Source organism: Staurois parvus, unplaced genomic scaffold (genome assembly GCF_062004578.1).
Source record: "Staurois parvus isolate SC_StPar_1 unplaced genomic scaffold, SC_StPar_1.0 ptg000922l, whole genome shotgun sequence".
Lineage (NCBI taxonomy): Eukaryota > Metazoa > Chordata > Amphibia > Anura > Ranidae > Staurois > Staurois parvus.
In genome coordinates, this window is record NW_028318718.1 from 74611 (window position 1) to 218789 (window position 144179).

Sequence of the window (144179 nt, forward strand, 5' to 3'; positions counted from 1 at the left end):
TGTCATGGGTCCCTGTACGGCCTCCCATTGCTGCTGTCTCCATCGCCACACTCTGCTGCCATGTGCCACTTTCAGGTCTCTTCACACTGCTGGTGTGTTAAATTTTTTGACATAGGGTGCAGGCAGATTACGGGCCTCACATAGCTGCTGCCAGGCCCCTAATCTGCCATGGGCCCCTATATACCGCCTCCTCATGCTGCTGCCAAGTCCAGAGTCTGTCATGGTCCCTGTACGGCCTCCCATTGCTGCTGTCTCCATCGCCACACTCTGCTGCCATGTGCCACTTTCAGGTCTCTTCACACTGCTGGTGTGTTAAATTTTTTGACATAGGGTGCAGGCAGATTACGGGCCTCACATAGCTGCTGCCAGGCCCCTAATCTGCCATGGGCCCCTATATACCGCCTCCTCATGCTGCTGCCAAGTCCAGAGTCTCTCATGGGTCCCTGTACGGCCTCCCATTGCTGCTGTCTCCATCGCCACACTCTGCTGCCATGTGCCACTTTCAGGTCTCTTCACACTGCTGGTGTGTTAAATTTTTTGACATAAGGTGCAGGCAGATTACGGGCCTCACATAGCTGCTGCCAGGCCCCTAATCTGCCATGGGCCCCTATATACCGCCTCCTCATGCTGCTGCCAAGTCTAGAGTCTCTCATGGGTCCCTGTACGGCCTCCCATTGCTGCTGTCTCCATCGCCACACTCTGCTGCCATGTGCCACTTTCAGGTCTCTTCACACTGCTGGTGTGTTAAATTTTTTGACATAGGGTGCAGGCAGATTACGGGCCTCACATAGCTGCTGCCAGGCCCCTAATCTGCCATGGGCCCCTATATACCGCCTCCTCATGCTGCTGCCAAGTCCAGAGTCTCTCATGGGTCCCTGTACGGCCTCCCATTGCTGCTGTCTCCATCGCCACACTCTGCTGCCATGTGCCACTTTCAGGTCTCTTCACACTGCTGGTGTGTTAAATTTTTTGACATAGGGTGCAGGCAGATTACGGGCCTCACATAGCTGCTGCCAGGCCCCTAATCTGCCATGGGCCCCTATATACCGCCTCCTCATGCTGCTGCCAAGTCCAGAGTCTGTCATGGTCCCTGTACGGCCTCCCATTGCTGCTGTCTCCATCGCCACACTCTGCCATGTGCCACTTTCAGGTCTCCTCACACTGCTGGTGTGTTCCATTTTTTGTCATAGGGTGCTGGCAGATTATGGGCCTCCCATAACTGCTGCCAGGCCCCTAATCTGCCATGGGCCCCTATACCGACTCCTCATGCTGTGACGTTGCAACAAGGTGGAATTCAACCCTACATATGTTAGACCGCCTTTACGAACAGCAAAAGGCCATCACAGATTTCCTGATGTTAAAAGCAGATAAAGGTACTCCCTGTGTAACTTAGATGTCAGCCATTGGCAGCTCATGCGTGACACCTGCGCTTGCTCAGGCCCTTTGAGGAGGCCACGCTATTCGTGAGTCGGCAGGACTATGGGATGAACGACGTCATTCCTCTGTTGCACGTCCTGGAACAAATGCTGTTAACAATGGCTGGTCAGGGTGCGGTAGACGTGGCGCACAGATCTCAACGCCACATGGCCCCTGTGGGGGCAGGACTGGAAGAAGAGGAGGAGGTAGAGGAGGACATTGGTGCTCAGGAATTATTGAGTGAAATGGGTGGTTTTTCCACTCAGCGGACAGGAGTGGAGGAGCAGGAGCATCTGGTAGAGGAGGAGGAAGAGGAGACAGAGGACCTAGACGCACCGTGGCAGTATGCTGTGGAGATGGAGGCAGGGAGTCCCTCGCATTCCTTGGCACAAATGGCCCATAGCATGCTCGGTTGCTTGCGTAGCGACAGCCGAATAATAACCATCAGACAGAGGGATGACTTTTGGCTGTCCACCTTGTTGGACCCTCGCTACCGTTCAAAAATGGTGGCCTTTTTCACACCTGCTGAGAGGGAGGCCAAAATAACGTACTATAAAAACCACCTATGTAGTCAGCTGGTCTCTGCCTGTCTGCGCCAACGTCCATCCTCAGACACTGTGGGCCCTGTGCGCTCGTGTTCCGCTGCCATGGCAGCAGGGGAGGGGTGGGGTGGTAGGAGCAGTGGCAGCTCCACCAGCAGCGGCTGCCTCAGTCTGCAGTCGATGATGAGTAGCTTTCTTCACCAGCGCAGTGAGGAAACTACTAACCAGCCGCAGCAGCAGCATCAGGTGGACCTGGAGCAGGACCTCAAACAACAGGCTTAGGCCTACTTGGACAGCACCCTGCCAACCGAGGTAGACAATCCCCTTGACTACTGGGCAACGAAACTTGACCTTTGGCCCCAACTAGCTGAATTTGCCCTTGAAAGGCTGTCATGCCCGGCCAGTAGCGTGGCATCGGAGCGCGTGTTTAGTGCGGCAGGAGGTATTGCAACTCCGCGGAGGACACGACTGTCCACCCAAAGTGTGGAGAGACTCACGTTTGTGAAAATGAATCAGGCGTGGATTAGTCTGGATTTCAAACCACCAGTTCCTGACACAACTGACTAAATCCGCCATGAATCATGCCCCAAACATGTGCCACTTTCAGGTCTCCTCACACTGCTGGTGTGTTCCATTTTTTGTCATAGGGTGCTGGCAGATTACGGGCCTCCCATAGCTGCTGCCAGGCCCCTAATCTGCCATGGGCCCCTATACCGCCTCCTCATGCTGCTGCCAAGTCCAGAGTCTCTCATGGGTCCCTGTACGGCCTCCCATTGCTGCTGCCTCCATCGCCACACTCTGCCATGTGCCACTTTCAGGTCTCCTCACACTGCTGGTGTGTTCCATTTTTTGTCATAGGGTGCTGGCAGATTACGGGCCTCCCATAGCTGCTGCCAGGCCCCTAATCTGCCATGGGCCCCTATACCGCCTCCTCATGCTGCTGCCAGGTCCAGAGTCTCTCATGGGTCCCTGTACGGCCTCCCATTGCTGCTGTCTCCATCGCCACACTCTGCCATGTGCCACTTTCAGGTCTCCTCACACTGCTGGTGGGTTCCATTTTTTGTCATAGGGTGCTGGCAGATTACGGGCCTCCCATAGCTGCTGCCAGGCCCGTAATCTGCCATGGGCCCCCGTACCGACTCCTCATGCTGCTGCCAGGCCCGTAATCTGTCATGGGCCACTGTTGTCGCTTGTTGGCATATTCCGCTCGTTCAGATGCTCCTTCTCCTGCTACTCCTCTTCACGGATTCCGTCAGCAGTCTTTCTTGGAATCCGTTTCCAAGAGACAACAGTTTGCGAGCACGCACCCGACGGTGCAGAAGCTGAACGTCCTCCTGTCCAAGTTGCTGCTGCCAGGCTCGTAATCTGTCATGCGCCCCTGTACCGCCTCCTCATGCTGCTGCCAGGTCCAGAGTGTGTCATGGGCCCCCGTACCGACTCCTCATGCTGCTGCCAGGCCCGTAATCTGTCATGGGCCCCTGTACCGCCTCCCCATGCTGCTGCCAGGTCCAGAGTGTGTCATGGGTCCCTGTACGGCCTCCCATTGCTGCTGCCAGGCCCGTAATCTGCCATGGGCCCCTGTACCGACTCCTCATGCTGCTGCCAGGCCCGTAATCTGTCATGGGCCCCTGTACCGCCTCCTCATGCTGCTGCCAGGTCCAGAGTGTGTCATGGGTCCCTGTACGGCCTCCCATTGCTGCTGTCTCTATCGCCACACTCTGCCATGTGCCACTTTCAGGTCTCCTCACACTGCTGGTGGTTTCCATTTTTGTCATAGGGTGCTGTATGGCCTCCCATTGCTGCTGCCTCCACCGCCACACTGTGGCTCCACACTCTGGTTTTGGCCCCGTGACTGCCCAAATGAGTGAAGTGTGCGGTGATTCTAAGATCGACGGCACTCATCTGCATGTCATACTGACTGACAGTATTATTTCTCTTCCCCAGCAGACTCCAAGGGCATTTAAATTAAAGGTACAGTGTTCTGCACTAATATTAAGTCTCTCTGAAGCCTAGAAACACCCTTTTTTAAGTTAAATTCACAGCGAATTTATTCGACTCGAATCGAATATTGTCCACGAATTCGCCGAATCAGTCGAATCGAATTTTTCATTTCTTCGCTCATCTCTAATCACAATCTGAGCTATTTGTACCAGGTTGTCCATTGGTCAAGTCCACCATTTCAAAATTCTGGCCTTGTTTCTTGTATTCATTGTATTGTATTTATTGTATTGTAATTTGTCTCAGGGCTGGTTCACACTATAGAAACACAGTCCATATGCATTCCAGATGCGTTTCTGCATGTACGTTTTTGATGGGTTTTGGTGCATTTTTGATGCTTTCCGGTGTGTTTTTGATGCTTTCCGGTTAATTTTTCCCCTCTCTTTTTCTTCAGTTTAAATAGGGACATGTCCATTCCAGTGCATTTTTGGTGCATTTTACTGCATTCCAGTACAGTTCTGTGCAAAAAAATGCAGCCTGTTTTTTTCGCAAGCACTGATGTGAACTATGACATTGTTAACCATATAACCTACTTTCTGTGCATTTTGGATGCAGAAAAAAAGCAACCGAAATGCATGTAGTGTGAACTGGCCATCAATTTATAAAGTTGTGGAACTGAAATGTAAAAAAAAAAAAAAATCACACTGTTAGAAAGTAACTATATTATTTATGCATAACCCATTGGACAACATGATTGGCAATGGATTTACATTGTAGGACATTTTGGGACTTTTTTTTTTTTTTTTTTTTTAACAAAGGACTTGTCCAAAAGTGTGTGTCTTCATTTACTAATCAAATTTAATTTATGCTCCTTTCCTGGCTTGCATGCTCATATAAGGGTCTGGAAGGGACACCACACTTTCTTTTTTTATTTTTTTTTTGCTTTTTGAATGGAGTTCCCTTTGATATTCATACCAGGCCCTCATCAAGGATAAAGGTCTGGTATGTATGATTAAGGGGAACTCCACTTTTTTCTGTGTGGGATCTACACTAGAGGATAATAATATTATAGTAATAATATGATAGTAAAATTACACATGGATTACTTGAGATGTTTCTACTTTAAAAAGCAAAACTAAACATATGTAAAGAAGTTTATACAAAAGAAGTCCCAGATCCAAGTGAATGAAAAAAATACCAGCTGCAATATTCTTCTCAAATGTCAGCAATAAGTGATGCTGTCGCTTATTCATGCCAGTGCTTCACCACACACAGTGTTCAAAGGGAGGTTACCAGATTAGCTTGACCCACAAATTATAGAGCGGTCAAGAACAGCGTGATGTTGGATATCCCTCTTGCTGCTGCAACTATCCAGGTTTGCCAGGGTAAGTCTCTCTCTTCAACTCTAACCATCCAGGTTTATCACACTCGCTCTCCAGTATCAATCTCAGACTCATAATAGGTTCCAACCAGACATGCAAAGAGTAAACACACTCTCCATAGTGTAAATAATGAAGATTAAAAATCTAATTTATTAAAATTGTACTTACAAAATCCAGAAGTTAAAGGTATACAGATACCTCTGCACATGCCCACATTCAAAATGGCCGCAATCCACCATGCGTGCGTGGTGACGTACGCTCTAACTATTCCCAAAAAAACCTCACATATACCCAGTGAAGTGACTGGCCCACTAGTGACTGGTGATACACAGACATGAAAAATATCCCTCTATATAAGTTTTAGCTGTTTATCTACAGCTGTCTTTGCTCGATGTCCATTTAAAGTGCAGAATTTACACAGGATCTCTCAGCTCTGAAAAGCAAGGGGCTGAGAAATGAAGTTACATCAGTGAGGAGAGCTCTTAGAGCTTATTGGATGGAATTTACACCTCCCCCTTCACACAGCTCACAGGAACAGAGCTGTCAAACAGCTGAAGGTCCCTTCCCTATCACCTTTTTTCTCTTGGTGTCAGGAAAACCTGTCAGAAGTGATTCATGTTTATAGCATAGGAACAAGGCAGCAGACAGAAATTACACTTAGTGCACTGGATAGAGACAAGAACACACTATAGAGGGATATGCTTTGGTCATATTTCATGTCTGAGGTTTACAAGCACTTTAAGTATTGGATAATTTATATATGCATAGTTATTTTCCTTTGATGGCAAATATTTTCCCTCACTGGCCAATTTATACATGAAATGGTGGGAGAGTACCCACATTTTAGGTCTCCCATTTTTGCGCTATATCGATGACCTTTTTTGTATATGCATATTTGAATATTGCTTTTTTTAGATGTGAATTTGATATATGTATAAATCTTTTTTTGAAAGATTTTTCTTTCACATCAGTTTGTGTGTCACCATGAGATGTCAAAGGGGATTATGCCAGTTTCTTGGTAGATAGCACACCCTTCTTATTTAGCTCTCTAAAGTATATGATATTATGAGGTATGATATCACTTTGTTTAAATGTTTACCAGTGTCCTGAAACAGGCTTAAATGAATGAAAGCAATAATCCTGCTCACACCTTTCTAACAGAAATATTTATATCTTATTGTATCTTGCATTGTACAAAAATAGCCATTGTCCTTTTTCAAATATGTTACCATTCCAGACCCTGACCACAAACACAAATTTACTTCAGTGATATAACTAGTATGCAACCAATAAAAGCAATTGTTTACCTAGTAAACCTCAGTTCGCTTAGTTATATTTCAAGTTATCTAAGGTGTGGACAATTACATTTATTGCAGTAAATCTTGGTTGTGTAGGAATATAACAGACCATCTCCTATGCTTATGTATATAAAATAATCCTCTCTGGGCTCATGTTACATATGATTTGTCATTTGTTTTACAAACCAGTCCACCCAACAGTAGTACTTTTGTTATACATGGAGAAGGAAGGTCTTCTATTAAATGTTTTGGGTTCTTGGACAGACCATTAGGCCACCCTGTATAATTCCCAACTTTGTTCCTGTCCACTTGGGAGTTTTATGAGCTAAAAATAGCCTATATAATATTTTGTGGTACAGTTTGTATATTAACCTGAAGTAGGAGGTGTTAGCTCAAAAGCTTGCTTGGTATTGTTTTACATTTTAATTTGTAATTTTTTTTGTAATTTGAAGAAAACTTGTGCATATTTCTTAAAAGCTTAAATGTCAACAGCAGCCTTTTAGCATACTGGAAGCTCCCCTGTTTAAAAATACACCAGCAGAAAAAGAAAACAATCTCAGACTCACTATTTTCTGTACCAAATAATACACTGCTAGTTTCCAACCTCCATTGGATTCATATTATAAAAAATAGTTATCCATACTTACCATAATTTTCCTGTCCTGGCCTATCCTCATGTCAGCACACAATAGGGTAACCCTCCATTGGTAAACCCATTGTGTGCTGACTTGAGGTGGGCCAGGAATACGGAAACTTGTTATCCATACTTATTGTAATTTTCCTTTTCTGGCCTATCCTCACCTCAGCACACAATGGGTTTGCCGATGGAGGGTTATTCCATTGTGTGCTGATGTGAGGTGGGCCAGGAAAGTCTGTTTCAACAGCGTAGTACATAAAATAAACATAATGATTTTTTGTCTTCTCATATTAAAAAGGGTCAATCCACCACTGAGTAGAGTAAATTCTCGCCATGAACTTAAATTGGTAAAATCCAAAAATCATACAAATATAAATTGGCAACACCTCCTTAGTACCACATATGATATATGTATATATCATGGGTCAACAAGCATGCAGCCAATGGTTTAAGACAAAGCACTGGCAAGTACTGAACTGGCCAACAATGAGTCCAGATCTCAATCCCATAGAGCACCTGTGGAGAGATCTCAAAACAGCAGTTGGGAAAAGGAACCCTTCCAATCTGAGAGACTTGGAGCAGTTGGCGAAAGAAGAGTCGTCCAAAATTCCAGCAGAGAGGTATAAACAAAGATAAACAAATTGGAGGTTCACTTATGTTTTGGGTTTACTTTGCTGCTTCAGGCACTGGATGTCTTGACCGTGTGCATGGCAATATGAAATCTGAAGACTACCAAAGAATTTTGGGGTGCAATGTAGGGCCCAGTGTTAGAAAGTTTGGTCTCCGTTAGCGGTCATGGATCTTACAGCAGGACAATGACCCAAACCACACATCAAAATGCACCCAGAAATGGTTTCAGACAAAGTGCTGGAGTGTACTGAACTGGCCAACAATGAGTCCAGATCTCAATCCCACAGAGTACCTGTGGAGAGATCTCAAAACTGCAGCTGGGAAAAGAAACCCTTCCAATCTGAGAGACCTGGAGCAGTTGACGAAAGAAGAGTGGTCCAAAATGGTCCAATATGGTATGGCTGCATCAATAGCTCACATGAAAATATGGATATGCACATGCATAACTAACCCTGTCCCTTAATCTACCTAGCAAGTTGTACTTTGATCTGTGATGTATACAGATTGCAGTGTGCATTGCTGCTTTTGTGCTGAGTATTGATGCCCACCATGAGGACTGCCGCAATTGTCTCAATTGTCAATTATGGGAGATCCCAGTTTCTGGACTGTACTGGCTGAATGCTTATTCCAGGACAGTGGCCCACTAGTTAATGAAGCCAGTATCAATATAACAGGCACTTAATCTGTACCTTAAAACTGAACTCCAGACAAACAGCTAAATGCACAGATGAAATATGCATACATACATTTTGGTATCAGCTTTGTCTTGTCTCCCCTAGCCTGTGACTGTACAGTGAACAGTGAAGCAGCAAGCAGGAGAGTTCATATCTTTATTAGTCTGCTCAACAGGGGCGGACTGACAACTCATGGGGCCCCCGGGCAATAGGGGATCATGGAGCCCTTGTGTCCTTGCCCAAACTCAAAAAAGCCTATGAAAAAGGTACCAGGGGCATCTCATGGGGCCCCCTACTGACCCCGGGCCCTCGGACAGTGCCCGAGTTTCCAAAAGGCCAGTCCACACCTGTGCTCAACTAAATGGCTTCACAGGCTGCTCTCCCTCTCCCAGTCTGAGCTTTGTTGAACAGTGGTTTCCAAGGGGCTGATACCAAGTCTAGACAAATACTACACTGCTTGCTTCATTTGTATCTTCTATATGTTTCTGCAGTTAAGCATTAAACAAGTCAGCAGTGACAGCTTCCATACTTCTATCCTTGTAGGTTCACCATAACAGAAAAAACAACCAGGTTGCTTTCAGCTCTGAGACTGCAAGAATGAAGACAACACAGTCACACTATTCAACACAATAGAGTTTATTTTTGAACAAAATTGTAATGTAGTAAACCGACAGGGGGCAGTGTCAGGCTTCCATAGCTATTTTATGGTTGGGCTTTTTCTTGTCTACATAAGTCATCCATTTTCTTGTCTCCTTAAGAATGCGATCTGAAATACGTAACATGCCAAAACCTTCTCTTTTTAGTAATTTTAAATCACTATGACAGGGGTGAGGCACTAGTTCTAAAAGTAAATATGGGGCTCATATTTCATTTGAAAATATTTGTCTACATATTAAAGGTCAGCTTTGAAAATACAACAGTAGGGGCCTGCGGCCTTTTGGCACTGCCACTTACATGCAGAGGTCACATTTGTAAAACTGTGCTCAATTAAAAGGACAGGTTATGGAATTCCTTGTCTGTATCTAGGGAGTGATGCATGTTCATTTACCAGGGCTTAAGCTGGGTATACACTAGTAGAGTTTCGTTCAACATATTTCACTGTAAGAACTTTGCAAGAAGGTTTATTCATTTTTCTAAGTATTAGTGTGGTGAGGCCAACTTTTGTTTTTGACCACAATGACAAGAAAATTAGAGGGAGCATGATGGAATATACAGCATTTCTTAAATGTGCAAATTTCTAACTGTGTATGTAGTTTTCATTTCAAAGTCCATTTATTACAAAAGTTGATGTTAAAAGCAAACAAAATCTTGAACTACTTGAAGACATTTGAATATACTGACAATTTTTGTACAAATTTTCCTAAGAATTTTCATTTGAATTCTACGAGTGTATAACCAGCTTTAGTGAATAAGATGAATCTGTGTTCACATCAATCATCCAATCACATGCTGGGGAAAATCCTTTTTTTTTCATTTTTTCATGCACATAATTATATTTTCAAGGTGAAAATAGTTTATCTTTATTAACTAACCTAAATGAGCATTCACACACTACATATACAGTATCTTATCGTTTAGTAAACCAAGCCACTGGCTTTGCAGCTTGTATAAAAAGAGAGTTTTTAAAAAGTATTTAGGGTATTGAGAAATACAGTAAATAGTTATGTGAAATGCAATTTTCTAGCTTGATTTCAGTTGATTACATGTTGGTTTCTTCTTTTAAAGCAAACAACAAAGTACACAGTTTTATTTGCACCAAACTGTAACTTGTTTAGAATGCTATCAGGAATTTAAATTAAAGTTACAGAAAGATTAGTGTGTTATAATTGTACATCTCCGTACAGCCATTTCCTTTGGTGTCTGTATTTAAAATGCTGCAGAAATTAGATTCTTTATGTTGTCATATATATATATATATATATATATATATATTGAACACAATATACTACACTTTTCAGCTTCTAATTTTTATATTTAATTCTAAATAACCTAGAAAATTGGCAATTTGATTGTAAAAAAATGGTGCAAGTGCAAAAAAAGGCAGCTGTTCAGATTGAATGATTATTTGTGACAAAATTCAAATTTCTTTTTGCTGCATGCATTTCACCAAAGCAAGTGCCAAGAGCAAATCTGGATCTGAAGAAGCCAGGGAATGCAAAGTTTTTAAATATTGTTTCTTTGGAACCTGGAACCAAATACTTTCAGAGTGGTGCTTTCTTTTTAATATAATGTAACTCTCTTGCAAGGCTGTTCCGTTCACATATGTAACAACAGTACTTGGTATATCCAAGCTGCATTCAAAGCAGCAGAGCCACTATTTTTAGATTTCCAAAGATATTCTGGTTGTACTTGGTTTAAAGGATGTGCTTCAACAACAGTTCTATGTTTTCGTATGTTTCTTTCATGTGTGCAGCATAGCTAACAGATATTAAAGGGTGTACATTGCCATTGTGTAACAAGGAGACCTTCGGGCTTAACACTAATGAATCAATAAAGAGAAGCCATTCTAGTGGGTCATGCTCACAACCCAAAACTGTGAACAAACCGTCAATGTCAGTACAAAAAATAAGGTTGTCAGCCTGTTCAAAGAATTTTATTAAATGATCTTGGTGGGTGGGTTCTATGTATCACATCTGGTGGCAATGTTCGATAGCAACCAGATTTTGGATTCACATGTTTAATTTCATCAATTCAGTGACAGGGTGAATATTTGCAGATCCCTGGAGATGGCCCTCTTTCATAAATTCCCAGATAATGGTCCCAGAAAATCCCATAAATTGATCACCTATATGCTGTTGGCAGCAGGCTTCACTATAGCTAGACATTGGAAGCAATCGATTGTCCCGCTTGACTATGTTAAGAATAAACTGAACTGGATTATGATTAATGACAAACTCACTTGTATTCTACACCACAATACTAGAAAATTTGGACAAAACATGGGACCCGGGATTCAATATATTTCTGTGCCTTAATGTTCCCCAACTTGTCCCTCTCCTTCTCTATTTCTATTCTCTTTTTTCTATTCTTCATCATTCTCTCTTTCTGTCTGTTATGGTGGGTTATGCCCAATCCCTATATGTTCTACAAAATTTGTCCTACCTCAAATGACAATTACTCTGTGTGCAATTTCAGGTTCACGAACAGTGGTTCCTCCCTTTTCCCTCCCACTACATTCCCTACCTTCCCCCCTCCTCGTTCCCTTCTTGGTTCCCTCTTCCCTTCATCTACCACTGTGTCCGTCACCCATACTGTATATGGTCAGATAAGGGTTGTGGACCTTGGTTTAGATTATCCAACAGCTACTCTACAGAGTCCTTAGTCTCCTGTTGAGTTTCTTATGTCTGATAAACCTTGATTTTTTGTGTTAAAATTTACTTATTTTGACAGGACTATTGTTCATTTGTATTACCTGTTATTTGAAAATTGTTCAATAAAAACTATTGGATTATAAATGATCTTGGCCCCTTCAAAAGGCATACATTTTCATACCTGGTGATAACAAACATCATCCTTGCAGTCTTGAACCAAATAGTTCTGCTTTTCATTTTGACAAACCTAAGTCCCTGACCAGGTCATTTAGTTATTTAGTTCTGACTGTGTTATGAAATGAGGCTCAGACATACACAGTTGAAATTCTGATCATTGTCATTGGCTAGGCCGTGCCTAGCTGGTGCATTGTATCATCTTCATCTCTTTGGCTAAGCTCCATTTCTCTGGTGGCTTTGGTACTGACAGATCACTGTCATGTGGCTCTGGTCTCATGGCTGAAGGCATATTGGGGTATTTAATTGATTTCTTATTTTTAGCAGAGAAACCAGCAACATTAGTCAAACAGAAGTAAAAGGCTGTCAAACAGCATTGACCTCTGAGTTCCTCTAAGCCAAGCTCTAAGATGAACAGGACATCTTGTCCTACAAATGTGAGGAGCCCAGGTCTTGTGCAGTCATGGTACATCTTTGAGGCATAGCCTCCCTAGTGGTCTGATTATGTCAGTATTTCTGTGCTCAAAGCGGTAAATTTTTTTGCATGGAAATATGTCGTTTTTTTTTATCGTAGGCCTGTAATTCTTAGGAATAACTAACTTAAATCTGTCCAAACAAGAGTCTAGTAAACATCCCAGGTATGTTAAAATTTGATACACGAAATCATAAATTATAATTTAAAAAATAATCATAAAAATAATATTATAATAATAATTAAGTTATTTCCATAATATAATCAAACCAAAAACACTGAAATTTGAAATAGAGCCCCAAGTTCGCACATCGCTGAGCAAAGTCACAAAATCGTTTTCAGTGTCTGATGACGAATTTCCCCACAAATCATTATCACTCAATTCTGCAAGTGGTTCTAATGTACTATCGCTGTTCTCTAGCTGGTCTAAAACCGCTTTTGACCAAAAGGGACACTTTTTGGACGCCATGGACTTTTCTCAGTTTCCAGGCAGAAAGAACAGTAAAAATGTAGGCAGGGCACAGGACAAAGCACTCGGGACAAAATGTATGTGAAATGGTTTGATACAGTAATGTTATACTATGTGATTTTAGTGTATTTAGTGAATGTCACTTTTTCACATTTTTGAATTTCCCGCCGTTCCGTCCCTGTACGTCCCGACACTCGAAGGGAACGGAACCCAGAAGACAGATGCCGGCATCGGCCGGAGGACATTGCCGGGGACACTGCAGGGGGGACATTGCGGGAGCGCAGGACAAGGTAAGTGAAGAAGAGATCCCGGAGCAACGCTGCAAGGTATTCCCGAGTGTAGCTTGGTGTTATTGCTTGTGGTGCTGAAACTTTACCCCAAGCTACACTCGGGAATACAGCCAGGGAGGTTAAAGGATAAATGAAACACAAATGATGCAGCGCCACTACCATAAAAATTCTTCACACATAAATGAATAAGTGAAACAGTGCAAAATTAGTGACACAAATAACATAAACACACAATATTAAATAGTGCCAAAAAACTCATAAATAATCACATGTGACAAGTGTCAATACGAGGTCCTAAAAGGACCAAATAACATAAATGGTGCCCCAAGTAATCCAATGGGATCCAATAGTGCTCCAAATCAAACAAGTAAGTCACAACAGGACTCAATGTGCTAAAAAAAACTCCCACCAGAACTAGAAAAAAGTTCCCACCATATAACACAAAACACGTGCATCCCAATAAACGCATAAACTAAGAACTGATCATGCAAACAAACATGAATAAATAAATAAATAAATATATAAAGTCCCGTGAGGTGTAAAACACTTGACAATATACAAAAAATCATACCTCCCACCAGAACTAAAAATCAGTTCCCACCATATAACACAAAACACACGTGCATCCCAATAAACGCATAAACTAAGAACTGATCATGCAAGCAAACATGAATAAATGAATAAATATATAAAGTCTCATGAGGTGTAAAACACCTGACAATATACAAAAAACCATATATAAAGTCCACAGCAATTCTTGAAGAAGAAAAAAAACAATTGCTGATAAATGTGCAGAGATATCCAAAAATGGCTGAATTGCCCGCTCACCTCCCTCTCGCGACCCGCACAGGGTCAAAAGGCCTTCAGGATCACTAACACATGGACCCTTAATAGTAGGCAATCCTCCACAGCTCTCCACACTGACCTCCCCTCATGTACAGATTCTAGCACAGGCTCACAGGGCAGCAGATCTCCTCTTCAGGCACATAAGGTGGCTGCAGCCACTTGATCCCTCAGAAAATATAAGTGAATGCTTGTATAGTGTAAAACTATTTATTCACCAAACAAAGTATCACATATCGAATATGCTCACATTTAAAATCATCTTGTACATCACATGTAAATCAAACCTCAGATCAGATGTACTTGCATGGGTGTCCAAAGTAAATAAAGAAGGCGTCCGACCGGAAGTGCATCACCGCCTGATCCTGAAGGCCTTTTGACCCTGTGCGGGTCGCAAGAGGGAGGTGAGCGGGCAATTCAGCCATTTTTGGATATCTCTGCACATTTATCAGCACTTTTTTTTTTCTTCTTCAAGAATTGCTGTGGACTTTATATATGGTTTATATATATTGTCCAAAGGAGCCTGGAAAGCATAGCACCAGCAATCAGTAGATCGCTGATGCCATGCAAGTCTCCTGCAGACCTGTCAGGATGTATCAGCAATATATTCTGACAGGATGCTTCAATGAACTACCACGGCACTTCTCTTTATGCTGTCACACACCTTGAAGGGGAAAATTAGTAGCTACAGTGGAGAGTAAAAGCTGCCATGATTTGTAAAATCCAAAGAAATACAAATCTTTATGCAATTTACTGTCCCTTGAAAAAAGTAGTCCTAAATTTTCTAAAAAAAACACAAACATTTTTTTAAAAATTATATAGATACTGTACATATGTACATATATATTTGTTATAATTAAAAACACATTAGATGAAGACTAGGAATTTTATCTGCTTCTGTAAAGTTTAAAGCATGAAATTTAGTAGAGTCTACAGTCTGAAAAAAATGCACAATTTTAGTAAGAGAGCTTTAGTAGGAAATCATTGTCTCAAAAATACACAATGTGTTTGACACAGTTTTAGGGTACATTGGAAACGTATTTTTTAACTTTAATACATTCTCAGAATTTTTTTATTTCTTTAGTTAACTAAGTATAACGAAAAATAAACTCATAACCTACCACATACTGGCATATTATGAAGAACTGTAACATTCACCAGACATTCACAGCAGGTGCTTCAGTTGCTGTGCATTCATCAGGAAAATTCAAGTACAGTGAATGATTAGTGAATGCCAGATTCATTGCTTATAAATATACCACAGATAATTTTTTCACAATATAAATGTTTACATTTTATTTAATAAAAAATAGCTCACAGTTTTTATTTCCTCTAAAGAGCTGTCAAACAGGACAAAATTGGCCGTGGACACTTAAACACCATTTTATTTTCTTGAAAAACCTGTAAATTATTTTGAAAATGTGCATGTCAGTATGTTGTTTGTAGATATGTTTTATTCTTTCGTTTAAAAGAGAATGTATGTATGTATTTATTTACTTACAGTATATTATATTGTAATAAATAACAAATAAGTTTTTTTAAAATTGTTTGATCCAAGTACAGTAAATACAAGTAAGTACAGTAATGTTGCAAAAAAACATTATGTAGTCTTCTCTCCAGCCAACAAGTGGAGCTCTAGCCTTTACTGTACGTGCATTAGAGACTGCTTATCACATGAGTATGTTCACATAACTTATTGAGTAAGTCAAAGGTGTTTACTTTAACCACTTCTGCACCACCCTATGGCAGAAATACTGCTACAGGGTGGCATGAGTGCACAAAATCACGTATATATACGTGATTTTGCAGTTCCGGGTAGCGGGTGCCCTACCTGTGCCACCATTCACGGCCTCGGCTGTCAATCACCGGGGTCCCAGCCGGTGATTACTCGCTGGCACCCGGTGACCAGCGAGTATCTCCGATGGGGGGAGAGACCTGTATGTAAACAATACATATCTCTTCCTTGTCAGCTCCTGCACACTGCTTTGTATGGCTCTACATAGCAGAGCCATACAAAGCCCCCCCCCCACACACAGCACCCAGAGTGAAACAGCACACAGCACACAGTTACCCTTTGATCACCCCACATGTTAACCCCTTCCCAGTGCCATTAGTACAGTGTCAGTGCTTTTTATTAGCACTAATCAGTTCCCCCCAGTGTCAGAATACCCGCCGCAGTCCCACAGTCCCACTATAAGTCATTGATCCACGCCATTACTAGTAAAAAAAATGCAGTATATGTACAGCAATTTGTAAATGCTATAACTTTCAGTTAAACCAAATAATTTACACGTATTGGGATTTTTTTTAGCAAAGACATGTAGCACAATACATTTTGGCATAAATTTATGATGAAATTTGATTTTTAAAATTCTTTTACTGGACATCTTTAATAGCAAAAAGTCAAAAATATTGTTTTTTTTTCAAAATTGTCGGTCTTTCTTTATTTATACCGCACAAAATATAAAACGCAAAAGCAATCAAATACCACCAAAAGAAAACTCTGTATGTGGGAAAAAAAGGACGTAAATTTAATTTGAGTGCAGCATTGCATGATCGCGTAATTGTCAGTTTAAGTAACACACTGCTGTATCACAAAAAATGGCCTGGTCAGGAAGAGGTGGTAAATCCTCTGGAGGGCAAGTGGTTAATTATCAAATTCTGTTTTTAATTTCCCCTGTGTTTGATTAGGTTTTTAAAGAGAATTAAGCTTTACATTTTCTAAGCTAGGCTGTTTTTTTTTCTTGAATAGTACAGTGGACAGTCTTTATTCCTTTAGTAATTTGATACCAATAACTAAGCATCAACAGAGACCAAATTTAAGGATCAGTCTGAAGTTTTATTAGGACCAAGCTGAAAAAAAGCCTGTTACTCTTTGGATAGCCCATTGTGCTCTGGGAATCCTGTGGCATGATTAGAAAAGTTTTTGGAAAATAAACAATGTATGCATAAAGGAAATAAAGAAAATAAATATGAGGCTCCATGCACACTGGGTGTTTTGCTGGTAACATTAGCTGTATAAAGTCACGTTAAAAAACATGAGTTTTTCTGCTTTTTTAATCGCTTTTGCATTAGCGTTCAGCGGTGTTTTTCCTCGTTTGCGGTTTTTGGGTCAAAAAAGTCCAAAAACACTGGTTTGTGGTGGTTTACTGTGATTTACTGCATTTTTCAGCATTAGAGCATTTTTAGAGCTAAAAAACTCCTCTAGAAACCCACTAGTCCTGTGTTTTTTTCCAGACAAAAAACGTCCCTGACAAAAAACGTTGATTGCAGTCTGTGTGCATGGACACATAGGATAACACGCTGGGGGGTTTACTAGCTGTATAAAAAAAACTCAAAAAACGTCAAAAGACAAAAACAGCAGCTGTAAAAATGTCCAGTGTGCATGAGGACTCAAACATCAGTTTAAAAACATAATCTTTTCTTGCATCAATATAGAAATTACTGAGAAACCTTACAACAGAAGGTAGGACAAGATAAAGGTGAAACTGTCAGCTAACTCAGGTACAGTGTTTTCTTCTGCGAGTCTAGTTCTGAACAGGGGCGGACTGACAACTCATGGGGCCCCTGGGCAATAGGGGATCATGGGGCCCCTGTGTCCTTGCCCAAACTCAAAAAAGCCTATGAAAAAGGTACCGGGGCATCTCATGGGACCCCCTACTGACCCTGGGCCCTCGGGCAGTGCCCGAGTTTCCAAATGGTCAGTCCGCCCCTGGTTCTGAATATTTGAACCCTGTGCACATCATTTAAACTAAACATATCTTTAAAAATTAAGTACACATGATTGTATTCATTTTACTTTAACATTTAATCAAATATATCAGCTACTGACTAACCGTCAGAAATAATAATGATATATATTTTTATATTAAAAAAATGGAAGCTTTCAAATCTGAGAAAATTCTTAAATAAAACATTGTTGCAGATCTGTTTGTGCAGAAGATGTGTATACTGTGAAAGGCCAGGCAACATGTTAATATCCCTGTTTTATTTTGTCCATTCTTTTTTTTTCACAATAATACAGTCTTCAGGCAGGTAAAAGACATTGCTACAACCCTAGCCTTAAAAGAAAATTTTAAAGAAATTTAGAAAATTGCATGTAATTCACAACAGGATAAATATTGTAATAAATGAAAAACCTGTATTATTATTATTATTATTATTAATAATAATAATAATAATGACCATAATAATAATAATAGCAATAATAATATATTTGAAAAGTGTGTGGTAATTTAAATACAGTTGTCTTGATCTACTAAAGGAAATGATCAAAATCAGGGATAAATCAGTATGGTATATTTGCAATGTACAGTGAACACAATCCCTAAACTTGCCTATAAAATCATACGCTAATGCTCATTGTGTACAGTGGGGCTTTAGTTTCTATAGGCAGCAAACATCCAATTATAGTTGCATTTTTGCCCTCTGTTCTAGAGGGAGAAGTCAAAAATTGCCTAAAGACAAAAACACAAAAAAGAATGTCACGAGATATGTGCAGTTGCCAAGAAAAGCAACATACAAAAAAGGTGTGTTCTCAGAGCTAAATAGACAGCATATGTAAGGGTATTTATAACTGGAACCTTTACTTCAAACAGAAAAATCATGTACACACACTCACCATGGCCAAAGTGGGCATAGAAGTTCAGGTGTACACTAAAATCTCAAGCACAGCATGCACTATGGATTTTTTACAATTTCTTTACAAACATTTTTAATGTATCAGTAGTCACCTCATGTGGTTCTGCTCAATTAGATGCCCATCTAAACAGGGATAAAGTAAACCTAACAACATTAGAGAAAATCATATTTTTCTTAAGGTATGCCACCAACACATTCAGGATTTTGAGAAATACACTCAAGAGCATAGTTAGTCCGGCTGAAAAAACACAAAAATCCATCCAGTTCAACCGTAAAAAAAAACACACCATAACCAAACCACACTTAGTAGTAAACTGACTGTACATGTGCTACATCATTGTATTTCGGCACATTGTGGCTGCATAGATGGTCATACGATTTGATTGTCAGAACACAATTGAATGCGAGATAATAATTGTATTGAAAATGTAACTTGTCTTACTACAGGAGATTCCACTATTCCACCTCCTCCCTGCCATTAATGTATGTTTTTGTCATCTGGGAGTGGGTATCTAGGTTTGATAGGTATCTGTTCCCACTTCTGCTCCGATTGATCTCGCAAAAATTTGTATCCCCCCTTACTGCCTGCAACCTCCTGGGACATGTCACAGGTCCCAGGAGGATGCAGGACAAGGAGCGGACTGACCATTTGGAAACTCGGGCACTGCCTGAGGGCCCGGGGTCAGTAGGGGGCCCCATGAGATGCCCCTGGTACCTTTTTCATAGGCTTTGTGGAGTTTGGGCAAGGACACAGGGGCCCCATGATCCCCTATTGCCCGGGGGCCCCATGAGTTGTCAGTCCGCCCCTGTGTAGGACCATTCAGAGAATGTAGCACTGATTGTACATACACAGTGGGCAGCCGTCTCTTAAGCCGCAGGGAGTCGCAGCTGACTTCCTCCAGTGACCATGTCAACCCTGGGGACCCGAAGACTGCTGAGGAACAAGCCCAGGTGAGGACAGCGCTGGATCCATGGACTGGTAAGTATCTTTTTTTTATTAAAAATCAGCAGCTACAGTATTTGTAGCTGCTGACATTTTTTTTTGTTTAACTGAAGCTGCTCTTTAAAGTGGATCTTCAGACAGAAGGGAAATTCCAGGCAAACCTTTTCATTTGGATAGAAAGAGGAGAGGTTAAAACCTACATTAGGTTATTTTTGCTGTTTGTGTTTCCTGTCCCAAAGAAGCAACAGAATGTTAGGGGCAATTTGCACAAAGTGAGGGAAACTCCACATTTAAAAATGTTGATTAGAACAAACAAGTATCTTCTAGTTTTACGTCACATTCTGTTGCAATGACAACTGTAAAATTTTGTTTTTTCCCCTCATCATCTACAGCAATGGCCAAAAATATTGGCACCCCTGCATTTATGTCAGATAATACACCACTTTGCCCCAAAAATTGTTGCAATTACAAATGTTTAGGCATTTTCATGTTTATTTCTTTTGTTTGTATTGATGTAACATGAAAAAGTGGAGAAACAAAAAGCCAAATCTGACATATTTCCTGCAAAACCCCAAAAGTGGACTGGACAAAATTATTGGCACCTTCTCAAAATTGTAATAAATAATTGCGTTCCAAATGTGTGATGCTTCTGTAATTTGTAATTAAACTCACCTGTATCAATTAACAGGACAGGGGTGTAGATAAGGGGGAAGTCAGGGGGGTCTGCAGGCTGCAGCCCTCGAAATGTACACTAGCCTGCAAGTGGATATAAGATGGGGGCAGCAAGCAGTGCTGGGAGTAGGGTTGTGTGGGAGGGGTGGCGGTGGGGGTAGTGACAAGAAGTGATCTCCTGTTTGGCTTTCAATAGGGCTGATGGAAGCCGCGGGAGGGAGAGGAGAAGCGGCTCCTAGTTGCTTTATTGAAAGCCGTAGAAGAGATTGCTTCTTGTCACTACCCCAACCTCTGCACAGAACATACCTGACGGCTCAGTTTCTTTTTACCCCCCTATCTCCCTCCCACTGCTGCTGTGTTCATCTCACTGCCCAGCCCCTCCCTCCATCCTCCGCACCAATAGGAGAAGAGGGGAGAAAGGCTTGGTTTTCTGTGCTTCCCCCTGTGCCCACCCACACTCTAGTCCGTGCAGCTTCAGAGGAGGTATGGGCGGGAAACTGAACACAGCAGCCTACAGCTCTAATCGATCTGAATGAGTCATGGTGAGTCTGACCTAACCTTCCTTCCTTCCACCCATCCCTCCCTTCCTTCCTTCATTCCATCCCTCCCTTCCTTCCACCCATCCATCCCTCCCTTCCTTCCTTCCTTCCTTCCTTCCAACGACCCTTCCTTCCCCCCATCCATCCCTCCCTTCCTTCCTTCCAGCCATCCTCCCTTCCTTGCACCCACCCAGCCACCCCTCTCTCCTCTCCTTCCACCCACTCCTCCCTTCTTTCCTTCAACCCACCCCTCCCTTTTTTCCTCCCATCCCTCCTTCCTTCCTTCCACCCACCCCTCCCTTCCTTCCTTCCACTCACCCTTCCTTCCTTCCACCCCTCTCTCCCTTCCTTCCACCCACCCTTCCTTCCTTCCACCCACCCCTCCCTTCCTTCCACCCACCCCTCCTTTCCACCTAACCCTCCCTTCCTTCCACCCTTCCTTCCTTCTACCCACCCCATTTTCCTTACACCCACCCGCTCCTCCCTCCCTTCCTTCCACCCCTCCCTTCCTTCCACCCACCCTTCCTTCCACCCACCCCTCCCTTCCTTAAACCTACCCCTCCCTTCCTTCCACCCTTACTTCATTCCACCTTTCCTTCCTTCCATCCACCCCTCCCTTCCTTCCTTCCTTCCTTCCTTCCTTCCACCCTTCCCTTCCCTTCCTTCCATCCATCCATCCATCCCTCCCTTCCTTCCACCCACCCCTCCCTTTCTTCCACCCTTCCTTCATTCCACCTTTCCTTCTGTCCAACCACCCCTCCCTTCCTTCCACCTTTCCCTCCCTTCCTTCCACCCACCCCTTCCTTCCACCCAACCCTCCCTATCTTCCTTCCACCCCTCCCTCCCTTCCTTCCACCCACCCCTTCCTTCCACCCATCCCTTCCTTCCATCCACCCCTTCCTTCCTTCCACCCACCCCTCCCTTCCTTCCACATACCCTTTCCTTCCTTCCTTCCACCCACCTACCCTCCCTTCCTTCCTCACACCCCTCCCTTCCACCCACCTACCCTCCCTTCCTTCCTCACACCCCTCCCTTCCTTCTTTTCCACCCACCCCCCCTCCCTTCCTTCCTCACACCCCTCCCTTCCTTCTTTTCCACCCACCCCTCCCTTCCTTTCTTCCACCTACCCCTCTCTTCCTTCCACCCATCCACCCTTCCTTCAACCCATCCCTCCTTCTTTTCACCCATCCCTCCCTTCCACCCATCCACCCTTCCTTTCACCCACCCCTTCCTTCCACCCACCCTTGTTTCCTTCCTTCCACCCACACCTTTCTTCCTTCCACCCACACTTGCTTCTTTCCTTCAACCCACCCCTTTCTTCCTTCCACCCACACTTGCTTCTTTCCTTCAACCCACCCCTCCCTTACTTCCTCCCGCCCCTCCCTTCCACCCACTCTTCCTTCCTTCCATCCACCCCTCCCTTCCTTCCTTCCACCCACCTCTTGCTTACTTCCATCCACCTACCCTTCCTTCCTTCCATCCACCCCTCCCTTCCTTCCACCCACTCCTCCCTTCCTTCCACCCTTCCTTCCTTCCAGCCCCTTCCCTTCAATCTTTCCACCAACCCCTTCCTTCCTTCCACCCCCCTCCCTTCCTTCCTTACGCCCACACCTCCCTTCCTTCCTTGCACCCACCCACCCCTTCCTTCCTTCCACCCTGCTCTTCCTCCCTTCCTTTCACCCACCCCTCCCTTCCTTCCATCCACCGCTTCCTTCCTTCCACCCACCCACCCACACCTCCCTCCCTTCCATCCACCCACCCCTCCCTTCCATCCACCCCTTCCTTCCATCCTCCCCTTCCTTCCTTCCTTCCTTCCACCTACCCTTCCTTCCTTCCTTCCACCCATCCCTTCCTTCCTTCTTTCCACCCCTCCATTCCTTCCTTCCTTCAAGGGGGAGAAGTTGGTGGGGGGATGAAGACGTAAAAATGCTGCTCAGCTGCAAGCTGAACCCCCCCAGAAAAAAAAAAAAATCTATAGCACTGTAATGCTGTAAGTGCTGACAATATAGAAATCACATCAGCAACCAAAATGGTGAAAAATGTACTATTTCTGTTACGTGTCTCTGTGTGCCACATGGAGCATGGAGAAGAGAAAGAGCAGCAAAGAATTGTCTGAGGATTTGAGAACAAAAATTGTAGAAAAGCATGGACAATCTCAAGGTTACAAATTCATCTCCAGAGATCTTAATGCTCCTGATGCACTGTGCACAACAATTTCAAGAAGTTTACAGCACATGGCACTGTAGCTAATCTCCCTGGACGTGGGGAAAAATTGATCAAAGATTGCAACGGATTGTTCGAATGGTGGATAAAGAACTTCGATCAACTTCAAGACAAATTCAAGCTGACCTTCAGGCACAGGGTACAACTGTGTCAGCTCACACTGTACATCGCCATCTGAATGAAAAGGGACATTATGGTAGGAGACCCAGGAGGACCCCACTGCTGACACAGAAACGTAAAAAAGCCAGACTAAAGTTTGCCAAAACTTACCTGAGGAAGTCAAAATCCTTTTGGGAGAATGTGCTGTGGATAGACGAAACAAAATTACAGCTTTTTGGTAAAGCTCATCATTCTACTGTTTTCAGAAAAAGAAATGAGACCTTTAAAGAAAAGAATACAGTCCCTATAGTCAAACATGGTGGAAGTTCACTGATGTTCTGGGGTTGCTTTGCTGCTTCGGGCACTGGATGTCTTGACCGTGTGCATGTCATTATGAAATCTGAAGACAACCAAAGAATTCTAGGGTGCAATGTAGGGCCCAGTGTCAGAAAGTTCGGTCTTCATCAGAAGTTATGAGTCTTACAGCAGGACAATGACCCAAATCACACATCAAAAAGCACCCAGAAATGGTTTAAGACAAAGTGATGGAGAGTACTGAACTGGCCAGCAATGAGTCCAGATCTCAATCCCATACATAGAGCATCTGTGGAGAGATCTCAAAACAGCAGTTTGGAAAAGGAACCCTTCCAATCCAAGAGACCTGGAGTAGTTGGCAAAAGAGTGGTCCAAAATTCCAGTAGAGAGGTGTAAGAAGCTCATTGATATTACAGAAAGTGATTTCAGTTATTTTTTCCACTTGGAATGTGTCAGATCTGGCTTTTTGTTTCTCCACGTTTTTGTGTCATACCAATTCAAACAAAAGAAATAAACACAAGAATGCTTAAACATTTGTAATTGCAACAATTTTGGGTGAAGTGGTGCATTATCTGACAGAAATGCAGATGTGCCAATATTTTTGGCCATGACTGCATCTCATTGACACTTGTTACTAGGATAGGACACGAGGGTTAACATCCTAAATGGAGACACATGGAGCAATAGAAACTTTGAAGTAGTTCCAACCCTTCCTCACTCTTTCCAAGCCTATTTACTTGGCTTTAAGTATGAATAATTGTATTCATTGTATGAATATTTAATTTTTCAAATGCTATAAAGTCAAAAGTTTAAAATTACATTTATAACATTTTTCTAAAATAATATTTTTTAATAATATTTTCTAACTAAAGGACTTATATATCATATGTTTGTAATATACAGTGATGTGTATATTATAAGTATATATAATATGATGCATTATCATAAATAATGTTATAAATCTATTTAAAAAAATTACTGACAATTATCAGTATAGAATATAAATCATTTCACACTTTGTATTATTGTGTCATGGTAGTAGCTGCAAGCAGGTGAGGAAAGGTTCCAGCAGCACCAGTGATTGGTGATGCAAAAATTAATGTAACTTGCACTTAGAAGCAGAGAAAACTGACAGCAGGAAAAGGTTAAGTGGTCCATCAAGTCTGCCTTTTTTTAAAGCAATTCTAAAGGTTCCGTTTTTTTTTTTTTAAATAACAAACATGTTATACTTACTTGCTTTGTGCAGTGGTTTTGCACAGAGCAGCCCCAATATTTTCAAGTCCCCCGCCTGAGCTCCTGGCTCCTCCTTCCTGTTGAATGTCCCCATAGCAAGCAGCTTACTATGGGGCACCTGAGCAGGCATGATCCCAAGCTGATGCTCTGTGTGTCCATTCACACACAGAGCCGTGGCTCGAGCCCACCCCCTCCATCTTCTCATTGGCTCACTGGCTGTGATTGACAGCAGCAGGAGCCAATGAGGAGGCAGAGACCAGGGACAGCCAAGATTCTCATGCACATCGCTGGATCGGAATGGGGCTCAGCAAAGTACTTGGCAGGGGGGGGGGGTATGCTGCAGGTAGTGCTGCACACAGGTTTCTAACCTTCATGCATAGAATGCAAAAAACCTTGAGCCTTTACAACCACTTTTTATTAAAAAAATTAGATGTATGCTTATTGCAAGCATGTTTAATTCACATTTTAAAGTTTGGGAAACTTTCTTTGCATTTCCCACACCACATGGGAATGAGCTGCTCTCTTTATATGCACAGTGCCATTATTGTTCATAGCACCCCAATGCATATAGCAAACATCCGCGTACTGGCAGCCTCCAAAGCCACAAATACCATGCAGTTTAGTATGGTGCGATCTGGCAGCCCCACACACATTATGGTGTGAACCAGCACTTACTGATAATTGATTCACCACTTCTGCTGGGGGTCAGTTCCAAACATCCACTACTCTTTCAGTAAAATATTATTTTCATTACTCTTGAACTTTCCTCCTGCTAGTTTAACAGAGAGTTAGGAGTTTCCATTTTTTTTTAAAATTATACTTACCTAGGTGGATGCAGCAATCTTTTTAAGACGTAGAGATTGTTTACTTAGTAAAGTGCACTTTTAGCTTTGTGAATAAAATAAAGCTGTGTTCACTTTGAATACTAAGTTATGTGCAATGGAAATGAATAAAAAAGTAGAAATTTTCCTAGCACATGATTGGTAGACAAAAGTGAACACAGTTTCACCATAATCATTAATTGTTATCCTGGGTAGACATTATATAGCATCCTCACAGGATTGCACCTTGCTCACAGCCTATGGGCCACGCTGCGGCACGATCTGTCATCTGCTGTGTCTACCAGACACTTTGGATGACAGATCAGTGTACTGGCTTGCTTCTGGTACCATGTGATTGCTGTGACCAATCACAGCATTTCTGTGCAAGGAATGGCTTCCATTCATTGTGTACTATTGTGTTGATCTCTGTAATTACTCACAGTGATCACATGATATAGACAGGACCAGGGGCGGACTGACAACTCATGGGGTCCCCCTGCTATAGGGGATCATGGGGCCCCTATGTCCTTGCCCACACTCAAAAAAAGCCTATAAAAAAGGTACCAGGGGCATTTCATGGGGCGCCCTACTGACCCCAGGCCTTCGGGCAGTGCCCAAATGCTCGAATGGTCAGTCTGCCTCTGGACAGGACCAATCCCAGCCCATCTGTAGCATGTGATAAACAGCAAGTATCACTGTTATAAGCAATCATAGAGCATTACAATATTGCTATGGTGACACATACTCTGATGACAGGATGTAAAAATAAATAAATAAATACATAAATAAAACATTGAAAAAATAAAATAAAACTTTTTTTTATTTTATAAACAATTGTGACAAGAAAAGTACAACTTCAAAAAACTTGTCATGCCTCTTATTAAATAGCTTGAACTGTCTGCTTTCCAAAAAAGGGGTGAAAAAATGAGGACTGATCGATTTTCAAATATATATATTATACACACACCATAGTTTGTGGACTCAATAACTTTCCCACAGACTAAATAATATACACTGATCTTGGTTATTTTTACCAAAGAAATGTAGCAGAATACATTTTTGCCTAAATTTATGAAGATAATTTTATAAAAGACAAATGTGTTTTTTTTTTTCAAATTGTTCAGTCTTTTTAATTTATTTAGCAAAATATAAAAAAACTTACTGAATATATACCACCAAAAGAAAGCTCTATTTGTGTTAACAAAATGATAAATGTTTCATTTTGGTACAGTGTTGCATGACTGAGTAATTGTCATTCAAAGTGTAACAACACTGAAAGCTGAAAATTGACCTGGGCAGGAAGGAGGTGAACGTGTCTGGTATTGAAGTGATTAAACTCAGTTGGTACACAGGGATGAAACAAATCCTCCTACATAAGTTGTACCTGTTTATCTGAAGTCTTCTCTTCTCTACATCCATTCAAATTGCTGAATTTATAAAGCTTGTCTGAAAATTCAGTAAAAAATGTGGCGGAGAGCTGAAATGACACTCTGTAGTGAGGAGAGCTGTGAGAGCTGATTGGAGGGAAAAGAAACGACCCCATCCACACAGATCACAGGAACAGAGCTGAGGCTGTCAATCTGCTGGATTGCCCTCCCCTGTCACCATTTTTCTCTTGGTGTCAGGAAAACTTGTCAGAAGTGACTCATGCTGATCACTGGCGTATTTAGGTTTTGTGCTGCCCTAGGCAATACAAAAATTGGACACCACCCCTCTCCAGCGCAGAGAGCCTGATGGTGACCAACAACATCCCTGCCCCATTCCCCCCCCCCCACCTGAGAGAGCCTTCCACTAAAACCCACCACCCCCCCTCCACGACAGAGAGAAAGACACTCACCATCACAGCTCTGGACATCCCTGGGAAGGACAATCGAGCTCTGCATACACCATCAAGCAGCCTGCAGCCTCTCTGGGATCTCACCTGGTCCCCATGCCATATATGTCCCTTCTTCCAGTGGGCAGTGTTGCCCCCCTAATAAATGCCGCCCTAGGCAAATGCCTTGTTTGCCTTGTGGTAAATACGTCCCTGATGCTGATAGCAGAGGAATGAAGCAGCAGACAAAAAAGATATGTAATGCTCTTAATTGAGACAAGTGCACACTATGAAGGCATATGCTTTGTTCATATTTCATATCTGAGGTTTACAACCACTTTAATTAACTAAGTGATCAGCATCTAATTCTTCAGTAAAGAAACACTACTGAATAACTAGTCATTGACCTGTTTAGAATTTTGCACAGAATCACATGTCATCTGTGCTTCTTTCTTTCCATAAAACCACTGTGTTTACTGAGATGTTGTTAATGGTGACAAAATACATTTAACAGAGATCTTCGCCCATTTTTTTAAAGTTAGGCCCATACCTACCCATAGTGTATTATTAATTGGATATATATATATATATTTTTTAAGTACCTTTTTCTTTTAAATTTAACAGCACTTCTGGTTGAGCCCGCCTAGGCAAGTGATGTAATTATGATATCCTGTTGACTCCTGGGATATCGGCTTCATTGATCCCAGGAGTCTTCGGGCATCCTAAGTGTCAAACATCGGAAATGACAGCAACTTGTAAACAGCAAGTGCAATGCAATTGCATTACTGTGCAGGTGCAAGACCAGGAGGTGCATGCTGGATAGCCAGCTGTATGAAATCCAGGTAGGGAATGGGCAACGCCTTAAGATGCCTACAGCCCTGATGGCCACTGCCAGAATTGCTGAAGGAGAAAACAAAGTACACATTTGGCAAGTACAGATTACTGTATATGGGAATGTATGCCATTGTCATTATCCAAAGTAGATGCAGCAATTCATAAGCATAACAAGGATGTTTTTATTAAAATGTAGGTTAGGAGACTGTAGCTCCTCTTTAACTGCTATTAGTTACATAGTTACATGCTAGTTAGTCTTGCTGAAAAAAGAAAAGAAAGAAGTGGTAGTAAAGTCGTTTTTTTTCACTTATACCTGTAGATACTGTTAAAATCTCCTAAACATGCACTGCTTAGGAGATATGTACTTGTAAAGGAGCACCAATGCATGCGTTCTGAAGGAACGGGATGCCCGGGCCATTCCATCAGAGCAGTGTGCCATAAAAAGTGACGTCATCGCGGGTTGGCCATTCAAGCCACCGAAGCCGGCGTACCCGGATGAAAAACAGGGTGAAGGTGACAGAGTGTCCACTAGAGGGCTTTGTTTTAAGATACATTTCACATAATAAGCTATGCAATGCATACTAGCACATTTTGCCATTGTCTTGCAGGTTTGTTTTTTTTAAAGGTAGTAGTAGTAGTAGTTTACTACTGTTTTAATAATCCCCATTTGCCTATAAATTTAGTTTGCATGAATTTTTCACAGAGATGTTTTTTTTTTTTTTTAGCAGTATCTTATTAAACTACATACAATATTTTTGTAGTGAGATAGCATTTTAGAAGACAGATAAAAGCAGCATTTCCCACTAGGTAAGTAAATGTCTTTTTCTAGTATATAATAAAGATGTTATTTAAAATTACATGCAGAAATAAAATAAATATGTAAATATTGTATTGTAAAAGAAATAACAAATATTTAACTGAAAACTGTATATTGCCTTGGATATTTGAGGCATGTTATAAAGACATTAAGGCTTTGATGTACACAAACAGTATATAGTACTGATGAAGGGGCCAGCAACACGTATTACAGAATGCAGCTGGGGACATTTTTAGAAGTGTGAGATTCTGAAGACTATACTAAGGGATTTATTTGTAAAACATTCTTTGGACAAATGTCACACACATTCAAGCAGGCTGCACAGATTTTGTCCAGAATTTCTGTAATAGATTAATTCCTGTGATCGTTAGTTCCAACTAGTGGCCAAAATGCGGTGTAGTTTTCTGAAAAATGTCAATGAGAAAACATACCACATTTTGGCCACTAGATTGCGCTGACAATCATAGGAATTAATCTATTACAGAAATTAAGATCAAAATCTGTGCAGCCTGCCTGATTGACACAAACAATGCCCCCTTTTCTTGAAAAAGTGGTGGTTTAATATCACAAAATGCATCATAATCTGAAAGCATTTCTTTCATACTTTATTGACTTCAAAAGCACTGTATAGGATATTATTTGAACAATGCAATTTTTTTTTTACAATACTTATGTATAATGGGGAATGTACAATTGTAAGGTGATTGTGCAACACTATTTGTATGTTTCTGATCTGTTTTGTGTAGGAATACATGACAACACGTCAACACATAATAATATATATTGTAAGGAGTGAATGTTTGGTGGGTTAATTGCACATTACATTACATTAATTGCTTTACTTTTTTGGATGTTATGATATGTTATGATACTATATATGTAATGCGGAGAGTTCAAAATAGTGAAGAACTGAAGAATTTCAAAAAAACTCAAAAAAGTTTTGTTTGAGACTTTATAATGTTTTATTCAACTGTTTTTATATGAATTTTTAATAGTAATTTATCCAAATTAACCACTTGCTGACAGGCTAAATTAGATTTACAGTGGCAGTACCTAGTACAAGATCCGTGCACCAGGGCAAAGGGAGAGCGAGCACGTCCGCTGGCCTGGGTATGCTGTGAGTTGTTACAGCACAAGCCAATCAGCAGGTTTAAGCCAATGATTGACCACCGGGACCCACTGATCGGCTTGGTGTTTCACAGAACAGAGCTCTGTGATTGTAAACAATACAGAGCTCTGTTCACTGACAGGGGAACTTGCTGTTTTTTAATTCCCCGCTTAGCAGAGAAAAAAACAACATCTTTAGTATAAACAGCACATATAACACACATTGTTAGGCACATGGTTAACCCCTTGATCGCCCCTATATGTTAACCCCTTGCCAGCCAGTGTCATTAGTACAGTGACAGTTTATAGTATTAGCACCAATCACTGTATTAGTGTCACTATTGGTGACAGTTAGTCAGTTAATGTACCCCCCAGCCAGCGTCAGCTAATGTCAGATTACACGCCACACTATCAAGTCGCTGATCGCCACCATCACTAGTAAAAATAAATAAATAAATACAAATTCCAGCATATATATATATATACACACCATAGTTTGTAGATGCTATACTTTTCACGCAAACCGAAAAATATAAACTTTTTGGGATTTTTTTTTTTTACCAAAGACATATAGCAGCATACATTTTGACCTAAATTTATGAAGAAATATGTTTTTTTTAAATTTTTCATTGGATATCTATTTATAGTAGATAGTAAAAAAGTATTTTTTTTCAAAATGATCAGTTTTTTTTCATTTATGTAATAAAAAATACAAAAACCCAGTGGTGATCAATACCACCAAAAGAAAGCTCTATTTCTGTGAAAACAATGATATAAATTTAATTTGGGTATAGTGTTGCATAACCTCAAAACTGCCAGTTAGAGTAGAGCAGTGCCATGTAGCAAAAAAATGGCCTGGTCATGAAGGGGGTAAAACCTTCTGGAGGGCAAGTGATTAATTGATTGTTGATATTTAGGTACTACTTAAAAAGAAAATCCAAACAAAACCCAAAAAGAAGGATGTTACATAGGGACAAATCGAAAATAAGGTGTTTTTTCTCTATAAACTAAAGTCCCTACCATAATATGTAATAATTATAGTACTATAAGTTGTCTTTATAAAACAACTAGAAAACAGCTAGAAGACTAAACCCAGGGTAAGGGTGACCATAAACAGCTGATTTTCTCCTAGATTGTAAGCTCGAAAGAGCAGGGCCCTCAATCCCCTCATGTTTTGCATTGTATTGGTATTGTTCTGTCACATGTTCTGTCCCCCTCTGTAATGTACAGCGCTGAGCGAACTCTTGGCGCTTTATAAATACTGTATAATAATAATAATAATAATAATAATTTTTGCAGACAACGCTCCTGAATTGAAAACCACTTTTAAAGATAGAGCCCTTTAGGCTCATCCTAAAAGGAGAAATGTAAAGCAGGCATCAAGTGGAGACCGCAGTCTGGACAGGGTTATTACAGACTATGGGGCCATGCCTACAGCAGGGCCGGTTCCGACAAACTACGGGGTGCAGAAGAGGACCTGCAGCAGGGGGCACACCTCCCAGGCTGGCCGCTGGAAATACACTGCACGAGACCATGGCGGGATGTCACCTAATCATGACGGCTGCACAGGGAAAGAAGGTGAGTGCAGTGTAGCCACTCTGTAGCAGTGGTGTGTGTGTGTGTGGCGGGGGGGGGGGGTGGATTGGGCTGTCTCTTTGCTGGTTTGGGCCATCTCCTTGTTATATGTAGCTGTCTTTTTGATGGGTGGGACTGTCTCTGTGCTGGATTGGGCTGTCTCTTTGCTATATAGAGCTTTCTCTTTGCTGGATTGGGATGACTCTTTGCTGGATTAGGATGTCTCTTTGCAGCATTAGGCTGTCTCCTTGCTGCATTGGGCCATCTCTTTGCTATATGGAGCTGTCTCTTTGCTGGACTGGGCTGTCTCTTTTCTGCATTAGGCTGTCTCTTTTCTGGATTGGGCCATCTCTTTCCTATATGGAGCTGTCTCTTTGCTGGATTGGGCTGTCTCGTTAATGGATTGTTCCATCTCCTTGCTATATGGAGCTGTCTCTTTGATGGATGAGGCTGTTTCTGTGCTGGATTTGGCTGTATCTTTGCTATTTGAAGCTGTCTCTTTGCTGGATTGTGTTGTCTTTTTGCTGGATTGGGACATCTCTTTGCTATATGGAGCTGTCTCTTTGCTGGGCTGGGCTGTCTCTTTGCTGGATTGAGTCATCTCCTTGCTATATGGAGCTGTCTCTTTGATGGATGGGGCCGTCTCTTTGCTGGACTGGACCATCTCTTTGCTGTATGGAGGTGTCTGTTTGCTGGAATGGGGTGTCTCTTTGCTGGATTGGGATGTCGCTTAGCTGAATGGGACTGTCTCTTTGCTGGATTGGGCCATCTCTTTGCTATATGGGACTGTCTCTTTGCTGAATTGGGCTGTCTCATTGCTGAATTGGACCGCCTCTTTGCTATATGGGGAAGTATCTTTGCTGGATTGGGTTGTCTCTTTGCTATGTGGGTAGGTCTCTCTACTGGATTGGGATGTCTCTTTGCTATATGGGATGTCTCTTTGCTGGATTGGGATGTCTCTTTGATGATTGGTATGTCTCCTTGCTGGATGGGGATGTCTCTATTCTAGATGGGGATTTCTCTTTGTTGGATTAGGATGTCTCTTTGCTGAATATATGGGAATGTCTTTTTGCCAAAAGTAGAACTGTGGAGGGGAGGCAGAGAGTAAAAGGGGGCACTCTGATTAGAGAGAAAAGGGGGGGGCATAACTGCAAAAGGCACTGTGATTAGGGGAGGGCTGTGATTCTGTGATTGCTAGGGGCACTGTAATGTAAAGAGGACTGCACTGTAAAGGGGCACTGTAATCAAAACAGTTGAGCCTATTTTATGTCCCAGTCCGGGCCTATATAGAAGTATATCTTTTGACGGGGTTGGCTATGAGTACACCTGCTTTAAGCAATACACTCTATTTTTGCATATTCAGAGTAGGATAAAATAAATACACCAAAAATGTAATTTGTAAGCAGACCATTTTGTTGAGAATTTATAGTGCCTATAACCTGACTTAATGTCACTGTTTTGGATTGTGGGAATTTACAAGGAAACCTTCCTTGAAATATTATCTTATTACTGCATTTTGCCTTTTTTTGGTTTGTTTTGTTAGCACCTTTTAGCTGTAACACGACAGCTAGTTATGATTGATATACATACAAAATTGTCCAGAAAAAAATGTAAAACAGTTCAAGCATCATAAATATCTGGATTGCTAAAATGGAATTCTTTGTAGATCAGACATATATTTGCAAATATTCTGGTTTATTAATGGGCTTGATTTACTAAAAGAATACAGACTCTTTACTGATCTTAGTGAATAAAGTAAAGCTATGTAATTTCCAGTGAGCATGACTGCTTGTTTTATTTACTAAGCTAAAATAATTTGAAGTTAAATTTAGAATAACATTAAAATAATAAAATTAAATTAATAAATACAAGTAAATGAATGTTGATTTCTCCTTACTCAATCATCCTTAATTACAGTATTAACATGTTTAATTTATTGTTAGAAAAAAATTGTCACTAAACAAAGTGAAGTGTTTCAAAATGCAAAGTAAGATGTTATCTATAGATATGCCTCGATCATGCTGAAGGCTAATGTTTTAAAAGGTTGTTGAACATGTACTGCTTGAGGAGATGTTTTTTTCTACTTCTCTCTACGAATTGTTCTGTGGATTATCCTTTGCCAAGGGCATATTCTCTACTCAAGAACCCTGGCCTCAGCTCAAAATATAAGTACTATGAAACAAACAAATCCAATTCATATCGTATTACATTTTTGTGCTTTCTTTTTTATTGTGACTGTGAATTGTTCTAAACTATCAGTCTCTGATATTATTTTCTGTTTACAGCCACAATTCCACTTATAATCTGTCTGTTTTTCACTAAACTGTATGGACCGTACTAAATAAAATATGCAGACCATCATCACTGACCTATCCTGAAAATACTAGTTGTCTGGCCATTGCAGTGTATGTTAAGCCCTATCATTATTTTTAGTTTTGGTTAAATATAGGAATAGTTGAAACCCTGTTTTTTCTTTTCTTTGTGTCCCATTTGTCAATTTTACCTTTACTTTATGTCCCATTGACATAACAGTAAGTCAGAGGAAATCTAGCAGTAGGGTAGCAGTAGTTAGTCACATTTTACTGGACTTTTTCTAATTGTTAAAGGCAATTTGAAGCTTATCCAAGCCAGTAAAATAATACCTACAATGTATGCTGCAGATCCCCACCTAATATATGGTAAATATGTATTGTAATATAAGACACAGTTATATGCTATTCTGCATCTCATTTATTAACAACTTGCCTACCGGGCACTTTTACCCCCTTCCTGCCCAGGCCAATTCTCAGCTTTCAGCTTGCGCAGTCATGCAACACTGTACCCATATGAAATTTTTATCATTGTTTACACACAAATAGAGCTTTCTTTTGGTGGTATTTAATTGCCATTGGGTGTTGTATTTTTTGGCACTATAAACAAAAAAGAGCAAAAAAATTGAAAAAAAAGTTTCTTTGTTTCTATTATAAAATTTTTCAAGCAGGTAATTTTTCTCCTTCACTAATGTGCGTTTATGAGGCTGCACTGATAGGCAGCACTGATGGACACTGATTGGCACTGATGAGGTGGTACAGATAGGCAGCAATGATGGGGGCGACACTGGTGGGCATTGATGAGGAGGCACTGATGATGCTGCACTGATATGCAGCAATGATGGTCACTGATAGGTGGCACTGATGGGCGCCACTGATGGGCGGCACTGACTGTCAGCACTGACTGGTGGCACAGCTGGACACTGATGGCCGGGACTGATGAACACTGATGGGCGCAATTTCTGAGCACTGATGGGCACAACTGCTGGGCAGCACTGATGGGTGGCACTGATGAGCACTGGTGAGAAGCACTGCTGGGCACTGGTGGGTGGCACTGCTGGGCACTGGTGGGTGGCACTGCTGAGCTTCCCTGATGATCAGTGCTGATCTGCTCTGTGACAGCTGTGGGTTATCAGCAGCACTTTCCTCACGCTGTGACAGCATGAGGAAAGTGCTGCCGATAACCGGTAACTTTGTTTACGCCGTGATCTGCTGTGTTATTGGACACAGCTGATCACATGGTAAAAGGCTCTGTGATTGGCCTTTTACCTTATCATGTAATCAGCTGTGTCCTTGGGACACAGTGATCACAGAGATCGCCGTGTGCACGGCACTGGGGTGCACAGGAGGGCGCGTTATGGGAGGACAATGCCCTCTCTGAACTGGAGAACCATGCTGTAGCCATCACTTGGTTATAGCACGGTTAGCAAGTGGTTAAACTACACTCAATTCAGGGCTTTTTTTCTCAGAGAAGAGGTGCAGGAGCTCTCCCCTTCCAAGTCACCCCTTGTCTCCTACCCACCTAACAGTGCCACCCATTTTAGTGAATACAGAACCATGTATCATTTTGTGGTGTTAAGTAATATGTATGGAATTTACTAAAGAAAACATAAAAATAAGTAAAAAAAGATCCCCTGCTGCCAGCAACAGAAGCACCCCCAGCAACAATAGACCCACTCAATCAACAATAGATCTCTCAGCAACAATAGACCCTTCCCTCATTAAGAGATTCCCCCCCTGGCAACAACAGATCCCACAGCAGCCAGCATCAACAGACTCTCTAGCACACCCCAGCACTCCTTTCCATTACATACTTTCAGTGCTGGAAGTGCCAGAACTGCATTCCCTTGCATTCCTGCTGAAAAAAAGCCCTGAATGTATTCATAAGCATTTACTAAAATGCATATAAAATGCGTGTAACAGAATTCGTGACACCTCACTGATGACAAAAATATAAGTGAGGCCCAGGTGTCATGACAAATCTTGCTTTGGTTAAAAAAATATACTTTTGAAATTTGCTAGGTTTGAAAATAAAGGTTCCCGCTAACACAATTATTTCCACACTTTTTTTTTTTTTAAGCCAATCTTATTTTGATTTGAATAAAAGTTGGTAGAGCTGAATAAATTGCATTGTTGCATAAATTGGGATTTTACAAAATTTGCACACTTGTTCTAAATAGACATTAATTTGGGTGATTTTTATTTTTCAACAAAATGTCTAGCCGAAGGAATATCAATGTTTGAATTTATCCAGGCAAAAATATGGTCAATTTCTTAGTAATAATTTTATTGTCGGATGACACATAAAGCCACATTAAAATTATATTTTTCAACTTCTTTACTTTTGAGTGACATATCTGCGTATCCATTTGTTAAATGACGGATACACCTACTTAACATTTCTGACCCCTACGTTACCTCATTGCTCCGTACACTTCCTTTCAATGAATTTTGACGTACATGTTATTGTACGCTAACAAAACACACCACTCCTATTTTTAAAGTGTCTTTTTCTCCTTAGAAATCCACTCTATTTAGATGTCAATCAGTAGATGTACTAAATAGAAATTGCCTCCCACATGACTCTATATAATGTCACAATATTAAGGCTTGTTCTACTTGACTAGAACTGTTGTCCTAAACGTATCCCACCAGAAGAGACAACAGCCAACATGCTTGCCCTACACGTCTTATTGCTTGTAGCCGCACTTGTGCAAAGAGGTATGTTTTTTCAAACACTTTATTATCTCATATAGGTCTGCACAGTAGCTGGAGGATTGCAGTCCTCCAGCTGTTGATGAACTGCATTTTCCAGCATGCTATATCAGCCACTGACTTGTTGTTCCTCAACAATGAAAGGATACCAAACTTCATATGAAGGGTTTGAACATCACTCTAGATAACTAATTAAGGATTGGATTTGGACTACTTGTGGAGGGCTCTATATTTAAAGTTTGATCAGTCAATAATGTATACTGAACAATTTATTTAAAATACATTCTGTAGAATTACTGTATACTGTATGATTCTTGGTAGAATTGATTGACCTAAAAATGTGAATGAAGCATTGACAGGCAATCTCAAAGGCTGGGTGCACACATGCGCATTGGTTGTAAAGCAAAATGTTGATGTTGACTTGCTTCAGGCTCCAACTTCATGCTTTTGTGTGTGGCCAGAGTGCACCATCAAGTTAATAAAAGCTACAGTTATTACATGTCTTCATTGCTTTACATGCTTAAAGTGATTAAAATAACTGTATCTCATAGGCATATTTCTATTGGAACTATAGAGTTGTATACCATACTACAAATATTATTAATTTATTTTTTATTATTATTACTATGAGTAATGTTAATTTTATACACAGAATTAAGGTATATGCAGATATTTATAAAGTTGTTAAAATAATAATGGCACATGTTTCCTATGCGTGCTTATTAAGCTTAGTTTTAGTAACTCTGGTAAAATCATCCCTGGTGCATCGTCAGGGATTGATGGCATGATATATGAGCTTATCACCCTAATACATGGGGCCTATGGTGCCTTAGCAAAGTCAGTGGCAGTAATAAACCCCCCAGCATCGGTGCAATTCTTCTTTAGTGGTCAGTGGTAGCAATGTTAAAAGATAAGTTCACCTTTAAACAAAAAATAATAAATGCACATTTTTTTGCAGGTAAAAAAAAGTGCATTTACTATTTTATTTGTTTCTGAAGCTTCTAAATTCATTGCACCAGTGGTTAGCAGATCACTAGTGCCATACAGGTCTCCTGCAGGCCTGTTAGTGTATCTGTGTGCTCATACATTGTATGGGCAAGCAGATACATTGACAGAAAGACTCAATGAACTACCACAGCACTCCACAGCACAGTTCCTGCCGGAACTTGTAGTTTTCTCATTCACAGTATACTGTGAATAGGTCACGAGGTCGGGCAGGCAGAGCCCGGCAAAGCCATGTCTTTTTAAAATTGTGACAGGGTGGGGAGAAGATCCCTCGCTAGCTGTCAGAATAGAGAATGGAGGGGGGGGGGGGTTCATTCGTAACATGTTGCACCCTGAATATGGATGTAACATGTTACGAAAGGTGAATTTATTCTTTAACCCCTCCCCCCAATGGTGGAGAGTTGGATTTTCAGACTGTAATTGAAATGTTCAGACTGCAAAAAGACCCCTCCCCCCCCCCCCCCCCCCCCCCCAGTATTGGTGGTCAGTGGCAGGCTCAGGCTTTTTTGTGTATGAACACTTTTTGCTAGAAGCTAATCACTATCATTGAGCGCTGACTTTTTTCTAATTTTTCAGGCTGTCATAATATACCCCAAAAAAGCAAATATAGCAGCCCCTCTGATCTGTTTAAAACTAGCAGAAGGAAAAGAGCACATGGGCAGGTCAATATACAAAACAGCATAAATCGGGTACCCAGCACATTTTTAAACTAGCCAGCAAAAGCGCAAACACATCTGTTTAGTCAGGATAACAAATAGGTTTTAGATGCATACATTTGCAAACAGATGTGGAAGAAACACTGCTACATCAAGGTACTTCTAATAAGTGTAGTCCCTAACTTTAAAGCTATCTGAGTCTCCCAAATATGATATATATATATATATATATATTATACATTCACACGTTAAAGGCAGCGATATGTTTGCTGGATAGCTTGAAGATGTGCTGGGAACCCCTTTTGTATTTTTTTATAAGTACCCCCAACATTGGTAGTCAGTAAAAGGCTCAGGCTGTAGTAAGAAATTCCTCCCCCTAAAGAATTGGTGGTCAGCATCAGGCTTAGGCTGCAATAGTAAAATTCCTAGCATTGGTGTTCAGTGGTTTACCTTCCTGAGCACACATGTGCTCATGTGCTGCAGCCTCTACCACTCAGATGGAACTCTACTTCTAGTGTTGGGCAGAGATCACTCCTGACAGTTCTAATTTCTTTCACACCTGACAGTTCTAATTTTTTTCAGTGCAGGGCACTGGAAAACAGAGTGCGTTTCAGCCCTCTGCACATTAGTGCCGTTCTTCTTGACCCCAGGGCACATGCCAAATGGCCTGGTGCTGACCACTGCCCCAGCCACCCTGGCTCTGTGGGCAAAACAGAAAAAGCACTCATCATTCATACAACATGCCATGGAGAATTTACAATAGTAACTGTCAGACAAATCATCTTCACATCAAAAAAACATCAACACACAAGTTCACAAATCTGCTCCTCTATGAAAAAGGTCATGTTTCCATCATTTCAAGATAGAACTATCCAACACTTTTTTTTTCATTTTGGATATAGTGAGTAAAGAAGGAAACTTCTGTCAGTTTTTGTTAATTAGGGACTTCTTAAAAGCAATTATTATTTCAGAACAGAAAATATAACCATAAGAACTTTAATTTCCCCACTGATTAAAACCATAGATAAATCATTCTAACTACTGTTTTTAACAATTTTATATAGAAAATATTTGAATAATTATTAACATATTTAGCACCTTTCACTTGTTTCAGTGGATTGTATGAACTGTAAAATTAGTTAATCAGCAAGAAATTTTATTTAGAAAAATGTTTTGGTTGTTTTATTACTAGACTCACTGAAAAGAAAATATTGTCAGAAACACAAATGGTCCTTACCCATAGTTTGCTTGAAATTTATATGACATTAGAATTGTTTTTAGGTTTTCAGGTCCTGCATCTCTTAAGGTTTTTTTAGAAATAACAGCAATTAGAAGTATGGCATCTATTCAGATTGCTGACACAGTGAGGTTTATTTACAAAAGCTAGAGAGTGCAAAATCAGGCTCACTTCTGCATATAAACCAATCAGTGTCCAGGTTCTATTGCCAAAGCTTAATTGAAAAAGCCAAGGTTATAAACTGGTTTCTATGCAGAAGCGAATCTGATATTGCACTCTCCAGCTTAAGTAAATAAACTCCACTTTGTGTTAAATCTAGTGAATTATTTCTATAACTCAAATAAGTAAATCTTTCACTTTCTCTAAATTGCATACAAGTTGAATTAACAACTCAAATTTAAATTATAATTATTTTGTGTTTTAAAATAGAAGAAAACTTTAGGCAATGTGTGAAATGGAACAAGAAAAAAAAACAAGAAAAGCAACAAAACACAAAGCAATAGATTTGAAAGAGATTGGAAAGTGTAGCTCTGCATTTTGGCCAAATAATTATGAGATATAAACAACAATCCACTGTGTCACTGAGTACAGACTGATATGATGATGTCAGCAATCACAATGCCTTCTTTTGATGAGCAGTGATCTATACAAAACTACTGTATTGGTCTTAGTCTTACACTACCACACCCTGCACAGGTGCAATACTTGGTAGATCAGCTTTAATCCTAAGCAAATCACTGCTAAAGGTATAGAAAATGTCCAATTATCAAAAGGTACTTAACATTTTTCTATAGTTTTCAGTGTATTATTATAGAATAATCTTTAGAAAAAAACAGACTACTTACATACTTAAATGAGGCAGGGCTTATTTGCTTACCTTTGTTATGTCAGGTTTAGACAATAGCTTCAAATTATATTATCTAAACTTTTCTGAAGATATATATATATATATATATATATATATATATATATATATATATATATATATATATATATATTTATTCACACATACATATATGTATTACAAATAAGTAATATTGTAGACTTCATTTATCTAAAGATATTATCTAAAGAGTAAGTATATAAGTATATTATTTGGGGTTACACAAAATCAGAGTATCATCTTTACTGTATCAGTAATGGAATTAGTCATTTTGAGAGAAGAATAGAATGTCAAATGCATAATCATTCATTTGATACCTATATTTATATAGAAGATGCATATTACACCAAGCAAAGCACATTTTACCTGTCTATACTTGGGCATACGTGGATAGAGACTGCCTTTCCTATCCAATGCCTTTCTCTCACTTAGCAGGAGATTTACTAAAGCAAGAGCACTCAGAATCCGGTGCAGATGTGCATGGCAGCCAATCAGCTTCTACTTTCAGCTTGTTCGATTAAGGTTTGACAATAAAATTGGAAGCTGATTGGTTTCTATGCAGAGCTGCAAAAGATTTTGCACGCTTCAGGTTTAGTAAATCAACCCCTTAGTTTCTTTCTCTTTTTTGATCTGGTACCACTAGAGCATGCTTGAAAATTTCTGAAAGCAATTGTATGAAATTCTCTAGACTTATTCTCTAATCACATCACAAGGTATAAGCTGGATATATACATATAGGTGTCCGTTTATGAACCAGCGATAAATGATCGCTGCGCAGTTCTCCGGCATTCTCGGAGAACACAGTTCTCCTGTGAATACAGTTTATGAAGCAGTTTTCCGAACAAAGGGAGAACGGTCTCCAAACGCTGGAGAACAGTCTCCAAATGCTGGAAAACGGCTGATTTACTATAATCTCACGAGATTACAGTAAAAGATCAGTTTACTAAGCAGAGGTAAATTATCGCTGCTTAGTTTGCGGTCCCTCCGATTCTCCAGCTCTGGGCTGGAGAATCTGGAGGGAGAACACAGATCTCCAGTGAATGGCTGAACATGTTCTCCTGAGTGTCACAAACTGTGAATGACCTGAGAATAGCTGTGATCCTCTGAATCGAAGCTATTCTCTGTGTCATAAACGGACACCATAGTGATACATAGGTTTTCTCAAAAAAATATCCCTCTGGTTGTCAGAGCATAGGCGTGCTAAATGGGACATTCAACAATTCCTAAATTAGGTAAACCTATAAATGATTTTTAAAGAGCACTAAACCCCATTATCTTATTATCTTTGGAGTTAAAGTTGCAATGATTTATGATGATAGCTGTGGTCATTACAAACATGGTCCATCTAATAGTTTAATAAAAAAAACAGATGTAGATAAACTTTTAACCATCTACAATAATGCTTATAAAAACATATTGTATAAATGTTGTACTGATCTCTTATTTTTTTCTTCCCTATAGGAGATGCTTACGCATGCTACAGTAAGTATTAATTTCCATATATCCAATACCTTTATACCCAGAATAGATATATAGGTAACCAGTCAGAAAATTATTTAAACTACATGTTAACATATAGATGAAACATAACATTCCCTCCATACTGGCCTCACCAAGAAATGGCTCTGGTTATTTTTATTTCATTGGTACTTGAGGGGGAGCTAAATCCCTGATCTTGAATCGCATGTTATACTGAATACAGACATAAGTTATTAAGAAATGCTTAGTTGGAAAACGTAAAAGTAGATAGTAAGCGTAATAGTGTAGTGTGGTAGTAATACAGACTGTAGCCCCCCTGGGCACATCAAATAAAGAAAAGCTATGGTCCATAATGCACTAAGCAGTGTGCTAACGAGGCATGGTTAAATAAAAGATGAGCCTATTCACTATATACACTCATCCTTTTACCCACAAAATACACTTTCTGTACCCCTATAGAGACTCTCACATACAGACATAAACTTAGGCTGGGTTTATATTTTTGAAATGCATTAACTTGCCTTGTGTAAAGCCAGCCATTTATTTCAATGGGCTGCCTAACATACTAAAACATGCCAAAAAGCTTCAGTCTTTTTTTTTTTTTTTTTTTAACTCAGAGCATCACAACACATATATCACCATGCATTGTGGTACACTGAAAAATGAAAGTGCATTGAGGTGCATGAACAAATTCACACTGACACCAGTATGAACCTACCCTAAAGCTAATTTTTTACTTTAGGATAGCTTTAAAGACCAAATGAAGCAAAATAATGTTTTTTAGTAGACTGAGGAAAGTTTAGAACATATGTCAAGGGTTTTAATGGTTTTTGGGTCTCCATTGTGGATCTCCCCTTTACTTCCTGCACCAATAACAGTTATAGGTGATACAAAGGAGATCACAAAACTATTATCTGTAGAATATTGATTCTAAAGTAGTTCACCCCTGCTGCTTTTATTATTCTTTACAGATTATACATCACCTTCAGATACAATCCTGTGTTCTTCCTGTGGTGGTGGATTTTGTACAATAGACAATGGATGTTTATGTAATAGTGATACCACTACGACCTGTGCTCCGAGAAATGAATGCGCCAGCGTGGCCAATAATATTTGCTGCCCTACAGGCTATTACTGGTCACCATCAGACAACTGCTGTACAGGTAACTTGAGTTATTAAATTTATTTTGTCTTTTTTGGGTGTCGTCTCAGTAGAATCAACTATAGGAATCTGAATAAGTCCTACTTGTAGTCATTTTGACAACTTCTTTTTTTTTTTACCTTATACAGACACTCTGCTCTGCAACCCTGCTTGTACCAATGATCAGATTTGCACAAATGTCAACTCGAAAGCCACTTGCGGCTGTAATAGTGCACTCTACAGTAACATGAGTAAGTACCAGATATGTAAAATATGATATAATAACTGTTATTGTTAATTGGATAATTGTGTTCAGCTTTTTACAGGCTGTGATCACTTGTGAAGTACATTGCTGCTTTAAAAGCTGAAATATGTTATACTGACCTCCAGCTAAAATTAGTCTATTTATTTGATTACTTTGTGTTCAACAATGGACCTACAATGTTTAATAAAAGCTGAAGTGTAACCTGTTTATATTTTGCCTTTCCTGGTAGCATCTGTGTGTTTTGTTTCAATGCACGTAAAATCTGCAAACTGCTGTATATAAAACTGTATAAATGGACTTCCTTAATAAGAAAGCTTATTTTATAGCTATTTATATTGCACAGTGTCTGTTTCATTACATACTGAATTCAAAAACTTGATTTTGAGAATAATAATCTGTTTTAGTGAGACTTCGCTTCCTAATGGGTTTGATAGTCCCAAGAGTTCAAGTATTTTGTTTTTCAAATTTCTTATTCTAGGCCAGGGACCTCCAACCTTTATATGGGTCACTTTGTATTATTTACAAATATCCGTGGGCTGAAAAAAAAATCAGTTTTAGAAATGAAGTCATTTTAAAGGAATGACTAGGTACCCCCTTACATTTAATGACTGGCCATCAGAATGCCTCCCCTTTACTTTAAGGAGTGCGCATCAGAGTCCCCCCTTACATCCAGGAGTGCCCATCAAAACCCTCCCAATGCATCCAAGAGTGCTCATCAGAGTCCCCTCTTGCTGAACTTTAGGTAGATGTAGTAGACACAAATTAATGCAGCTAAATGATCATTAATATTAAAAAACTGAATACCTGAATTTGACTTGGCTTCATCCTTTTACAATCTCATGTACAGCAGCACTTAAACTGAGGGAGGGTGCATTGGGAGCCAGTCAGGTGTGTTGCATGGAATTGTGCTAAGGAAAATGCTAATAGAAGGAAAGATGGCTTCATCAATGTTCTGATGGCAAATGGGCAGGATGCTATCTCAAATGTATTGCTTAAAGAGGAACTGTCGTCAGAAAATTAAGTCCTGCTAGATCACTTCATGCTGGCCCCCTTTACAAGTATAGCTATGTAAAAGACTAAAAATAGGTGCCTATACTGTTTAAAATCCAGTAATACACCGTCTCACTCCACTCTGCTCCTGCTTAGTTGCTCTCTATTTTTTGGCACAGTGCCTATAATGTAGAGGCAGATCTGCTGACAGTCTTAATATTTACTGATGCTCAGGGGCTCTGGGCTTCAACAAAATGGCAGCCTTCAGCAATCAGAAACAGGAACAATGCTGGAGGCAATTTACAGAACACACTAATTTTGGTAGTATAATTATAAATATTGCTAAAGAACATTTTTTTTAAACACGTTGTTATGGGTAAATTTCTGATTTAAGTATGGGAAGACTAAAACCACTATAATTTTTTTAATAGGTAAAATACTGTAAGATTTTTATTGTTGTCTGGGTCCCCACTGGGGAGAATCGCGTTTTCTAAATGTGAGTTAAAAATCCAAAATTTTGAATTGTCACCAAAACAAAAAAAAAAAGGGAAATCTACCAAAGTCAAAGATCAAAGTCTTCTTTTTGTGACAACTTATTTTTGAGAGATTTTCTTTTACTTCTTGTTGTGTCTAAGGAATGGAAGTTTAATCTCGCCAACAAAATAAAGATGTCAAATAGGAATTACAGTTGTTTTACTCATTCCTCTACATTATTCAAAAGTAAATAAAAAGATAAACTTTAAGTGTAACAGAGGAAGTGGTGCCATCCGCTTGGCTGAGCTGTCTGGTAGGGCTGTGTAAATCTCAACACTGGATGCATATCTTTTGCAAGTAAAGCCCCCCCCCCCCCTTATATGTAGTTCATCTGCGTATTTAGATGTTTGCCAAGATTTCAGCTTTGATGATTACAACAACTTGCAGTTTACACTAGGGGGTGATTTACTAAAACTGGAGCACTCAAAATCTGATGTAGCTCTGCATGGTAGCCAATCAGCTTCTAACTTCAGCTTGTTCAATTAAGCTTTGACAATAAAACCTGGAAGCCGATTGGTTTCTGTGCAGAGCTGCACCAGATTTTGCACACTCCAGTTTTAGTAAATAACCCCTTATGGCTTACTATACAAAAGCTACAATGCATTTCCCTAAAAGGTTTGCTAAAGTTGGGTAATTAATTGCAGGAATAATATGATATCATTGACGTAAACACACTAAATTTGCATCTGTAACAGTGAGCCTTCTTTTATTTTCTGCCTTTTTTTAGACTCATCATCTGTGTCTTCAACAGTATATTGTGGATCAAATATCATAACAGTTTCCTTTAATAAATGCTTATTGGATTCAGTTGGATATGATTCCACTAGTCTCCGTTTAAGCAACAGCTCAGACACCTGCACTAACACCTACCCACAGACCATCAACAACCAGACTATGATAACAATCCAGACTTTACCCCAGACAGGATGGTGTGGGAATGTCATGACTGTAAGTATGTCTGTAGAGATCTGTTTATAACTATGTGCTAGCATACTGAAAATACATTTTCAGCACAGATCAATAATCACACAAGGTTAGTTCATTTTAAACCTAGTATGCCAACATTCAGATACAATGACTGGTTGAATGAAGGAAAGCTACAATCGGAATTGACAACATAGGTAGCCATTGCCTATATTCACATTCAAAACATGGTGTTTTATGACTTGGCCAAGTGAGCGTTTATTATACATACACCCAATATTTGGATTAGCAGGGACTGTACTTAACCAGTGTAAGTTCTGCTTTACAGGGGCTCTGTGTGTCCAAGCTCAGAGCAGGTTACTGTAGGTCACCTGGGCATTGGTTGACCTACACTTGTGTTATTGTGCATTTACTAGAAAGTATGTTACACATTGGACACTTCACCAAAGAGAAACACAATGCAAATGGTGCCCATGCATCCACAGAATATTTAGATGTGCCTTGAATTTCATGGTCCTACATTTCATGCACCTACAGTAGTCTACTATAACTGAATATCTGATGTTAGAACGTTTGTTGATCTTTCCATCTGCCAAAAAAAGGATCCAAACATATTTTCAACAATTTTTGTTTTTCAGACTAACAACTCTTTCATTTACTATTCAAATTCCCTTTATCTTGGAATTCCAAACACAACTACAATTAGAGCAAATCCTCTAAACATCACCTTTACCTGTTCCTACAACTCGACAATGCAGACAAGCATGGGAGGTTTTAATGTTTCCTCGAAGTAAGAATACCTTTATAACTAACAAATGCTAACATTTCACAGAAAAGGTCTAAAATATTTTGGCCTCTCCCTTATATACACTGTATATACATTTTAATTTTTCTTCCTTCCTTTTTTTGTCTGGTAGCACTGTCAACCTCACGGCAAGCGGGGTTGGCTCCGTGACCACTACGATGGCGGCTTACTGGGATGCACAATATACTCAACCAATACAAAGCACTGACACTGTAACTGTTGGATCAAATGTCTATATAGGAATACTTGCAAATGCTGGAGATGCCAAAACATTTGTTCTAAGAACAGAGAGCTGCATTGCCACTCCTGATAATAATGTTAACAATGTCAACAAGATATCCATTTTAAGTGGAGGGTACGTTTTTACTATTTTTATAAATCATTTCTGTTTGTGTGAAAGTAAAACTCCAGGCAAACAGCCAGCTACACAATGGAAATACATATAAATTAGCTGGTTTATCTGCCAGAATATTTGTATCTGTGTCCATCCAGTTCTGTTTTATCTGCCAAAAGATTTGTATCTGTGTCCATGCAGTTCTGTAATTTATACATCTCAGAACACAACTGTTGGGAAGAGCAAAAGACCTGATTTTTCTATGCTGCATTTAAGGCAGTATTAAGTCTAAAAGCAAAATGTTATTATAATGCAGTATAAGTCTTAGATGTGGTGACTGCATTTGTTTTCTTTTTAAGGTTTTCTTTCTTTTATTTTCACCTGGTGATCCAGCTAGTAAGTCTGTCCTTCAGGCATAGCAGTTAGAGGGCTGAGACAAATCATTTACTACTGACAGGGGTGCTTTCAATGTCATCTTCTGCTTATTTATGTGAAACCTTTATCCCACAAGGAACAACACTGTTGATGTAACTGCTGTGTACTGGAGTTTTGCTTCAATTTGTTAGTGTATCTAAATCTGCCAGTACATCTAACACTCTCCTCCCCCCTGAAACCAGTGCTGAATTCCAAAGGTGTCTCTGTGAGCCTTTGTCCAGAGTGGGGGCACTCTAAAACAGTATGTGTGTTATTGGCCAGATCATTAGGTGAAAACAAAATAATAAAGAGGCCTAAAAAATGCAGCCACCACATCTAAAGATTGGTAAGCTGCAATATATTAACAATTCTGGTTTTGGTTTTAATACCACTTCAAGTAGCATTTACTGGTCTTGTGCCTATCCTAACCTGGCACTGTACAGTGAAAGAAGAAGCAGCAAGGTGACACATTCATCTCTCTGCGACTCTGCCCTGTCCTCATATCAGCATGCTCCTTACACTGCAGCACACTAATTGTCTCCTTGTGCTGCTTCTCCCTCCCCTAGTTTGAGCTTTGATGTATAGTGACAGCGGAGACTGATTTCAAGTCAAATTCAGATATCTATAATGCTTGCCTTTGCAAGTATACAATTAAAGATTTATTAATGAATTCAGGACTGCATGAATGTGTCTCTCTTTATGTAAAGCTTTAACTTCCAAAGAGTGAACATATTATTTTTGGTATGTTCAAATCTGAAGCAATTTTTTCACATATCTAGTGTTATGATTATTGATTACAATTTTTTGAGAATTAAAACTAATAGGCCATACACACCCAAGTCTACTGGAGATGCATTGTGAGGGCATAATATAGCTTCTCCGAAATACAATTTCCACAGGTAATGCAGACCACATAGTATGTGGAACAAAGAGAGTTCATAGCAACCCTGGCATGTTGTTTCATTATGTTAAATTGGGATATTCAATAATCCTTTTATGCTGGCCATGCAACATAGGATTTTAATTTAGAGCTCATTTTTCTAATTAAAAAAAATTACCAAGAACTGTATAGTGTGAGAGTCTAAATGTGTATTATTTGAATGGATTGCTTAGGTAGGCCATCACACTACGTGGCTGTATAACCAAAATTCAACTGTGTGTAGACAATATTAGAGATCATTGACTGCGGATGAACGAATTTGAACAAGAAATCCCTATCCAATTATTAACAATGTTATGTCAACTCACAGGTGTTCTGCCAACCAGGGAATCGCTGCACAGGTTAAGGACAATGGAGCTTCTCTTGAATCCAGATTCTACTTTAGCTCATTTGCATTTCAAGGACAGCCATTAGTCTATCTCACCTGCACTGTTCGACTGTGTAACAAAAACTCAACCTGCACAGGGGTAAGGAGACCTTTCTATACCCATGTCAAATCCACTAAACATTCTATTTAACACACTTATAACCTTACCATCTGGTCTTATTGTTTTCTATGGTGTGAGTATATGGATCATAACATATTGCACATCTCTATTACAGTGTAATGCTGCTCGTGCTGCTGATACTGAACTAGGCACAATACAACTTCCACTCAACTTCGAAGGTATGTTCCTCCTCATTTTACGTGTCTCACATTCTGATTCAGTGATCTCTAACTAATCCTTTCTAATTCTCCCTCACTATCTATTTACTGTTCACTTACTGTTTGTTTCATAACTATTGTTACCTATATGGTTGTTAGATTTTTTTAAATTAGCTGACCTGCACTAATTGAATATATTATTTTACTTTCAGATGGTTTAGGAAGTTCTGCATCCAGCACAGGTAAGAGAAGCAACATGATGCTCAGCATTCCATACTATATTTTTCGAATCTTGTGTACATTATAAAATGCAGGGTTAATGCTAAGGTTACATGAGAGCTCTTGTTGGAGGTTTATTTAAAGTGTTACTAAACCCACAACAGTAAAATCAGTCTGTATATGCAGTAAAGCATGCTTGATATACTCACCATGGAACCTAAGGGGTTAATCCTCTGCATTGTGTAAAAAGGCTGTTTGATCCCGACTTCTCTAATTCTCCCCTTCTTCCTGTGTCCCCCTATTATCTCCTGATAAGACATATTGTGTGGAGACACTCTGCACATGCTCAGTTTGGTGTGTATTGCTAGAGAGGTTTTTTTTTTTTTTCCCTTGGGAGAGTGCATGTGATCAGGGCCAATCAGCACTGTCCAGACAGAGGTCAGGGGTTCTGCATTCTCCTAGAGAAGAAGAAAACTCATCCTAAAAGCTTTAACCAGTGCTCTGCTGAACACTAATAGAAGTCACAAGACTGCTCTCACTGCTGATGTGAAAAGGTATTTTGTGAAAAGGTATATAACAGTTTATATTTACTAAATAATTGCATTTCCATGTTCTGTGTACTGTGGGAGACCAGATATAGTGAATGCAGGGTCCTGGGTTTAGTAACACTTTAAATGAAAATCACAGCAAGCAAATTGCTGATTGATGTGCAGACTGCTGCATGATTTCAATGGGGTTCATGTCAGGATCACAGGAGTGACACTGGAGAAGTGAAATGTCAGAGAGATGTCAGACAGATGACTGTACATGCAAGTAGAGGGAAGCCACTGATGCATTAGTTTAAGATACAAATAAATGGGTATAGCCCTACCCCATCACACATGCAGCTTTTCTTGCCAGCAGATTGTTTCCCCAACACTTGTGTGGCAGAAAGGGGGATTTATCATATTTTAGCCCTAAGAACCCAATGGGGTTGATTTACTAAAGGCAAATATACTGTGCACTCCCACATGGAAGAAAAATGTATTTGAAATATATTTTAAAAAATATTCTTCCCAAATACATTGACATATATTTGAAATACTACAATTTTGGCCGTATTCAATATATTTAAAAAAATAAATATATTTTCAAATATACTATGTGTCTTTAAAAATAAATTGAATCTACATTTTTGGAATGCATTTACAAAATATGTAAAAATATATGTTAAAATGACTTTTTTATATGTTAAAAAAAGTCTAATGAATATATTCAAAATATATATATATATATTTAAAAATATTTTTCATATATTTTGTAATATATAAAAAACGCATTTCAACATGCAGAATATATATATATATAGATATAGATATATATATCTATATATATCGAATACGGCCAAAATTGTAGTATTTCAAATATATGTTAATATATTTGGGAAGAATATATTTCAAATATATTTTTCTTCCATGTGGGCTGCAAGTCCAGTTGTTCCAGAGCATAGTAAATGAAGTAAAGCTTCACTTTGAAAGGAATATTCAATCACACGCAAGGAAAATAAAAAACAGCATTTTGGATAATAGAAATCAGCAAAGTGTCACCTAATTTCAGAGCTTCCCCTAAGATTTAGAGCAACTGCACTTTCATTGCACTTGCCGTCAGGGGGGGATTGACAACTCACAGGGCTCCCGGACAATAGGGGATCATAGGGCCCCTGTGTCCTTGCCCAAACCCAAAAAAGCCTATGAAAAAGGTACCAGGGGCATCTCATGGGGCCCCCTACTGACCCCGGCCCTCAGGCAGTGCCTGAGTTTCCAAATGGTCAGTCCGCCCCTGCTTGCCGTGCATTTGCAGTGAACGCATTATTTACCTTTAGTAAATTAACCTCAATGTCTGTAATGTACACTGCCAATAAAATGAGAAAAATCCAGTACCAGCATATCCTTACTTTCACATAACCCTTAAGGCTATATCACCTAAGAAATTTCACTGATCACGACACATCGCCGGACACAGAATTATCCAAGAGAGACTTCCATTTACCTCTATGGAATTGATCCCTCACAGGCCTGAAACACTGACAAATTTTTGTCACTAGCAAGGAGGCAGTGGTTAGCGTAGAGGCAAAAACAGGTAAGCGGTCTCTTGCGATCCTTTCACAAGCAAGGTTTTACCAGCCAGCCGATGTGACAAGACCCTTAGGCCCACCATAATGCTCAAAGTCTTTATCACCCAATACCTAAAACTTAAGCTACAAGCAATCTTTAACACTTAACCTCTCCTAACACTTAAACCAGATAACAGTATGTACTCTGCAGTGCTCCAGGGATCAAATTCCAAAGGAAGGCCAGGGGAACCAGGACAAAGGTAGCCTATGGATAGCCTTTCAGAGATGCTGCCCTCCTCAGATAGGGGAATCAACAACTGGAAAAGAGCAAACAGGAGGGGCAAACCCCTAGTGCATTATCCAAGGTTTATTAATAAGTATAAAGGATTAAAATATACTCACAAACATAGCATATATGTAAAGTTAAGTGGAGAGGTAGAGATGGCCATAACAATGGCGGTGTGTCCGACTATCAGTGTGGTCGGCTAGCTGACGCGTTTCAGGGACAAGTCCCTTTCCTCAGAGCTAGTGACAGCCTCGTCATAGCTAGAGATGTACTTTAAACATTGACCGTTGGACTGTTATTGGCACTTGATGGCTGCCCAAAAACCTAAATTATATTAAAAAAGCACATTTCTAAGGTTATTTCTATTTTATCTAACCTCTCTTACTTTCTTTTTAGCTGTGTCCTGGGCTCTGCTGACCAGCTCTCTTCTTGTCTTTCTCTCCATGAAGTTCTTCTGAGGAGAATCCTGCTGCTGAGTGGGCTATAAATAAAAATGGTCTTGGGATTTACTTGTAATTAAAGCTGTTTTCTGAGGGACTAAAAGTTATTTATTTCTCTCTGCCATACTGATGACAATACATAGTTAACAGGGTTTTGATATGGTTTTTTTGACTTTACGGCTACCCACATGAGGTCATTTGAATATATTCTTAGTATCCATCAGAGACCACACAATCCCTATTTTTTTTAGAAGCTACCCATGCCAAGTGCTCAGGATCTATTCTCTGAAAATCAACTTTAATTTAAGTATTGAAAATCTGCATATACTGTATATTCTGATTTTTAATTCCTGCATCAAATAAATATATTTATATTGTATCATCTTGGTGGCTTGCTCATTGACAGCAATGTGTATATGGATATATTTATATTGGTTATATTGGTAAAATGAAGATTTGCTTAGGGGATTAGGTCATGCATGAAACTGACTACTGGATGATATAGCAGGTATTCCCAGATGCCTACACATGTGCTTTGTTCAATTCCAGAACAACACTGACAACACTGTACCCTGAATACTAGGACTCTGCTGGTTGCATGGTGGTCTGTTAGTTAGGATACAGGCTCCGAAAAATCATTCCCAGTTGCAAAGACGTGAAGTCATTTACAATGCAATTGATTCGGCCCTTAAAATGATTCAGAAGGAATCTGTTGTATTGCTTATAAATAATAGTTGCAGTGCACTGAACTCATGAAGACTTCCTTCGCAACTGTTGAATACATTTAGGGAGATTCTGTCATGGAGGAAAAAAACAAAAACAAAACTGCTACAGGTAAAAAAAAATTCTGATATTTAGAGGTGAGTAACCTACCAAACCCACTATTCACCAGACTGTTATTTCAGGAAAAGCATTAACACTCTCTGCTAATGCTCATGTTTGCCAACACATTCCTATTGACAGGCAGCCCATCATAATAGTAGGCCAATAATAATGTATGGTAGTGCTTAGAAGTACACTCCAACATTACCCAAAGGTTTGGGACTTTAAGCTGTAAGAGTAGCCTTGAATTTAACTGATTAGGAGTGTAGTCATCCTGACTTAAGCAGGAGTGTGTCACCAAATTTAGTACTGCCTGGCAGTATCTGCTTGGTGCTTAATTGATAGATAATGCCTTTTTCCTTGATTTGCCTAATTCCAGCCTAATTGCTTACTTCTGTCTGCTATCAGGGAGTGTCTCTGCAAATATTCATAAATTTCAGATTGTACAAAATCAACATCAGCACTCATTATGTTAAGCTGGAAGTCGAGGCTGGCATCTGTGCAGAACTTTTCTTTGGGTATCTGATGCCCTAACCCCTTTCTCATTTTGATCAATTGCTGCCAAATAAACGCAATTTATCAAAGTGAATGGCACCCAATGTCTTACATCCACCATTATTCAATGTGAAATATAAAAAAAAGAAAAACACATGTGCTGCTATGTGTCTAAAACCACACACAAAACGTAATATGACTACTGAAAATTGTGATATCCAAACAAAAAATAACTTTATATATACACAATAGTCTGCTGTTATATACATTTGAACTGCAGCTTCCATCAAATCAGTGTACTCATTCACCTAAAAATAAACATGTAATGTATAGAAAAAAATGGTATGCTGTTCCTTTAAAAATCAATAAATCAAATATGCATTGAAAATGCTAATTTCAAAAATAGCATACCATTAGTGCACAAATGCTTGCAACCGATTGTAATAATCATACAACATATGATAATCATACATGTGAAAAATATAAGTTCATTCTATACAGTATACTGTGATCTGTGATGCCAAACACTAATTCACTTCCAAGTGTCCATGCAATGGGGGGGATTTACTAAAGCTGATGCACTGAAAATCTGCTGCACCTGTGCATGGTAGCCAATCAACTTCTAACCTCAGCTTGTTCAATTAAACTTTGGCAATAAAACCTGAAAGCTGATTGGTTTCTGTGCAGAGTTGCACCTGATTTTGCAATCTCCAGCTTTAATAAATAAACCCCAATGTGATCAGTCCTCCAAACTCAACATACTCCTGCTTGTATAGGTCCTCCAAACCCCAATACTGCAAATATCCACCTCTAAGTGGATATTAATATTAGCCCTAAAAGAAAAAGGTCATAGGGTACTTAGGTGAATATTCTTCTGAGGATCAGCCTCCGGCTCTTTGCAGCCATTTCCACATATGGTCCCAATAAGAGACCTCACCTTGCTGGTTCCAATGTGAATCAAGCTAAAATAAAAGAGAATAGCAATCATAGTGCACCCTTGGATTGAATATGTGTATTGAATAAAAAAAAATATTTATTCCGCAACATATGTACTCATAACAGTATAAATACTGCATTGAATCCAACTGAAACATAGAGAAAACTCAATTGCACAGGGATATGCTGTAGTACGCTTGTGTGAACATGGCCTTAGGGTTAAAACTCAGTTGTAACTGGTGTAGCGCTACCTCTGTAAGGGCCGCTGGATATTACTTGTCCTCTTGTGCTGCCCTGACCCTGGGAACTTCCCAGCCCTTCTGACACTCTAGGTTCTGACATGTTGTATACCCCTTTAAATGAACCATAGACACCACATAACTGAACACAGCAGACTTCCCTATTGATTAAAGCAAGCAATGGATTTGTAGGTGTCAGTCAGCCAAACCCTGGGATCACATCCAAGATGGGCTGAGTGGAACACCAGATAATTAGACACTTTATAGCCCCGTATACATGATCAGAATATCGTACGAAAAATGCAGCTTTTAAACTGATCGTATGATAATCTGATTGTTAGTACACAGCAATCACCTGAAAAAAATAGAAGGGATAAGCACGAAAACTTTTATTATATGTTACCAGATCGGACGATTATCTTTTAACCAGTACAGTAGTCCGAAAATACAACACATTCAATTTTTCTGAATGTTTATTCCGTCGTTAAAGAATTTTTGTACCTTTAGTAACCTCTTCACTTTTAATATAAGAATAACATGCAGGAAAAAAACGGACGATCATACATCCGATATTCTAAATGTGTATACAGGGCTGAAGGCAAAGCAAACAGAAATGAACAAAAGCATTTAACACCTTTCCGCCTGGTCTATAGCACATTGACATCCGGTTGGGACACTCCTTCTTGTGACTGGGCGTCATATGATGTCCTGTCAAAAGGAGCTACTCACGTGGCCGCGGCACTGTGCAGCAGCTCGATCTGTCACCGGCTGTGTCCATGGGACACAGCCAATGACATATCACTACACCGGCCCATTGCCAGTGTCATGTGACCACTGTGACCAATCACAGCAGATCACATGTCAATTGCATACAAAGGATGGCTTCCTGTCATGCCATTCATTGTATACAATTGTGTTGTTAGCTGTGATTGGTCAAAGCAGTCACATGGTACAAACAAGGCAAATCACAGCCCATCTGTATCATTTGATGAGTTTTGCCCAATCACATCTAACCACAGCAAAAGACTGAATGAATCCATTTCATTCAGTAACAATGATGGCAAATATCAATGAAATTTATTGGTATTAGCAATCATAATGTGTAAAAAAAAAAAAAAATCCTGATCACTTGCCCAGAGTAGTTCAATGTTACTATGGTAACATTGTATTGCTTTGGTCACAGTGTATTGAAAAAAAATTGTAAAAAAAAAAAGAAAAAAATGTAATGGAAATTAAAAAATAATAGAAAAATGTGAAAATAAATTAAAATTATTATTATTATGATCGTATGCCGATCAGATTTAGGGTCATTCACATTTGGCAAAACAGCCCTATGGAATGTGTATGCTGAACAGCAGGACTTGAATGGTGAACAGGGAGCTCAGGGACTGCATTTCCCAGGGGAGGTATTGTGTAGATGGGGACATATAAATATCAAAGCCCAGGAGACTGGATGGGGAGGGGAGGGGAATAGAGCACAGGAGAGAGGAGGAAGTGTGCTGATGGCTGAAATGCTGAACTAGGATGGGGAGCAAGAGTTGGAGAGGGAGAAAGGAGCGGAAAGAGCCTACTGATCACCCATCCTGCCAAGTTGCCCAGCAAACCAGTCTGTTAGCAAGAGACCAGATGGAATGCTGGATTGGAATCAAGAGTCTGTGTGGGACCCCCATCTGCCGGAAAAGCCAGATCACTGTCATCTGACCACAGTGATCAGGTGAGAGAGTCCCAAGTACCCACTAAGAGAACACTGACAGTTTCATCCTCTCAGCTATCTACCCGCATATAGCTGTGAACATTACATATAGTTGCCCCAGGTTGCTGCCTAGTTCTCCCAGCTGCCACTGTTGGGATACATCTCCATTATAGTCGCATCATCTAAGCCAGTGATGGTGAACCCATGGCACGCGTGCCTGAGCTGGTACGGAGAACCATCTCAGTGGGCACGCCAGGAAGAAGAGGAAGATGAGCACGCACGGACAGCACACACTGACCGGCCATCCAGATATTGTTCACACTCCCCTTTGAACTACATTTCCCACATGTCTCTGGGGCCAGGGTGGGTGTGGACGAGAGGAAGCGGCTCCCACGCGTCTATGGCGTCAGGGGTGACATATCCGGGGATGGGCGTGGATGAGAGGAAGTGGCTCCCACATGGCTCTGGTGTCACGTGTGACATACCCGGGGATGGACGTGGATGACAGGAAGCAGCTCCCACGCTGCTCTAGGGCCAGTGGTGACATGTCTAGCGTGGATGAAAGTAAATGGCTCCCACACTACTCTGGGGCCAGGGGTAACATGCTCAGTATGGATGGGAATGAGCTGGCAGGTTGGAAGCCATACCAACCCTGAAGAGGTGAGATTAACTGCTTCCCAACCGTGCTATAGCCGAAAGTAGGCTACAGTGCAGTTGTCTAGTTCTGGGAAGGCTTCCATGGACGTCCTCATAGAACACACCCCCTGTGCGCCCCCAGTGCTGTCAGTGATAAGGTTGTGTTGCAGTTTGGGAACTCAGGCTCAAAATGGTTCACCATCACTGCTCTAGAAGAAGATTGTCCTCTAATCTCTAAGTGCTGAGCGTTTTGGAGTATTCCATGCTTTAACCCCGTCTCTTGTTAAAGTTCCTAAAGCAATAAACTACAAAAAAGACAACCCCTAGACCAGTGGTGGCGAACCTATGGCACGCATGCCGCAGCAAGCACACAGAGCCCTGTCTGTCAACACGCAAGCTAAGTTGCCCCAGCAGCCGAGCATCGGATAACAGCGCAATAGGGGCCATGCACATGCTTGGAAAGGAGTAGCAGTGCCAGGCAATGACATCATGACCCCCGACTCATTAGCCTTGAATTGTCTGAGCTTTTGCATGGCCGGTCGTGCTACCAAGGATATACAGTTGTGGCCAAAATTATTCAACCCCCAATGCTGTAAAGGGGTTTAGGGACTATAGTGTACATTTGGAATTGTATTCAGAATCAAATCCTACAAGGACGTTGTAACTACCCAAATGCAACTAAAATGACATCAATTGTTTATGTAATACAGTAGTAAATGGTTCTTATGTGGTTTCTTCATTGCCACAATTATTCAACCCCTTAAAGACTACCACTCTGAAGAACAGAGGTTCATACAGGTGCTTTCCATCAGGTATTGAAAACACCTGTGGATGTCACCGAGCAGCAATCAAGCATAATAAGCACCAATTAGGCAGCTTTAAAATGACTGTGATACTCAGCTCCTTCTAGACATTTACTGGTGTGGTTACAAACATGGTGAAGGCAAGAGAATGGTCCAGGAAGACAAGAGAAGAGGTGATTTCTCTTCACAGGAAGGGCAATGGCTATAAGAAGATTGCAAAGATGTTAAACATACCAAGAGACACCTTAGGAAGCATCATTCGCAAATTCAAGGCAAAGGGCACTGTTGAAACGCTACCTGGTCGTGGCAGAAAGAAGATGCTGACTTCGACTGCTGTGCGCTACCTGAAGCGTAGAGTGGAGAGAAGTCCCCGTGTGACTGCTGAGGAACTGAGAAAAGATTTGTCAGATGTGGGTACAGAAGTTTCAGCCCAGACAATAAGACGCACACTGCGTAATGAAGGCCTCCGTGCCAGAACTCCCAGGCGTACCCCCTTGCTGTCTCCAAAGAATAAGAAGAGTCGACTGCAGTATGCCAAAAGCCATGTGGACAAACCACAAAAGTTGTGGGATAGTGTTCTGTGGACTGATGAAACAAAATTAGAACTGTTTGGGCCCATGGATCAACGCTATGTTTGGAGGAGGAAGAACAAGGCCTATGATGAAAAGAACACCTTGCCTACTGTGAAGCATGGTGGAGGGTCAATCATGCTTTGGGGCTGTTTTGCTTCTGCAGGTACAGGGAAGCTTCAGCGTGTGCAAGGTACCATGAATTCTCTTCAGTACCAGGAGATATTGGATGGAAACGTGATGCAGTCCGTCACACACCTGAGGCTTGGGAGACGTTGGACCTTTCAACAGGACAATGATCCCAAGCATACCTCCAAGTCCACTAGAGCATGGTTGCAGAGGAAAGGCTGGAACATTTTGGAGTGGCCATCGCAGTCACCAGACTTAAATCCGATTGAGAACCTCTGGTGGGACTTAAAGAAAGCAGTTGCAGTGCGCAAGCCTAAGAATGTGACTGAACTGGAGGCCTTTGCCCATGAAGAATGGGCGAAGATACCCGTAGATCGCTGCAAGACACTTGTGTCAAGCTATGCTTCACGTTTAAAAGCTGTTATAACTGTAAAAGGATGCTGTACTAAGTACTAAGATTGAATGTCACTTGGGGGTTGAATAAAACTGATAATGCTGTGAGCACAGAAAAGACATTTGTGGTTATTTCATTATAACTGTTATGTTATATTTGTCTGACCTACAAGTGCCTCTTTAATGTAAATGTAAGCAAGATGACTGAATGATCAAAAGCAATGTCAAACTGGCCAAAACACTCAATTTCAGTGGGGGTTGAATAATTTTGGCCACAACTGTATATATTGGACTGGCTGTGACTTTTAATACATTTGTTTTTATTAACATAAGATTTTAGCTTGTGCTGGTGGTCAGTGGAACTTTGCCCCCTTGTGCTGGTGGTAAGTGGAACTTTGCCCCCTTGTTCTGATGGTCAGTGAAACTTTACCTCCTTTTCTGGTGGTAAGTGGAACTTTGCCCCCTTGTGCTGATGGTCAATGGAACTTTGTCCCCTTGTGCTGATGGTCAATGGAACTTTGTCCCCTTGTGCTGATGGTCAGTGGAACTTTGTCCCCTTGTGCTGGTGGTCAGTGGAACTTTGCCCCCTTGTTCTGGAGGTCAGTGGAACTTTACCCCCTCGTGCTGGTGGTCAGTGGAACTTTGCCTCCTTGTGCTGGTGGGAAGTGGAACTTTGCCCCCTTGTTCTGGTGGTCAGTGAAACTTTGCCCCCTTGTGCTGGTGGTAAGTGGAACTTTGCCCCCTTGTGCTGATAGTCAATGGAACTTTGCCCCCTTGTGCTGATGGTCAGGGGAACTTTGTCCCCTTGTGCTGGTGGTCAGTGGAACTTTGCCCCCTTGTTCTGAAGGTCAGTGGAACTTTACCCACTTGTGCTGGTGGTCAGTGGAACTTTGCCTCCTTGCGCTGGTGGTAAGTGGAACTTTTCCCCTTGTTCTGGTGGTCAGTGAAACTTTGCCTTCTTGTTCTGGTGGTAAGTGGAACTTCCCCCCTTGTGCTGATGGTCAATGGAACTTTGCCCCCTTGTGCTGGTGGTCAGTGGAACTTTGCCCCCTTGTTCTGGAGGTCAGTGGAACTTTACCCACTTGTGCTGGTGGTTAGTTGAACTTTGCCCCCTTGTGCTGATGGTCAGTAGAAGTTTGTCCCCTTGTGCTGATGGTCAATGGAACTTTGCCCCCTTGTGCTGATGGTCAATGGAACTTTGTCCCCTTGTGCTGATGGTCAATGGAACTTTGCCCGCTTGTGCTGATGGTCAGTGGAACTTTGCCCCCTTGTGCTGATGGTCAGTGGAACTTTGCCCCCTTGTTCTGGAGGTCAGTGGAACTTTACCCCCTTGTGCTGGTGGCCAGTGGAACTTTGCCCCCTTGTGCTGGTGGCCAGTGGAACTTTGCCCCCTTGTGATAGTGGCCAGTGGAAGCTCTGTTATTGTGTTTTTCTTTTCAGACAAAAGATGTATGTTGTGTATGTATGGGTTGTTTTTTTCTAAACTAAAACCTCAGAATTCAAGTTTAATTGCAGTGTTGGCACTTTGCGATAAATAAGTGGGTTTTGGGTTGCAGTTTGGGCACTCGGTCTCTAAAAGGTTCACTGATCTAAGCTGACAGCAGGACATACAGTAGTGCCAACTGAAACAACAAGTTCTCTTTTTCAGCAGAGTGGGATCCCTACTACTGTTACCTTTGGCCTTTGACATCCAGAGTGAGTTGTCCTTGTCCATAGACACCTATGCCAATTGTTACCCTCCACTATTTCAAGTCTGCCTTTTATCTAGTGCTGTGAAGCAGACCCTGCACTAATTCACCACCAGCAAAAGGAAAAGTGTTAAATCCTTCCTTTCCCCCTCAATATTTTTGCATTACCGTTTTGAAAAACTATTATCTACACCTTAATACAGTTTTATATCAACTGGGCCCCAACAAGCACGCAGAATACTCTATAGTATTCTTAAAGGGACATTGGTCAATTATAAATGAGAGATATCTTCACTTCAAATTTAATCCCTGCTGTCTAGTTCTGAGGACCCACAATGAGCTTACCTGTTTGACAGTTGTTCTTGCTCACTGGGGATTCAATAGTCTCCTCAGATTTGAGGTGTTGGATTATTTCTGAAAGCAGATCTGAGACCAGTTATGGGTATTTCACTATGAATGCTGTTACTTTTACTCAGAACTGACAAGAGTGATTATCTTTGCTGCATATACATGGTATTCTGCTCTTTTTGACGAAGTTACATTCAATGTCAATATAAACTTCATATTAGTTTATACTACCTTGTGTGTGAGTTCATTTTACAGTTGTGGTTTATTGTAGCCATAAGAGTACGATGGTGTCAGCAGAGGTTGAGTTTTCAAAAGGAGGTCCAGATTGACAGGAAACCCAAAAATTACTAAGCAACCCTTAAAGGGGTAGTGCTACTACTTTTCTAGCTTGCCCGTTCATCAGAAGCCGGTCGTTCAGTCAGCTTCTGTCAGACAGGCTGGTGTACACAGGACAAATGTTGACCAATTTCTATTGAACCAGCTAATACTGGCCGATATTCGGCCCGTGTGTACAGGACTTAAAATAATTTCATTGGTAATTGCATAACTTCATTTCTTGAACAAGTGCATATTAGTTAAATAGACTTACTCCTGATACCACTGTCTGAAAAGGTTGCGCCTAGAGTGCTAGCTATGACATTTAATTAGTAAATATGACAGCTACCCTGTTGGTATTTCAGATATGTATTCCTAAAGGTAAGCAAAACATTGCTTTGTGCTTCAATGGCACGTGCTAACTTCAAGACACTGAGTACATAACACACTGTTTCACGTAAACAGTTTTAGAGTAATAATTGGAACAAAACCTTGTGACGCCCATGTTGCCTTTTACTCCATGGTTCTCATATTTTAGAGACATTTTTTAATGTCCTGTGATTTTGAAGTAACAAACTAAAATTAAACAATAGCATAGTGTATAGTGTTTGCATGTTAGGCTTCTATAAAAAAATATTTGGGTATAAATAAAATAAAATAAAAAGAATCATGCATTGGCAACCTCAGACCTTGAACTTCAATATTAGCATAAAAGCTGTGGCATTCATTAATTAGTCACACTCTGTAGTGGTTGCTACACTCATCATCCCACCCCCCTGGCCATAACTGGAAATCAGCAAATTATTTTATGAGGCCACCTCACCAAACTGTACAATCCACCATTGCACAACACCCTAATTACTACCTATAAAATATATCACCTGTTAGATGTTGCCTTATATTTGCTGAGTACAGTTTCTAATAAATCCATATGAAAATACCTGTTTAAAACTGGCGTCTATAGGTGTAAAACTGACATCTGTCCAGGGTGATTGAGGGTAATGGATTGGAGTCTATCCATTATGCTCAATCTGCAGATCCAATCCATTCTGCGGGGATCGTCGGAGGGGGTGTCACCAAGTGTTACCGCACTGGGTGACATCAACCCTAGGGACGCCTCTGCTCATAGCCAAACAGGAAGTGAGGGCAAATCCCTGAAAATTAAGGAAAATTCTTGGGTACCCCCAAGTCACCAGAACTAGTGTTCCCATTGGAAGCTTTCCTCTTTATCACTTTTCTGGGGACAACCTCAAATTCTTTTACTTTCATTTTCAATGATATTGGTAAAGAAAACAAATAGAGAGGGTTAATCCCCCTAACGGGGACACAGACGGCTTTAAAACTTAACAGGCATTCTAATCCCTCTGCATTATATCCAAAACTAACAAAAAGGTTTACCTTTAGTTATACTTTAAGGCCCACCAAGCCCACAGACAAACCACCACCCCACCATTCGTCCTGTGCTGAGGCTTACAGTTTCAGCTTTAGTACACAGATCATAGCTAGTCATTCACTCCTAGATTGTAAGCTCGAAAGAGCAGGGCCCTCGATCCCCTCATGTTTTGCATTGTATTGGTATTGTTCTGTCACATGTTCTGTCCCCCTTTGTAATGTACAGCGCTGAGCGAACTATTGGCGCTTTATAAATACTGTATAATAATAATAATTCACTCAGCACCTCCTCCATTCAGAAAAGACTTTGCATTCTTTTCACAAAGTGCAATCTGTCATTGAAGGAGATTTGGATGAACATCACAATCTCCCTGACGCCAATCACAGAATGCTGTGTTTTCTGTAAAAAGAATGCAAGGCAGTATCTAAATTGAGGGGTTGCTGAATGAGCAACCTAATATAATCTGTGTACTACAGCCAGATCTATATGCTTCAAAACCAGTGCTTACTCTACTGCTGCATGTAAAGGTTTCCCAAAAACACAGCAGCAGCCACACATGGAACACACTTCATTAGTGGTAATTGTTTTTACAATACACAATTACAATGAAGAAAGATTAGAGGAACTGAATTTATTCTCTCTTGATGAGATTAAGGGGGGATATGATCTACATGTATAAATACATCAGTGGTTCATATAGTGAACTTGGTGTAGAGTTATTCACCTTGAGGTCATCACAGAGGACAAGGGGGCACTCTTTATGTCTGGTGGAAAAGAAATTTAATCTCCAAATACGAAAAAAGGTTTCTTCACAGTGAGAGCTGTGAAAATGTGGAATAGACTTCCTCAAGAGTTGGTTCTGGACAGCTCAGTGGATTGCTTTAAAAAAGGTCTGGATTCTTTCTTAGATACACAAAATATAACTGGATACTAACTGTCATTTTTCACATGACTGTCTTATGCCTTTAAGTGTTTTCTATATTTTGTTTCTGCTCCTCCCTTTCCTTTGGTTTAGTTAATTCTGTATAGATAGCCCTCCCCCTTTCCCAGAAATGCATTGCAGCTCTAGCCTCAGCGCATGAAGCAGAAACATTACAATCTTTTGACCTATCGAATGATCATTGTTGTAAGATTCTCAGTTTATGGAATAAACTTCACAAGATCTGCAAGATGTCTTATCGATTGAGTCACTGACTGCGGTATCCAACTGAGGTTGAAGTTATCGCTATCTCATCACAACTGTAAGTTACAGAGATCATACTATCAATGCTTAGATTGGAGAGACAGAACAGTCAAAAGATTAGTGGAATGCTTCATAGGATCCTGGCTAGTCAAAGGATCAGTGAAATGTCTTCATAAGAATCCTTGCTAGCTAGAATACACAGTGAGATGTTACATGGATACTGGATATAACAGCTATAGTGAGTGTAGCCACCTCTACACAAGTCTGTACATGTCTCCAAGTAAATCCCAGCATAACACTCATCAGTGTCAGGACAAATTATTGACGCAAATGTTTTACAACTGCACATTTATTCACTGTATCTGTATGCATTATCAAATAGCTTGCCTGTGAACTTATAAGAAAGAAAAAGAAAACCTTCCTGCAATCATTGCCTAGGAAACCTGAACTCAGCCACAGAAAAAGCGATACATTTCTCTGTAAACTTTCTATCAACCCCTCTCCTTGCTAACATGATGTTTTAAAAAAGTGATATACAGTCTGGGTAAACTAATACACAACCACAATCAGAGCCTTATCCAGAGCAGGACTTAGACAAAAGAGAAAAACGCTTAAGAAATCCAACTTGGAAATTGCAAGAAAATCTTAATGCTGACAAGTTAGAATTGCTGCCTAATATTAATGACTTATGGTCTAATACTGTTAAATGCATGTCTGCTCTCTCCCAACAATCTCATGAGCCAATACAACTAGACGGCACTATCCAGCAATTGAATGTTGCTTATGAGAATTTTCAAAGACTGTGTGTTAAATATATTGTTCATTTAAAGCAGTACAACACTCAAAGGTCATTGGAAGAATTCATAAGTTTTGAGGAGCTCTATCTTGAAAGAGACAATTTAGTGGTGCGAACAAAGACAAAGGCAGAAGTGAGAATAACACAGCTCCATGAATCCAGATCTTATCGCTGTGCATCTATTAGATGCTCCTCAAGATCTTCCAAATCCCTACAATCAAGGTCTTCTACACTCACTAGTCAACAACTAATAAAAGCCCGTGCTGATGCTTCTAAAATGCAGGCATCTTTCGCCAAAAAAAAGCAGAAATAGAAGCTGAAGCCACATGCCATAAGGCAGAAATTGAAGTTTTGGAAAAACAATGTGAGCATGCCACAGCCATGGCAAGGTTAAGGGTCTTAGAACAAGCCGCTAGTGAAAATGAAAGAGACAACAGTTCCAGACACTCAGTTGTATCTTATGTCTCAGATTCTTTACACACCTCTCCAGAATGTCAACTCCCTGTCATAACAGCCAAAGTACTCAATCAAAGTCTCTTCTCTGCACATACTGTACCTCAAGATGATTTGCTCTTATATCCTCCAGTAGATCAGACTGCAACATCTCAGCTAGCCGCAGACACTGGTATGTATTTAACAGACCGTCCACCTTACTTTGGCACCAACAGAGTACCTCCTAGCAAACGCACTACTCTACAAACCAACATGCCAATGGACTTTAAGCCAGCTGCGGCATTGAATGCCTTAGCAGCAACATATGTTCCCAAGTCACTCCATGAATATCCACCAACCGTCACAACCAACTCTGTTCCACCTGCAGTCATGCACCCAAAATCTGAAAACACGGACATGTCACAGTTTGCTAAATACATGCTTCGGAGAGAACTTGTTAAGACAGGTCTTTGATGACAAGCCTGAAAATTACAGAGGCTGGAAATCCACTTTTAAGGCCACAATGAGTGACCTAGACATCAATGCCACAGAGGAATTGGATCTGCTTATCAGATGGCTAGGTCCCCAGTCTACTGAACGCATCAAGAGGCTCAAAGCAGTTCATATTGACAACCCTGTTGCAGGCCTTAATGCTGCTTGGAGCAGACTTGAACATACCTTTGGCAGCCCAGAGGCCATTGAAAATGCTTTATTCAAAAGGTTGCAAAGCTTCCCAAGGATTTCTGCTAGCGACAATCTAAAGTTTCAAGAACTCAGCGATGTTCTATTAGAGCTTCAGCTTACTAAGGCTGACACCTCTCATGGAATCAAATCAATTGTTCTCAAGCTACCATATGGAATTAAAGAAAGATGGGCAGCGCTTGGATCAAAGTATAAGGAAGAACATAGAGTTGCCTTTCCTCCTTTTTCCTACTTCTCGAGCTCATCAAAAGAATTGCAGACACTAAGAATGACCCAAGTTTCTCATATGGGGACTGTAACCCTCTCAGTACACTGTCTCCAAGACCTACGAACACACGTATGTCGCACACAGACCGTAGAGGTCCAGCGTTAATGAAAAGGACTAATGTTCTACCTGCACCTGCAACAGTTCTTGAAAAGACTGATCAAAATAAGAGAATTGAGGACCCAAATCGCCAGTGTCTAATACATAACAAACCACATCCACTTAAGAAATGTATCGACTTCAGAAAGAAAACTCTCCAAGAACGTAAGGAACTTTTGAAGAAATTTGGGGTTTGCAACAAATGCTGTGCCACCACAGAACACTTTGCAAAGGACTGTAAAGCGATCATCAAATGTATAGAGTGTGACAATGATGACCATGTGCAAGCTCTTCAACAATATTCACACAACTCTACTACCTTCACAAACAATCTTCCTGAGGCAAAGCAAGGCGGGGAGCGCCCAAATCAAGCAGCACCTACCACCCCAGTGTTCTCTACATGTACAGAAGTCTGTAGAGAAGGATTCTGCGACAAATCTTGTGTAAAGATATGCTTGGTCCATGTATACCCCAAAGGTCAACCTGAAAAGGCCATAAGACTGTATACTATTCTGGATGGTCAGAGTAACAGATCTCCTGCAAGAACGTAGTTTTTTGAACTGTTGAACATAACTAACTGGAGATGCTCTGCCTTATCTGAGCACTTGTTCCGGCACTACAGAAGTCTTAGGTAGGATAGCCAGTGGTCTTGTAGGTGGTCCTCTGAATGACAATGTGGAAATATCTTTGCCCACTATCACTGAGTGCAACCAGATTCCAAGCATCAAAGAGGAGATCCCTAATCCTGAAGCTGCTTTTCACCATTCTCACTTAAAGCACATAGCGAACCAAATACCAGCCCTCGATGAAAGTGCCGATATCCTGCTGTTACTTGGTCGAGACATCCTAAGGGTGCACAAAGTTTGTCTTCAAATCAACGGTCCACACAATGCACCTTATGCTCAGCATCTGGATCTAGGATGGGTCATCATAGGCAATGTTTGCCTAGACAAGGACAGGAGGTCCTACTCAGTCTCTTCCTTTCAAACACATATCCTGTCAAATGGACGAGCAACTTGTTCTGCACAACAACCACATAAATATATTGTGGAAGAAAGAATGTTTGAAAAAGGTGCACAACAGCACTTCATACAAGACAATAAGAAAACACTTAATCTCTGGGATGTCAACATCGGCATCACAGTGTTTGAGGTAACCACTAAAGACAATGAGTTGGCAGCTACCATAGAAGACAAAGAATTCTTGAGTAAAGAGTTCTACCAAGATGATTCCAACAGTTGGGTAGCACCTCTACCATTTCATACCCAAAGAAAGAGACTACCAAACAACAGGGTACATGCAGAATCTTGGTTTGTTTCTTTAAATCGCAGTTTGAACCAGATGCCTGAGATGAAAAAGCACTTTGTGGACTTTATGCAGAAGGTGTTTGAGAGCGATCATGCTGAGCCTGCACCTCCTCTTATGGAAGGAGAAGAATGTTGGTATCTGCCATGCTTTGGTGGCTACCATCCTCGCAAGCCTGAGCAGATTAGGGTGGTCTTTGACTCAAGTGCTTGTCATGAAGGTGTCTCCCTCAATGACAATCTTCTCACTGGGCCTTATCTGAACAACAATCTCATAGGAGTTTTACTTCGCTTCAGACAAGAGCCAATTGCTCTTATGGCTGACATTCAGCAGATGTTCCACTGTTTCATCGTCCGTGAAGATTACAGAAACTTCCTCAGGTTCAGATGGTACCACAATAATGATGTCAACGATGAAGTTATAGACTACCAAATGAAGGTACATGTTTTTGGTAACAGTCCTTCTCCTGCAGTAGCAATATATGGACTGAGGAAAACAGGTCAAGAGGGTGAGAAAGACTTTTGATCTGATGCAACAGTTCGTCGAACTGTTCGTCGAAAGGAATTTCTATGTAGATGATGGACTCAAATCTCTGCCCAATGAAGAAGAAACTATTAACCTTCTTACTAGAACCCAGAACATGCTTGCCACTGCAAACCTCAGACTTCACAACGTCATCTCTAACAGCAACAAGGTCATGAAAGCCTTTCCTTCTGATAACCATGCTGTCAGTGTGAAGAAATTCCAACTAGGACCTGACCTTTCTGTTACACAACGCAGTCTTTGATTGCTTTGGAATGTTAAATAAGACACTTTCACACTACAAGCATCAGCCTGTGACAAGCTCTTCACAAAGCGAGGAGTATTGTCTACAGTAAACAGCATTTATGATCCCTTAGGTTTCATTACACATCTCACCATTCAGGGTAAGATACTGCTGAGACAACTTACTTCTGAAAACTCAGAATGGGATACCCCCTTACCCAAGGAGAAACAACAAAGGTGGGAATCCTGGAAACAGTCTCTAAAAGCATTAGAACTCCAGATACCACGCTCTTACACCCAAGCATCCTTAAAGAATGCCACCAGAAGAGAAATTCATGTCTTCTCTACGCCTGAACAATGACACTATGTTCCCACAAGCCTCAACCCTGCTGACCGTGGCAGTCGTGAAGTACCTACTTCTGCATTTCAGGACATATCTTGGCTATATCCACCATGAAAGAAGATTCTGCACACCTTTACTTCAGGCCTATAAAAGAACTAGTATTTCTTTTGCCCAAAGAGGAAGACAAGTCATCAACTTGATTTAAAGGGAGGTAAGAAGGAATAGTGCATGTTGCTGCCTTCCCCTCTGAATATGGATTTCCATGTCTCAGCCTGAACTTTCGAGACCAACATCTGCAAGTATTATGCTAAATGTTTGCATTGTTTTCCTTTGTTCTTCCCTTCCCTCTTGTTTTGCAGATGTTCCTGGAAAGAATCTTCATTATTTATATTGGACTTGAACTAAAGTGTCAGGGCTCCCGGGTATGACCAGAGGTGTGTGACTGACGCAGGGAAACGCAGACTTCAGATATGTTATAAACAATATAATTTATTAACACTAACAATACAAACATAAACGCAGTGCAATACTAAAACATAACACAGTGCAAACAAACCAAACCAACCACCCACAGATGACAGTACATACAATGCAAGCGTCGTCAGGCAGGCCGGGTCAATATCAATCGGGCAGGTAGGTACAGGGGGAGCAAGCGGAGAATGGTCGGGGTCACAAGCCAGGTTCAGCAGGTAGCGGGCAGCGTGGTACAGAGGGTCAGGCAGACGAGAATGGTCAGACAAGCCAGGGATCAGGAGCAGGAGAATGGTCAGACAAAGCCAGGGATCAGAGCAGGATCAGCAATGAATCAGACAGGAACAGGGAGCAGGAACAGGATACAGGGCCCAGAAGAAACACACACCAAGGCCGGGTCTGCAGGTCTGGCCATCCCTTAAATACACCAGTATAATCAGTTCCAGGTGTTTGACTGGCTGCAAGGTTGAGTCTCTGATTGCTGGGAGCACCCGCTGGCCAGCCCTGGTACTGCAGCTCATAAGGCAGGTAAGTCCCACCATTGCTGGCCAGTCCATTCCTGACAGTACCCCCCCCTCAAGGAGCGGCCTCAGGACGCTCCAAACAGTCCTAGCTGGGCAAAATGTTCCACCGCCCGGGTCTGGTAACTGGCGGGATATCAAAGACTGGCACACTGGGCAGGACTCCGGGCAGCGGCACACCGGGCAGGACTCCGGGCAGCGGCACACCGGGCAGAGGCACATCGGGCAGAGGCATACCGGGCAGAGGCACATCTGGCTGGACTCCGGGCAGCGGCACACCGGGCAGGGGCCCACCGGGCAGAGGCACAACGGGCAGAGGGACTCCGGGCAGAGGCACATCGGGCTGGACTCCGGGCAGAGGCACATCGGGCTGGACTCCGGGCAGAGGCACATCGGGCTGGACTCCGGGCAGAGGCACATCGGATTACCAGGCGAAGCAGCAGGCAGCGGGCCACCAGGCGGAGCAGCAGGCACCGGGCCACCAGGCGGAGCAGCAGGCACCGGGCCACCAGGCGGAGCAGCAGGCACCGGGCCACCAGGCGGAGCGACAGGCACCGGGCCCCCGGGCGGGGCGACAGGTCTCAGGCCCCCAGGCGGAGCGACAGGTCTCAGGCCCCCAGGTGGAGCGGCGGGCGCCGGACCCCCAGGCAGAGCGGCGGGCGCCGGACCCCCAGGCGGAGCGACAGGTCTCGGGCCCCCAGGCGGAGCGACGGACACCGAGTCACCAGGCACGACAGTGGGCTCCGAGTCAACTGGCATGACCGCTGGCACTGGGTCAGACATTGGATCGTCTGGCTAGACAGCGGGCATCGGGTCACCAGGCATCAGGTCATTTGGCTCGACAGCGGGCACCGCGTCATCTGGCAAGGCAGTGGGCTCCGAGTCAACTAATATGACAGCGGGCACTGGGTCACCAGGCATCAGGTCATTTGGCTCGCCAGCGGGTACCGCGTCATCTGGCAAGGCAATGGGCACCGAGTCACCAGGTACGACAGCGGGCTCTGAGTCAATTGGCACGACAGCGGGCACCGGATCAGGTACCGGATCATCTGGATCAACAGCGGGCATCGAGTCAACTGGCCTAATAGGATCATCAGGCTGGATCAGTTCATCATGCTGGGTAGAGGCATCAGGCTGAGTGGAGGCATCAGGCTGAGTGGAGGCATCAGGCTGAGTAAAGGCATCAGGCTGAGTAGAGGCATCAGGCTGAGTAGAGGCATCAGGCTGAGTAGAGGCATCAGGCTGAGTAGAGGCATCAGGCTGAAGAGAGGCATCAGGCTGAAGAGAGGCATCAGGCTGAAGAGAGGCATCAGGCTGAAGACAGGCATCAGGCTGGGTACAGACCTCAGGCTGAAGTGCGGGTGCAGAGGCACCAGGCTGAACCACGGAAGGCAGGTTCTCAGACGGCAGGCTCACCGGTTTGGATACTGGCAGGATGGTACTGGTTGGAAAGAATTTTCGCTTTTTTCTGGTTTTAACTACTGGAGCACTGCAAGTAAACGCAGGTCTGCAAACGAATGGAGCAGCTGGAGACAGAGAAGAGCTGGAGGATGGAACAGAGGAGGGAGCAGTTGCTACAGAGGGCTTTTTTACAGGGTTAAAGGCAGGATAGGTGCAGCGAGTGGGAACAGGGTACTGACATGCGGTAGATAGCAGGGCAGGAGGAGCTGTTGGGAATGCAGGAATAGAGCTTTGAGGAAATAGATTAGAAGCAGGACTGGGTTTTTGTAGGCTGACTGAGGCTGGGTGCAACAAATCTGTCCATGTCTGCAGTATGGGTTGAACAAAGCTCAGCTTACACAAAGCCTGTCTGGTCAATGACTGCACTGCGTTTATACAATCTCTTAGTGTCTGTGGTGAACATGCAGCATAATGCTCCAAGAAGCAATCCACATCATCCTCTAATAACCATACCAGGGACTCTACCTCGTCGGCACTAAATGGCGGCAAAAATTCATCCCTGCATTCGGGGGTACCAGATTAAACCAACTCCGCACAAATCTGAATCAATGGCTGCACCTCAGAGAATTCTGTGCCCTGATCTACTAGAACATGAGCGAGCCGTATACATTCTAGCAGTTCATCCCGGGGATACTCCTTCAGAGTTTGATAAGCATACTCTCTGTCATCAAACACTAGCAGATATAAATACACAACCTCATCAAGATCCATCCTTCCCATCAACAAACCAAGATGGCTTCCCTGTGCAGCCACTTATGGTCAGGATTGGCCTTGGTGTAATGTCAGGGCTCCCGGGTGTGACCAGAGGTGTGTGACTGACGCAGGGAAACGCAGACTTCAGATATGTTATAAACAATATAATTTATTAACACTAACAATACAAACATAAACGCAGTGCAATACTAAAACATAACACAGTGCAAACAAACCAAACCAACCACCCACAGATGACAGTACATACAATGCAAGCGTCGTCAGGCAGGCCGGGTCAATATCAATCGGGCAGGTAGGTACAGGGGGAGCAAGCGGAGAATGGTCGGGGTCACAAGCCAGGTTCAGCAGGTAGCGGGCAGCGTGGTACAGAGGATCAGGCAGAGGAGAATGGTCAGACAAGCCAGGGATCAGGAGCAGGAGAATGGTCAGACAAAGCCAGGGATCAGAGCAGGGTCAGCAATGAATCAGACAGGAACAGGAACAGGGAGCAGGAACAGGATACAGGGCCCAGGAGAAACACACACCAAGGCCGAGTCTGCAGGTCTGGCCATCCCTTAAATACACCAATATAATCAGTTCCAGGTGTTTGACTGGCTGCAAGGTTGAGTCTCTGATTGCTGGGAGCACCCGCTGGCCAGCCCTGGTACTGCAGCTCATAAGGCAGGTGAGTCCCACCATTGCTGGCCAGTCCATTCCTGACATAAAGTTTATTATAATAGAAATCATAGATTTCGACGGGGAGTGTCATGTTCCACATGACTGTCATATTGACTGTCATATGCCTTTAAGTGTTTTCTATATTTTGTTTCTGCTCCTCCCTTTCCTTTGGTTTAGTTAATGCTGTATAGATAGCCCTCCCCCTTTCCCAGAAATGCATTGCAGCTCTAGCCTCATGGCATGAAGCAGAAACATTACGATCTTTTGACCTATCGAATGTTCATTGTTGTAAGGTTCTCTCAGTTTATGGAATAAACTTCACAAGATCTACAAGATGTCTTATTCATTGAGTCACTGACTGTGTTGATCCGGGGAATATCTGATTGCCTCTTGGGGGATCAGAAAGGATTTTTTTCCCCTGAAGGAACAAATTGGATCATGTTTTGCTGGGTTTTTGCCTTCCTCTGGATCAACTGTGGGTATAGCATTATAACTTTTTTTTTTTTAACGGTTGAACTAGATGGACTATTGTCTTTTTTCAGCCAGACTAACTATGTAACTATGTAACAATACAAATGTCCAAAATTTGTTTTTGGCTGGAGTTTGGCAGGAGAATAATTTTTAACACTACCACCAATGAAGCTGGGGAAAGAGTCATTATAATTACAAAGTGTAAATATAACTGCCATTTTCTCAGCTTCATTGGTGGCAGTGAGAATGATTTTAAACCTACCTCAGAATCAGTAAAAGGCATTGTGTATGCATCACTCCTTCCCAGGCTCCCCACTATTTCCTACTGTTACAAGCATTAAGTAATTAGTAGAAACTGGCAGTATTTCAAATCCAGGCTCCATGCACTCTCTCTTCCTGCAGCGTCTTCTGACCCTGGCCCCAAAAGTGGCCAGGCCCCAAAGTGGCTATGATGGTATGGTGGTATTGGGGAAAAAAACCTGTAATTTTTACTTTCTGTTATAGAACATATCCAATAAAATCAAATTTCTTCATAAACTGATGTTAAAATGTATTCTGCTACATGTTTTTGGTGAAAAAAAGCAAATAAGTGTGAAAGTTATAGTGTCTACAGACTACAACAATCATCGCTAGTGACGCTAATACAGTGATCGGTGATAATGCTGTACACTGACACTGTAGTAATGACACTGGCTGGGAAGGGGTTAACATCTAGGGCGATCAAAGGGTTAACTGTGTGCCTAACAGTGTGTAATGTGTGCTGCTTTTACTTTACTATCTGGCTGTCCTTCTTGCTGCTTTGCAGAGAGAAGAAACAGCCAGGTCGCTGTTCCCTGTACACAGCAATCATTGACACTGGCTGGGAAGGGGTTAACATGGTAGCTGAAATCAGCTACCAAACTCGTGCTGTACCCAATCACAGCACAGCCCAGAAAGGGGCACATTCATGCACTGTGCTGAACTCAAGAGAAGCAGTCAATATACAGGTATGTGATTGTGCTTGCCACTCGTTCGCAGTATGTACTGTGTGTAGTTGTCAGCTGGTTAAAGTTCTTTTGTTTTTTGAGCTAGTATTACAAATTCTAATGAATTCTAATCTTTCTATTGTATTATCTAAACCCACACAAGATGGCAAATGAACAGTAAAAGAACCACAGCGAAATACAGCCATTGAAAATGGTTTCCTTAGTGGGGAGGGAGGGGGGAGAGATCAGTCATGGGCACCTAGAGGAGAATGTAGGGATGCAATATAGAGGCTCCCTGAGAGGTCTGCCTGTCCTATCTCCTCATTTCCTCCGTGTGTCCCTCTAGTCTCTGGATTCTGGGTGTTGAGACTTAGTTCCACTGGGCAGGGCTCACCCATATGCCAATAGAGGTGTTCATTCTCCTCGCTCCCAAATACCTGTCAATCCCTTGGTTAAAGAAGGGGAAGTAACTGCAGCATAGACACGAAGAGATGCTTAAGCTGAGCCTCTCCAGCTGCTGCACCTGCGCAGTGGATGGACACTCTGGAAGGTATCTGGAACCACAAACTCTCTCATCTATGCCCCTGGGTCAAAGTACAAAGTGGACAGACCAGTTCTGGAATGAAGAAAGGCTGAAGGTCAAGGTGGCCAGTGAACAACCCCCCCACCAAGAAAATATTATCAGTGGCACTATTTCGCTGTGGTCTTTTATACTGTTCATCTGCCATCTGGCAGCTTTGAGGGCCACTACCTGGTTGCTGTTAAAAGTCCATCTCTCCCTGCAGGATGCGTTGATTCCACGTGGCTTCTTAGACTCTGCACCTGAAATCATTTTAGTGCTCACACCTTCTCTTGAATCCCAGTGGCAGGGAGTGGAGTGTGCAGGGAACACTGGAGAACACATGGGTCACAGTCACTGAAAGCAGGGGATAGAGAATGTACAGGCAGACATTATAGGCACAGAGGGGTTCTCAGACTACAGCCCCTGGGGAACCCTGACAACACAGGGGGCTCCACTTGGCATAGTGACACTAGTATCACAGAAGTGCCCAGGGCCTCATGGAGTCACAAAAAGACACTAAATGACTGGGGACACTGAATCTTTGGAAGTTAGGATATTAGGTATAAAGCTAGGACTAAACTCATTGCTCAGGTGACAGGTGTTGGTCTGAGCACAACTATGGAGTAAAGGTGGCCATTCCTGAATTTTGAAACGTGGGTGCCAGCTGTTAGAATATAGTAAATAGCTGGCAGTGGAGATTTGTCCGTTCATGCTGTTTACCATGGAAGGGGGAAATAGAGTTGCTTTTTCTCATTCAACCCATTATTAAATAAAAGGTATTAATTTAAAGAGATAGATATTCAAACCATCTGGAACAGCTTTTTTCAGCCTTATAACCCTGAGGAATCCTTGAAATAATTTTAGGTTTTGGAGAACCCCTGCTAAAAATGATTGTATCTACTGCTCAATAATGGTACCTATGGGTGGAGATGCTCTGTATAACTAGTCCGTCTCTCTATTTAATGTGTCTTTACTTTATGTCCTGAGCACATGTAATTGCTAGAACTAAACATACTATGAAACAGGTGAAAAAGATTATATTGCATAAAGAATTAACATGAACAGCCTGGTAAAAGACAAGGAAATATTGTTTAAAACAATACTCTAGAGGAATAAAACCACACAGAAAGATTTACAGTGGCATCCGATACTAGCAAATAATGAAACCTCTGCACCGTAGAAGGCAAACAACTATAAACCCAAGACAATAAGTTAAAATACTCACAAACTGAATAATTACTCAAAAGTACTGTTTATCAAATATTACTGATCCCAGGGAATGGGACAATGGCTGAAGTCTCTTGCAGGCTCCCTCTTTGAGGCTCCTCTACACCTCTAGTCAAGTCCTCTCTAAGCTATCACGTATTATACTAGTTCCTTCAATTTGCTATTATTGAGGAATCTCTGGTCCAAACTGCACAATATTATCTTTCCCATGAAAGCAAAGCAATTGGATGGAATTCAAGACCAGTTATAATGTGATGACTGTCCAATATTAAGATCTCTCTCTTTACTGTACAATTTGGTGATGTGACATCTGCTACAAGAAAAAGTTTGTTAAGTCTTGTCTATCTACCATCACACCTGGAAATTGGGTAAACAGTGCTCAACTTAGCATAATAAAGCCATGTCTACTAGCTGGCCTCCACCTGGCCAACTCAATTACAATGCATAACATCTAACTTTAGCCTAACAAAAGCACAACAGCAACAAGCTTTGTTTTCTGAGAGACAGTATTGATGGACTTGTAAATATGTTGTACAAACTAGGCCTATCTCTTAAAAGTCCCTTTATATATATATTCATTATAAAATATACATATATTGTTTACAAATATATACATTTTATTGGACAATGCCATTTCTTACATCACTTTTGCACAGACAGCAAGATAGTGTTGAGATACAACCAAACAGTTCTATGCAGCAGGTTTGCACCATGTCTAGTCCTACACTAGGCTTACAGACCTCAAACCTGTTGGAGATACAACAGCATGTACTATATAGTATTGTGTGTTAATATCACTTGACCAGTAGATGGCACTGTACACTAAGGTTACTAGTTGTGCATATCTGAAAACTTGTTGGTTCTCTCTCTTCCTTTCCTTCTTCTCTCTCTTCAACAAACTAAGATGTCTGCTGAAATGTGTTCTGTATGTTTGCAACTTAAGCCACACAAGTAAAGAGTTCTGCCTCATCACAAGCTACCAGTGTATTCTCTAACACATAACCAACAAAACCAACTGATCATATCACTTAGGCAGTGCCAGTCAGTGACTTCTTTAATGACAACTTCATCACAATTCACACCAATTCTACATTTGAACTAGTACTTATTTGTCAAAGGAAGATAATTCATCTTCTAAACCAACAACTTGATTCAAAGAGAGATAAGAAGGACTGATGCATGTTGCTGCCTTCCCCTCTGAAGAACTTGATTCAAAGGGAGGTAAGAAAGACTGGTGCATGTTGCTGCCTTCTCTGAAGAACTTGATTCAAAGGGAGGTAAGAAGGACTGGTACATGTTGCTGTCTTCCCTCATACAGATACACTCATAAATGGTCTTCTGTGCCATCTTACAGATACCAGTAGTGATTTTCAAGCTTTACAGTATGTTAAAGCGACATTAAACCTCTGGGTTTTTTTTTAACTAAAATAACAAACAAGTTATACTTACCCACCTTGTGCAATGGTGTTGCACAGAGCAGCCAGGGTCCTCCTCACTGGGAGAGAGGGAGAGTGTGTGCCCAGTGAGGAGGAGGATGGGAATGCTAGTATTGACCCCTGGAGGAACAGAGGATTAAAACTTTAAAAAGAGAGAGAGAGAGATTATGAGGGATACTATGTAACAAGCTCATACTGCTATTTTATCCTTAGACAGCAAAACCTTGTGGTGAGTGTGCAATCTTTCTATTGGTGGAGGCAAGACACGACGGATGATTTCTGATTGCACGGTGAAGTTATATGAAAAAGACACTGGAACTGATCACCTAGTTCATTTGATGTTCCATATGAGGTGTTCGCACTTTAGATTGGAGGACCACAGTGGAATAACATTATATTTTATTTGTATTTTTTACACATTTTCTTTATGGACCCACTATTGTTGTGCACAAGTTGATGTGGTGAATTATATTCACATGGTGGATTATGTGGTGGATTATTCACATATTTAATTACTGAGCGCTGCAATCACTTTTTTAACTCCTATAAATTTAGACTGTGTTACCCACAATCCTGCAAATCCAGCACCTCAGAGCTGCAAGGGACTTTCACCTTTTAGTAGCTGGCTGCTCAGGTGAGTCAGAGGGCCTCAACCTGGAAATAGTTTGAAGCGTAACTTTCCTTAGACTCTGTGCCATGGTCCTTCTTAGGGCTCCTACCATGACCGATTGAGTGGCATACCAAACTCTCTGTGCTTACTCCGTGGATTATGCCACTGTCTGCCCAGCCAAGTCCTCATCAGCCACTCTGTCCCTAGTGGAAGTAGATGTCCAATCCATGACATGGTGTGACCATAGAACTCCTCTGACTATACATTTTGGCAAGTTATACTAGCACACAGATGTCTGAGGTTTCTGGGTGTAAGTTCTAGAAAACAAGAATCGGAAAAACAGACCAGAATAACTGAGAACATACTGTATCAGACATGTTTTAGCCAAAATATGACCTTGGGGGGAAAGGTAAGGCATCCTCTCATGTTCAAAGTAAAAAGTCTCAATGCAAAATGTATGACATTCTTGATTGACAATAACATATTTTTCAGTTTTTCATGGCTAAAGTCAATCTGCAAAAAAAGATGAAAGCATTTTTAGATATCCAAAGTACATCATAACCTAGTCACTCCTTGTAAATGTTTAGCCTAGTAACCCTCCAGCCACAGTGTCACAACCCTTTTATAGACAACTGGACGTGGACCATGTGATGTTCAAGCAGATAGTTTTGGTACCACCTACTTCTCTATTAGGAAGCATTTATATATAAAAGCAGTTGCTATTCCCTGCATCTGAGCTTGGAGAGAATCAGCATCTCACATACTGAAGAGAAGACAGAAGACACTTGTAGAAATGAAAGTTTTCCTCTTCATAATTGTTGGCATTATAACTAAAGTATCTTCAGTAGGTAAGTATATGATACATTACAGTATTATAATTTGAAACTCAGAGCTACTCATACTAAATGCACACAGAACATAGTTTGTAATATATGTTACATGTCTTAAGATTGTGTTCATCACATATAATGATAGTAATGGATAACTTAGTAAATAGAATTTCAAATGCAATATGAATATAAATTCATGTATATCTGTTTTGAAATTAAGATTTTTCTGTTGGATGTTAAAAATGAAGAAAGTATATTTTATTTTGTCTGGTATGTTATTTATTGATTCCTTATCTATAAATATGTTGAGCCTTTTTCTCAACTGGTATTGTTCTATATTGTTAAATGTGAACCCTGACATTTTCAACTTCTTCTGAGTATGCTAATTCCTGGGTTGTCATGGTCCTACTTTAGTTTAACCCCTTTACGCCGGCCGCACACAAATGTGTGGCCCCCCTGGCGTCTGGGCCTAGACGTTGAGCAGCCGCACATTTGCATTCAGGTAAGAAAAAACATATGTGCTGAGAGCGCGCGCTCTGTGCGCTCCCAGCACACATGTCCACTACTCACGGAAAGGTGCTCTTTCTATTGGGACCTTTCCCGATCATGTGACCGCCATGACGACGTGGCACTGCAGTCACATGATCCCTAAACCACGCCCCACCTGCCCTGCCTCCCGGCATCTGAAACTCTTAAAGGGCCGGGAGGCGCCGACGGGAAGGGGTTAAAAATATATTTGAACCCTCACCTTGTAAAAACAACACTTACAGTTTAACAACTTAAGCTTTGGAAGGTTTTACCCCCTTCATGACCAGACCATTTTTTTGCTATTCGGCACTGCACCACTTTAACTGGAAATTGCGCAGTCATGCAACACTGTATGCATATTTTTTTATCACACAAAAAGAGCTTTCTTTTGATGATATTGATCATAAATGGAAAACAATAAGTGTATATCAATTGGTTTGTGTGAAAGTTGTAGTGTCTACAAACTATGGTATAGAAATTATATACTGAAATTTACACAGCTACAGAGGCTATACTTGTAATGGCGGTGATTAGCGACTTATAGTGTGGAGGTCATTCTGGTCCTAACAGACACAGGTTGGGAGCAATTGACTAACTGACAAAAACATTTCCTGAAATCTGCTGACAAACTTGTCCAATCACATTGCATTCTTGCAACCCAGAAGAAAGGTTAGGTGATGGGTATGTCACCTAGCCTGGCTGTGCCATCCATCCACAGTAGATGTAATGTGGGCAGACAGAAAGCAGTTATAGTATATGTGAACCCTTACCATGTAGAACAACCCATACAGTTGAAAATAGAAATGAAAAGGAAAACATTTGTGTATACATATAAAAAAAACATTATAAATACCTGTTTTTCCCTTTTTGTATATGCAGGGTTCAAAATTTCCACTCACCTGCTCGCATTTGGCAAGTGGAAATAACGTGGGGCAAGTGTGTCCCAGGCGCAAGATCGGAGAGGGGTTGCTGCCGGTAGCACCAACCTGCCCTGAGAGCTGTGTTGATGGGGGCACACTGTTGGTGCCACTCAGTGAACAGAGTGATTGAGATTTCACTCCTGTCACAAGAAGCAGCTGCCGACACCTGCTCCTCCCTCCAGCCTGCAGGTGGTGATACACAGTTGACGCTAAGGAGTGAAGGCAGGTGTCCCATCAGAGTCTGATGTAAAGGGGGACTCTGATAGGACATCTGATGTAAAGGGGAACTCTGATGGGGATACCTGATGTAAAGGGGGCACCTGATGGGGACGCCTGATGCAAAGTGAAACTCTGATGCAAAGGGGGACACCTGATGTAAAGGGAGACTCTGATGGAACACCTAATGCAAAGGGGGGCTCTGATGGGGATACCTGATGTAAAGGGGGACTCTGATTGGAACGCCTGATGTAAAGTGGGACACTTGATATAAAAGGGGACTCTGATGGGGACACCTGATGTAAAGGAGGACTCTGATGGGGATACCTGATGTAAAGTGAGACTGTGATGCAAAGGGGGACACCTGATGTAAAGAGAGACTCTAATGGGACACCTAATGTAAAAGGAGCCTCTGATGGGGACACCTGAAGTAAAGGGGGACTCTGATGGGACACCTGATGTAAAGGGGGACTCTGATTGGAACACCTGATGTAAAGTGGGACATCTGATATAAAAGAGGACTCTAATGGGGGCACCTGATCTAAAGGGGGACTCTGATGGGACACCTGATCTAAAAGGGGACTTTGATGGGACACCTGATGTAAAGGGGGACTCTGATACCTGTCCTTATACCTATCAGAGTCTAGAGGTGTCCCGTCATAGTCCCCCTTTACATCAGGTGTCCCATCAGAGTCCCCCTTTACATCAGGTGTCCCCATCAGAGCCCCCTTTACATCAGGTGTCCCATGAGAGTCTGATGTAAAGGGGGACTCTGATAGGACACCTGATGTAAAGGGGAACTCTGATGGGAACACCTAATGAAAAGGGGAACTCTGATGGGGATAACTGATGTGAACAGCTGATGCAAAGTGAGACGCTGATGCAAAGGCTCTGATACCTGTCTGATACATATCAGAGTCCCCCTTTACATCAGGTGTCCCATCAGAGTCCCCCTTTACATCAGGTGTCCCATCAGAGTCCCCCTTTACATCAGATGTCCCATTAGAGCCCCCCTTTACATCAGGTGTCCCCATCAGAGCCCCCCTTTACATCAGGTGTCCCCATCAGAGCCCCCTTTTACATCAGGTGTCCCCATCAGAGCCCCCTTTTACATCAGGTGTCCCATAAGAGTCTGATGTAAAGGGGGACTCTGATAGGACACCTGATGTAAAGGGGAACTCTGATGGAGATACCTGACGTAAAGGGGGCACCTGATGGGAACACCTGATGTAAAGTGAGACTCTGAAGCAAAGGAGGACACCTGATGTAAAGAGAGACTCTGATAGGACACCTAATGTAAAGGGGGGCTCTGATGGGGGCACCTGATGTAAAGGGGGACTCTGATTGGAACGCCTGATGTAAATTGGGACACCTGATATAAAAAGGGACTCTGATGGGGACACCTGATGTAAAGGCGGACTCTGATGGGGATACCTGATGTAAAGGGGGCACCTGATGGGGATACTTGATGTAAAGTGAGACTGTGATGCAAAGGGGGACACCTGATGTAAAGGAAGACTCTAATGGGACACCTGAAGTAAAGGGGGACTCTGATGGGACACCTGATGTAAAGGGGGACATCTGATATAAAAGGGGACTCTAATGGGGACACCTGATGTAAAGAGGGAGTCTGATGGGGACACCTGATATAAAAGGGGACTCTAATGGGAACAGCTGATGTAAAGTGGGACTCCGATGGGGACACCTGATGTAAAGAGGGGCTCCGATGGGGACACCTGATATAATAATAATTTAGCCACACCAACTGTTGCCGTGGCACACTATGTGCACCGCAGGTCACCATCTCCGTTATAGGTGCCCCAGTGTATTACTTTGCCCGGGGGCCCATGATGGTATTAGAAAGGCACTGACATGTCTGAACATTTCCCAACGTACTACTGACCTCTGAACCCTGCATCACTTACTGCTGAACCCCTGCACATTGCTTCTATTTTAACCGCAGCCAATATTGAACACAATAAAAGCCACGCCCACTTTTTACTGCGGTGCACTGCGCACACCACTCTCTCGTTCTTGCTCAGGAGGGCCCAACTTATGATTCTTCACACAGACCCCATTACTTTCGATGTCACTGTTACCCCATATTATGCTGCGGGATACAATGCTACATGTAGTGCATTGCATCCCACACCCTACTCTCCCAAAAACATCCCCCTCCCCCGGTTGGTTGGCATCTTCGCCCTAGGCACTGAATGACCTTGTCTTGCTATGGGAAAAGTGGGAACTGGGCCTCGGGTGACAGAATGTCTAGCTTCACCACTAGTGCACAGTGCAGTAACCCTCTACACCCCATAGCAACCAATCATGTTAGTTCACAGTAGTCAGATCAGTTTGAAAATGACTTCTTATTAATTGGTATGAGTTTAGGTATTTTTCACGTGATGATTGTCGTTCTTTGAACAACCCTATTTTAAAAAATGTTGAAATCTATTAGAATTCTGCAGCTTGTTGCTGAGCCCTATAAATGTATAACCCCTTGATTGGACATGCTGCAAAGTTGTGTTCTGAATAAAGCATGGGGAGTTAGAACCCCTACCAGGTTTATATTACTGTCTCCAGTGAAAAGATTTCCCTTCATTGTGAATCCCAGTGACACCCCTTTGACACAAGGACAAGAAATGAGAGAACAGGGGTCACCAGGACAAGATGGCACACAGAGAAATAGAACCCTGACCAAGGTTTCTCTTCTCCACTGCAATACAAATGTGTTTTTTGTTGCTCTTGTCATCTCCATTAGGGAGATTTCTCATATGTCTCTGTGCCTCTGATCCCCTGTCATTGTGACAGGAAGCCAGGGGAAATATCTTATATGGGGATGCAAAGAGCACTACAAACCGGACAAAAGTTCCAAATATTTAAAATTTTATCCAAAACAAAAAGGAAAGTCTTGATACAATTACCTTCTATTTGTTTTCTGTACAACAAAGTGGCAACTACCCCAGCCTATAACTAGGCTTTGCAGTAAGGTGTACATGAAAGGGCAATGCACATCACAAACAAAAGATTTCCCAGCACGCTTACCAGCCAGCCTACAAAACAACCAAACTGACTCTATCTAACAATTCAAGTTAAAAGCAGAGGGTTTTGTTTGCACACGTTTGCAAATATATGCATAAACTGCAGTGCCTATGTCAAGGTTCCTCTGTATACTGCAGTCCTTACTCTATCATTTCTCCTAAATAGGAGCACATATATAGTAGTGGAAAGATTAAAGGCAAGTGTGCCTGGGGAGAACTTAGCCCTCCTTAAAGGCACAGGGATGCACGTGATATCCAGTAAGAGTACGATGGCAGTGAAGGCATCCAGTGCGTCTCCGTACCCAATTCAACCATATGTACAAAAAAGTGGTAACCACCCCAACCTAGAACTAGCCTTTGCTGTAAGGTGCACATGGAAGGCACATTACAAACAAAAGATTTCCCAGCACGCTTACCAGCCAGCCTACAAAACAACCAAACTGACTCTATCTAACAATTCAAGTTAAAAGCAGAGGGTTTTGTTTGCACACATTTGCAAATATATGCATAAACTGCAGTGCCCATGTCAAGGTTCCTCTGTATACTGCAGTCCTTACTCTATCATTTCTCCTAAATAAGAGCACATATATAGTTGTGGAAAGATTAAAGGCAAGTGTGCCTGGGGAGAACCTAGCCCTCCTTAAAGGCACAGGGATGCACGTGATATCCGGTAAGAGTACGATGGCAGTGAAGGCATCCAGTGCGTCTCCGTACCCAATTCAACCAAATGTACAAAAATGTGGTAACCACCCCAACCTAGAACTAGCCTTTGCTGTAAGGTGCACATGGAAGGCACATCACAAACAAAAGATTTCCCAGCACATTTGCCAGCCAGCCTGCGAAACAACCAAATTTACATGGTTTGTTTGTGATCTATCTGTTTTCTGTCTAAACTAGTAGATAAGGTGAGGGAACTAGTCAAGCTCCAAGCCCCCTACCTATGAGTTCTTGTGGTGGCCATTTGATCTGCCGTTGCAGATATTCACTACTTTGGAGACTATGGTTGGAGGACTGATAAGCATCTGGAAACAGCATAACGTTTATTTACTAAACCTTGCAAGTGGTCAAAATTTCAAGCATGTATGGTATTCTTTGAAGTAGTAAAAAAATGTACAACAACTACCATGCAACCCCTATAAATGCAGTGAACATTAATTAAGTGAACAGTTAGCAGCCAGCATTGACATGTGTCCTCAAGGCACCTTAAACCAGACCTCAAAGCAAAAATGTAAAAATTAAAATGCAGAGCTACCTTGGTGAACTATAAACATGATTAAATATTCACAATAATGGTGACACCTTTCAATGCTGATATTCTACATAAGGGAGTGTCAGCATTATTGGTAATATATAATCACATGTTAATAGTTTACTTTTTATTTTATAACCTTATTTGATGTAGTGGTGAAGTCATAAACATACAGTATTTGGAAAAAAATACATAAAAGTGCAGCGCTTAAAAAGTTACAAATAATCATAAGAGAACAGTGAAAAATGTGTAAAAAAAATAGTCCATCCAAAAAGAAAAGAAAAGGAAAGTCCCAGAGGTTGTAATGAAACAAAAGAAATCCAAGGACAGTTGTCATGTCACCAACCACTACTACAGAAGGCTTACCAGAAAGGCATGACCCCCTGTTAAGAGTGGTCAATCACGCTTTGTTAAACAATCCAGAAAGCCGGTCACTCGAATCCTCCTCCAGATCACCAAAACAGCATATAAGGAACTTCCAAACAATGGACCTTAATTAGGGTAGCTAAATCATTCAGGATAAGGCTTGGACTCGTAGTGGAAAACATGCAAAGAAAGAGCGCTCCACATAGTATAAAACCATAATCACAACATTTATTTAAAATATGGTTGCACTCACATGTAAGCAAACACCATAAGGCATTGATTGGAAAAAAAAAATCTAAATTTTCCGGTTTCCAAAATGGCCACTGGCCATTCGCGCATGTGCAGTAGCGTGTGTGTATGGCTCCACCCTATGTGTTTCATCACAGGTAACGTCATCAGGGGCACCTTTGAACTTTTGTGCCTTGTCTGATTTAACTTTACTTATCAGAACCTGACTTTCAATAACATCATTACATCATGCCCTGCCAACCACCACTCAATTGACCAATTAGAGCACCCCAGTGGCCAACAAGGCAACTTGTGGTGTCTACTCTCAGGTAGGAAAGTAAATTTTCAGAGTAATGACTTGGTCATTGCACATTTGGAAACATACATTACAATTTCATGGCCTTTTCATTTTTATCTCAGTTCTTTGACAGGTAGTTAAATGATACATTTTTGTAAATAAATAAGCAGCCATTTGCTGGGTTTTTCTATACAGGGGTCACTGTCAGCATTCCTAATACACAATGCCGGTCCTGATTTATGCCTCCAAAGTAGGGCCTTGGCCATCAGTTTGACAGTCAGTCCTACATTCAGCTATACTATGACACAAGGTAGGACCCAGCTGCCAGTTTTAATGATTTTTCCAGTGTATTCTGCAGGAGTACACTACAGTGCCTTTGCATTGGCCTTGCCCTGGCCACATGTTGAGGTTCCATTATATGACAGCATGGAGTCTGGAACAGTATTGGCTTTGGGAAAGTTAATTATTTCTGCATTTACATTATTGTTTATTTCTTTATCCATCAGAAAAAAATTGTTCAATCCTATAGCCTAAAGCGAAACAAAACCTTCCTATACTTTATAGCCAAAAAAGCAGCCATCTTAGCCTCTGGCTGATCTGCAATTGGCAAAGTGCTGCACATGTGATCAGTTATGACACCAGCCATTTGATGGCTTGACAGTTTGGTTGAGAGCACAAACAAATGTAACATCTAATATTCATGGCATGACTTCAATGATACAGTTTTAGGAAACAGTTAAATCAGTGAGTTTAGTTCATTTTGAGTACAGGCCCATGCTAACTACATAGTTTATCATTTAAGAGGTCATTTCTTGTAACAGGGACTAGGATAGCGCAGGTGAGGTGATTAAAGCATAAAGGATAGGCACTACTTCATATTTTGGTGCCTGCATATTACATTCTTGATTGACACACTACAGGATCAAATACATCAGCCTAGCTTTAAACTGCTAGGAAATGTTTTATCTGTCACAAAGAATTGGAAGAATGCTTTGTGCTATGCATATCTGAGAGTAGGGACACAGATGGAATGAACATATTCTATGGTAAAAAAACAGATCTGCTTGTGCCTTTTCTACTAGGTAATTTATCACATATGGAATAATCTCTGTTTTTTATAAGACTTCATACAATACAGAAAAAAAAGTGTACTGGTTCTTAGGGCTCATTCACACTTGACTAATTTTTAACTCTTCCCAAACACCCCTATAGAGTTTGACAGGCGTTTGGGAAGCGTTTTTAACACTCTTCAAACTCTCCCCAAATGCCCTATACGCGTTTGTGAGGCATTTGATAGGCGTTTTCCAAGTGTTAAAACCGCACCACAAATGCCTATAATGAAGTTAATGGTATTAATACCCCACAAATGACAGGTGTTTGAGGAGTGTCACCATAGACTTGAGTGGGAGGCATTGAAAGGCTTCAACTCCTCCTGACTGGACATGAGGTGTCAATTTTACCACTCTAACTTTCAGTGTGAACAGCACTGTGTGCTGCCATGTGTATGTCATAAAAATGCCCCTCAAATGCCTGCAAAGTTAGTGTGAATTTATTGTTTACTTATTGTTAGTTACTTGTATTGAATTCCACTAATGAATATTTGTAGATGAATGCTAAAGGAAGCCTTCTGAGAATTATGGATGATATTTAATTTCACTTTCTTTCTTTTTCTTTCAGATGCCACATGCTACGGTAAGCCATACTTTTACATTATACTATGGCAATTTTTACATATACAATAAATGTGTTTTACTTCATGTTTTTAAAATGCCAAGATAGTGAAGGTAGGAGCCACTACTACGTCAATGACCACTTGTGGATATGGTCTGACCTGTACTAAAGGTGTTTAAAGAGATTAGATGATGGTTTCCTGGCCCAGCAGTGTTTTCAGCAAAGGTCTAATGAAGCACCCTCAAACAGACCTGCATAGTCATTCTTGGGGGGACAGGAGAAAAACATGGAAAGCAAGAGACTTCTTACTTACCTGGTATGGTTCCCGATTTGTTATCTAAAAACACTGCATTCCTGAAAAGATGAAACCTTAATGCAAACTTAACTAGTTTCCCCCTGCCCCTGACCCTGCCCCTCCCTTAAATACTTACCTGAGCCCAATCTCGATCTAGCTCTGTGCCAATTTGTAGCAGCTCTTCTCCCCTCTCAAGCCAGTGGCTCCTGTTGCTGTCAGCCAAATCCTGTGAGGAAGGAGCATCGGGCGGGGGCAAGCTGTGCTGGCAATGTATGTGTCTATGGATTCACACAGCCCAGCTCAGGAGCATGTCTGCACATGCACCCCAATAGCAAACGACTTGTTGTGGGGGCACAAGCAGAAAAGTAGAAGCACAGAGAGCTGGTGGGGGACCCCAGAAGAGAAGGTTTGGAGCTGGTTTGTACAAAACCATTGAACAGAGCAGGAATATATAACTTTTTTATTTTAGGAAAAGCAAAATTAAGCTTTCCAACCACTTTAATAAATATTGTCTGTGCTTATTGAAAATGTTCATGGCTTGAAAAGGGACAGTGATTCAGCCACTACATCCACAGCCACTAATATGCTGCAATAATAATTTTATTTTGGGGGGAGGGGTTAAATGCCTTAAAAGTGGTCAATGTGTAGCAGGTGACATGTTTCAGTGTAGGGTGTTTTAAAGGGTTGTATGGTATTACCAAAAAAGAAAACCTACAGTATATACCCCACTCTATGATGCAGCATCAGTGCCACACTGCACACAATGCTCTCCACCTTGCTCCTTCAGTGCTCAATGGAGTGCCAGCCTGGGGAGGCTGCGCAATGAAAGTTGAGACACCTGTCAATTAGGCAACTGAGTAGAGTCCAAAAATTTTGTTGAGATCCTTCTCCAGTCTGACTCCAGGTCACAGAAGAACAAAAGAAAAATGTACTCAAGCGAAGTATGGCCAAAAAAGCTTTGGCCATACTTCTCTTTTATAAAACAAAAAAAACCACTTTCTCTTTTAATACCCAGTAAGTGAGTGTACACCGATCTGCCATTTCAATTAGAATTCATCAAAACATATTTTTGCTTCTGGAAAAGCAGAAGCAGGAGCACAGATATAATAGTATTTTTGAATGAATTAAATAGCGCTGAAAAAGATAGAAAGTAACATACCTGAAAAGCAAATTAACTGGCAAGAATTGATGGCCTAAACAGAAGAAGAGCCATGTCTCAGATAAAAAGTGAAAAACAACAGACAGACTGACAATTTCACTTAATTGGAAATGGCTTGGAACAAAGTCAAGAGACAGAAATGGTACGATTTATCTATCAATACATTTTTCATATAACAGTTTAAATAGGAATTCAAGGATGCAATACTTATATGTAAACTGTCCCCTCAACAAAATCCCAAGGCAAATTCAAAGAAAATACAAACCTCTGTGTGACCTCTGAGTCAAAGTCATTCAAAAATAGATGAAATTCTGCATCCCAACAATCATGAATCTTCCATCAAACCAATAGATGGTTCTGTGCGTATAGCAATTATATGCTTTGCAGCACTTATAGGAAAATACTATGAACTAGAAATGCTGGGCTGTTTATTAAAGTGTTACTAAACCCAGGACCCTGCATTCACTGTATCTGGTCTACCACAGTACACACAACATGGAAATGCAATTATTTTAGTAAATATAAACTGCTAAACACCTTTTATCATCGGCAGTTATAGCAGTCTTGTGACTTCTATCAGTGTCCAGCTGAGCACTGGTTAAAGCTTGTAGGACACATTTTCATTCTCCTCTGGCTGTCCTATGAAGCTGCATAACCCCTCACCCTCTGTCTGGAAAGTGTTGATTGGCCCTGTACTAATCACATGCACCATTCCAAAGTAAGAAAAAAAATCTCTCTAGCAATACGCACTAAACTAAGTATGTGCAGAGTGACTCCTAGAGCTCTGTACTATAAACAGATGGATTGGGGACAGTAGAAGAAGGTAAGGATCTGAGAAGACAGGATCTAACGGCGTGTGACTACAGATTCAGTCTCTATCAGGTGGTCATTTCAACAAGAGAAGGGGCAGAGAAGAGAGGATCAAGCAGCCTTTTTACACAATGCAGAGGATTAACCCCTTAGGTTCCATAGTGAGTATAACAAGAATGCTTTATTGCATATAGACTGGTTTTACTGTTGTGGGTTTAGTAACACTTTAAATGGCCCCTTTCTATCATCTCCCCCCCATATACTAACATCAACTGGTTATCTGGCTCATTTGCATATACAGGATTTGGGCAGATCTTAGCAGTATGAAAATCTTTTTTTACTGCCATAAAACCTTTCTACTACCTTAGATTTGCACACATTTACAGAACGGCAATCCAAATATATATTGCATTGTTGGCAAGTAAAATAATGTCTGACCTTGTTAAATATTTTTTTAATCTATTTACAGCTGACATTGATCCTCCTCTATGTGATACCTGTGGAGGATCTTGTGAATCATTGAATGGATGTAACTGTGGTGATGGCTTGAAAGCATGCGTACCTACAGACTGCATGCTGGGCTCCAATGACTGCTGTAGCATGATTCCTGGGTTGTATTATTATGACTCAATATTGTCCTGCTGCACAGGTAAGACAGTATTACTGTTCATATTCATTGAAGAGCATTCTATGTAAATATCTATGCATTGCAGGCTCACTTGTTTCTGATCTCTTATTTCTATTACAGATATATTTCAGTGCTCTCCACCTTGCGCCAGTGATGAAATTTGTGTTGGCTTAAAAGGCACAGCAGAGTGTCACTGTAATTTAACAGTCTACGAAGGCCTAGGTAAATAATATTCTTTTCACACACGACACCAGATTGCCATTTCTAAAGCTAGTGTAGTTTTTAAAACACTTTGAAGGAACCATCGCTTTATCACTGAGCTAGATCAAAGTGCTTATAAACAGCTTACATTAAAAATGAACAAAGCATATCCTTCTATAGTGTGCACTTGTCTCAATTGAAAATACTGAATGTGAATTCTGTCTTCTGCCTACTTACTCTGCGTGAGTTATTTCTGACAGCCTGTATCGACTTCAAGAAATTGAAGGGGACAGGGGAGGTGGCCTCCAGAACACAGCTTGTGTTTGATGGCCTCAAGTGTGCATGTTTCCCTTTGAGATTGTGTAGAGGGGGATGTGGCTCTTTCCTCCACTCAGATCTCATATTACACTAAGATCTCCTCTCTGATCTGTGACATCAGATTCCCACCCCCTGTTTCTGGAAGCTAATAAAAGCTGTGGTAATTCTGGACTTTAAACAGTTGTAGAGAATGAATGCTTGTAGATAAACAGGCACAACTTATGTAGGAGGGTTTGTTTAATCTCTGTATCACCTGAGGCCAATCATTTCACTGGGTATATATAATGGTTTACAACCACTTTAACGAAGCAATGGCTAAAAAATTCAACCTAGCAATACTTTGGATGAATGTAAACCTCATCATGACCTGTTTGATGAAGTGGGCCTTACCTTATCCTATTTGTTTTTATTTAGCATTTTAAAAAGTTTATTGATAGATAGTAAATCAACCCCTTTATGCATCAGTAACTCATATGTGTGGCAGCAAAAAGTTGGGTTCTAGAGCCCCTACACAGCATACATATGTGTTGCTGATTGAGACAGAGCTGCTGAAAATGATTCTTGGTCCCGAGAAAACATTGGTAGCCGGAGGGACACTCATGTAACCACTGCAATAGCCTATCACATTGGCCACATGATCACTGATCCTTCCCGTCCCCCTGGATGTTAAGAACTTTTAAAGGGTACACCAGGGCACTCAGTAAGGGATTACAGTGGAACTAAACCCTCCTATGGTTTACAGTAGGGGTCTCCAAACTTTTTAAACAAAGGGCCAGTTTACTGGCCTTAAGGCTTTACGGGGGAGGACTGTGGCCATTGGGAGTAGAATGGGCCCTGATGTCAGTTGGAGCCCCTATAAAAGTAAGCAAAGGTCTGCATCTTGCCCCCTAGCCTGGGCCTCAGTTTGGAGACTACTGCTTTGCAGCTAAGGAAGCTGCCATCTTAAGCTGGTCATCGATGATTTTTTTTTTCCATTTAGCCAGTGGGCTGAATGAGAAAAAACAACAGATTCCTCCATCCACACAAGCAAGATGAATGAAGGAATCCCCCTGCTAAGGCATTGTATTCTGACTTTCTGCTGTCAGAATACTCTGATCTGTGGCTAAGCAGCAGTCAAATTCCAGTTGGCTGGATAAGGAAGAAGCTGATCAAGCACTGTCGGTTGGGTTGGTTGGAAATTGGGGATCTAACAGACCCCTGATATTTCTGTACAGAGAACCTGTCACCTGCTCTGTGCTATTACAATGGGAGCTTGTCAGCACCTTGTGACAGTAATAAAGGTACTCCTTGTCAATACCAGATGCAGTCCTTTAGGAGGGACATGATGCCGCACAGTGGGCAGCACAGTGGCTAAATGGTTAGCACTTCTGCCTGGCAGTACTAAGGTCATTGGTTAAAATCCCAACCACAGCACCATCTGCCTGGAGTTTGCATGTTCTCCCTGTGCCTGCGTGGGTTTCCTCCCACACTCCAAAGACATGCTGGTAGGTAGATTGACTCCTGTCTAAATTGGCCCTAGTATGTGTATGTATGAATGGGAGTTAGGGACCTTAGATTTTACACCCCTTCACCCCTTAAGGGTTAGGGACTGATGTGAATGTACAATGTATATGTAAAGCACTGCGTAAATTGACGGCTCTATCAAAGTACCTGAAAGAAATAAATAGTTTTATTGGCAAAAAAGTTCCTATCAACATAAAATAAAAAAACAACATACCCCCAAACAAAATGGAAACCACAAATACTCCTCCCTCCAAATAATAACAAAAAGGGGCAGCAAGGAGGTGATCCCCAAAGAGCTTGCAATCAGAAGTAAAGCACAGTATCATAAGTTAACCTAACCTCTCCCTTTGCAGTTTGTCAGCTTTGCTGCTTGTGGTTCATAGCAGGGTGCATCCATCACATTTAACATTTTGTTTTCTAATGGGAAAACCCAGGAACAACTTTTCATTTGTTGACTGCCTGTGTCCAGATTAAAATAGATATAGGTTCATATCTGCCAGGACAGAGGGCAGAAGTTTGATTTTAGGGTGTACCATTAATGGGGATATTTTATTTCCCTTGGACTTCAACGTTAAAGGATAGGTTCACTTTTTGGACAAAAATAATAAATGCACATTTTTTTGCAGCTACAAAAATGTGCATTTATTATTTTTCTCCAAAGGAGCCTGGAAAGCATTGCACCAGCGATCATTAGATCACTGATGCCATGCAGGTCTCCTGCAGACCTGTCAGAATATCTGCTTGCTGTACGGGATGTACGGCCAAGCAGATATTCTAACAGGAAGCTTCACTGCAAACTACAAACCCACAACCTGAGTTCCTGGGTGGGCCTTCTGCTGTGGCCATTATGAACAAGTCCAACTCTCCCTGTTGGATGTTTTACATATATCATGAAACAAGAGGTGGTAGAAAGACAGGTAAGGAATAATTGCAGGGAGATTCCACTCTCTGAGTATCCAAGACATTCAAGAAGTTTAGGCTTCAGCTTTAACAAAAAAAAAAAAAATCACTTTTAAGAAAATGAAACACATAAGCTTCATAAAATAAAATATAAATATTACTATGCTTACTGTCATTATTTTACAGGTACTAAAGATTTGAAACCCTCAGTGACCTGTGCTGGAGATGCAATGACGGCATTTTTAAGCCTGTGTGAGCTAGAAGCATTGGGCTACAACTTCAGTACAGCTCACCTGCTCAACGAATCTGAAATCTGTGTCTATGCGTATAGCAATATTCAGAACAATATCCGTATGGTCAACTTCCCGATCAGAGCAGCTATAGACTGGTGTGGAAACATTGCTATGGTACAACTCACCTTTTGCAAATATTTTCTTATAACATTGTTTACTGTAAAGTAGTCTACATTTAAGAAGACCTTTAATAAGGGATTATATCTACAATAGCACATAAATGTATTATTAACCACTTGCTCTCCTGAGGACCCCCCCCCCCCCTTCCTGACCAGGCATTTTTTGCGTTATGGCGCTGCGTTATTTTAACTGACAATTGTGCGGTCATGCAATGCTGCACCCAAATTAAATTTATATCCTTTTTTTCCCATGAATTGAGCTTTTTTTCGGTGGTATTTGATCGCCTGTACATTTTTTTGCTCTATAAAAACAACCCCACAATTTTGACAAAACAACTATATTTTTGACTTTAGCTATTAAACATATCCAGTAAAAAAAATTTAAAAAATCAAATTTCGTCATAAATTTAGGCCAAAATGTATTCTGCTACATGTCTTTACTAAAAAAAATCCCAATAAATGTAAATTAATTGGTTTACATGAAAGTTATAGCGTTTACAAATAGCGGTAGATATACTGGTATTTTTTTTTTTACTAGTAATGGCAGCAATCGGCGACTTATAGCGGGACTGCTGGACTGCAGCAGGCATTCTGACACTGGGGGGAACTGACTTGGTGTCACTGACATCCCCAGTGACACCAATACAGTGATCAGTGCTAATAAAAAGCACTGACACTGTACTAATGGCACTGGGCATGAAGGTGTTAACATCTGGGACAATCAAAGGGTTAACTGTGTGCCGTTTTACTGTATGCTGTGTGTGTGTGTGCTTCACTGTAAGCCCACTGCTTTGCATGGCTCTGCTATGCAAAGCCATGCATAGCAGTGTAAAGCAGCTGATGGGAGAGATCTATATTGTTTACTTACAGTTCTCTCCCTCTGCCGGTATGTGATTTTGCGCAGCCGTGCTGCCCTGTAGCAGTATTACTGCTATAGGGTGGACGGGAAGCTGTTAAAATATTGCAAGTGCTACTGTGAAAAATATTTTTGGTTGTGTCCATGTATATAAATGTCATAAAAAAACCACACAAAAAAAGTTCATATGATATAATGGAGGCTTTTAAGGATCCATGGACACGGGGTGTTTTGATAACACTGGTAACATTAGCTGTGTAAAGTCATGTTAAAAACATTAGTTTTAAAGCTTTTTTTTAGAATTTTTGCATTAGCGTTTAGTGGTGTTTTGCTGTGTTTAGCTGCATTTTCCCGCATTTCCATTTTTTAGCGTTTATTTTGCAAAACAAAATTTTGTTTGGTAAAAAAAGATCCGAAAACGCAAGTTTGCGGCGTTTTACCGCATTTTGCTGTGTTTTTCAGCGTTAGAGCGTTTTTACAGCTAAAAAACTCCTCTAGAAACCCACTAGTCCTGGGGGGGGGTTTTTCAGGCAAAAAACGTCCCTGCCAAAAAACATTGATTACAGTCTATGTGTGCATGGACACATAGGATAACATGCTGGGGGGTTTACTGGCTGTAGAAAACAAAGTCAAAAGCCAAAAACAGCAGCTGTTAAAATGTCCAGTGTGCATGAGGACTAAAACCTTTTTGGTGTACACTGAGCTGTCAGTTTTTATTATATACATAGTTAGTTTGGTTGAAAAATGACATAAGTCCATCCAGTTCAACCATTAAAAAAAGTTATAATCCTGTACCCACAGTTGATTCAGATTATAATATTGATAGTTTAGTGTATACCAAGCTGTACATATTATTGTATTAACATGATATTATTAATATATAGTACTTCAGTACATCATCCCCATACTAGTATGTTAGAAGGCACTGTATCAAGTAATGTAATGGGTTACCTAGTGAAAGAAACAAATTGACTTACTTCACTCAAAAGGGCCATACAACCATTTGCTTTGCACATGATTGAGTATTTAAAATAAACTCAATTTTACCTTTTTTACCAAGCTAAGCAAATGGTGTCTGTTTCTTCAGTAAGTCAAACCAATACGTGCTCTGCCATTAAATATACATAGAGCATGCCTAATAACTAGGAACCTCAGATCTGTTTTTGTTCTTTTTCTAGAAAAAAATAATAACTTTTTCATATTCTCTATGGCGTTTATTTATTTACTCAGAATCTTGTGCACTTCTGCATAGAAATCAATCAGCTTCCAGGTTTTATTGCTAAAGCTTAATTGAATAAGCGGAAGTTAGAAGCTGATTGGCTACCATGTACAGCTGCACCAGATTCTGAGTGCACCGCCTTTAGTAAATCCCCCCCCTTTGTGTCTTTAACCATTTGCCGCCCGGCCAATGGCCGTTTGGCGGTGGCAAAAGTGCTTCTGCATTCCGGGTGCACGCCATTTGGCGTGCTCCCGCACATGCTCAGTTCGCGCAACTGAAGAGCGGCACAGCGGCGCGATCTGTCACCGGCCGTGTACCTCGGACACGGCCGATGACAGATCTGAGTACCGGCCCCCGTTGCTGGTACCATGTGACCTGCTGTGACCAATCACAACAGGTCACATGACAGTTGTATACAATGGATGGCTTCATTCATGCCATCCATTGTATACTAGTGCCTAGCTGTGAATGGTCACAGCAGGTCACATGCACATGTCATGTGATTAGCTGTGACCAAATCACAGCTAAGCACAAAAAAAAAAAAAAAAAAAGAAAACTGAATGAATCGATTTCATTCAGGTAAATGCTTGCTTATAGCAAAGTAGTTCTTTGCTATAAGCAAATTGTGTAAAAAAAAAAAAAAATACTGATCACTTCCCCAAAGTAGTACAATGTTACTATGGTAACATTATACTACTTTGGTCATAGTAAAATATGAAAAAAAATCTTAAAAAAAATAAAAAAATGTAATAAAAAATTAAAAATAATAAAAAAAATATATATATATTTTTTTCATACTGTCACCAGTCAGTGTGCCTGTTCACCGCCATGCCAGTTATATGATGACGCTGTACTGCACTGGTGACAGTATGTAAAAAAAAAAATAGTGAAAATAATTTTTTTAATTTTTTCATTTTCCGAAAAATTATGACAAAAAAAATACAACTTCAAAAAACTCGCCATTCCTCTTATGAAGTACGTCGGACTGTCTACTCTGCAAAAAGGGGTCATTTGGGGATATCTGTACTGTTCTGACATTCTTGGACCTCAAGAAATTAGATTGGCCGTCAGTACTTCAGGATTGATCAATATTCAGATCTATACCATAGTTTGTGAACTCTATAACTTCCCTACAAACTAAAAAATACATTCTAATTTGGGTTATTTTCACCAAAGACATGTAGTAGAATACATCTCGGCCTAAATTTATGAAGAACAAGTATTTATTTGTAAACTTTTGTAACAGAAACAAAGAAAAACATGTTTTTTTTTCAAAATTTGTGGTCTTTTTTTGTTAATTTAGCAAAAAATAAAAACCCCAGCAGTGATTAAATACCACCAAAAGAAAGCTCTAGTTGTGTGAAGAAAATTATAAAATTTTAGTTTGGGTACAATGTTGTATGACCGCGCAATTGTCATTCAAAGTGCGAGAGCGCTGAAACGTGAAAACTGGCCTGGGCAGGAAGGTGTAAAATTGCATGGTATTGAAATGGTTAATTGCTTCACTTTTCCTTTCCTTGTGTTTTTTTTTTTTTTAGGAGGACTCATTAAGCATTAATTTTACCAATATTCTTCACATTGATGCATATTCAGGACCTATAATCACTAAGAATCCAATCACGTACAACGTTACTTGTGTTTATAACCGTAATATGCAGACCAGCCTCGGTTTCTCTCTGCACCCCATATCAAGGTGAGAAATATTATTACTTACATTTTTATAAATTACTGTGTCAGTCCAGGTTCATACCTAAGCGTTTTCCGTTGCATTTTGCAGAAACGCACAGCAGTCCATTTAAGATGATTTTCTATGGGAGACGTTCACATTTCTGTGTTTTCACCCGGTGCATTTTTTGGGAAGGGTCAGGGACCTTTTATAAATGCAAAACGTTGCGTTTTTGGTTTAACAGACTTCAATAAAGATACTGCAGAAATGCATGTAGTGCGTTTTTGATGTGTTTTTGACTCGTTTTTGATGCGTTTTGCGTAGCAACACGGAAAAAACGCAAAACATGTCAAAACCACATGTGCAAAAATGCACAATGCACAGCAAAGAGCACTACAGAAACAGATCAAATGTAAACTGCATAGGTGTGAACCTAGCTTCGAGGGGACTTTGGTATTGCCTATAAACAAGAACAAACCTGTAAGCCTGGGAAAGCCACAAGACTGCTCTAATTGCTGATGAGAAAAGCTATTTAGTAGTTTATATTTACTAAAATTATTGCATTTCCATGTTCTGTGTTCAGTGGGAGACCAGATAAAGTGAATGCAGGGTCCAAGGTTTAGTATCACTTTAAGTCCTCATGCACAATGGGCATGTTTACAGCTGCTGTTGGCTTTTGGTGTTTTTTTCTACAGCCAGTAAACTCTCCAGTATGTTATCCTATGTGTCCATGCACACATAGGCTTTAATCAGCTTTTTATGGCTGGAAAAAAACCCGGAACTAGTGGAGTTTTTTAGATGTAAACGATGGTAAACACGGCAAAACGTGGAAAAGTGCAGCAAAACGCTAATGCAAAAATGCTACAAAATGCAGAAAAACTTGCATTTTTAACATGACTTTATCCAGCTAATGCTACTGGCATTTTTAAAACTCCCAGTATGCATGAGGATAACACAGGGCAAAAATGACATAAAATAGGCACTCAATCTAAAAAAAATGTAACCCTCTACAGAATCTATTCATTCTTATATCCCAATTGACATAAATGTGACATAATAGTATTGAATATTATGGAAGGTTTGTGAACGTTTCCATTTTTAACATTGTTGTTGTTTTTGTTTTCTCAGCACAATCACTATTCCTTCTGGCAATGGAGTCAGCCCATATAGTGTAACATTGGCAGCTTACAGTGATGAATCATGCACTATGCCATTACAGGAAACTGATACCTTGACTGTTGGATCCATTTTATACCTAGGCTTATTTTCCCCAGATTTAGATGGAAATACATTTTCTTTAAGAGCACAGAAATGTTTTGCCACTCCTACAAATGACTCTAGCTCCAACGTCAATGTAATGCTAGTAGATGGAGGGTGAGTATAATTTATAATATGGAAAATACAGTTTTTATTTTTTTTTGTATGTCACAGGTGTCAAACCAACAATAAAGATAACAGGTGAAGTCTACAATGTGAATTGGTTTCAGCACCTATGTGGACAAAATTAAACTCTTCAGTGAGATTGAAAGGTTTATGCTCAAACGTACCACAATTACACCAACCAATCAACTATTCTGCCTGTCTGATTTATGGTATGATTTATTAGCAGTCTTTGAACAGGAATAAGGTTCAAAACTGCCTCCAACATGGGTTCAGGTCAAACCCTGGCAGCTTGAAACTCACAGTCCCGGCAATTTAATGTCTAAAGAGGATTACTTATATGATAATGGTAGTTCCCAGCATGCTGCTGCATCATGTGAAAGTAAGGAAACTATGTTAAAGAACAACGTACACCTCAAATCATATCAGTCAGTCACCTCATCCCCCTCGTAAAAATACAAATAAGGCATACTCTGATTAGGCCTATTATATGTAATGAAAACGTACCTGCTGTAAACCACGTTTTGCTTGCCATGTTGCTTGTTGTAAAACCCCTGCCTGTGCTTTTTCTCGTTAGTAAATTCGGGCCTAGTCTTGCTCATTAACCGCTTACCCGCTGCACTATAGCAGAAATACTGCTACATGGTGGCAGGGTTGCACAAAATCACGTATTAATACGTGATTTGTATTGCTGGGTAGGGAGCGCACGTGCGCACCACCCAACTGGCGCCGCTGGCACCCAGCGATCGCTGTGCAAAGCTGACAGGGGAGAGACCTGTGTGTAAACAACCTGCTAGCAGTAACATGCTGTTTTGCATTCTCTGCACAGCAGAGAAATAGAAAACAGCATGTCTCCAAAAGACTATGACTAAAGCTAAACCGAAATTTGAAAATAGCTAAATCTAATACCATGAATAATAACATGTTATTAGAGTTTTACCTCAGGAGTTTGGAAATTCTAGAGAAATGCTTAAAAAATGCATTACAATTTAAATAAACCCATTAGATTTTAGTCAACTAAAAATTATTTTAGTCGATTAAAATGTACTGGAGATTTTAGTCAACTAAAATGAAGATTTTAGTCGACAAAAATGTACTGGAGATATTAGTCCACTAAAATACAGCTAACACCAAAGCAATTCAGATAACTAAAATATGACTAAAAACTAAAATGCCATTTTAGTCAAAAGACTATGACTAAAACAAAATCTTAATTTGATGTCAAAATTAACACTGCTGTACTCTGGTGCATATATGTATCCCTGGGCTGCACACCAATATATTGAATCACAAAGCAAATGATCACAAACTGGCTTTAGCTGGCTCTGAGTTCATTAGAAAGTTCCTCAAACATGTTTCACCCATGTAGAGGACTCTTTAATTAAGCCCTACACAGGTTAAACATGTAAGAGGGGCTTTCCTGATGGATGAGAGCCAGTTGAAGCCAGTCTGTGATTTTGTTTTTGATTCACAATACTGGTGTGTGGTCCTGGGAAACATTTATGGCTATATGGGTGGGCTTGGCTTGCTGTTATCACTGACCCAGCACCCATCAGTAGTGTTTGAACTGGCCGGTATATCTGATAGGAGCATGTGAATGCTGTTGCTTTTTATTTGGTTTATGTACTATGAAGAATTCAGCAGTGAGAGTGGGATCCTCATGTAATGGCCAGGGAAGATGGGTAGACTTAGGAACTTACATACAGAAATGTCTCCAGCAGAGTCCCCAAGAGATCTATATGGCTAAATGATGATTTGCCATACTTATTAAAATATTAGAAATGTCAGCTGACAAACTCTGATACTCTTAGCTATAATATTTTAAAACAGTAAATAAATATTAATATAATGGAAATATGTTGTACCAATCTAGACCTAGGCCAAATAATAGAGTCCACCAGAAAAGTTCAGTTGAATTATTCCTGGATACAGAAGATTAAACTACCCAATATGGTGGTAATATTAATGGCCACAGGAGATATACAATGTTGTAATCATGACAGTAGGAGATATAGAAGCAGATGGTTGATTCTGTACTGTTCAAATTGTTAATATGAAAACATAATGCATATCTTTTTTTTATACTAGTTGTGCAGTTGCTGGCAGTGTTCTAACAAAAGTTTTAGAAAATGGACAGTCTACGGAGGCAAGAATCAAGATCAGCTCCTTCCTGTTTCAAGGATACACTGACATTTTTATATTCTGCAGTGTAACAATCTGCAACAAAAGTGAAGAATGCACAAAGGTAATTTGATTAACATGTTGCAGTGTATAAGTGTTAATTTGATTAACATTTTCATTAAACATTTTATATATATATATATATATATATATATATATATATATGTATGTGTTTTCCGTTGAACCTTACATAACCACTACTAGCTTTTAAAACTGACTCATTATTTGACATTTCTAATGGCAGAGGTACTCAGGCCCTCCAGAAATATGGCATGGTCACTCCATGATTTGAGGTTCAGTTATTTTAAATGCTTTTAAAAGCAGCAGAGGTTAGATAAATGTTTGGATCTTGGCAAATTAGCTTGACAACTCAAAGCTGAGAATATCTGCTTCATTTTCATCACTGAGCCTTTAATCCAAGCTCATGTCTCTGGATGGGGTACTAAATAAAACATTTGCTTCCCTACAAATATTTAGAACCTTCCCAGAGATTGCCTTTCCACATGAAGAACATCATAGGCATCATGCATAATAGTTAAAAAATGCCTCTTGCATTAGTATTGCTTTGTATCAAGTCAGATTTGATGGACATTTTATCTTTGCTAGACTCATATCTTTATATTTTTATAGATATTTATTCATCTAAAATCGGGGGAGTGCAGTTTGTAATACTTTTAATTGTACCTCCCTATACTGAATGGTGATAGCAATTAGTTTTTTCTCTCCTTATGCACTGTCTTTTTCATTTTATAAAAAAAAAAAGTCTTGCTCAATCATTGAAATGTACAACTTGGCCATTCAAACATATATTGATACTCACTCAAATTAGATATTCTATTGGTATCTTAAACACAATCTGTTTTTTATTTCCTACAGTGCGACACAGCCCGTACATCAGATACAACCAGCCCAGTTCTAGCAATACAACTGAACTTAGAAGGTAAGGCTATAATACAAGGATGAAAACAATTGTCATATACATACTTCCAATGTGATACAGCCCACAAGCACCAACTAGCACTTGCTGCAGTGAAAGAACAATGCATTGCAGCCAAATGGATATGTGCTACTCAAAAAGCTGGCATTGTGCTAGCATAATGTAATAACACTTATTGGTAATAGTAATATTTTGTATAGCGACCACAGACATCCCAACACCATGGAGAACTATGCACCAACATGTGTAGGAATGTCTTTAATATCAGTAACATTTTGTGTACATATCATGAATCTACTATAGGTCTTGAGTATGTATCTGAGCGTTAATAAGAGTGATTTTCACTCTTTATACCTGCTGGTAAAATTTTTGTTTTTCAGTTGTAAGAAATGTGAGTACTCATTTCCATTGTTAGGTTACCAACCTTCCTTCAATCCTTGTTACACCTTTTGTGTAATACATGGAAAATGAGGATTAAGAATCACACAACAGCTATGAACAGCTATAATAGTGACCATAAGAAAAAATGGATTAATAATAGATGATAAGGAGGAGGTAGAAAGACCTAAGAAGGAAATTTAGGCAGAAGATGCAGACTATATTTATACAGTAGGCAAAGTTGATCCAGGGATTATCCAATTGCCTCTTGGGGAATTAAGAAGGATTTATTTTCCCCTGCTGGAGCAAATTGGATCATATTTTATTAGGGTTATTTTTCTCCTTCCTCCGGATTAGTTATATGTACTGGACAGTATACAGTATATGGAAGTTTTTTTATTTGTGTGTGCGTGTGTGCGTGTGTGTGTGGGGGAGTTTGGGTTTGCTGTTGATCGAACTGGATGGACTTTTGTCTTTTTCTACAAGACTAACTATGACTAAACAGGAGAACATTTAGATTAAAAGTAAAGAATAAAGAGTAACGGTCAAAATTAGGTAGTAGACCAAAACCTTTCAATAGCAATATTGCAAGAGAGAGAAGAAAGATGTGACTGTTTTCCATAATCTCTTTCTTCCTCCATGTTTTAGTCACTACATATTTGTCTTAAGCAACAGCTTTGTATTTATATTATTATTTTATCAACAGATCTGAATAACTTTGCAAACAGCAACTCTGGACATATTAAAGGTAGGATTGCTATTTTATGAATAAATAGACTTCTTCAGTTGCTTCATGCTGGTGATGAAAGTGAAACTCTTCTTGGCCACCAAAGCAGCTCTAAAAATGTCTTGGGAAGAGCACCATATATCACTGTACATAACAAGGATTTTTTTGTAAATGTCATTTCTATTTCATAAACTAAAATCAGTTTTTTGGAGGGATTCTCAGGCTGGCCTTGAATGACTAGATGTCTCATGGAGAGTGGAGACTGTGACATCTGCCCTTTTCCAGATCACAATAGCTCAAAAACGGTTACATTACTCTGTCTGATTTAAGTACATGTGGCATAGTGAAGGGTGAACTCTTCATCCCATTAGAAAAAAGAATGATTGGTATCCATGCTAAAAAGTGTACTTTCTCTCAAGGTGATTTTCTTCCTGTGCCAGTTCTACAATTGTTTATCCTCTTCATGTAATACAATGAACAATCAATACAATTGATCTCTGAATTACTGAACACTGTAATAGCAACACAGAACACGGAATAAAGATTGATACACAAAATGGGATTCTGGAGCCCCTTATCATTACAGAGACCATTACATTACCAGATTTCTGTTGCTGTTGTAACAGGACAATCCAGAAATAAACCACTAAAATATATACCGTATACTGTAGATCAAGAAATTTAACAGATAGGGGACTACATCACTGAGTTTGAGCCTCATATGGGTCCACAATAGACAATCATTGAATAAGATTGGAAAGGGAAAGAAGGAAAGCAAGAGAAGAAGAGGTGAAACAACAGTAGTGGTAAAAATAGAATGAACATGACGTATCTGGTAGTCCCTCCAGAACTGGGCTCCTGAACTCCACCGCGTCAGAACTTTTTTTTGATAGTTGATAGTTTCATATTACATCCATTTTATTAGGCATCAGATTTATGAGATGATAGTACAAAATACTGATATCTGTAAAAGGTGCAATCACTCAACTATTACCATTCTAAGGCTTGCACTGCAAGGCACTGGTCTACAACACTTTTTATTAAAACCCTAGTACTATAGGAGCATATACACTTTTATACGTTGTTATAAAATGTTTGTTTTACTGCATGTCGCCATAACGCATGGTAACAGATGAGCTGTTGAATGTCACGCACAGTCACATAAATGTTTGAGTGTGTTAAGATGCAATCCCAGACAAGTCAGTATGAATGGGCTGCCTTGATGCTGTGTGCCATAAAACTTATTAATGCAATGCAAAGTGTGATGAGAACCTAGTGGATTATTATTAATGCCATGCTATTTGGATCTTTTAAAACATGAAAAGTATGTTTATTAATATAGGAAATACTAACACTTAGATCTCCTTTTCTTCCTCTTTCTAGGTGTCTCCTGGTCTTTGTTGGTCAGCACCCTTCTTGCATACTTCTATCTTAAGTCATTATAAAGAAATGACTTAATTTTGCTCTGTTAAATGGATGATGGTTGGGCTTGGTCATAGGCTATCTTATAAATGAGAATTACATCATAGGGACACCATTTGATTTATTTATCTCTTTTCCACTGAACTGCAATATATGTATGACAAGACTAAAAGAGACTTTAAATGGAACAGGCAGCTTTTAATGCCATTTTACCATTTTCAACCAAAAAAGGCAAATTTCCATTTTATCTTTTGCTTGATCAGACTGTTTGTCTGAGGATATCATATTTTTCTCTTAATGATGCTTACCACTTTGAAAAATAAGTGGCAAATCTCTGCATAACTGCTTATGTACTATGTTTGTAATATAAAGTATATACAATATTGATTTGGAGTGTTGATTGTATAAATAAAATATATTTGGCTGAAAAAACAGTGTTTTGTGTGATACATTATTAATAGTAACTAATTTTGTGTTCTTCGTATTCAAATTGTAAACTTTAAAGGAAATATTCCTTTATAAACCATAGAAAAATATAGATATGCATATGTTAAATAGTGGGATGGGTACCACCATTTAGCTATTTATTAACACACATATGCCTTTTGTATTTTTATAGTGCCAGAAACATCAAAAGCTGTGATTAGTTATTAAAGTGGTAGTAGAGTCTCATTAAGAGACAAAAAAATGTGCCCCCTTGCAGGTTTAAGACATAATGTACTAGTATGCACCACATTCTAGTACATTTTGAGAGACTTACCTACAGACAGAGCCATCCAGCTCTTGGCTATCACGGCTCTCTCTCATCCTCGACGCTTCCATGTTAACCCAATCTTCCTTCTGGGTTCCACATCTTTGTCCGCTTGAATGGCCGGGCTGTGATGACCTCACTCCCGCACATGCGCAAAGGAGTCACTTTGCTGTGGTGCACAAAGCGGACCGTAAATGCAGTCTGAGGTGCGCATGTGCGGCTCAGATTGCATTACCCACTGACATGCAAGGAGGTCATTTATGACAGAAGGGTCTCTTCTGTTTTAAAAACCCTGCCTGTTGGCTTTTTTTAACAGATAGAGTTTACTACCTCTGCCCCAACAGTCTAAGAGGTCCTTCATTGGTGCTAGCATCTTCTCGCAGAATTATTTTTGGTGCTGGCTCCTTGCCTGTCTTAATTGGCCAGCACAGAAGTTCATTCATCCAGAGGCGGGTCTAAACCCCCCCAGAGCATCCTGCCCATATGCCCAGTTAGTTCTTGGTGTTGCATGGAGCCATGCCACTCAGCCTCAGCAACAGCAATCAGATCTGTCAGGGAATATGGAGAATATAGGCTGAGCGTCAACAGCATCCATCACTGCAGCTCACTGTTGTCAACGTTAGTGACTTTCTCCTCCCCCGTTTTTGCCCTCCTCCTTCTCTAAAAGTGGGGGCCTGGGGTGGGGCATGCTAGGACATCGGTGATCCTAGGGCCCGACATTCAGAGAAGGGGGAGGGCAAGGACAGAAGTTCCTCCTCCAGACCTATCCAACCAGGGACCGACATCACTGCAGGCAGGAAACTGGGAAACAGGGTGGGTTCTGCACCCCTACCACCTCACTTCTCCTCTATAATGTCTCACCTACCCCTCATACCGCCCCACCTACCCCTTATACCACTTCACCTACACCTCATACTGCCTCACCTACCCCTCATACCACCTCACCTACTCCCCATACTGCCTCACCTACCCTCCATACTACCACTTAAAATGTTTAATTTCTTTCTTGAACACGTGTGCAAATAGAGGACTTCAGGGCAAAGCAAATGATATGTTGCTGTTGATCTGCGGAGAAAACTCTATTTAACTCTCTCTCTCCCATTTCAGTAAATGTAAAGGTTTGAAGCCCGGAGGAGGAGAGAGAAGAAAAACATATATCTGAGAGAGGGCATGGGGGTGGGGGCAAAGGTTTTCAAAAGGAGTAAGATGCTGCCAGAAGCAGTGGGAGTGAAGGGAGAGACTGAAGAAAATGTTGAAGTTGCAGTGCTCTCCAGAAGTCCAGGCCAAATTGTCCATTGGCAGCATCAAATTCTCCAAAGAGGGCCATGCAGTGGAATTCATAAAGTGAGAGGCTTGAAAGATATCAGCCCTCATGAGAGAATGAAATGGTCACTCCTGGAGGACAGGGGGGAAGCTTGGGAGAGAGGAACATGAACAGAGGATATTTGAACATTACGGCAAATTTGTGCACAGACCATCAATGTGGGGCTCAGGGTTGGATAGGACTTCAGCACAGAGAGCACATCTCTATAGCACCAAAGTGCCCTGCCAAGTGGTATCCTACTGTGTGATTGTTCAATCTGTTGGCAATGCTGCAGATCGGTGTGGCAGCACCAGTCAATAAATGGACTTTTTTATACTTAGCACCTGTTCTCAAACTGACGACCAGTCTGGTCCGCGCATTGCTGATAACGCAAAGCAATAGAATCACAAACATTGAGGATCATTTAATTTCCTATTTGGGTGCATTCCTTTTCAATAGCTACTTCTAATTTGTGAACAGTTGCCAGTTTTGTAGCATAGGCTTTATATTTTAGCAATCCCTATGGGAAAAAGTCCTTTGGTGTGAGGTCTGGTGAACGTAGTAGAGGGTATTCTACTGAACCTCTTCGCCCATTCCATCTGTTTGCCAGATTCTCATTAATATAGGCCCTTACATTAGAATGGTAATGTTGTGGTGCCCCATCTTGTTGGAAAAAAAAGTCCTCATCATCAAAAACTTCTTGAATATGTGGCATGATAGATTCCAGCAGCAAGTTCAAGTAAATAGCACCAGTTACAGTACCATAAAAAAAGAATGGTCCAGTTATTCCATGCTCTAACAAGTCACACCACACCATCACTGGTAAACTAACATAATGTTCCACCATAATGTGCAGATTGAGACTGAGGTGCCCAGTAAGCGTAATTGTGATGATTGATCAGGACCAGATCTAGCCTGTCCACGGTGGGGGTGCAGTAAAAATGTTAATAGGGCATAGAATGCAAGGTCAGTGGGGCAGTATATAATGTAAGAGTCAGTAGGGCAGTGTACAGGGGGCCAGCAGGGCAAAGGATAGGGTCAACAGTTTGTAGGGCAGTGTGCAGAGGCCATTAGTTGATTGATCAGGACCAGATCTAGCCTGTCCACGGTGGGGGTGCAGTAAAAATGTTAATAGGGCATAGAATGCAAGGTCAGTGGGGCAGTATATAATGTAAGAGTCAGTAGGGCAGTGTACAGGGGGCCAGCAGGGCAAAGGATAGGGTCAACAGTTTGTAGGGCAGTGTGCAGAGGCCATTAGTTTGTAGGGCAGTGTACAGTCGGTTATCAGGGCAGTGTACAGGGGTCAGCAGGCTGGAGGAAAGGGGTGAGCAGGGCAATGTACAGAAGTCAGTAGGGCAGCAGATGAAGGTCAGTAGGGCAGTGTACAGGGGGCAGAAGGCAGCAGACAGTGGTCAGCAGAGAAGAGGACAGGGTCACTGCTTGCAAAGATTTGTGCTGGGAGAGGGATTTGTACTGTGAGGAGGGGGGATTTTATATTTTTGGCTTGTAGAGGAAATTTATACTTATGGAGTGAGGTTCTTGATTATTGCTGTTTTCTTTTGGTTTTTTTTTGGGGGGGGGGGGATATACTGAGACATAATGCTTACAAATCGGGGGAGGGTGTTGTTTGTCATATTCACCCTGGGCCCTAGATTACCTTGTCCCAGCACAGCCCACACTGCAGACAAGGCACTCAGCAGATCTTCTCCTCTCCACAGAGCACATAGTTGAGACTGGATTCCCTCCACACAGTGTGTAGCTGGCTACTGCAAGCTGTCAATTTGATCTGGAAATTTCACAGGTCAGAATTGCAATATAGCAGCCAGCTTCACATTTTGCGGATTGAGGCTGTGTCTGTAAGGAAATCCAATCTCAGCTATGATCTGAGAGTGGGGATGAGTGGGGAGGAGAAGATCTGTTGAATGCCTTGTCTGCAGTCTGGGCAGTGCTGGGAGAAGGTCATCTAGTGCCCAGGGTGAATACGACATACTGCACCTTCCTCTGATGTGTAAGCATCATGTCTCATAGAAATATCATGGCATGTATTTTACAACTGCAACATTTGGCCCATACCCGTAAACTTGATTTCATGCTCCTATCTTTAGACATCAACAAGGCCTTCGACACTTTATCTTGGCCATACCTCCTATCGGTCCTTCATCGATTTGGCTTTGGTCCTTTGTTCCTACGATGGATCTCTTCACTATACACATCCCCTCGAGCGAAGCTCAGATACTATGGATTTGAGTCCTCCACGTTTTCGATTGCCAAAGGCACTAGACAAGGCTGCCCGCTTTCCCCTTTGCTTTTTATTTTAGCTTTGGAACCGTTGGCTGAAGCCATTCGTATGCATCCCGATGTTAAGGGGATTGATGTGGCGGGTTCCCATCATAAATTGTCTTTGTTTGCAGATGACATATTGTTGTCAATTTCGAACCCGGGGGTTACTTTGCCAAATTTGCTCGCGGTCCTTTATTCCTTTGCGATCCTTTCAGGCCTACGTGTTAACCCTGCTAAATCCAGAGCTATGTCAGTTACCATTCCACCATCACTTTTGACTACTTTGAAACAAACATTCCCTTTTCAATGGCTTTCAGCCTTGCCATATTTAGGAATTAAGCTTACCCCGGACTGTATCAGGCTAATTACCCGGACTGTATCAGGCTAATTTTCCCACTGTTTTTCATGAGCTGACTGAGCTATTGTCCTCCTGGTCTCATTTCGCACTTTCATGGTTTGGCAGAATTAATGCGATTCGTATGACCTATCTTCCGAAACTATTGTACCTATTTTGTGTTTTGCCGGTTCCAGTACCTTCGCATATATTGCGTATCCATCAGCGAAAACTTTTGTCCTTTATTTGGGGTTCTTTTCGACCCAGAATTAGCAAGCATATCCTATTTGCACGATGGAGTATGGGAGGGCTGTCGGTTCCAAATCTCCAGTCTTACTATTTGGCGGCTAACATTGCCCCCCTAGCTCATGTTCATGCATCTCACCACTTCCCCCTGTGGGCTTTGGTAGATATGATGGACACCCAATACCGCTCTCCTCTTTGCCATGGCTTCCTATCTCTCAACGTCCATCTACCCTTAGCCCGACGCTGACATTTTCGCTACGGCTTTGGGATTCTATTAAATATTCCACTGGCCTCATTTCTCCTCACCTGCCGTTGTTACGTCTATTGCATAACCCACTGTTTCCTCCGGGTAAGGACAATCCCAAACAGTTTGCTTGGTGGCTGACACATGGTTTTTATGATATTCATTCGCTCCTATCTCCCACCGGAATAATTACCTTTGAAACTTTGCGATCTTCCTATAACATTCCTCTGCGAGAACACTTTGGCTACCTCCAACTTCGCCACTTTGTTAATACATTAATACGCACGCATACGGGAGCATATCGCTTGTCCCCCTTTGAAAGTCAGTGCAGACATAGACCTCATGCCCCGGGTTTGATTTCCTTGATTTATTCTTCCATTATATCTTATAGAACCCCTCCAGTTAGTTCCTATCACCAACGTTGGCAGTCTGAATTAGGGGGGACCTTGGATCAACAGGATTGGCAGACCATGACCCAAGCGCTAGCTAAGTGTTCCAGGAATGTCATTATCCTTGAGAATGCCTACAAAATTCTGTACCGATGGTACTATACGCCTGCCCGTCTAGCTAGTTTTATCCCTACATATTCCCCGATTTGTTTTCGGGGATGCCAACAATTGGGTACCATGGCCCACATCTGGTGGACTTGCCCTAAAGTGAACAGACTATGGATTAGGGTGTATGCCCTCCTTCGCACTATGCTTCACACAGACATTAAGCGTAATCCGTATGAAGCGCTTTTATTTAAACCATTGGAGGGTCTCCTCCGTTCTGAACGGCAGCTGGCATCACACTTATTTGTGGCAACGAAGTTGACAATTGCGAGAGCTTGGAAAACTCCTCTCCTTAGTTTTGAAGCTGTCAAAAACCGGATGAACTTCATAATGGTTAACGAAAAACTGACGGCCATATTGTTGGATACCCATACAAAATTTTTGCAGGTATGGCGTCCCTGGCTGGATATAGCTCAACCTTTGAGATTTGACCAGTCTCTTCTTTTGATATGAGGATGGATTTTGCCGTGATTGCCTCGGAGCCCTTTTCGGGTTTGTGTTTTTTTTTTTTCTTCTCGTCCGTGTCTCTCTACTGTTTGTCTCTTTCTAATCTATTGTCCAAACTATCCTTAATCATACTTTATGGATTGAATTTACTGTTTCATGTGCTACATTTGCATCACTATTTAGGTATATGAAACACTTATGTAAATCTTTCAACTTATGCCTCTACCAATGCATGACTTGAACTGACTTCCATTTATTCAGTACAATTTATATTTAATGGTCATTGTATCTGTAATCCCTATGTTTGTTTATTTTTGCTTCATCTACAATAAAACCCTTTGTAAAAGAAATATCATGGCATGTAGAAATCCTCCCCAAAAAACAGCAAGTTCACCCCACAAGCATACATTTCCTCTGCAAGCCAAAATTCTCCTCAAATAAAAATAAAAAATTCCCCCTTTTCCCAGTCCAGATCCCCCTCCAAGCACAAAGCTTTGCCCCCCAAAGACATATATTTGTCATTTTATATCATTGCTTATCAACATTATTTGAGCTGTACCTATTCTCATGTGATGTTAATATAGACCCTCATACACCACTCAACCTGACTGCTTAAGATCATCCCTTGACTGTAACAAGCAATTAGTGTAGTGCTGCGTGTTGGTAGTTTTTCACTTCCCAAATCCCCCCCAAAACCCCCCTCCCAGCACAACTCCTCTGCCCAAATCCCCTATCCTAGCACTAATTCCCCCTCCTAGCACAAGTCCCCTCCAAATTCCTCCTCCTAGCACAACTGCCTCCAAATTACCCTTCCCAGCATAAATCCCCCATCCCCCGAATTGCCCTTTCTTAGTACAAATCCTTTCCCCCCAATCTCCCTTCCTGGCAAACCCCGAAAACCTGTCTCCTAAGGGTTCATGTACACGGGATGTTTGGAAAACTCTTCTGAACGATGGAAACTGCTGGTAAAAAACGTCTAATTTACTGAGTTTATGCGCGTTTATGAGCGTTTGCATTTAGAAGCGTTTTTTTAAGATAACTTCAGGAGACCTTCCAAAATGGCCAGAATGCACTGAACAATAGTAAAAAATTAACTATTTAAGATATTTTGAGAGGAATAGAGAGAGCAGAAGCAGAGAGAGCAGTATGTGTTGAGATTACCTTTCTTTTCTGGTTGTATTCACTATGGATCCCATCATGAGCATAATGCAGCACGTTCTACCATTTTTTTCCTTCACGCAAAACCTGGAACTGACTGCACTGGTGTACCGGTCCATTTAATACATGGAAAACACTTTGCATGCATTTCTGATGATGAAAAAAGGCTCTGGACAGCATCTGGATATGGAAGAGTTAAAAAATGCTTTTAAACGCAAACGCTTATAAATATGGTTAGCTGCGTTTACAAGCGTTTGGCGTTTGAAACGCTGCTAAAATCTACTCCTGAACGCAAGTTTTGTGCATTAAAAAAACGACTGTAAACTCAACTGCCTGTAAACGACTGTAAACAACACAGTGTACATGGCCACATAGGAAAACTTTAGGGAGAGTTCAGGGTCTGCTAAAAAAAAATGCAGAAAAGCTCCTAAACGTGAATATATCAGCTACAGTGTACATGAACCCTAACACATACTCCTTTTTCTAGCACAAATTTCCCCCTGCTCCCCAATTACCCTTCCCAACACAAATAGCCCCCTAACCCCCCTCCTCCACAAGCCTCTCATTACAAGCACAAATGATTGTTAGGTCCTCTCCCCCATTATGTTCCCAGTAAAATCACCCTCCCCTCCTGACAGGCAAGTTCTTACAGGCATAGGAGTAGTTAGGAGGAGTGAGCTGTGTTGTGCTCTTCTCCTTTTGTGATAGCAGCGCTCCTTCATACAGCAGATGACACAGGATGGCTCTTACATCAGACTGTACATGCATGGGTTGATTACAAACCCAGCACCAATCAGAAGCATACATTCCCTATGTAGGCCAAAATTCTCCCTAAACAAAATCCCCCCCTTCTTCCCAGTCCAAATCTCCCCCCAGCACATATTTTTGCCTCCAGGTCAACCCCTTTCTGCAATTCCCCACAAATCTCTCCCACCCAAAAAAATCACCCCTCCTAGCACACATCCTGTTTCCCCTCAAACACCCCCTCCTAGCACAAATCCTCCCCCCAATCCCCCCTCCCAGCATAAAACCCCCAAATCCCTCCTCCTTCAATCCTGTCTCCTAACGCATACCCCCATTCTTCCTTCCTAGCACAAATTTCCTTCTCCCCTATTACCCTTCCCAGCACACAAAGCCCCCCTATCCCCTCTCCTCCACAAACCTCTCATCCCAAGCACAAATGATTGTTACCACCCCTGGTGTGCGCAGTACAAGCCCCCCCCCCCCGGTGTTCTCAGTACAATTCCCCCCCTGGTGTTTTCAGTACAATCCCCCTCCGGTGTTCTCAGTACAATCCCCCCCTTAACTACAGGAGTAGTGAGAGGGTGTGAGCTGTGTTGTGCTCTCCCCCCCCATTATAGCAGCGCTCCTTCCTCCATAGAGCAGATGACACAGGATCGCTCTTACATTGAACTGTACACACAGGTTTGATTATTTGCCCCACAATTTAGACAGAAGGTGATGAACAAACCAGCATGTCTTTGGAGCATATTCTGAATGTTTTCCTAACTCCTTGGTGCCGGTCACACATATATGCGACTTCTCAGAAGGTGGGCCTTACAGCCGAGAGGCCACATTTACGCATACCTAAAGATAAACAGACATGTCCCAAGAGCGCACGTGCTGCAAGCTCCTGATATGTTACTGTTTCTAGGTAGGGGACGCATGCAAGGTGCGCACGCCCCCTACCCGCACCACCATTCGCGGCGGCAGCTGTCAATCACCGGTCGGTGTTTACTCGCTGGCACCCGGTGATTGCTGAGGATCTCCGAAGGGGGGGAGAACTGTTAGTAAACAAAACAGTTCTCCTCCCTGTCAGCTTCTGCATATTGCTTTGCATGGCTGTGCAGTGTGGTTACAGTGAAGCATACAGGCTCAGCCTCATGAAAAACAGCACATAGTTAACCCTTTGACCACCCTACATGTTAACCCCTTTCTGTCCAGTGCCATTAGTACAGTGTCAGAATGCCCGCAGTCACACAGTCCTGCTATAAGTCGCTGATCTGCCCCCATTACTAGTAAAAATTGAACAAAAAAAATCCCAGTATATATATCGCCATTTGTAAACACTATAACTTTCACGTAAACCAATTCATTTACACATATTGGAATTTTTTTTTAGCAAAGACATACATTTTGATGTAAATTTATGATGAAATTTGGTTTTTAAAATTTTTTTACTGAACATGTTTAATAGCAAAAAGTCAAAAATTTTGTTTATTTTCTCAAAATTGTCGGCTTTTTTTTTTATAGCGCAAAAAATAAAAAAACTCACAGGCAATCAAATACCACCGAAAGAAAGCTCAATTCATGGGAAAAAAGGCCATACTTTTCATTTGGGTGCAGTGTTGCAATTGTCAGTTAAAGTAACGCTGCGCCGTAATGCAAAAAATGTCCTGGTCAATAATGGGGGTAAATCCTCTGGAGGGCAAGTGGAGGTTTACTACAACAAATCTTTGAGGGACACAGCACTATACACATTAGTTATGTGTAATGGTATGTCATTACCTGCAGAAGGCTACTTCTGCTCCAAATCTTCTGTTCTGTGCCCCCCTCACAGTGTCCAGATACCGCCCCGAGCAGATGTTTTCAAGAGCTAAATCTTCAAATATATTCAAGAAGCCCTTCTGGACCAGGAACAATGACCAGATACTAGTGTGTGTATATCAAGGGGACATTTTAACCACACAGATCATAATCTGAATGATTTCAACGTAGCGCCCTCCTAGGTGGGTGCTGGGATTACATAGATAGGATTAGTTATGTTTTTGATCAGTAAATATAGTTCTCACTCTGCAGGTAGAGGGGCTGTAATTATTGCTGGTAAATATATAGTTACTGGGTGAGCTGGGATCATTTAGTGAGGTCTGCTCTGTGTGCTCAGGTGCTGCTAGTCTGCCTAGCTTCCTTTGTATCCAGGAAACTGCAGAAGTTTCTGGATGATGGGTGTGGAACTATGCAGATGACATCATAAATATTATACAGTCTCAGCCAATCCAAGAGAAAGGGGCTCTAAGGCATGCTGGGTAACTGTATATATTAAGTGAGCACACGGTGCTCTGGGTCTTTCTTTGCTAAGCATGTTGCCCTCCTAGGCAGCTGCTGCCATAGGCCTCAGGTGGGCTACCTGAGGGCCTGAATTGCTGTCTCCTGCAGACCTGCTCTGGTATTGTGAAGGAAGGCATCCAGCTGCTCTTGGGCCTTGTGAGTACAGATATCCATAAAGCCAAGTTCCAGCCGTTTTTGTGTTTATTAAAAGTCAGCAGCTGCAAAAATTGTACCTGCTGACTTTTAATCACTTGCCCTCCAGAGGATTTACCCCCCTTCCTGACCAGACCAATTTTTGTGGTATGGCGCTACGTTACTTTAGCTGACAATTGCACGGTCATGCAATGCTGCACCCAAATGAAATTTATGTCCTTTTTTCCCACAAATAGAATAAAAACAATATTTTTACTTTTTGCTATTAAACATTTCCAGCAAAAAAATTTTAAAAATCAAATTTCGTCATTAATTTAGGCCAAAATGTATTCTGCTACATGTCTTTGCTAAAAAACGAAATGACAATACGTGCAAATTAATTGGTTTACGTGAAAGTTATAGCATTTACAAATGGTGGTATATATACTGGGCTTTTTTTTTTTACTAGTAATGACGGCGAGCAGCGACTTATAGCGGGACTGCGGCAGACATTCTGACACTGGGGGGAACTGAGTTGGTGTCACTGACATCCCCAGTGACTCCAATACAGTGATCAGTGCTAATAAAAAGCACTGACACTGTACTAATGGCACTGAGCAGGAAAGGGTTAACATGTGGGGCGATCAAAGGGTTAACTGTGTGCTGTTTTACACTGTGTCCTGTGTTTGTGCTTCACTGTAAGCACACTGCTTTGCATGGCAGTGTGCAGGAGCTGACAGGGAGGAGAACTGTTTTGTTTACTAACAATTCTCCCCCCCCGTTGGAGATCCTCAGCAATCACCAGGCACTGCAGAATAATCACCAGCCTGGGACCTGGAGATTGACAGTCGCGGCCAGCGATGTGCTCACTCGCGCCATCCCTTCTCTCCTCCATGGTGCCAGCATCTCAATTGTGGGCACCAGGCTGTGACAGCTTGCGGCTTCACAGCCTGGTGCCCACTGCGCATGTGCGAGTCGCGCTGCTAATTGGTCTGACAGTCTCCTGGGACCTGTGAAAGTTCCCAGGAGACTGTGGGAGGAAGGAGGGGATCGAACTTCCACCTCACTTCGCTGCGGTGAACTGAGCCGGAAGTGAGAGCGGGTACCTGTCATAAACAGGTATCCGCAACCCTCTCCCCCCCAAAAGGTGCCAAGTATGGCAGTGGAGGGGGGGAGGAGGCAAATACGGGGAGCTTCCGCTTTTGAGTGGAACTCCGCTTTAAGGATCATAGAGACTGTGTGCCGTTTAACCCCCTCTGGTGCTAGGAAGTCAGCAGTGGGTTTAGCAAAGGGAACACTGGCTGGTGTTCCAAAAAGCTTTGTCTGTCTGTCCACTACTACCTAAAGGGACACTGCTCTGGAACTGTAAAGACGTTAATGCTGTTGCTGCTACCGCTTGTTACTACTGCCTTAAGCTGAAGTCCACTGTTTGATCCAATACAGCTTGTCCTGAAGATTTGATAAAGTCCTTGATGTTCCTAGTCCCTAATTCCAAACATCCCACTCATCTCCCTCATCCCTATCCCAATTCGTCCAAAAAATAACAACAACAAAAACAACACCCCTGGACTAATGATTGGATAAACGAGTTATGGAGTCTACAGTGAGGAACAGAAGTATTTGAACACCCAAGTTCTCCCACTTAGAAATCATGGAGGGGTCTGAAATTCACATTGTAGGTGCATTCCCACTCTGAGAGACAGAATTTAAAAAAAAATTCAGGAAATCACATTGTATGATTTTTAAAGAATTTACTTGTCTTGCACTACTGAACATACAGGTGAAACTCGAAAAATTAGAATATCGTGCAAACGTTTATTTATTTCAGTAATGCAACTTAAAAGGTGAAACTAATATATGAGATAGACTCATTACATGCAAAGCAAGATAGTTCAAGCCGTGATTTGTCATAATTGTGATGATTATGGCTTACAGCTCATGAAAACCCCAAATCCACAATCTCGGAAAATTATAATATTACATGCAATCAATAAAACAAGGATTGTACATAGAACAATATCGGACCTCTGAAAAGTATAAGCATGCATATGTGCTCAGTACTTGGTTTAGGCCCCTTTTGCAGCAATTACTGCCTCAATGCGGTGTGGCATGGAAGCTATCAGCCTGTGGCACTGCTGAGGTGTTATGGAAGATAAGGATGCTTCAATAGTGGCCTTCAGCTCTTCTGCATTGTCTCGGCAATGCCCCATAGATTCTCTATAGAGTTCAGGTCAGGCGAGTTTGCTGGCCAATCAAGCACAGTAATCCCACGGTCATTGAACCAGGTTTTGGTGCTTTTGGCAGTGTGGGCAGGTGCCAAGTCCTGCTGGAAAATGAAGTCAGCATCCCCATAAAGCTCGTGTGCGGAAAGAAGCATGCAGTGCTCCAAAATCTCCTGGTAGACGGCTGCGTTAACCCTGGACTTATGAAGCACAGTGGACCAACACCAGCAGATGACATAGCGCCCCAAATCAACACTGTGGAACCTTCACACTGGACTTCAAGCATCTTGCAGTGTGTCCCTCTCCATTCTTCCTCCATATTCTGGATCCTTGCTTTCCAAATGAGATGCAAAAGTTGCTCTCATCAGAAAAGAGGACTTTGGACCACTGAGCAACAGACCAGGTCTGTTTTTCTTTAGCCCAGGTAAGACGCTTCTGACGTTGTTTGTTGTTCAGGAGCGGCTTGACAAGAGGAATACGACATTTGAAGCCCATGTCCAGGATCCGTCTGTGTGTGTGGTGGCTCTTGATGCACTGACTCCAGCCTCAGTCCACTCCTTGTGAAAGTCCCCAACACTTTTGAATGGTCTTTTCCTGACAATCCTCTCCAAGCTGCAGTCATCCCTGCTGCTTGTGCACCTTTTTCTTCCACACTTTTCACTTTTCTATTAATGTGCTTTGATACAGCACTTTGGGAACATCCAACTTCTTTTGCAATTACCTTTTGAGGCTTTCCTTCCTTATGAAGGTTGTCAATGATGGTTTTCTGCACAACTGTCAGGTCAGCAGTCTTTCCCATGATTGTGAATAAGCCAGGAACCCTTTGCAAGTGTTATGGCTTAATTAGCTGATTAGAGTGGGACACTTTGAGCCTAGAATATTGCACCTTTTCACAATATTCTAATTTTCTGAGATTGTGGATTTTGGGTTTTCATGAGCTCTAAGCCATAATCATCACAATTTTGACAAATCACGGCTTGAACTATCTTGCTTTGCATGCAATGAGTCTATCTCATATATTAGTTTCACCTTTTAAGTTGCATTACTGAAATAAATGAACTTTTGCACGATATTCTAATTTTTCGAGTTTCACCTGTAAGTATTTGAACACCTGAGAAAATCGATGTTAATATTTGGTACAGAAGCCTTTGTTTGCAATTACAGAGGTCAAACGTTTCCTGTAGTTCTTGATCAGGTTTGCACACACTGCAACAGGGATTTTGGCCCACTCCTCCACACAGATCTCCTCTAGATTTGTCAGGTTTCGGGGCTGTCACTGAGCAACACGGAGTTTCAGCTTCCTCCGAAGATGTTCTATTCAATTTAGGTCTGGAGACTAGCTAGGCCACTCCAGAACCTTGATATGCTTCTTACGGAGTCACTCCTTGGTTATCCTGGCTGTGTGCTTCGGGTCGTTGTCATGTTGGAAGACCCAGCCACGACCCATCTTCAATGCTCTGACTGAGGGAAGGAGGTTGTTGCTCAAAATCTCACAATAAATAGCCCCATTCATCCTCTCCTTAATACAGTGCAGTCATCCTGTCCCCTTCGCAGAAAAGCACCCCTAAAGCATGATGTTACCACCCCCATGCTTCACAGTAGGGATGGTGTTCTTGGGATGCTTTTTCCTCCAAACACGAGTGAAGTTTAGACCAAAAAGTTCTACTTTGGTCTCATCTGACCACATGACTTTCTCCCATGCCTCCTCTGGATCATCCAGATGGTCACTGGCAAACTTCAGATGGGCCTGGACATGTGATGACTTGAGCAGGGGAACCTTCTGTGCAATGCATGATTTGAAACCATGACGGTGTAGTGTTCTACCGACAGTGACCTTTGAAACTGTGGTCCCAGCTCTCTTCATGTCATTGTGTCATTGACCAGCTCCTCCCTTGTAGTTCTGGGCTGATTCCTCACCTTTCTTATCATCAGTGATACCCCACGAGGTGAGATCTTGCATGGAGCCTCAGTCCGAGGGAGACTGAAAGTTGTCTTTAGCCCCTTCCATTTTCTAACAATTGCTCCAACAGTTGATCTATTTTCACCAAGCTGCTTGGCAATTGCCCCGTAGCTCTTTCTAGCCTTGTGGAGGCCCACAATTTTGTTTCTGGTGTCTTTTGACAGCTCTTTGGTCTTCCCATTGTAGTAGTTAGCGTCTGACTGACTGTGGGGTGGACAGGTATCTTTAAAGAGCTTAAACAGGTGCTACTAAGTTAGATTAATGAGTGGAGTAGAGGTGGACTTTTTAAAGGCACAGTAACAGGTCTTTGAGAGCCAGAATTCTTGCTGTTTCTTAGGTGTTCAAATACTTATGTTGAGCAGTGCAAGACAAATAAATTCTTTAAAATCATACATGTGATTTCCTGAATTTTTTTTTAATTCTGTCTTTCAGAGTGGGAATGCACCTACAATGTGAATGTCAAACACCTCCATGATTCCTAAGTGGGAGAACGTGCAAAATCGCAGGGTGTTCAAATACTTCTGTTCCTCACTGTATGTGCCTGGCTCTGGGTCAAAGTAACTGGGGAGAACCTGGACAGTACTCCTGCAGCTCCTACGGGAGTAACACTATATACAGTACATGTTTATGCTCATTTAGTTAAAGCAGAACTCCAGGCAAAAACTTTTTTCCATGTCCTTGCTGCTGATCTCCCACCTTCATTGAATATATCCTCCATCTTCTGGTTCATGCAGTAGTTGCACTGAAATAAGCTGATGATTTCCAAATCAAACCGTTAATCCCCTGTGATTTCCTGTTTGTAAGACCAGTGCCTGCTATTCCTCCTATTACCCCAGCCACTGGTCTGGCCCAGCCCCTCTGTAGTTCTCTTTCTCCAGTAAGTTGTGATGTATTTCCTCCCTGCTCACCATAGTGGGTGGAGTCAGACTCCTGGTCTGTACCTCCCACCCAGGTGTGCTAAGAATGACAGCTCAGGACACTCTGGTCTGTCCCGCCTCCTATAGCTTCAGCTAGGAGTCTCTGCACCTCCTCCACTAGCAACAGTGTATATACTATACATACTAGGGATGCACTCATATATCTGCGCCTGAAAAGAGTGTTACTGGCTTTTTCCGATAGGGGAAAAAAGGTGTTGATAATGGCCACTGAAAACGTGACTTTACCGACGATTTTAACCACACTTTTACCAAAATTATACCTGCAATTGTGCTGCGTTTTTACCCCTGATTTTGCCACAATTATACCTGTGATTTCTACCCACGATTTTACCCTGAATAATGCAGTGATTTTACCCAGAACTTTGTTGCAATTTTACCCAGAATTTTGCTGCAATTTTACCTGCGATTTTACCTGTGATTTTGCCATGATTTTACCTGTAATTTTGCAGCTATTTTACCCGTGATTTTGCCTGACATTTTGTCGCATTTTCCGCCATTTTACCCAGAATTTTGCCACGATTTCCCTGCAATTTTGCCATGATTATACCAGAGATTTTTCTGTGATTTTACCATGTTTGAGGTGTGTTTTTCATAGGTCATTTGACTCAAAAAACTCATCAAACCACAGCACATGTGTGTTTTAGATGCATTTTTGATGCATTTTCATTTCATTTCAGGCCTGGTTCACACCAATGCAGTTTAGGTTTTGTCCGTTTTGTAGTACGTTCTGCATTTTTGATGCGTTTTGTGTTTTTTTAATTTTTTTTCTGGCCAACTGGTTGCTGGTCAGATTAAAAACGCAAAATGCACCAAGAAACATAACAGGTGTGTGTTTTTGAAGCATTTTTTCTTTGTTTTCAATGCATTTCAGGCCTGGTTCACACCAACATAGTTTGTGCTTTGTCCGTTTTGCCGTGCTTTTTGCAGTGCAGCGTTTTGTATTTTTGTATGTGTGTTCTTGGTGCGTTTTTTGATGCATTTTGTATTTTTTATTTTGATCAACTTGTTGCTGGTCAGATTAAAAACGCAGATTAACCGCTTCCCAACCGCCCTATAGCAGAAATGCTGCTACAGGGCAGCACGAGTGCACAAAATCATGTATATATACGTGATTTGCGCTCCCACGGTGTTCGCAGGCCAGGGGGCGTGCACCCCCTCTGACCCGCAGATGCCGTGATTTGATCTCCAAGGGATCAATCATCCGATTTAGGCCATTTAGAGCTGTTTTTTACGCAAGATCTGTATGCATTGATTGTGGATCAAAGCAATTTATATGCACAACAGTTTATCGCCGCCAACCCAAACCTTGCCAGACCATTTGCAAGGAAACCCATTATGATTTCTGAATTTAACGTTTTTTTGGGCCTAACCCTCAACATGGGTATTACTAAAAAAATGAATTGTGGTTGTATTGGTTCACAGACCATCATATGCCTGTGTTCTCTGCTGACATGGCCAGGCATAGATATGAGAGTATAATGCGTATTATGCATTTCAATGATAATACACTGTCATTCTCGGGGTGACCCTTAATTTGACTGGCTCCCAAAAATTTGGCCCCAAATAAATCACCTGAACCAAAAATGTGCAGCTATCTATACTCCCCAGCAAAACATCTGTATCGATGAGTCCCACATCAATTTTTATGGCTGCCTTGCATCCAAACAATTTCTCCCCTGCATGCGTGCTAGATATGGGGTCAAGATGTACAAGACCTGTGAGAGGGCAACAGGCTATTTTGGATTTACGAGGAAAAAGATAGTCACGTGGAGCCCCCCCGGATGCCCAGACTACATGGGGAGCAGTGACAAGATAGTTTGGGACTTGGTGTCATCCTTTTTCCATATGGGGTACCACTTATATGTGGACAATTTTTATTCAAGCGTGCCACTATTTAGAGATTTGTACAATCTTGGAACTAGCGCATGTGGCACCGTGCAACCTAATTGCCGGGGCTTCCCCGAATGGCTTGTAAAAGGGGGAAAAAACCTGCTTGAGAAATGAGGAATTGCTTGCAGTGAAGTGGAAGGACAAATGGGATGTTTTCATTCTCTGTTCCATTCACACAGACACAACCATCCAAATTGTCACGGCAGCTGGTGTTGTTGAGAAGCCCCTCTGTGTCCATGACTATAATCTTAACATGGGAGGGGTGGACTTCAATGACCAGATGATGAAGCCGTATTTAGTTTCCCGTAAAGCCAGACGCTGGTACAAAAAAGTGTCTGTTTATTTATTTCAATTGGCTCTATATAATGCTTTTGTGCTTCACAAAGCAACTGATGAAGTGGATCTTTCCTAAAATTCCTGGCATCATTCTGGTATCGTTTTTTTCCGCCGGCGAACTGCTTTCATGTAAAAGCAATCCTAGTGGCTAATTAGCTGCAGGATTGCTTTTAAAAGCAACGGGAGAAGATGCCCCCCTGCCCCCGCTGCCTTCCACAGCCTTCTCGGGCAGTCCTGTGCCATTGGGGGAACCTGAGAATGCAGCCGGTGTTTCTGCTAGATGACCATAGAGCTAAATGGAGACCGGAATGATGCCAATCATCTCTATAGCAAACAGCGTCATTTGTAAATTGGGAAAGCATCTGATCACACCGATCTTGATGAGATTAGATAATGTAAGGGCAGAGGAGATATCTAGACCCCAGATTTCTCAAAAAAGAATATATGTCAATGCCCATTGAAGTTATAGGGGATATTTGCATTCCCTGTGATAACTAGAGATGAGCGAAGTATTCAAAAATTCGATTCGACTGATTCGGCGAATTCGTGGAAAATATTCGATTCGAGTCGAATATATTCGCTGTGAATTTAACTTAAAAAAGGGTGTTTCTAGGCTTCAGAGAGACTTAATATTAGTGCAGAACACTGTACCTTTAATTTAAATGCCCTTGGAGTCTGCTGGGGAAGAGAAATAATACTGTCAGTCAGTATGACATGCAGATGAGTGCCGTCGATCTTAGAATCACCGCACACTTCACTCATTTGGCCAGTCACGGGGCCAAAACCAGTGTTTGGAGCCACAGTGTGGCGGTGGAGGCAGCAGCAATGGGAGGCCATACAGCAACCTATGACAAAATGGAAACCAGCAGGAGTGTGAGGAGACCTGAAAGTGGCACATGGCAGAGTGGGAGCAATGGGAGGCGGTACAGGGACCCATGTCACACTGTGGACCCAGCAGCAGCGTGACCAGGTGGTACGGGGGCCCATGGCAGATTTGGGGCCTGGCAGCACCTATGGGAGGCCTGTAATCTGCCAGCAACCTATGACAAAATGGAAACCAGCAGGAGTGTGAGGAGACCTGAAAGTGGCACATGGCAGAGTGGGAGCAATGGGAGGCGGTACAGGGACCCATGTCACACTGTGGACCCAGCAGCAGCGTGACCAGGCAGTACGGGGGCCCATGGCAGATTTGGGGCCTGGCAGCACCTATGGGAGGCCTGTAATCTGCCAGCAACCTATGACAAAATGGAAAACAGCAGGAGTGTGAGGAGACCTGAAAGTGGCACATGGCAGAGTGTGGCGATGGAAACAGCAGCAATGGGAGGCGGTACAGGGACCCATGACACACTGTGGACCCAGCAGCAGCGTGACCAGGCGGTACGGGGGCCCATGGCAGATTTGGGGCCTGGCAGCACCTATGGGAGGCCTGTAATCTGCCAGCAACCTATGACAAAATGGAAACCAGCAGGAGTGTGAGGAGACCTGAAAGTGGCACATGGCAGAGTGGGAGCAATGGGAGGCGGTACAGGGACCCATGTCACACTGTGGACCCAGCAGCAGCGTGACCAGGCGGTACGGGGGCCCATGGCAGATTTGGGGCCTGGCAGCACCTATGGGAGGCCTGTAATCTGCCAGCAACCTATGACAAAATGGAAACCAGCAGGAGTGTGAGGAGACCTGAAAGTGGCACATGGCAGAGTGGGAGCAATGGGAGGCGGTACAAGGACCCATGTCACACTGTGGACCCAGCAGCAGCGTGACCAGGCGGTACGGGGGCCCATGGCAGATTTGGGGCCTGGCAGCACCTATGGGAGGCCTGTAATCTGCCAGCAACCTATGACAAAATGGAAACCAGCAGGAGTGTGAGGAGACCTGAAAGTGGCACATGGCAGAGTGTGGCGATGGAAACAGCAACAATGGGAGGCGGTACAGGGACCCATGACACACTGTGGACCCAGCAGCAGCGTGACCAGGCGGTACGGGGGCCCATGGCAGATTTGGGGCCTGGCAGCACCTATGGGAGGCCTGTAATCTGCCAGCAACCTATGACAAAATGGAAACCAGCAGGAGTGTGAGGAGACCTGAAAGTGGCACATGGCAGAGTGGGAGAAATGGGAGGCGGTACAGGGACCCATGTCACACTGTGGACCCAGCAGCAGCGTGACCAGGCGGTACGGGGGACCATTGCAGATTTGGGGCCTGGCAGCACCTATGGGAGGCCTGTAATCTGCCAGCAACCTATGACAAAATGGAAACCAGCAGGAGTGTGAGGAGACCTCAAAGTGGCACATGGCAGAGTGGGAGCAATGGGAGGCGGTACAGGGACCCATGTCACACTGTGGACCCAGCAGCAGCGTGACCAGGCGGTAGGGGGGCCCATGGCAGATTTGGGGCCTGGCAGCACCTATGGGAGGCCTGTAATCTGCCAGCAACCTATGACAAAATGGAAAACAGCAGGAGTGTGAGGAGACCTGAAAGTGGCACATGGCAGAGTGGGAGCAATGGGAGGCGGTACAGGGACCCATGTCACACTGTGGACCCAGCAGCAGCGTGACCAGGCGGTACGGGGGCCCATGGCAGATTTGGGGCCTGGCAGCACCTATGGGAGGCCTGTAATCTGCCAGCAACCTATGACAAAATGGAAACCAGCAGGAGTGTGAGGAGACCTGAAAGTGGCACATGGCAGAGTGGGAGCAATGGGAGGCGGTACAGGGACCCATGTCACACTGTGGACCCAGCAGCAGCGTGATGAGGCGGTACGGGGGCCCATGGCAGATTTGGGGCCTGGCAGCACCTATGGGAGGCCTGTAATCGGCCAGCAACCTATGACAAAATGGAAACCAGCAGGAGTGTGAGGAGACCTCAAAGTGGCACATGGCAGAGTGGGAGCAATGGGAGGCGGTACAGGGACCCATGTCACACTGTGGACCCAGCAGCAGCGTGACCATGCGGTACGGGGGCCCATGGCAGATTTGGGGCCTGGCAGCACCTATGGGAGGCCTGTAATCTGCCACCAACCTATGACAAAATGGAAAACAGCAGGAGTGTGAGGAGACCTGAAAGTGGCACATGGCAGAGTGTGGCGATGGAAACAGCAGCAATGGGAGGCGGTACAGGGACCCATGACACACTGTGGACCCAGCAGCAGCGTGACCAGGCGGTACGGGGGCCCATGGCAGATTTGGGGCCTGGCAGCACCTATGGGAGGCCTGTAATCTGCCAGCAACCTATGACAAAATGGAAACCAGCAGGAGTGTGAGGAGACCTGAAAGTGGCACATGGCAGAGTGGGAGCAATGGGAGGCGGTACAGGGACCCATGTCACACTGTGGACCCAGCAGCAGCGTGACCAGGCGGTACGGGGGCCCATGGCAGATTTGGGGCCTGGCAGCACCTATGGGAGGCCTGTAATCTGCCAGCAACCTATGACAAAATGGAAACCAGCAGGAGTGTGAGGAGACCTGAAAGTGGCACATGGCAGAGTGGGAGCAATGGGAGGCGGTACAGGGACCCATGTCACACTGTGGACCCAGCAGCAGCGTGACCAGGCAGTACGGGGGCCCATGGCAGATTTGGGGCCTGGCAGCACCTATGGGAGGCCTGTAATCTGCCAGCAACCTATGACAAAATGGAAAACAGCAGGAGTGTGAGGAGACCTGAAAGTGGCACATGGCAGAGTGTGGCGATGGAAACAGCAGCAATGGGAGGCGGTACAGGGACCCATGACACACTGTGGACCCAGCAGCAGCGTGACCAGGCGGTACGGGGGCCCATGGCAGATTTGGGGCCTGGCAGCACCTATGGGAGGCCTGTAATCTGCCAGCAACCTATGACAAAATGGAAACCAGCAGGAGTGTGAGGAGACCTGAAAGTGGCACATGGCAGAGTGGGAGCAATGGGAGGCGGTACAGGGACCCATGTCACACTGTGGACCCAGCAGCAGCGTGACCAGGCGGTACGGGGGCCCATGGCAGATTTGGGGCCTGGCAGCACCTATGGGAGGCCTGTAATCTGCCAGCAACCTATGACAAAATGGAAACCAGCAGGAGTGTGAGGAGACCTGAAAGTGGCACATGGCAGAGTGGGAGCAATGGGAGGCGGTACAAGGACCCATGTCACACTGTGGACCCAGCAGCAGCGTGACCAGGCGGTACGGGGGCCCATGGCAGATTTGGGGCCTGGCAGCACCTATGGGAGGCCTGTAATCTGCCAGCAACCTATGACAAAATGGAAACCAGCAGGAGTGTGAGGAGACCTGAAAGTGGCACATGGCAGAGTGTGGCGATGGAAACAGAAACAATGGGAGGCGGTACAGGGACCCATGACACACTGTGGACCCAGCAGCAGCGTGACCAGGCGGTACGGGGGCCCATGGCAGATTTGGGGCCTGGCAGCACCTATGGGAGGCCTGTAATCTGCCAGCAACCTATGACAAAATGGAAACCAGCAGGAGTGTGAGGAGACCTGAAAGTGGCACATGGCAGAGTGGGAGCAATGGGAGGCGGTACAGGGACCCATGTCACACTGTGGACCCAGCAGCAGCGTGACCAGGCGGTACGGGGGACCATTGCAGATTTGGGGCCTGGCAGCACCTATGGGAGGCCTGTAATCTGCCAGCAACCTATGACAAAATGGAAACCAGCAGGAGTGTGAGGAGACCTCAAAGTGGCACATGGCAGAGTGGGAGCAATGGGAGGCGGTACAGGGACCCATGTCACACTGTGGACCCAGCAGCAGCGTGACCAGGCGGTACGGGGGCCCATGGCAGATTTGGGGCCTGGCAGCCCCTATGGGAGGCCTGTAATCTGCCAGCAACCTATGACAAAATGGAAAACAGCAGGAGTGTGAGGAGACCTGAAAGTGGCACATGGCAGAGTGGGAGCAATGGGAGGCGGTACAGGGACCCATGTCACACTGTGGACCCAGCAGCAGCGTGACCAGGCGGTACGGGGGCCCATGGCAGATTTGGGGCCTGGCAGCACCTATGGGAGGCCTGTAATCTGCCAGCAACCTATGACAAAATGGAAACCAGCAGGAGTGTGAGGAGACCTGAAAGTGGCACATGGCAGAGTGGGAGCAATGGGAGGCGGTACAGGGACCCATGTCACACTGTGGACCCAGCAGCAGCGTGACCAGGTGGTACGGGGGCCCATGGCAGATTTGGGGCCTGGCAGCACCTATGGGAGGCCTGTAATCTGCCAGCAACCTATGACAAAATGGAAACCAGCAGGAGTGTGAGGAGACCTGAAAGTGGCACATGGCAGAGTGGGAGCAATGGGAGGCGGTACAGGGACCCATGTCACACTGTGGACCCAGCAGCAGCGTGACCAGGCAGTACGGGGGCCCATGGCAGATTTGGGGCCTGGCAGCACCTATGGGAGGCCTGTAATCTGCCAGCAACCTATGACAAAATGGAAAACAGCAGGAGTGTGAGGAGACCTGAAAGTGGCACATGGCAGAGTGTGGCGATGGAAACAGCAGCAATGGGAGGCGGTACAGGGACCCATGACACACTGTGGACCCAGCAGCAGCGTGACCAGGCGGTACGGGGGCCCATGGCAGATTTGGGGCCTGGCAGCACCTATGGGAGGCCTGTAATCTGCCAGCAACCTATGACAAAATGGAAACCAGCAGGAGTGTGAGGAGACCTGAAAGTGGCACATGGCAGAGTGGGAGCAATGGGAGGCGGTACAGGGACCCATGTCACACTGTGGACCCAGCAGCAGCGTGACCAGGCGGTACGGGGGCCCATGGCAGATTTGGGGCCTGGCAGCACCTATGGGAGGCCTGTAATCTGCCAGCAACCTATGACAAAATGGAAACCAGCAGGAGTGTGAGGAGACCTGAAAGTGGCACATGGCAGAGTGGGAGCAATGGGAGGCGGTACAAGGACCCATGTCACACTGTGGACCCAGCAGCAGCGTGACCAGGCGGTACGGGGGCCCATGGCAGATTTGGGGCCTGGCAGCACCTATGGGAGGCCTGTAATCTGCCAGCAACCTATGACAAAATGGAAACCAGCAGGAGTGTGAGGAGACCTGAAAGTGGCACATGGCAGAGTGTGGCGATGGAAACAGCAACAATGGGAGGCGGTACAGGGACCCATGACACACTGTGGACCCAGCAGCAGCGTGACCAGGCGGTACGGGGGCCCATGGCAGATTTGGGGCCTGGCAGCACCTATGGGAGGCCTGTAATCTGCCAGCAACCTATGACAAAATGGAAACCAGCAGGAGTGTGAGGAGACCTGAAAGTGGCACATGGCAGAGTGGGAGCAATGGGAGGCGGTACAGGGACCCATGTCACACTGTGGACCCAGCAGCAGCGTGACCAGGCGGTACGGGGGACCATTGCAGATTTGGGGCCTGGCAGCACCTATGGGAGGCCTGTAATCTGCCAGCAACCTATGACAAAATGGAAACCAGCAGGAGTGTGAGGAGACCTCAAAGTGGCACATGGCAGAGTGGGAGCAATGGGAGGCGGTACAGGGACCCATGTCACACTGTGGACCCAGCAGCAGCGTGACCAGGCGGTAGGGGGGCCCATGGCAGATTTGGGGCCTGGCAGCACCTATGGGAGGCCTGTAATCTGCCAGCAACCTATGACAAAATGGAAAACAGCAGGAGTGTGAGGAGACCTGAAAGTGGCACATGGCAGAGTGGGAGCAATGGGAGGCGGTACAGGGACCCATGTCACACTGTGGACCCAGCAGCAGCGTGACCAGGCGGTACGGGGGCCCATGGCAGATTTGGGGCCTGGCAGCACCTATGGGAGGCCTGTAATCTGCCAGCAACCTATGACAAAATGGAAACCAGCAGGAGTGTGAGGAGACCTGAAAGTGGCACATGGCAGAGTGGGAGCAATGGGAGGCGGTACAGGGACCCATGTCACACTGTGGACCCAGCAGCAGCGTGATGAGGCGGTACGGGGGCCCATGGCAGATTTGGGGCCTGGCAGCACCTATGGGAGGCCTGTAATCGGCCAGCAACCTATGACAAAATGGAAACCAGCAGGAGTGTGAGGAGACCTCAAAGTGGCACATGGCAGAGTGGGAGCAATGGGAGGCGGTACAGGAACCCATGTCACACTGTGGACCCAGCAGCAGCGTGACCATGCGGTACGGGGGCCCATGGCAGATTTGGGGCCTGGCAGCACCTATGGGAGGCCTGTAATCTGCCACCAACCTATGACAAAATGGAAAACAGCAGGAGTGTGAGGAGACCTGAAAGTGGCACATGGCAGAGTGTGGCGATGGAAACAGCAGCAATGGGAGGCGGTACAGGGACCCATGACACACTGTGGACCCAGCAGCAGCGTGACCAGGCGGTACGGGGGCCCATGGCAGATTTGGGGCCTGGCAGCACCTATGGGAGGCCTGTAATCTGCCAGCAACCTATGACAAAATGGAAACCAGCAGGAGTGTGAGGAGACCTGAAAGTGGCACATGGCAGAGTGGGAGCAATGGGAGGCGGTACAGGGACCCATGTCACACTGTGGACCCAGCAGCAGCGTGACCAGGCGGTACGGGGGCCCATGGCAGATTTGGGGCCTGGCAGCACCTATGGGAGGCCTGTAATCTGCCAGCAACCTATGACAAAATGGAAACCAGCAGGAGTGTGAGGAGACCTGAAAGTGGCACATGGCAGAGTGGGAGCAATGGGAGGCGGTACAGGGACCCATGTCACACTGTGGACCCAGCAGCAGCGTGACCAGGCAGTACGGGGGCCCATGGCAGATTTGGGGCCTGGCAGCACCTATGGGAGGCCTGTAATCTGCCAGCAACCTATGACAAAATGGAAAACAGCAGGAGTGTGAGGAGACCTGAAAGTGGCACATGGCAGAGTGTGGCGATGGAAACAGCAGCAATGGGAGGCGGTACAGGGACCCATGACACACTGTGGACCCAGCAGCAGCGTGACCAGGCGGTACGGGGGCCCATGGCAGATTTGGGGCCTGGCAGCACCTATGGGAGGCCTGTAATCTGCCAGCAACCTATGACAAAATGGAAACCAGCAGGAGTGTGAGGAGACCTGAAAGTGGCACATGGCAGAGTGGGAGCAATGGGAGGCGGTACAGGGACCCATGTCACACTGTGGACCCAGCAGCAGCGTGACCAGGCGGTACGGGGGCCCATGGCAGATTTGGGGCCTGGCAGCACCTATGGGAGGCCTGTAATCTGCCAGCAACCTATGACAAAATGGAAACCAGCAGGAGTGTGAGGAGACCTGAAAGTGGCACATGGCAGAGTGGGAGCAATGGGAGGCGGTACAAGGACCCATGTCACACTGTGGACCCAGCAGCAGCGTGACCAGGCGGTACGGGGGCCCATGGCAGATTTGGGGCCTGGCAGCACCTATGGGAGGCCTGTAATCTGCCAGCAACCTATGACAAAATGGAAACCAGCAGGAGTGTGAGGAGACCTGAAAGTGGCACATGGCAGAGTGTGGCGATGGAAACAGAAACAATGGGAGGCGGTACAGGGACCCATGACACACTGTGGACCCAGCAGCAGCGTGACCAGGCGGTACGGGGGCCCATGGCAGATTTGGGGCCTGGCAGCACCTATGGGAGGCCTGTAATCTGCCAGCAACCTATGACAAAATGGAAACCAGCAGGAGTGTGAGGAGACCTGAAAGTGGCACATGGCAGAGTGGGAGCAATGGGAGGCGGTACAGGGACCCATGTCACACTGTGGACCCAGCAGCAGCGTGACCAGGCGGTACGGGGGACCATTGCAGATTTGGGGCCTGGCAGCACCTATGGGAGGCCTGTAATCTGCCAGCAACCTATGACAAAATGGAAACCAGCAGGAGTGTGAGGAGACCTCAAAGTGGCACATGGCAGAGTGGGAGCAATGGGAGGCGGTACAGGGACCCATGTCACACTGTGGACCCAGCAGCAGCGTGACCAGGCGGTAGGGGGGCCCATGGCAGATTTGGGGCCTGGCAGCACCTATGGGAGGCCTGTAATCTGCCAGCAACCTATGACAAAATGGAAAACAGCAGGAGTGTGAGGAGACCTGAAAGTGGCACATGGCAGAGTGGGAGCAATGGGAGGCGGTACAGGGACCCATGTCACACTGTGGACCCAGCAGCAGCGTGACCAGGCGGTACGGGGGCCCATGGCAGATTTGGGGCCTGGCAGCACCTATGGGAGGCCTGTAATCTGCCAGCAACCTATGACAAAATGGAAACCAGCAGGAGTGTGAGGAGACCTGAAAGTGGCACATGGTAGAGTGGGAGCAATGGGAGGCGGTACAGGGACCCATGTCACACTGTGGACCCAGCAGCAGCGTGATGAGGCGGTACGGGGGCCCATGGCAGATTTGGGGCCTGGCAGCACCTATGGGAGGCCTGTAATCGGCCAGCAACCTATGACAAAATGGAAACCAGCAGGAGTGTGAGGAGACCTCAAAGTGGCACATGGCAGAGTGGGAGCAATGGGAGGCGGTACAGGGACCCATGTCACACTGTGGACCCAGCAGCAGCGTGACCATGCGGTACGGGGGCCCATGGCAGATTTGGGGCCTGGCAGCACCTATGGGAGGCCTGTAATCTGCCACCAACCTATGACAAAATGGAAACCAGCAGGAGTGTGAGGAGACCTGAAAGTGGCACATGGCAGAGTGGGAGCAATGGGAGGCGGTACAGGGACCCATGACACACTGTGGACCCAGCAGCAGCGTGACCAGGCGGTACGGGGGCCCATGGCAGATTTGGGGCCTGGCAGCACCTATGGGAGGCCTGTAATCTGCCAGCAACCTATGACAAAATGGAAACCAGCAGGAGTGTGAGGAGACCTGAAAGTGGCACATGGCAGAGTGGGAGCAATGGGAGGCGGTACAGGGACCCATGTCACACTGTGGACCCAGCAGCAGCGTGACCAGGCGATACGGGGGCCCATGGCAGATTTGGGGCCTGGCAGCACCTATGGGAGGCCTGTAATCGGCCAGCAACCTATGACAAAATGGAAACCAGCAGGAGTGTGAGGAGACCTCAAAGTGGCACATGGCAGAGTGGGAGCAATGGGAGGCGGTACAGGGACCCATGTCACACTGTGGACCCAGCAGCAGCGTGACCAGGCGGTACGGGGGCCCATGGCAGATTTGGGGCCTGGCAGCACCTATGGGAGGCCTGTAATCTGCCAGCAACCTATGACAAAATGGAAAACAGCAGGAGTGTGAGGAGACCTCAAAGTGGCACATGGCAGAGTGGGAGCAATGGGAGGCGGTACAGGGACCCATGTCACACTGTGGACCCAGCAGCAGTGTGACCAGGCGGTACGGGGGCCCATGGCAGATTTGGGGCCTGGCAGCACCTATGGGAGGCCTGTAATCTGCCAGCAACCTATGACAAAATGGAAAACAGCAGGAGTGTGAGGAGACCTCAAAGTGGCACATGGCAGAGTGGGAGCAATGGGAGGCGGTACAGGGACCAATGTCACACTGTGGACCCAGCAGCAGCGTGACCATGCGGTACGGGGCCCATGGCAGATTTGGGGCCTGGCAGCACCTATGGGAGGCCTGTAATCTACCAGCAACCTATGACAAAATGGAAACCAGCAGGAGTGTGAGGAGACCTGAAAGTGGCACATGGCAGAGTGGGAGCAATGGGAGGCGGTACAGGGACCCATGTCACACTGTGGACCCAGCAGCAGCGTGACGAGGCGGTACGGGGGCCCATGGCAGATTTAGGGCCTGGCAGCACCTATGGGAGGCCTGTAATCTGCCAGCAACCTATGACAAAATGGAAACCAGCAGGAGTGTGAGGAGACCTGAAAGTGGCACATGGCAGAGTGGGAGCAATGGGAGGCGGTACAGGGACCCATGTCACACTGTGGACCCAGCAGCAGCGTGACCAGGCGGTACGGGGGCCCATGGCAGATTTGTGGCCTGGCAGCACCTATGGGAGGCCTGTAATCTGCCAGCAACCTATGACAAAATGGAAACCAGCAGGAGTGTGAGGAGACCTGAAAGTGGCACATGGCAGAGTGTGGCGATGGAAACAGCAGCAATGGGAGGCGGTACAGGGACCCATGACACACTGTGGACCCAGCAGCAGCGTGACCAGGCGGTACGGGGGCCCATGGCATATTTGGGGCCTGGCAGCACCTATGGGAGGCCTGTAATCTGCCAGCAACCTATGACAAAATGGAAAACAGCAGGAGTGTGAGGAGACCTGAAAGTGGCACATGGCAGAGTGGGAGCAATGGGAGGCGGTACAGGGACCCATGTCACACTGTGGACCAAGCAGCAGCGTGACCAGGCGGTACGGGGGCCCATGGCAGATTTGGGGCCTGGCAGCACCTATGGGAGGCCTGTAATCTGCCAGCAACCTATGACAAAATGGAAACCAGCAGGAGTGTGAGGAGACCTGAAAGTTGCACATGGCAGAGTGGGAGCAATGGGAGGCGGTACAGGAACCCATGTCACACTGTGGACCCAGCAGCAGCGTGATGAGGCGGTACGGGGGCCCATGGCAGATTTGGGGCCTGGCAGCACCTATGGGAGGCCTGTAATCGGCCAGCAACCTATGACAAAATGGAAACCAGCAGGAGTGTGAGGAGACCTCAAAGTGGCACATGGCAGAGTGGGAGCAATGGGAGGCGGTACAGGGACCCATGTCACACTGTGGACCCAGCAGCAGCGTGACCATGCGGTACGGGGGCCCATGGCAGATTTGGGGCCTGGCAGCACCTATGGGAGGCCTGTAATCTGCCACCAACCTATGACAACATGGAAACCAGCAGGAGTGTGAGGAGACCTGAAAGTGGCACATGGCAGAGTGGGAGCAATGGGAGGCGGTACAGGGACCCATGACACACTGTGGACCCAGCAGCAGCGTGACCAGGCGGTACGGGGGCCCATGGCAGATTTGGGGCCTGGCAGCACCTATGGGAGGCCTGTAATCTGCCAGCAACCTATGACAAAATGGAAACCAGCAGGAGTGTGAGGAGACCTCAAAGTGGCACATGGCAGAGTGGGAGCAATGGGAGGCGGTACAGGGACCCATGTCACACTGTGGACCCAGCAGCAGCGTGACCAGGCGATACGGGGGCCCATGGCAGATTTGGGGCCTGGCAGCACCTATGGGAGGCCTGTAATCGGCCAGCAACCTATGACAAAATGGAAACCAGCAGGAGTGTGAGGAGACCTCAAAGTGGCACATGGCAGAGTGGGAGCAATGGGAGGCGGTACAGGGACCCATGTCACACTGTGGACCCAGCAGCAGCGTGACCAGGCGGTACGGGGGCCCATGGCAGATTTGGGGCCTGGCAGCACCTATGGGAGGCCTGTAATCTGCCAGCAACCTATGACAAAATGGAAAACAGCAGGAGTGTGAGGAGACCTCAAAGTGGCACATGGCAGAGTGGGAGCAATGGGAGGCGGTACAGGGACCCATGTCACACTGTGGACCCAGCAGCAGTGTGACCAGGCGGTACGGGGGCCCATGGCAGATTTGGGGCCTGGCAGCACCTATGGGAGGCCTGTAATCTGCCAGCAACCTATGACAAAATGGAAAACAGCAGGAGTGTGAGGAGACCTCAAAGTGGCACATGGCAGAGTGGGAGCAATGGGAGGCGGTACAGGGACCAATGTCACACTGTGGACCCAGCAGCAGCGTGACCATGCGGTACGGGGCCCATGGCAGATTTGGGGCCTGGCAGCACCTATGGGAGGCCTGTAATCTACCAGCAACCTATGACAAAATGGAAACCAGCAGGAGTGTGAGGAGACCTGAAAGTGGCACATGGCAGAGTGGGAGCAATGGGAGGCGGTACAGGGACCCATGTCACACTGTGGACCCAGCAGCAGCGTGACGAGGCGGTACGGGGGCCCATGGCAGATTTAGGGCCTGGCAGCACCTATGGGAGGCCTGTAATCTGCCAGCAACCTATGACAAAATGGAAACCAGCAGGAGTGTGAGGAGACCTGAAAGTGGCACATGGCAGAGTGGGAGCAATGGGAGGCGGTACAGGGACCCATGTCACACTGTGGACCCAGCAGCAGCGTGACCAGGCGGTACGGGGGCCCATGGCAGATTTGGGGCCTGGCAGCACCTATGGGAGGCCTGTAATCTGCCAGCAACCTATGACAAAATGGAAACCAGCAGGAGTGTGAGGAGACCTGAAAGTGGCACATGGCAGAGTGTGGCGATGGAAACAGCAGCAATGGGAGGCGGTACAGGGACCCATGACACACTGTGGACCCAGCAGCAGCGTGACCAGGCGGTACGGGGGCCCATGGCATATTTGGGGCCTGGCAGCACCTATGGGAGGCCTGTAATCTTCCAGCAACCTATGACAAAATGGAAAACAGCAGGAGTGTGAGGAGACCTGAAAGTGGCACATGGCAGAGTGGGAGCAATGGGAGGCGGTACAGGGACCCATGTCACACTGTGGACCCAGCAGCAGCGTGACCAGGCGGTACGGGGGCCCATGGCAGATTTGGGGCCTGGCAGCACCTATGGGAGGCCTGTAATCTGCCAGCAACCTATGACAAAATGGAAAACAGCAGGAGTGTGAGGAGACCTCAAAGTGGCACATGGCAGAGTGGGAGCAATGGGAGGCGGTACAGGGACCCATGTCACACTGTGGACCCAGCAGCAGCGTGACCAGGCGGTACGGGGGCCCATGGCAGATTTGGGGCCTGGCAGCACCTATGGGAGGCCTGTAATCTGCCAGCAACCTATGACAAAATGGAAACCAGCAGGAGTGTGAGGAGACCTGAAAGTGGCACATGGCAGAGTGTGGCGATGGAAACAGCAGCAATGGGAGGCGGTACAGGGACCCATGACACACTGTGGACCCAGCAGCAGCGTGACCAGGCGGTACGGGGGCCCATGGCAGATTTGGGGCCTGGCAGCACCTATGGGAGGCCTGTAATCTGCCAGCAACCTATGACAAAATGGAAAACAGCAGGAGTGTGAGGAGACCTCAAAGTGGCACATGGCAGAGTGGGAGCAATGGGAGGCGGTACAGGGACCCATGTCACACTGTGGACCCAGCAGCAGCGTGACCATGCGGTACGGAGGCCCATGGTAGATTTGGGGCCTGGCAGCACCTATGGGAGGCCTGTAATCTGCCAGCAACCTATGACAAAATGGAAAACAGCAGGCGTGTGAGGAGACCTGAAAGTGGCACATGGCAGAATGGGAGCAATGGGAGGCGGTACAGGGACCCATGTCACACTGTGGACCCAGCAGCAGCGTGACGAGGCGGTACGGGGGCCCATGGCAGATTTGGGGCCTGGCAGCACCTATGGGAGGCCTGTAATCTGCCAGCAACCTAGGACAAAATGGAAACCAGCAGGAGTGTGAGGAGACCTGAAAGTGGCACATGGCAGAGTGGGAGCAATGGGAGGCGGTACAGGGACCCATGTCACACTGTGGACCCTGCAGCAGCGTGACCAGGCGGTACGGGGGCCCATGGCAGATTTGGGGCCTGGCAGCACCTATGGGAGGCCTGTAATCTGCCAGCAACCTATGACAAAATGGAAACCAGCAGGAGTGTGAGGAGACCTGAAAGTGGCACATGGCAGAGTGTGGCGATGGAAACAGCAGCAATGGGAGGCGGTACAGGGACCCATGACACACTGTGGACCCAGCAGCAGCGTGACCAGGCGGTACGGGGGCCCATGGCAGATTTGGGGCCTGGCAGCACCTATGGGAGGCCTGTAATCTGCCAGCAACCTATGACAAAATGGAAAACAGCAGGAGTGTGAGGAGACCTCAAAGTGGCACATGGCAGAGTGGGAGCAATGGGAGGCGGTACAGGGACCCATGTCACACTGTGGACCCAGCAGCAGCGTGACCATGCGGTACGGGGGCCCATGGTAGATTTGGGGCCTGGCAGCACCTATGGGAGGCCTGTAATCTGCCAGCAACCTATGACAAAATGGAAAACAGCAGGAGTGTGAGGAGACCTGAAAGTGGCACATGGCAGAATGGGAGCAATGGGAGGCGGTACAGGGACCCATGTCACACTGTGGACCCAGCAGCAGCATGACGAGGCGGTACGGGGGCCCATGGCAGATTTGGGGCCTGGCAGCACCTATGGGAGGCCTGTAATCTGCCAGCAACCTAGGACAAAATGGAAACCAGCAGGAGTGTGAGGAGACCTGAAAGTGGCACATGGCAGAGTGGGAGCAATGGGAGGCCGTACAGGGACCCATGTCACACTGTGGACCCAGCAGCAGCGTGACCAGGCGGTACGGGGGCCCATGGCAGATTTGGGGCCTGGCAGCACCTATGGGAGGCCTGTAATCTGCCAGCAACCTATGACAAAATGGAAAACAGCAGGAGTGTGAGGAGACCTCAAAGTGGCACATGGCAGAGTGGGAGCAATGGGAGGCGGTACAGGGACCCATGTCACACTGTGGACCCAGCAGCAGCGTGACCAGGCGGTACGGGGGCCCATGGCAGATTTGGGGCCTGGCAGCACCTATGGGAGGCCTGTAATCTGCCAGCAACCTATGACAAAATGGAAAACAGCAGGAGTGTGAGGAGACCTGAAAGTGGCACATGGCAGAGTGGGAGCAATGGGAGGCGGTACAGGGACCCATGTCACACTGTGGACCCAGCAGCAGCGTGACCAGGCGGTACGGGGGCCCATGGCAGATTTGGGGCCTGGCAGCACCTATGGGAGGCCTGTAATCTGCCAGCAACCTATGACAAAATGGAAAACAGCAGGAGTGTGAGGAGACCTCAAAGTGGCACATGGCAGAGTGGGAGCAATGGGAGGCGGTACAGGGACCCATGTCACACTGTGGACCCAGCAGCAGCGTGACCAGGCGGTACGGGGGCCCATGGCAGATTTGGGGCCTGGCAGCACCTATGGGAGGCCTGTAATCTGCCAGCAACCTATGACAAAATGGAAAACAGCAGGAGTGTGAGGAGACCTCAAAGTGGCACATGGCAGAGTGTGGCGATGGAAACAGCAGCAATGGGAGGCCGTACAGGGACCCATGACACACTGTGGACCTAGCAGCAGCGTGACGAGGCGGTACGGGGACCCATGGCAGATTTGGGGCCTGGCAGCAGCAATGTGAGGCCCATAATCTGCCAGCATCCTATGACAAAATGGAACCCAGCAGCAGTGTGAGGAGACCTGATAGTGGCACATGGCAGAGTGTGGCGTTGGAGATAGCAGCAATGGGAGGCGGTACAGGGACCCATGACACACTGTGGACCTGGCAGCAGCGTGAGGAGGCGGTACAGGGGCCCATGGCAGATTAGGGGCCTGGTCGCAGCAATGTGAGGCCCGTAATCTGCCAGCATCCTATGACAAAATGAAACACACCAGCAGTGTGTGGAGACCTGAAAGTGGCACATGGCATGACACACTGTGGACCTTGCAGCAGCGTGAGGAGGCGGTACAGGGGCCCATGGCAGATTAGGGGCCTGGCCGCAGCAATGTGAGGCCCGTAATCTGCCAGCATCCTATGACAAAATGAAACACACCAGCAGTGTGAGGAGACCTGAAAGTGGCACATGGCATGACACACTGTGGACCTTGCAGCAGCGTGAGGAGGCGGTACAGGGGCCCATGGCAGATTAGGGTCCTGGCCGCAGCAATGCAAGCAACCGAGCATGCTATGGGCCATTTGTGCCAAGGAATGCGAGGGACTCCCTGCCTCCATCTCCACAGCATACTGCCACGGTGCGTCTGGGTCCTCTGTCTCCTCCTCCTCCTCCTCTACCAGATGCTCCTGCTCCTCCACTCCTGTCCGCTGAGTGGAAAAACCACCCATTTCACTCAATAATTCCTGAGCACAAATGTCCTCCTCTACCTCCTCCTCTTCTTCCTGTCCTGCCCCCACAGGGGTCATGTGGCGTTGAGATCTGTGCGCCACGTCTACCGCACCCTGACCAGCCATTGTTAACAGCATTTGTTCAAGGACGTGCAACAGAGGAATGACGTCGTTCATCCCATAGTCTTGCCGACTCACGAATAGCGTGGCCTCCTCAAAGGGCCTGAGCAAGCGGCAGGTGTCACGCATGAGCTGCCAATGGCTGACAACGAAGTTACACAGGGGAGTACTTTTATCCGCTTGTAACATCAGGAAATTGGTGATGGCCTTTCGCTGTTCGTAAAGGCGGTCTAACATGTGTAGGGTTGAATTCCACCTTGTTGCAACGTTGCAGATCAGGCGATGCTGTGGAATTCCGTTCTGCCGCTGCAGCTCAAGGAGGGTGTGCTTTGCGGTGTAGGAATGGCTGAAATGCATGCAAAGTTTACGTGACATTTTAAGGATGTCTTGCAGTGGGATGGTGGATTTTAGGAACCGCTTGACAACCAGATTGAAAACGTGAGCCATGCATGGCGCATGGCACAACCTTCCTTGACGCAGAGCAGACACCATGTTCTTTCCGTTGTCGGTCAACATGGTTCCGATTTTCAGTTTGCGCGGAGACAGCCATCTGTCGATTTCTCTGTTCATTACACTCAGAAGTTCCATCCCTGTGTGACTACGTTCGCCAAGGCATACCAGGTGCAGCACAGCGTGACACCGTTGCGCCCTGCACATGTGATATGCCGGTCGGGTAATGGGACTTGGCACGGGGGTGGCGGCTGAGGACACGGCGGAAGAAGAGGTGGTAGAGGCGGACATGTTTGCTGGACCAAGGATGTGCAAACGTGGAGGCAAAAGCGTCGTGACCTGTCCAAGTTGCTGGTGCGGCTGTGCCGGCACCACGTTCACCCAGTGGTCCGTAAATGACATGTACTGTCCCTGACCGTAGTTACAGCTCCACACGTCGGCGCTGCCGTGCACTTTGGCAGAGACCGACATGCTCAAAGACTGGCCCACCATCTCTTCTACATGTGAATGCAGGGCTGGCACTGCCTTTTTGGCGAAGAAATGCCGGCTTGGCACTCTCCACCGCGGCGCGGCACAAGCCATCATTTCTCGGAAAGGTGCTGAGTCCACCAGTTGGAAAGGGAGGGACTGCAGCACCAGCAACTTGGACAGGAGGACGTTCAGCTTTTGCACCGTCGGGTGCGTGCTCGCAAACTGTTGTCTCTTGGAAACGGATTCCAAGAAAGACTGCTGACAGAATCCGAGAAGAGGAGTAGCAGGAGAAGGAGCATCTGAACGAGTGGAAGATGCCAACGAGCGACAACTCCCCTCAGCAGAGGTGTTGGAGCCTTGACTGGCTGATAGAGGGCGATTGACGTCGGGTGACGGAGCAAGTAACGGAGCGGGTGATGGAGCGGGGGCTGGGGCAGGCAGAACCGCCGTATCTTTATCACGGTTTTCCCAGGCCACCAAATGGTGACGCTGCATATGCTGACGCAACGCTGTAGTCCCAACATGGGCCCCCTGGCCACGCTTGACTTTCTGGCCACATAGTCGACATGCGGCTACGTTTACTTCCTCGGGCGGCTTGACGAAAAATTGCCACACCACCGAGTAGGAAACTTTGCCCCCGCTACTCCTCACTGGCTGACTGCTACTTCCTCCTTGCGCACCGGCACCACTACTGGCCGTGGTGGTAGGCTGCAGTGGAGTTGGTGCTCTACTCCGTGGCCGTTTGGCTCCACTGACACTGCTGCGACCCTGCTGCCTCCTGGGCAACCCACCGACTGTTTCGCTCGCTGCCAAGCTGGCACCCTCTTCTCCTGATGATGCGGAAGAAATTGCCTGATGACGACGAGGCTGCCAAGTGCGATCAACCTCCTCATCATCAAGTAGGGTCTCCGCCTCACTACTAGCCCCCTCGGCTGCGTCTGGGTCAGGAGACAGACCTGTCTCTAGACCGGCTACCGAGCCACTCTCCTCGCCAGTACTTCTTCGCCTGGCTGCTGAAAAGGCGGATGTCTCCCCCCGTTCCTGACCGCCCTCTGTTAGCTCTTCCTCACTGTACAGTGGGGCTGAGCCCACAGCATGCGATACTTCGCTTGGTGAGGGAACAGCAAAGGACAGGGGCAGGTAGAGGAAACGTGATTTCAGTGGGCTTGCTCCTGGGCCATGCCAACTAACGGTTGTGTCTGACGTACCCACCGACCGTTGGCTGTAGGTGTCAGAGGTGACCTGGGAAGAGGAAGACGACCGAGCCAACAAATCGATGACGGCAGAGTTGTCGGTGGAGACACGACCGCTGGATGACACCGGGAGCACTGGCCTCTGGCTGCGACTAGTGCTGCCTCGACCCCTTCCTCTGCTGCCACGTCTGCTCGCTCCTAAAACATTGCCTCCTCTGCCACTCCTCTGCATGTTGTCTGACATACTCTTTAATTCAACGATTCTGTGTCCCTGAGTAACAATTCTGTGTCCCTGAGTAACAATTCTGTGTCTGTCCCTGAGTAACAATTCTGTGGCCCTGAGTAACAATTCTGTGTCCCTCAGTAACAATTCTGTGTCCCTGAGTAACGTTTCTGTGGCCCTAAGTAACGGTTCTGTGGCCCTCAGTAACAATTCTGTGGCCCTCAGTAACAATTCTGTGTCTGTCCCTGAGTAACAATTCTGTGGCCCTAACTAACGTTTCTGTGGCCCTAAGTAACGGTTCTGTGGCCCTCAGTAACAATTCTGTGGCCCTCAGTAACAATTCTGTGTCTGTCCCTGAGTAACAATTCTGTGGCCCTAACTAATGTTTCTGTGGCCCTAAGTAACGGTTCTGTGGCCCTCAGTAACAATTCTGTGTCCCTGAGTAACGTTTCTGTGGCCCTAAGTAACGGTTCTGTGGCCCTCAGTAACAATTCTGTGTCCCTGAGTAACGTTTCTGTGGCCCTAAGTAACGGTTCTGTGGCCCTCAGTAACAATTCTGTGGCCCCCAGTAACAATTCTGTGTCTGTCCCTGAGTAACAATTCTGTGGCCCTAACTAACGTTTCTGTGGCCCTAAGTAACGGTTCTGTGGCCCTCAGTAACAATTCTGTGTCCCTGAGTAACGTTTCTGTGGCCCTAAGTAACGGTTCTGTGGCCCTCAGTAACAATTCTGTGTCCCTGAGTAACGTTTCTGTGGCCCTAAGTAACGGTTCTGTGGCCCTCAGTAACAATTCTGTGGCCCCCAGTAACAATTCTGTGTCTGTCCCTGAGTAACAATTCTGTGGCCCTAACTAACGTTTCTGTGGCCCTAAGTAACGGTTCTGTGGCCCTCAGTAACAATTCTGTGTCCCTGAGTAACGTTTCTGTGGCCCTAAGTAACGGTTCTGTGGCCCTCAGTAACAATTCTGTGGCCCTCAGTAACAATTCTGTGTCTGTCCCTGAGTAACAATTCTGTGGCCCTAACTAACGTTTCTGTGGCCCTAAGTAACGGTTCTGTGGCCCTCAGTAACAATTCTGTGGCCCTCAGTAACAATTCTGTGTCTGTCCCTGAGTAACAATTCTGTGGCCCTAACTAACATTTCTGTGGCCCTAAGTAACAGTTCTGTGGCCCTCAGTAACAATTCTGTGTCCCTGAGTAACGTTTCTGTGGCCCTAAGTAACGGTTCTGTGGCCCTCAGTAACAATTCTGTGGCCCTCAGTAACAATTCTGTGTCTGTCCCTGAGTAACAATTCTGTGGCCCTAACTAACGTTTCTGTGGCCCTAAGTAACGGTTCTGTGGCCCTCAGTAACAATTCTGTGTCCCTGAGTAACGTTTCTGTGGCCCTAAGTAACGGTTCTGTGGCCCTCAGTAACAATTCTGTGGCCCTCAGTAACAATTCTGTGTCTGTCCCTGAGTAACAATTCTGTGGCCCTAACTAACGTTTCTGTGGCCCTAAGTAACAGTTCTGTGGCCCTCAGTAACAATTCTGTGTCCCTGAGTAACGTTTCTGTGGCCCTAAGTAACGTTTCTGTGGCCCTCAGTAACAATTCTGTGGCCCTCAGTAACAATTCTGTGTCTGTCCCTGAGTAACAATTCTGTGTCCCTAACTAACGTTTCTGTGGCCCTAAGTAACAGTTCTGTGGCCCTCAGTAACAATTCTGTGTCCCTGAGTAACGTTTCTGTGGCCCTAAGTAATGGTTCTGTGGCCCTCAGTAACAATTCTGTGTCTGTCCCTGAGTAACAATTCTGTGGCCCTAACTAACGTTTCTGTGGCCCTAAGTAACAGTTCTGTGGCCCTCAGTAACAATTCTGTGTCCCTGAGTAACGTTTCTGTGGCCCTCAGTAACAATTCTGTGGCCCTCAGTAACAATTCTGTGTCTGTCCCTGAGTAACTATTCTGTGGCCCTATCTAACGTTTCTGTGGCCCTAAGTAACGGTTCTGTGGCCCTCAGTAACAATTCTGTGGCCCTCAGTAACAATTCTGTGTCTGTCCCTGAGTAACAATTCTGTGGCCCTAACTAATGTTTCTGTGGCCCTAAGTAACGGTTCTGTGGCCCTCAGTAACAATTCTGTGTCCCTGAGTAACGTTTCTGTGGCCCTAAGTAACGGTTCTGTGGCCCTCAGTAACAATTCTGTGTCCCTGAGTAACGTTTCTGTGGCCCTAAGTAACGGTTCTGTGGCCCTCAGTAACAATTCTGTGGCCCCCAGTAACAATTCTGTGTCTGTCCCTGAGTAACAATTCTGTGGCCCTAACTAACGTTTCTGTGGCCCTAAGTAACGGTTCTGTGGCCCTCAGTAACAATTCTGTGTCCCTGAGTAACGTTTCTGTGGCCCTAAGTAACGGTTCTGTGGCCCTCAGTAACAATTCTGTGGCCCTCAGTAACAATTCTGTGTCTGTCCCTGAGTAACAATTCTGTGGCCCTAACTAACGTTTCTGTGGCCCTAAGTAACGGTTCTGTGGCCCTCAGTAACAATTCTGTGGCCCTCAGTAACAATTCTGTGTCTGTCCCTGAGTAACAATTCTGTGGCCCTAACTAACGTTTCTGTGGCCCTAAGTAACAGTTCTGTGGCCCTCAGTAACAATTCTGTGTCCCTGAGTAACGTTTCTGTGGCCCTAAGTAACGGTTCTGTGGCCCTCAGTAACAATTCTGTGGCCCTCAGTAACAATTCTGTGTCTGTCCCTGAGTAACAATTCTGTGGCCCTAACTAACGTTTCTGTGGCCCTAAGTAACGGTTCTGTGGCCCTCAGTAACAATTCTGTGTCCCTGAGTAACGTTTCTGTGGCCCTAAGTAACGGTTCTGTGGCCCTCAGTAACAATTCTGTGGCCCTCAGTAACAATTCTGTGTCTGTCCCTGAGTAACAATTCTGTGGCCCTAACTAACGTTTCTGTGGCCCTAAGTAACAGTTCTGTGGCCCTCAGTAACAATTCTGTGTCCCTGATTAACGTTTCTGTGGCCCTAAGTAACGGTTCTGTGGCCCTCAGTAACAATTCTGTGGCCCTCAGTAACAATTCTGTGTCTGTCCCTGAGTAACAATTCTGTTGCCCTAACTAACGTTTCTGTGGCCCTAAGTAACAGTTCTGTGGCCCTCAGTAACAATTCTGTGTCCCTGAGTAACGTTTCTGTGGCCCTAAGTAACGGTTCTGTGGCCCTCAGTAACAATTCTGTGTCTGTCCCTGAGTAACAATTCTGTGGCCCTAACTAACGTTTCTGTGGCCCTAAGTAACAGTTCTGTGGCCCTCAGTAACAATTCTGTGTCCCTGAGTAACGTTTCTGTGGCCCTCAGTAA

General features: G+C 43.7%; 2 protein-coding genes across 2 annotated transcripts; both read left to right on the plus strand.

Annotated features, from left to right (window-relative positions):
• The first annotated feature begins 36606 nt into the window (after window positions 1–36606).
• Window positions 36607–52406, plus strand: LOC149442011 (uromodulin-like). Its single transcript, XM_089656630.1, has 11 exons — window positions 36607–36738; window positions 41975–41995; window positions 42964–43155; window positions 43283–43384; window positions 45650–45870; window positions 46485–46636; window positions 46764–47006; window positions 48650–48806; window positions 48943–49006; window positions 49198–49227; window positions 51979–52406. Exons 1-11 carry the CDS (start codon window positions 36690–36692, stop codon window positions 52038–52040), a joined length of 1293 nt encoding a protein of 430 aa, XP_089512756.1. The 5' UTR covers window positions 36607–36689; the 3' UTR covers window positions 52041–52406.
• Window positions 52407–78172: 25766 nt separating this feature from the next.
• LOC149442012 (pancreatic secretory granule membrane major glycoprotein GP2-like) lies at window positions 78173–104234 on the plus strand. Its single transcript, XM_089656631.1, has 11 exons — window positions 78173–78314; window positions 86817–86831; window positions 89544–89723; window positions 89823–89924; window positions 92811–93031; window positions 96650–96804; window positions 97906–98151; window positions 100246–100402; window positions 101215–101278; window positions 102360–102401; window positions 103764–104234. Exons 1-11 carry the CDS (start codon window positions 78260–78262, stop codon window positions 103823–103825), a joined length of 1299 nt encoding a protein of 432 aa, XP_089512757.1. The 5' UTR covers window positions 78173–78259; the 3' UTR covers window positions 103826–104234.
• The last annotated feature ends 39945 nt before the right edge of the window (window positions 104235–144179 follow it).

What these genes read in the sequence shown, in the direction of transcription:
- LOC149442011 (XM_089656630.1), top strand. Translation starts at nt 36,690, where the DNA reads ATGCTTGCCCTACACGTCTTATTGCTTGTAGCCGCACTTGTGCAAAGA. An exon ending in AGATGCTTACGCATGCTACA is followed by an intron (nt 41,996 to 42,963) that starts GTAAGTATTAAT and finishes TATTCTTTACAG; the next exon opens with ATTATACATCACCTTCAGAT. An exon ending in GGTGTGGGAATGTCATGACT is followed by an intron (nt 45,871 to 46,484) that starts GTAAGTATGTCT and finishes TTTGTTTTTCAG; the next exon opens with ACTAACAACTCTTTCATTTA.
- LOC149442012 (XM_089656631.1), top strand. Translation starts at nt 78,260, where the DNA reads ATGAAAGTTTTCCTCTTCATAATTGTTGGCATTATAACTAAAGTATCT. An exon ending in GTAATGCTAGTAGATGGAGG is followed by an intron (nt 98,152 to 100,245) that starts GTGAGTATAATT and finishes TTTTTATACTAG; the next exon opens with TTGTGCAGTTGCTGGCAGTG. An exon ending in AAAGTGAAGAATGCACAAAG is followed by an intron (nt 100,403 to 101,214) that starts GTAATTTGATTA and finishes TATTTCCTACAG; the next exon opens with TGCGACACAGCCCGTACATC.